The sequence below is a fragment of the Choloepus didactylus genome, chromosome 2 (assembly GCF_015220235.1).
Source record: "Choloepus didactylus isolate mChoDid1 chromosome 2, mChoDid1.pri, whole genome shotgun sequence".
NCBI classification, from domain to species: Eukaryota; Metazoa; Chordata; class Mammalia; order Pilosa; family Megalonychidae; genus Choloepus; species Choloepus didactylus.
This window is the reverse complement of record NC_051308.1, coordinates 132,621,814-132,765,992: the sequence shown is the minus strand read 5'-3', so window position 1 is coordinate 132,765,992 and position 144,179 is coordinate 132,621,814. Positions and strand designations below refer to the sequence as shown.

Here is a 144,179-nt window from a genome sequence, read left to right as displayed (position 1 = left end):
ACTAATAAAAGAATTCACAACTGTGGCCTAGTATAAACATAACATGCAAAAATTAATAGCTTTCTTATATACTAGTAATAGTGAGATAAAGACATATGAAAAGGAGGCACCAGTCACAATAGCAAAATAGATTTTATATACCCAGGAATAAACTTCTTTCAAAAAGGTGCATAATGTTTATGAGGGGAAAAAAATTACATAAACTCCACTAAAAACGTAAGGGAGAGCCAAATAAATGGAAATTCAGGCCACCTTCCTGGTTGGCAAGATCTGTGTCATAACAATGTTAATCATCCCAAAATTCACCTATAAATTAATGTAGTTCTATCAAAATCCCAATAGGATTGGGGTAGTGGATTGCAGAGACTGCTAGTTGCCTACATCAATACATATTCTTCAAACTTTCTTTCTTAGTAATAAAACTTCCAAATTTAGGCTGTACACTGGGCCACCCAGAACAACAAATATATGTCCAGGCTTTTTAAAGTTAGGAGTGGCCATGGACCAAGTTCTGCAAATGAGATGCAAGCACAAATGTTGTATAGCAGCCACCAGGAAACCTCCTCAGAAGACAGCTGGAATATTCCCTTTGTCTCTTCTTCCCAACTTACTTCTTTCTCCAAATGTTATGACTAGAGCTCAAGCAGTCATTTAAGACCATGACACAGAAGTCAAGAGTTAAGAATAGAAAATTCTAGTGTCCCATTACTAGGACCAACATGGTCTCCCTAGATAATTTACCTCTGGATTTTATTTACATGATAAAGAAATTAATTTTAACCTAGTTTAGGCCACCATTGCTTTGGGTTTTTGGCTGAAACCAGTAACAATTGATACTGACTAAAAGAGTGAATGCACAAGTACAACTAAGAACTTTTTGACAAAGATCAATAAAAGACTTATCGCAAATGTTAAAAAAAAAAAAAACCCTAAAGCTCTAGTAATTAAATAATGTGGCATCAGCACAGGAATAGACAAAAATTTAGAGCCTAGAAACAGACCTATTTTCTTTTTACAAAATAGAAGATTTAGTAAATGACAAAGTAAACATCTAAAAGCAGTAGGGGTGGGGGTGGAGGGAATTAAACACATTAAATCCCTACTTTACATCATACACAAGAATTTACTCCAGATGGATTTTAAAAAATAAAAAACATGTAGAAATAAATGACTACAATAATATACAGAAGAATATTTTAAATTGTGAGATGGGGAAAGGCTCTTTCAAAAAACATGAAACTCAGAAATCATAAAAAGGATAAATAGATTTCACTATATAATTTTTAAAATTTTATATGGCAAAAGGCACTATAACAAAGTTAAAAGACAAATGACAGACTGGAAGAAAAGATTTGCAACATGATTAGCAGACAAAGAGCTACTAGCCACAGTATATAAGATCTCACGTAAATTAATAAGAAAAAAATCCAATAGAAAAATATACACAGTATATAAACAGGAAATGTATAGATAAATGATGGCAAGTAAATATTTGAAAAGACAATAATTCTCACTAATGAAACATTACAATTGAATGACACCTTTTGCCTTTCATATTGGCAAATATTTTTAAAGATTGATAATATTCTGGAGAAATGAGTGCTCATAGAGTATTATAGGAGAGCAAATTGATAACCATTTCTGTAGAGCAATTTGATTCTTCCTTTAAAATTGTTCATATTTTACTCCTATGAATTTAAATCTCAGAAAGACTCCCACAACTGCCCAAAAATATACATTAAGAAATTGTCCTTACAGCACTATTTGATTGCAAAAATTAGAAGCTGTGCTAATATATTACATCAGTGTGGAAATGATTAAATACTCTCAGATATACCTATACCATAGGACACCAGGCAATCATTCGAACAAAGTAAAGCCATGCATTTTGAGGTAGAAAGACACCCAATAAATATTACTCAATTTTAAAAACAAGCTTCAGAACAATATGCATATATTATAATCCTGTTTTGATAAAATTATAATATGTATAGAGAATAACTGGAGGAATGAAGGCCAAAATGTTGACAATGGTTATTTCTGGGAGTGGATTTGGTGGGAATAAATGTCTATACTATATTTCATTGTTTGGAGATTATCTAACTATGTATTGTATTTGCAATCAGAGAAAAAACAAACGACAAGACTTAGGAAACCCTTCATGATCTGGAACCTCTCTACCTCTCCAATCACCTTCACTTCTGACTGTCAATTTATACTCTAGTCACACGAACTACCTGTGGTTCCTCATATACATCTGGTTTCTTACATCCTCACTTTTGATGATGCCTTAACCCCTTTTCCCCAAGCCACAAAAGCCTTGGGAACAAAACACACCCAACTCTTTTTCATCATTTCATACTCAGTTGAGTGGTCTCCATCTCCAGAAATCCTCCCCTTGATTTCCACCCCCCACTCTGGCTGCCTGAGGTTGTCTCAGCACATACTTCTTCTATGTTACACTTTAGTTGGTATTGTAATATCGTTAGTGTGCCAGTCTCCCCACCAGACTTGTAACTCCTCAAGGGCAGAGATCCTAGTTTATCTAATCCCTAGCAATTTACACAATGCTTAGAGCTTTTAGATTGTAAACTCCATAAAGGCATGGGCCACAGCACTCTTATTCTTATTCGGGTAGAATGTGACACATTGCTGAATGACTAATGAATCATAAACCATTCAACTGCCCACATGGCTGCCCCTTCACAGTCCATCTCTTTAGCTGGCTGAGTGAATGCTCAGCCTCTATTCAATCTTCAGATAACCACTTGAGAGGCCCTATAACATGGGAACTCAAGTTTCAGGAATTTATGTCAACCTATCTCAGCAGAGGCAAAGAAAAAAGGATGCACAAAGATATTCACAGCAACATTTTAAATAACAGGAGGAAAAAAGACAACCCGAATACCTAATTTTAGACATAGGATTCCATTCAGCAAACATTCTACTCTGTGTAAAGAGATAAATGAGATGTAGTCCTATCTTCAGAAACCCATAGTCTAATGGACACAAACACACAAACACAAACAAGTCTTTACAACATGGAGTGATAAATCTAAAAAATAAATTTACATAAAGATTCAAGGATAGTAGAGAACAGTGGTTAACTTCAGTGGGGAGACAGGTGAGAGACGATTCAGGGAATGACATAGACTTAAAGACGGCTACATGAAGGTCATTTAATAAAGTGGGGATGGGAAATGACAGCACATTCTTCCAGGCAAAGGACCACCTTATGCAAAGCCTGAAAGGTGTGGAATAGCACAGAGGGCTGAAGAACAACAAGTAATTCATTACTGTTGTAGAGCAAGTGCAAGTGGGATGGGAAAACATGAAGGAGCAAGGACCAGATCATGTGGCACCTTGTGAACCATGCCACGGAACCTACAATTTATTCATTCCATGGTGGGGAGCACTGAAGGTCACTCAATGGAGCAAAGTGAAGAAGGAATTGGGGCTGAATATTGGACATCACAAGAAAGACAAATGGATGGCTGACTCTCATTTTTTCTATCCCTCACCACACCCTCTCTTTCCACCCCTCACCCACCTCCAGTCCCAAGTGGTTTTAATGTGGAAAAGAGATTAGTCATTTTTCTCTATGGTTCCACATTCTAACTAAGACTAATTGGTTTAAGTGTGAGGAAACATACACAAACAAAAATTTTGCTCATTATGAGAAACTCTATAATTATTGCAATATTTTCCCAAGTGTCTCCTCATTATACCTCCATGAAGAGAAAAATAATGTTCCAGGGCCAAATGTTTGGAAAATTTTGGATTAAACAAAATAGACAATTTTCTCCCTACCTGTTTTTTGTAGAGCTGTTATTTTGCTATGGATCTTCAAGAGGGGGCAATTTTATAAAATGTTTCCCAAAGGTATTTGACCCCAGAATCCTTTTCTGCAAATTATCAAGGGCCAGTGGTCTGTGGAGCATATTTTGGAAAATATTAAGTTAGAATTTTCTTGACTGAGGTAATGATTCCCCTTTTGTTGGCATGCTTAGTGAGAGATCAACCCTCTTAGGGATGATGTAAAAGGAGATTTCTCCATTGAGAGGGATGTTAGATTAAACTACCTCGGAGGTTGCTTTCAACTCAACATGCCATTATTCTGTGGCTATTGATGATTTCCTTATGCCTGAAAACTGATTTGTTCTACCTTCAATAGAACAAATCGCGTTTTTATTATTGATTTTTTTTAAAGGGTAGGAAGTTTCAGCCATTAATTAAATGGTAAACTTGACAATGATGACTGGGTTTTATTTTCAACCTACATAAAGCTGTTCACTCCCATGATCAGACTACAAGGGCTTTCTTAGTCAAGGGACCCAATTCTTGCTACTGCAGAGAGCCACGCAGCTTCAATGCCACACCTGATTGTGTGGTTTACTTTCAGACATGCACCTACAGGACTCATAATAACTTATGCTAATCTTGATTTTTTTCCAGGAAAAATGTAAATCAAATATATTACTGTCTCAATGGAATGCTATTGTTGATAACATGTGGAAGAAAAAACGAAAACAGTTGCTGAATAAGAGCATGCTGGGGGGACATACCTGCTGTCACCACAGCAACTACAGAGGATATGAGGAATCTTTCAGAACTGAGGAGGAAGAGGATGAAGGGCAGGGGATCAAGGGAGCAAAAAAAAAAACCTCTACACATATATGTACATGTATAATATTTTGATTTTATAAAACATTTTTTAAATTTCTAATTTAATTATCAAAATGACCCCATGCTGTAGATAGTCTTGATCCCATTTTACAAATGAAGAGTTAAATAGCTTCCAAAAATCCTGCAAGTGTGTGAGTTGTGATTTAGACTGAAGTCTTTTGACTCCAAATCCAGTTTCTTTCCACCCCACCCTATAAATATCCCAATGAAGATCCTTTTTACTGGTTTAAAGTTCAGCTGTACATGACCAGACACAGACATTCATTTCTGAGTATTAGGGTATCTTAGTAATCATATGGATGTGCTTAGGACCTGAGTTTCCAGAAATAACTCTCAATCCCTGAACCATGCAACACTTTCAAGAAGGCTGCCCCCTGAATTTGAAGGAACCCACCAGATCAGGAAGTTGCTAACTGAAGAGTTATCACAATCTCCTTATCCCTGTGGATGTTTCATGCCCTGACCCTCTACCCACTTATCGCAGTTCTGAATCCAAGCCTATGCAAGTGCACCTGATTGACAAAATCTAAATCCCACCCATAACCCTTAGCCCCAAAGGAGTCTTGGAAATGTGAGTTTTTGCTTTCTAGCCTCTGCTGTACAGGAAGGCACACTAGAAGGACATTAGAATGGACATGGAGAAGGTCAAACCACAGTATCTGCCACACCACACATAAATATAATATTCAGAGGAAGCAAGTATTTCAGGAAAAAAAATAAAAGAAAGAGCCAAAGGAGGTTCAATGACAAGTTATAATCTACTTCAGGAAGCTCCGGGTCATCCACTTATCCCACCACTCATTAATACCCAGTCATATCTATTTTGAGTTTGAAGAAGTATGGAAGATACATAGCACATATCCTTCCACTTCCCCCTCCCAATCTGTGGCAGATATTAGTAATCACATCTCTCTTGTGTTAACCTAGAATCAATTTCAGAATCCTTCTCAGAACAATGCATCAGGCAGCTAGTTATAGCGATCAGAATTAACAAGCAAGTTAGGAATTGTCATCCTTCATTCAGTTCTAGAGCCTTTATAATATTTTATTTTTAAAAATGTAGGAACCTGCTGGTCTCAATCAGCTATTGTCACAAAAATGATATTCAGAAAATTACCCCAATATTCAGTGGTTTAAAGCAAAACTCATTTGTTAAAGCTAATGTGCCTGAAGAAGGGCTGATGTGGCCTGGGTGTGGGTGGGGCAGCTCTGCTCCACATGTCCCGCATCCTCCTTGGACCATTGAGCTAATCCAGGCATGTTCTTCTCATGGTGGTAGCAGCAGCAATGACAGGGCCTGCAGAAATGCACAGTGCCTCTTAGCACCTGGGTTCAGAACCAGCACTCCATCACTTCTGCACATGGGCCATGACCCAGAGTAAATCACAAAGCAGAGCCCAAAGTCAAGGCATAGGGAACTGAAGTTCAGCCACAATGAGACCATAGCAAAAGTGTGGAATTGAGTCCCATGATGCAATCTACAACACAGCCCACATCAAGAGTCATTGGCAGCTCATAAAAGTAGGGTACACTCTACTTTTCACTGTCTACAACTTTGAAAAATTCTGCCCTATTTTGTAAGACATTTGCCCATGTCAGTTAAGAATGTAGCTCCACATAGACATGCACAATTGACCCTGGGAGCACTGAGATAAGCACAGAATCAGCAAGTGGTGGAAGCAGGACCCCTGGAACTCTAACCAGCATGCAGAACTGCAGCAACAGTGGGTGGTCCTATAAAGGGGGGAGGTAAGGACCATATCTATTTGGATAAACTCTATATGCTCACAACTACGCAAGTATCATAACAGCAGAGACACAAGGGAATGGTCACATTCATCTAAAGAAGCCAATCTGTCTCTGTTACTCAGTGCTGTTTATGAGGGAGGTTGTTATGTTTAAATCTGTGAGTTTGACAGTCTTAAAAAAACAAATATAACTTAATGGCAAAAATAAGTGCTGGAGTAATTTATGGTGCTATAAATTTTTGATTTATCAATGCTGCAACCAGAAGAATTGCTAACAGGGAGAACCTAAGATGGCGGCTAGAAGAGATAGGGCAAAAAAACACCTTCATGAAAAATACTAGATAAAAGCCAGAAAGTGACTCAGAACACCAGTTCCAGTGAAGCACCAGCTAGACAAGGTCTGCTAAATCCACCCGGACTGTGCACTTGGTGAAACCAGGAGTCTGCATTCTGAAATGTGAGTAAGCTTGCTGAATATCCGTCAGCCATGCTGCAGTGTGGGGAAACTTTGGGCTGGTGTTTGGAGGCAGACCAGTTCTTTTTTAAAAAACCCAAAAGCGGCTGCAGATATGGCAATGAGAACCACACAGTGAAGCACGGCAGGAACAGGCTGTGGGTACACCTCAATATCTGGCATCAAAGATAGCCTTTCACACACCCAATGCTAATTGACTCAGAGTGAGGGAGGTAGAGGTGAGCCAAATGGGAAATAACCATGCCCCGTGCAGCCATCTTCCCAGCGGGCTGGGAACGCTCCTGCCCAGCGCCGGAGCCCCAGCCCAGAGCTGCGCCAAAAAAAAAACCCAGTGTGAAAGGAAGTGTTTCCAGCAACACACGCACATGCCACAATATCGGGCATGCACAGTAGCCTTTAGCGCACCCACAGCTAACTGTCCCGGAGCTGGGAAGACGGAGCTGTGTGAAAAGGGGGAAATTAACACACCCCATACTGCCATCCTTACAGCAGGCTGGGAACGCACCTACAAGGCCCGGTGGCCCAGAACTTCCCTTGAGGGACGGCGCGCACTTGTGATGTAGCACAACGTTCCCTCAGCAGAGGCCCTAAAAGGGCACGGCTTGGAAGAGGGACCCACTCGGAAATCCCAGCGACTATACGCCAATACCAAGGACTTGTGGGTAAGCAGCAGAGACAATCTGTGGCAAGACTGAAATGAAGGTTTAGACTCTTGCAACAGCCTTAAATCTCCAGGAACACCTGGGAGGTCTGATTATTAAATCTGCCTTCCCTCCCTAACCGCTCAGACACATGCCACAAAGACAAAGTTAGGGAGAACTGACTTGAGGGGAATAGGTGACTTGCAGACACCATCTGCTGGTTAGTTAAAGTGTACGCCACCAAGCTGTAGATCTGACAAATTAGAGATTGGTCTTTGAATAATTCTACATATCCTAAAAGAACCCTATCAAGTAAAGCAAATGCCAAGAGGCAAAAAACAACAGAAAATTTTAAAGCATATGAAAAAAACAGACGATATGGATAACCCAAACCCAAACACCCAAATCAAAAGATCAGAGGAGACACAGTACTTAGAGCACTTAATCAAAGAACTAAAGACAAACAACAAGGGCATGGCACAGGATATAAAGGACATGAAGAAGAGCATGGCACAGGATATAAAGGACATGAAGAAGACCCTAGAAGAGCATAAAGAAGAAATTGCAAGAGTAAATAAAAAACTAGATGATCTTATGGAAATAAAAGAAATTTAAAAAGATTCTGGATACTCATACTACAAGACTAGAGGAAGATGAACAACGACTCAATGACCCTGAGGGCCACACAACGGAAAATGAAAGAACAAAAGAAAGAATGGGGAAAAAAATCGAAAAAATCAAAATGGATCTCAGGGGTATGATAGATAAAACATCCAAATATAAGACTCATTGGTGTCCCAGAAGGGGAAGAGAAGAGGAAAGGTCTAGAAAGAGTATTCAAAGAAATTGTTGGGGAAAACTTCCCAAACCTTCTAAACAATATAAATAGACAAAGCATAAATGCCCAGCAAACTCCAAATAGAATAAATCCAAATAAACCCACTCCAAGACATAGTCTGATCAGATTGTCAAATACTGAAGAGAAGAAGAAAGTTCTGAAAGCAGCAAGAGAAAAGCAATTCACCACATACAAAGGAAACAACATAAGACTAAGTAGTGACTACTCAGCGGCCACCATGGAGGAAAGAAGGCAGTGGCATGACATATTTAACATTCTAAGAGAGAAAAATTTCCAACCAAGAATACTTTGTCCAGCAAAGCTCTCCTTCAAATTTGAGGGAGAGCTTAAATTTTTCACAGACAAACAAATGCTGAGAGAGTTTGCTAACAAAAGACGTGCCCTACTTCAGATACTAAAGAGAGCCCTACCGACAGAGAAACAAAGAAAGGAGAGATATGGAGAAAAGTTCAGTACTAAAAAGATTCAATATTGGTTCATTAAAGGACAATAAGAGAGAGAGGGAAAAAATATATCTGACAAACATAAACCAAAGGATAGGATGGCTGATTCAAGAAATGCCTTCACAGTAATAACATTGAATGTAAATGGATTGAACTCCCCAATTAAAAGATATAGATTGGCAGAATGGATCAAAAAATATGAACCATCAATATGTTGCATACAAGAGACTCATCTTAGACACAAGGACACAAAGAAATTGAAAGTGAAAGGACGGAAAAAATACATTATGCAAGCTATAGCCAAAAGAAAGCAGGAGTAGCAATACTAATCTCAGATAAAACAGACTTTAAATGCAAGGATGTTATGAGAGACAAATAAGACCACTACATACTAATAAAAGGAGAAATTCAACAAGAAGAAATAACAATCAAAAATGTTTATGCACCTAATCATGGTGCCAAAAAATACATGAGACAAACACTGGCAAAACTAAAGGAAGCAATGGATGTTTCCACAATAATCGTGGGAGACTTCAACACATCACTCTCTCCTGTAGATAGATCAATCAGACAGAAGACCAATAAGGAAAATGAAAACCTAGACAAAAGGATAAATGAATTTGATTCAACAGACATATATAGAACATTACATCCCAAATCACCAGGATACACATTCTTCTCTAGTGATCACAGAACTTTCTCCAGAATAGACCATATGCTGGGATATAAAACAAGCCTCAATAAATTTAAGAAAATTAAAATTATTCAAAGCACATTTTCTGACCACAGTGGAATACAATTAGAAGTCAATAACCATCAGAGACTTAGAACATTCACAAACACCTGGAGATTAAACAACACACTCCTAAAATAAATGGTTTATAATGTAGAATGTAGGGGAACTAGTGATAGAGAGCAATTAATGAAGGGAGAACGATAACCCAATAAGAACAGATAAGCTATCATGGGTAAATTTCATGTTCTGGGAATGCCCAGGTATGACTATGGTTTGTTAATTTCTGACAGCTATGGTAGGAACAAGTTCAAAGAAATGTTGCTATATTAGGTCATTTTCTTGAGGTAGAGTAGGAATATGTTGGACTCCCTTGTTATGGTTTGTTTGAAATGTTTTTTTATTGTATGTTTTTTTTTATTTTTTTTATATAGTTGATTTTTAAAAAAGGAGTTAATTTAAAAAAAAAATGAAAAAAAATATGCAGAGCCCCCTTGAGGAGCTGGTGGAGAATGCAGGGGAGTTGGGCTCCCCCACCTCAATGGTTGCTAATGTGCTCACAGACACAGGGTACCCGTGGTTTGATGCGCTGAGCCCTCTACCACAGGACTTGCCCTTGGGAAGACTGTTGCTGCAAAGGAAAGACTAGGCCTCCCTATCATTGTGCCTAAGAGCCTCCTCCCAAATGCCTCTTTGTTGCTCAGATGTGGCTCGCTCTCTCTAGCTAAGCCAACTTGGCAGGTGAAATCATTGCCCTCCCCACTACGTGGGATCTGACACCCAGAGGAGTCAATCCCTCTGGCAACACGGAATATGACTCCTGGGGAGGAATCTAGACCCAGCATCGTGGGATGAAGAACATCTTCTTGACCAAAATGGGGATGTGAAAGGAAATGAAATAAGCTTCAGTGGCAGAGAGATTCCAAAAGGAGCTGAGAGGTCACTCTGGTGGGTACTCTTAGGCACAATATAGACAACCTTTTTAAGTTCTAATGAATTGGAATAGCTAGCAGTAAATACCTGAAACTATCAAACTCACAACCCAGAACCCATGAATCTTGAAGACAACTGTATAAAAATGTAGCTTATGAGGGGTGACAATGTGATTGGGAAAGCTATATGGACCACACTCCCCTTTGTCTCGTTTATGGATAGATGAGTAGAAAAATGGGGAAAGAAAAAAAAAAAAAAGGCACCCAGTGTTCTTTTTTACTTTTTTCTTTTTCACTTTAATTTTTATTCTTATTATTTTTGTGTGTGTGGTAATGAAAATGTTCAAAAATTAATTTTGGTGATGAATGCACAACTATATAATGGTACAGTAAACAACTGAATGTATGCTTTGTTTTGCATGACTGCACTGTATGTGAATATATCTCCAAATATGAATTTAAAAAAAGAATTGCTAACAATGACTGTTCTCGCCATATAATATTGTGAAAATATGTCATTTTAACTACAAATCTTCACCATGTAAAAAGTAACTGTATAATTTCATTGTAAATATTGTATTTGTAATCACCAGCTAGAAGAAAACTATGAATACGTTTCCTGGATCCACCAATGCTATAAATTCTTTCAATAACTTTTCGAACAAGGGGGCAAAATTTCAAAACACTTGGTGTTCTTGATTCCTTTCAACACGTTTTAGTTTCAGTACTTCCATTAATGATTTTTCTTTCCTCTCTCCTTTGTGCTCACACCTATAAGCGCTAAAGATGAAGACTTGGGTTTAACATTCAGATAGCAAAATCCTTCTTAGGGAGAATGATGTTTTGTTTAGAACATCTTGATAGGCCTTTGGTTATGGAAATATATCCTTTAAGACAGGTCCCGGGTGGGCCAGGAGTGAGGTAAAGGGTTAAACTGCTGTATGTAATAATCAAGAAGTTTTTCTGTAAGAGGTAGCAGCTGACAGGGAAAATAAAAGAAGATGTGGAGAAAAAAGGCCAGTAGATGGGAGACTGAGACCAGAAAACAGATGGCTACAAAGCAATGCAAAGTCATAAGCATGGTTGTTGACCTTGAAAAACAGTTTATTTTAAATTGCTTGCTGAGCTTTATATAATATGGCACAAATCCACCATCCACTTCCAAATCATCAGTAAAAGTCAACAACCTATTCCATAGAACTGTTGCCTTCATACTGATCAAGAACAAAGAGAAGGAAATATCCATGAAAGATGGGGCAGAGGGAGGAAGAACCTGGTGGAAGTAGAAAATGTGAGCAAGAAGTGACTAGGAGAAATTCAAGTAAGGTTGCCAAATTTTAAAATAAGGACACAGTTAAATTTTAATTTCAGATAAACAATTTCTTTTTACTGTAAATACATCCCAAGTATTGCCTGGGATATACTTATACTAAAAAAAATAGTATTTTTAGTCGATAAATCTGACAAGCCTAAACCCTCCTTCATCCTAAAATCCCCAGACCTATTCTAGGGAGTATGTCTTTCCCTTTTTAACTGGAGATGGGGTTTCAAACCATGTTTATTTAAATTCATAAAACAGACCTTCCTACCTTCCAGCAGGTAAGAGTACCTGGGGAAATCCAGGTGACCATCAAAAGGTTAAAAGTATTAATTTACTTTATTACTAGCTTGTAATCAATACTAAACCAGTCATCCAAACTAAGCACATTTTCTATTTCCCATGACCTTTTGTTGTGGCAGCAGCACTTTAAAATGGGATCTGTTGTCCCAGTGAATTTTGCTTCAGAAAGTAATTTAAAGACTAAAAGTGGGCTTCTTTGTCTGGCAGTATCAACAGACTAGATACCCTGAACAATCCTCTCAATTGGAACAACTTAAATGCATGACAAAATTTTTTAAAAAATATTTTAAGAGCATCACTGAGCTTGCACAAGAGCCCAAAATGAAGTGAAGGCAGGAACCCGGAATGATAAGCAAGTACCAAAGCTGACTTCTGCATCAATGATTTTTGCTGAACCCTGGAGACCTAGAAGATATATTTGGCAACTGCATAGTGCACAGTGGGATTACAAATCCCAGGACATACCTAATGTCATAATCAAATGGGAGCCCCATGCATAAAGCTGAAATCCCAAAAGGGTAAACTATCAGAATAAGAGTAATGAAAAATAAATCCCTCTATGCACAAAGGGACCATCTGCCTCCAATTTAATGCCGGTGGATGGGGGGGTGGATCTCCTTGAGAATCATAACCACAGAGAGCTCTCTTGGGGCTTGTAGTTCAAATTCACACCAACTCTGTGGTCCAAAAACTCAACCAGAATATTTGAAGCGGCCCCAGGGACTGCCTGAAAAAAAGAATGATGGCAGCAGCGTAAAGTTATTGAATCGCCCCAAAACTCATCTTGAAAACCAAACAGCAACAAACTAAAAAATACCACCAAAAGAAGAGGCCCTCACCCAAGTAGAAACTGGAGAAGGAAGCCTGAGAACAATTAGTGAAACTGAGAGAAGGCCTCATGGTCTTCAAGTCACAGGTGCACCAAAAACACGTGAGTATGTGGGAGGATCAAATAGTATTGCAGTGGTCCAAGACTTTCAGATTCAGAAATATCCAGTAACCTCCTGCCAGGGCCTCCTGTGAGCAAACCCACAAGAAGCAAGCTGACATGAGGACCTGTGAAACATGGGCATTAGATATCAGCTTCTTTCATTACAGAGCAAAGCAGGAAAGGGACAAAGAATAGGTCCAAGAGTAAACAGGCAAATGAGCTGCACAGCCTCCCTTTTCCTTCCTGCTGTGATCATAGAAGCACTTGTCAAAAAAGACTGGCCATGATGAGCGGAGCCTCTGCTGACCTACACTGAGCTTGTAATGTTGTGTTAAGCCACTGAGATTTTGGAGTACAGAATTTGATATCAGGCAGGGGATTCTGCTATAATGAAAAACCCTCAGCATGCAACACTGGCATAGAGGTCAGTTGGTAAGCAGCAGAGAAACTATAATTAGAGGCTGAAAAATGGTGGTCCTTTTTATACCGTGGGAAGCATTTGCTAAAACAGTAACCTGGAAGACAAATCCTGTTTCGAGTGAATTTATAGCCTCAGGGGACAAGAAAACAAATGTTATTACATGTTGTGTTTACAATTTGCTGCATTCAACAAGATGCCACAGGGGATATATGAGCTCAGAAAGATTTGGCTGTTTTGTCAAAGGAGTGAAAGAGAACAGAGAATGTCCACAAATTCAGGACTTACATAGAACAGGAGGCCCACAGATTCTCAATCCCCAATCGGTAAAACACAACATTGAGAAACTTTAGGCACAACAAAGGCTAAATAAAACTCAGCTTTCGGGCTAGAATCTGGCTAAGGGTGTAGACATGCATCTTTATTTTCCAGGCTGCTATGACAAATACCACATAATGGGTAGGCTTAAATGACAGGAATGTATTGGCTCACAGTTTCAGAGGTGGAAGCTTACTTTTTCCTGGCTCAGTATATTCTGTATGGGCAGCAATCCTTAAGTAGTTCTTGGCCTTTCTGTCACATGATAGCGTCCTCTCCTTTCTCTTCCTAGTTCTCCGTGAGGGGCGCTGACTTCCCGCTTCTCGCTTTCAGGCTTCTGGCTCCTCCCCCTGGCTTGCTGTCCATCAGGCCTTCTGTAACAGGGTTAGGACCGAGAGTGGTTCCGCTGACCACACTGTAGCTAAAATTAGCATCTTCAAAAGGTCCTGTTTACAAAGGTTCACACCCTCAGGAAAGGGATTAAGAGTAAGAACATGATTTTTCCTGGGATATGTCACTCAGTTTGCCACAACACGCAAATTCAGAGATCAACACCTCTGAATTGGTTAAGAAGGCTAGAAATAGAGGTTGAATTAGCAATGTGATAACCAATTAATCCTTTCTTTGGAAAACTGGCTCAGGGGAAAGAGACTGTGTTTATCTGGGATTTGGGCTATTTTAAAAAATAAATAAATAAGTAAATAATATGTGTGTGTGTGTGTGTGTGTGTGTGTGTGTGTGTGTGTTTCTTTTTGCTCATGTTTGCAAAAAGTAAGGGTAAACCAAAAAAATAATTTTAAGTGATTAATTATTGGAAGTGAAGGGGTCAGGGTTGGAAACAAGATTTATCTTATTATAGCTTATTATAGATTTTAATTTTTTAATTATATAATTGTTTTAAAATTCAAAAACATGTAATCTAAATTTAAAAAGCAAGCCCTAAAAATTGAACATAAACTCAAACAAGTGAACCTAATTGTATATCTACCAGGTTGGTAACATATCAGAGAAAGTATTCTTTCAAATGACTTTAGAATACAAAATATTCAGTAGAATACATTTTAAGGACAAAGAAGGATGCAAATAAATCTTAAAGCTCATTCAGTATATTTAGAAGTAATACCGATATTTTGAAACTAATTAATCTACTCTGTAGGATAAAGCAAATAAGGACTTATGTTAATATCATTGGGAACCAAAATTTTCACTGTAAGAGAAAAAAATGCAATTAAAAGGATCAAAGAATAAAAACCTTGGGTGTTAAATAAGAATTTAAATATAAAAGTTTGAATTCATATTTTTCATTGTTTTCAAAGTCACATTTTTTTAGCTGTGTCTCTGAAATTACCTACATGCAATAATATTTTAGTAGCAATAGCACCCCTTGCACCCTCATTATATCTTCTAACCACTATAACTCACCAATGGAAATGAGGCTTTTTGGAGATATAGCTGATTTCAGGTCTGAGTTGAAAAGTATGAAGATACTAGGAGGATATTGTGAACAAATTTTTGTAAATCTGAAAAATAGATGAGACGTATCAATCCCTGGGGTGAGTAGAGTCCTTATCAAAAATAACTGAAGAGGTAATAGAAAAACTGACTATTCCTGTAATCATTAAAGAAAATGAATCTGCATTTAAAAACCTTCCCACAAAGAAAACTTGGCCCAGAAAGCTTGTTACATACAAATTTTACCAAACATTCAAGTAAGAAATAATTCTAATCTTATATAAACTCTTCCTTAGAACATAAAATGGAAAACATTCCCCAAATCACATTTTTTTAAATTCAATTTTATTGAGATATATTCACATACCATACAATCATCCCCAGTGTACAATGAATCCCCAACTCACATTCTGAGGTTACCATAATTCCATATCCAAACAAGAAAGAAGAAAGGACATGTATCATGCAAATATGATTCAACTCATGAACACAAATGTAAATAACCTAAGGAAAATATTAGCACCCTGAATCCCAAAACCTACAATATGATAATACAACATAATCCAGTCAGTTTTCATTCTTTGGAATGAAAGTTTGATTTAAAATTAATCCAAATGACTATTTCAATGGGTACAAGAAGAGAATTCAATAAAATTCACTATTTATTCATGATTTTAAAAATAACCTCTTAGCAAGCTGAAAATAGAAAGCTTTTAATTTATTAAAGGAAACATAAAAATAACCATAGCTAACTTCATACTTAAATGAATGCTTTCAGCTTTCACTGTTAAAATCAGGCACAACACAGGGATGCCCACTGACCACTATTTAACATTGTATTGGAGATCTTAGCCTGTACAGTAAGACAAGAAAAATATGCAAAATAAGGATTTGAAAGGAAGAAATATGTCAATGTTTACAAATTATAGGAAAGTCTACATATAAATCCAAAAAAGCTACAGACAAGTTACAAGGGTTAAAACAGAGTTTAGGAGTTGCTATTTACAAAATCCATATGAAAATGTTAATTGCACTGTTCTACCTCCTCCACTATCAGTTGGAAATCATAATTTTTTAAAATACATTTTAAAACAGCTTTGTAAAAAAGATACATTTGCCTAGGGGGAAAAACTAACAAAAGATGTAAAGCCTTTTACAGAAAAAGTTATAAAACTTTGTTGCAAGACTTTAAGAAAGACCTAAGTAAATGGAAAGAGATGCCCTTTTCTTGGACAGAGATTTAAAATCATAATGAAATCAGGTTTCATCAAAATAATCTTTAGATTCACTTATATACTTTTCAAACTTCCAAAATACAGTACAGAGATACATACAAAGGAAAACAACTGTAGCAGGATAATACTTAACACAAATTTCAGGTATTACCTTTGGGAGAGGGTTGGGAAGTGAATTAAATTGGGAAAGGGTTTGTAAGAGGCTTCTGAAGTTTTAGAATTTTTCTGTTTATTAACCTGGGATATGTGTATGTAGGTACTTATTTTCTTAATGTTTTAAATTGTGCTTTTGTTTTATACAGTTTTCACTTTACATTTCAAAATAGAGGTTTTTAAAAAGAGACTATTAGTAAATACATTGCCTAAATTGTTCATTAGCCTATGGTTCTCTAGTAAAGTCCTGATAATGTTAAGCCCTTAGACTTGTACGTGTCAGGACGGTGGGCACTAGCTCTTATTCTTCATCCAATTTCCCGTTGTCTATCACAGTACCTGGGAATTAAAATAGCTCCATAAATGTTTTTTAATGAGTGAATAAACAAAGCCTCATTAATTCTCTATAATTGCATGCCTCCAAGCCAAAACCAATTATTCTCATCCTCAGAACTATGCTTTTCATGCTCATTTATCTCTAAACCCTGCTGGTGTACCTGTTATTTCCTGCCCACTGTCTCCTAGATTTCCTTTCTGCTAAAATGCTTGACTCACTTCCTCATATATGTTTAATGACATTGTCAGCAAAGCCCTTTCTCATCAGACAACCCGGCTTATGTTTCACTTAAGGTCTTATTAGCATGCCTAATTTGACTTCCAGAAAACATGGGTAATTAAACTACCAAATCTAAGAGTGTGGTCCCTGTGTTACTCTTGCCATTTAGTTTGCATTTATGCCCCCAGGGAAATTGGGGTACCCAATCCTTTTCCTGGGAACTGAATAGCATGGCAAGAACACTTGGGGTCTTTTCCAGAGTCTGTGTAGAAGAGACCGAAGTGGTAGAGCACCAGAGGAGGCTGCGTCAGACCTGGCAGCAGCCGGGATGGGAACCCCCTCACAGCAGCCCCTGAAACAAACACCTAAGAGGCAGGGCTCTGGGCTCAGTCCTCAAGGAAAGATGCCACAGCACAGATTATTTCTCTGGAAGAGGTAATTGCCTTATCAGGAGTATTATGGTACCATCCAAACCCCCCAGGGGCTCATGCTTATGAGGGTGTTTGAGTTGAGCTGTCTTATGATGACCTTCAAAAAGTAACACTGTACAATTTGGGGATTTCCACACTGTTCTGGGAGGAACCGGGAAAGATGAGGCGCAGTTGACACACAGCCAAGATGGTGCATCCTCAGGCAACCCCAAAGACCAAGGACTCCATAGAAGGCCCCCCTCCTGCACTTCTCTTCACCCTGTCCTCCAGATTCCAGGACTACCCGTACACACTGAATTCCTGCAATAAGTCCAAACTCCCCAGGGAAGATACACAAATTGCACTCTAAAAGTGATTCTGGGTTTATTAGATATATTAATGTAGGGAATCAGAGTAGGGAAACAAATGCAATAGAATTCTAGTTCCTGGGTCTCAGCTTTTTCCCAAGGCCATTTATGCCAGAATCCTGAAGTTGAGGCCACTTGCTGCCTGCAACAGCGTACCCTCCCCTAAACAGCACCAGGGCTTTGATGACAAGGAAGTCAGGTTTTGTCATTTTACCTCGCAATCCAGGCCACCCTCAGGACTCTGAAGACGTGTGACTTTCAGCAAGAATAAAGTGAGGCTCGCGTTGCTCCCAGGGTTCTTTACAGGGTTGATAATATGACATATATAAGATGGATTGCACAGAGGAGATACCAACAAACTGTAATAATATCATCATTATTATTCCATTACTCTCTCAGGCTGCCTTCCAGCCTTTCAGAGAACCCCAGCCCTGCATTTCCCATGGGATTAAAGCACTGAGCTTGGAGTCCGTGTGTCCTGGCATCCAACCTGACTCTGCCAATTAATAGTGGTACAACCTTAAGTCACTTTCCTTCTCTAAACTCATGTTTCTTCAATCTGCTGAATTGTCATAGCAACAGTACCCGCTTTAAAAGATCCTCATTGGATAATTCATAGAAAGTGTTCAGTTGAGTTCTTAATAAATAATAGTGGTTATTATTATTTCCTCAGTTCCTCAACCCAAATTCCTAATATCCCCATGCAAATTATCTCCTCTAAGGGTTGGAAAGTGATTACCTTTCCAAGGCCTCTAATCTACACTAAGAAATAAATTATTAATAGATTTAATCCTGATGATAGAGAATTTGCTAACCAAGATGAATTTCTAATTAGGGGGAATGTTGGAAAGATACTTCTGAACAACAGCATTCCCCTGGTCATTTGGTCCCTCTCTCAATATTCACACGCCTTACAGCAGAGTTGGAAAATTGCTACCGACTTCTGAGAGGTGCCCAACTCTTGTTGTTAATAGTGTTCCTGTTCCTATTCTTGAAAGAGTACAACCATGTGAGGTTATTAAGCAATTATTTCCTTGCAATTCCCTCTTTGAACTTTTTTTTTTTTTGGTAGTTGTTCTCTCTTTTCTTAATTTTCTTAATTTGGCAATTTAACATCTCTAATTAAAGATATTTCTGTAACCCAGAATCACTGTAAGAGTTTAATCTGCATAGCTGCCTTGGGGACATACGAGAATATTGCCAGGGCTCAGTTTGCATGGGGCAAGGGTACCCCTGTACCTTGCAGCACATGTAAAGGTCTCCTTGAACTCTCTGAGGGTAGGCTCATCTAGCTGAGTAGTAACAGTGACTCTTACAGCACATTTCCTCCATAGTAAAATACTAAGATTTGTAATAAATTAATAGGGTCATTATCTGTTCACTGACCCTCTTCCTCAACCCTTCTCCCTGACACTGGAGTATAACCTCCACGATGCTAGATTTGGTTACCACAGCATCCTCAACATCTAGCACCACATCTTCCATCTGGTACTTATTTAATAAATATCTGTTGAATAAATGGGAAAATTTAGTTTTCTATGGGAGATATGTCCCTCTTTCTTTGGGAATAAATTCCATTGTAGGCTTGGGATTTTAGGGGTCAATAGTTCAGAATCATTGAGAAAAAAATAAAACAAGAGTCAGACACTTGGAGAAAAGAAACATTTGTTTTATTACTGACATAAGCTGGATTGAAGCGTGTGGCTTAGAAGTGCAGCTGCAGTGGACTTTCTAATACTTCCACCCAGAGTGGGACTCTGTCCTCACCTGGGTCAGGACACACTGCATGTGGCAGAAAGCAGATCAAGGCAAACATGCCCTGTGGACGGGAAGCTCCAGAAGAGAGAGTAAGGAGGGGAGGGGCCTGCTGAGACCCATGCTCAGTTCCTTCTCCCAAAGTCAATCAAGTTAGTTGTCTCCCGCCAGCCCCCACCCATTAGGTGTATGTGATCCTGGATAAAGAAGTTTTACTTGAATTAAAGTCTTTCCACATGGAAACATGGGGCTGTGGAATGGAGGTTTTCTTTAACAAAATTTACTGGTACATCCTTCTTTCAGAAACTGTATGACATCCCTGGGTTGTGACCAGCCTCTGACATTAGCCTAAAGGATGAAGAAGTATCGTTTGGTACTGGAAAGACCCAGGGTCCTAGTTCACTAGGGCTGTCATAACTAACTACTGCAACCTGGGTGGCTTAGAACAACAGAAATTTATTGTCTCACAGTTCTGGATGCCAGAAGTCCAAATCCAGGTGTCAGCAGGGAAGCCTGTCAGGTTCTGGAGGTGGCTTGCCAGCCATCCGTGGCATCCTTGGCCTGTGGCATAACTCAGTCTCTGCCTCTGTCACATGGCTGTCTCTGTCTCTCTGTGTCCAAATTTCCTCTCCTTACAAGGACACTAGTCACATTAGCCCACCCTAATCCAGTTTGGCTTCATCGTAACTAATAATCTTTTCAAAGATCCTATTTCCAATAGGATCACATTTATAAGACCTGGATTAGGTCTTGAACACATCTTTGGGGTGGACACAATTCAATGCACAGCACCCAGCCTCATTTAGATCAACAATCAGTCAGCAAGGGTCTGGGGAGCCCCTGAGTGGAGTCATATAGTGAGCCTACAAAGAGCCAGCCCCACTCAGTGTGACACATGTCCAAGAGAGGGCCCTCCAGACCTGGCACAGGCTGCCCCATTAGGGGACAGGAAGGATGAGGTTTTCATGTTGTGAACAAGGCTGATGCCTCCATGGTGTCATAGGAAAATAAGAGTTCCATTCTGGTGCCAGAGTTGCTATAGAGTCCACCATGCACACACATACACTCACACATGCACACACCACTCACACAGCTCCTGAGGACCTGCACAGCCAACTTGGGAGACGTCCCTCAGGATCAATGTGAATGACAACAGGGCCACTCCATGGAGCAGGTGAGAGACTAGACATCTCCTGAAGGTCAAATGACAGTTTAGACTTACCTGGAAATAGGACTCTTTATCAAAAGGTAGGAAGGAGCAGAGTAGGTCCTACATACTCTTCTTCAGCAGACATTATGCTGCTTCTCTTTCTTGCACCTCCCTCACATTTCCCTCCCTTCCTTCTGGCACCTTCTATCCCCACTCAAAGTTCTCAGTACTCTTGCATCTCATTCCATCTTGGTTCCCAGAGCCCAGCCAGACCTGTTGTCTCCATTTCCTTGGGCTACCATAACAGCGTATGACAACTGGGCAGCTTAAAACAACAGAAATATATTCCTTCACGGTTCTGGAGGCTAGAAGTCAAAATCAAGGTGTTGGCAGGGCCATGCTCCCTCCAAAGCTCTAGGGAAGGATCCTGTCTTGTCTTTTCCAGTTTCCAGTAGCCTCAGGCACTTCTTGGCTTGCAGTGGCATAACTCCAATCTCTGCCTCCATCTTCAGGTGGCTGCCTTCTCTGTCTGTCTGTGTCTCTGTGCCCAGTTTTCCCACTATTTAGAAGAGGTCACCAGTCACTGAATTTAGAGCCCATCTTAATCCACTGTGGCTCATCTTAACTTTAGTTACATCTGCAGAGATCTTATTTCCAAATAAGGTCACATTCTGAGGTTCTAGATGGACAAGCATTTTGGGAAGACACCCAACCCGGTACACCTGTCCTCCCTAAAGTGTCCTAAAAAGCACAAAATTTTGCCTCCATTTTCCCCATCATTACTCCCCTCCCCAAAACTCAATCTCTCCCAGGTAAGCAAAACTGGATATTAGGAAGAAAATATCTTACTGAATTAATGCACACAAAAGTTCCCCTTTTTTGTCCAAAATATCTCTTAGTAGAATTTCACCAGGGGAGTGGGGACAGGAAGACCTTCAGCATACCCTCTTAAAGCATAACATTGGCTTCTCCCTTGAAATGGGTAGGGAAAAGAGCAGTCTTTGTGGTCCTCAGGTAACTTTGCTGCAAGAGAAAGAGACAGACACAGCTTCCTGGGTATCCTTCTCAGTCTTTATCCCTTAACTGCCATTGCACTGCCCTAAACCAAGCAAGGCCACTGTGGACCCCAGGACATGACATTATCACAGGTCCCAACTTGAAGGCAAGTATACCTGTCAATCTGAAATACCTGGGCACTGGTAGAATTCTGCCTGAGAATAGGGACCCCAAAAAGCAACAGGGCATCTCCTTCTTGCACTCAGTTTATTCCTTTGCCTTCCTCAGAATGACACAGACATGTGACTCGCAACTGATCTCCCTCAGCCCCCTCTGCTTCCTTCCAAGTCCAGGGCCCACTCTCTTCCCTGCTGTCCTCAAGTTGAGCCATGACTTATAGGCAAACGTGGCCAAGGTTCCCAACCAACCTGATGCTCAGGCACAACCTGGAAAACTACCTTTAGTCCCAGACTGATCCTCAGAGGAATGCATACACCAAAGGAGTGGTAAAGCAGCTGACTGGAATTCGTAAACATATTCTGACATTGTAGTATAGTAGAAAGGTTGTCAAATTTGAAATCCTGCAAACCTGGGCTTCAATAGCTGTAAGATATATGATACAATGTTTAATCATTTAGAGCCTGTTTCCTTGCCTTTAAAATGAGGTAATACTCACGTCCTAGGGTTTCTAGGGTGATAAAAAATGAAAATACGTGAAATGACCTTGCACAGAGCAGGAGTTAAAGACATCTTATTTCATCATAGCACCTAATATTTTCAAAATGCTTCTATGTGTTATATCACATAAGCTTCTCAGTAATGTCATGAGACAAAGCAGAGATTATTAGCCCATTTTATAAATAAGAAAATAGTGACCTAATCCATAGTCCTCCCTTTACATCCCCAAAATCTAACCACGACTTTCACCACTAGATAATAAATGTATTGAATGAATGAATGAATGAATGAGTGAATGAATGAATTTGAAGACCCATGTAGAAGATTCCATGTGGCCCTCTGTTCTGGTTTGCTAATGCTGCCAGAATGCGAAATACCAGAAGTGGATTGGCTTTTATAAAGGGGGTTTATTTGGTTACAAAGTTACAGTCTTATGGCCACGCAAATGCCCAAACAAAGGCATGAACAGCTGGCTACCTTCACTGAAGAACACCAATGTCATCTGGAAAACCTGTTAGCTGGGAAGGCACATGGCTGGTGTCTGCTTGCTCCTAGGTTGCGTTTCAAAATGGCACTCTCCAAAATGTCTCTCTAAGTTGCAGCAACACTGAGCTCCTTCTGTCTGAGCTCTTACAGGGCTCCAGTAAACTAATCAAGACCCACGCTGAATGGGCAAGGCACACCTCCATGGAAATAATCTAATCAAAAGGTATTGCCCACAGTTGGGTGTGTCACACATCCATGGAAACAATCTAATCCAAAGATTCCAACCTAATCAACACTAATATGTCGGCTCCCACAAGACTGTATTAAAGAACATGGCATTTGGGGGACATAATACATCCAAACCAGCACACCCTCCTTCCTTGGGAATCAATTGTATCATAGAACAAAGTTCTTTCAGATAATGTGACAATCCTAAGCACTGATCTCAGCAATAGCCAAAGGTTCTCAATAAGTGTGTTTTGCTCTTTTGGGGCTCTTTGGATAGCTTCATCATCATTACTTAATTTAGATTATTTTATCTCCCTAAACCTAAGTTTCTTCATTAGAAAACTGGGGAAATAACAATACCTAACCACGTTTTGTAAAGAATAATTGAAACAAAGGAGCTCAAGCTGAAAAAATTACATGGGACAAAGAGGGATATTTTATATTGTCAAAAAAATCACCAAGATCATGTAACAGTTAAGAAGAATTTTGTAACAATATAGCCTTAAAACATTTAAAGCAAACATATTGCGCTCAAGGAAGAATGTCTAAAATAATAATTAGATGTATGTTCTCAGAATTGACATCAAAGAGATGAGGGGAAAGTATATAGAAAACTATCTAATGCAATAACACAAATGACATTATATATATGTGTGTGTATGTGTGTGTGTGTGTGTATATATCTGCACTTAAGCAGAGAACATACATGCACACATAAACCTTCTACTAGGTCACAGTAAATTCTAAAATATATTCAGTTCACTCAATAAAATATAATAAAATTAGAAAAAACTAATAGATCCCCATTGTTCTAGTTTGCTAATGCTGCTGGAATGCAAAACACCAGAGATGGATTGGCTTCTATAAAAGGGGTTTATTTGGTTACACAGTTACGGTCTTAAGGCCATAAAGTGTCCAAGGTAACACATCAGTAATAGGTACCTTCACTGGAGGATGGCCAATGGTATCTGAAAAACCTCCTGTTAGCTGGGAAGGCACGTGGCTGGCATCTGCTCCAAAGCTCTGGTTTCAAAATGGCTTTCTCCCAGGACGTTCCTATCTAGGCTGCAGTTCCTCAAAAATGTCACTCTTAGTTGCTCTTGGGGCATTTGTCCTCTCTTAGCTTCTCCACAGCAAGAGTATGCTTCCAACAGCTGTCTTCAAAATGTCTCTCATCTGCAGCTCCTGTGCTTTCTTCAAAGTGTCCCTCTTGGCTGTAACTCCTCTTCAAAATGTCACTCTCAGCTGCACTTGGGATATTTGTCCTCTCAGCTTCTCCAGAGCAAAAGTCGGCTTTCAACGGTCATCTTCAAACTGTCTCTCATCTGCAGATCCTGTGCTTTCTTCAAAGTATCCCTCTTGGCTGTAGCTCCTCTTCACAATGTTACTCACAGCTGCACTGAGTTCCCTCTGCCCATCAGCTCATTTATATGGCTCCACTGATCAAGGCCCTCCCAGAATGGGTGGGGCCACACCTCCATGGAAATTATCCAATCAGAATCATCACCCACAACTGGGTGGGGCGCATCTCCACAGAAACACTCAAAGAATTACAATCTAATCAACACTGATAACGTCAGCCCACACAAGATTACATCAAAGATAATGGCATTTGGGGGACACAATACATTCAAACTACCACACCCATTTATTAGAAAACAAGAATGATATAAATGTAATAAATGTAATTGTATGATACAATTCATTCCCAAGGAAGGAGAGCTTTCAGTTTAGAAGCTAGAAAAATTACAATGAAAGAAACCCAAAGAAAATCAAAACAAAAAAACAATAAAAACAAAAGTAAAAATTAATGAAACACCAGAAGAAGCAGAGGTGTTTTACTAAATCAAAAGTTGTGTCTCTGAAATGACTAATATAATAATGACTAATATTAAAAAATGACTAATATAATTTCAGCTTTTGCAAAGGATAAGACAGAGGGAGAATGAGTGAGAGATGAGGAACAAAGGGGGAAATATAGCAACAGATACGGAGGGTTTTATTTCTTAATTGTAAAAAGTTCTAAAAATTTTTCACTTATATGCTTGAAAGACTAATGGAGTGGACATTTTCTAAGAAGATACAATTTACCAAAACTGGCCCAAGAAGAAATAGAAAATCTGAATCAATTCCAAACCTGAATATATTATTTATAAAATAAAATGCAGTAATAATCAAAACTACTGCCAATAAAGACACCAAACTTTGGTTTCAGAGCAAGCTACACCAAAAGTCAAATACAAAATATTCCAAAAATAGAAAAATGTGGGAATTTAGTCAAAAGACTTCGCAAAGCTAACATAATGCTAATTAGAAAATTAGACAAGGGCAATTTAAGATAAGGAAACTTCAGGTCCATCTCACTTATGAATTAGATGAAAACAACCCTACAAAAATATATTAGTAAATCAAATTGCAGCCATGCTTTTAAAAAATATTGCACTAAACCCAGATAGGATTTGTCCCAAGAATACAAAGATAATTCAGCATTAAGAAATCTAGCAAAGAAATTCACTACATTAACAGGTATTTAAAAAAATAGTGTGGCCTTAGTACAGGAATAAATATAAATCAATGCCATGGAAAAATCACAAACAGGCACATATATGGTAAGAATTTGATAAATGATGAATGTGCATCTCAAGTCAGTAAGGAAAGAATAGAGTCATTCCACATCCACTTGCCACTTCCTCCTTGTTACTAGAACCCCTGTTTAATCAAGAAAGTGAACCCTAGTTTAGAACCAGTTTTATGAGCATGCAACCTGCTCAAGGAGGGTCCCAGGCTTGGTTCAATGCTCTGTATGTATCTGTCTTGAAATCCTTAATTTTTGGATCAGGAGATTTGCATTTTCATTTTGCACTGGGCTCCACAAATTATGTAACTGGCCCTACCCTATGTCCACTCAGGATAAAGACTGGTAAGTGAATCATGGGCACCTCGTACCCCTTCCCAGAAAATGATTTAGGGGTGGGTCTGTGATCATTTTCTAATGAGCCATGAGGGGAGATCTGCTAGGGGGCCTCTGGGAAAGATCTTCATTCTGGAAAGGAGACACCAGAAGGTACATTCCCATTTTTGCCTCTGGACGTGATCACCTCTGGATGTAGTTCCTGCAACTTCTGTTGCAAGCTGGAATCACACAGGAAACTAGGCTTGGGCTGAGACTGATACTGGGAATGGCACAGCAGAAAATGAAAGGAACCTGGGGCCTCAACGATGTAATTGATCTGATGATTGTAACATGAATGCGATCTGCCCTTTTCTTCCTACAAATTTCTTGTTATGTAATATAATAATTTCTTATCATTTAAGCTATTTTGCAGGGCCAGGATTAAGGTAAGGCAAGCAAGTCAGGGTTGAGCAAGTGCAGGATTGAAGTTTTGTTCTGATTTAATATTTTGATAATTTGTTTATCAAGGAATTTTTGCATTGATGTTTTTATTTTTTTATTTTTTAGAGCAGTGGTAGGTTTAAGAAAAATCATGCAGAAAGTACAGAGTTCTCATATACGCCCCCACACACAACTTTCCCTATTATTAACATTTTGCAAATTATTATTTGCATTTTGCATTAGTGTAGTACATTTGTTACAACTGATGAACCAATATATTATAATTATGTTATTAACTGCAGTCCATACTTTACATTAGGGCTTATTCTGTATTGTATAGTTCTATGGGGTTAAATTTTTTTTTATTTTTGTAATATATATACTACAGAATTTCCCATTTTAACCACTCTCAACTATACAGTTCACACATCCCTTCTTGGATAGAGTGACTCAACATCATAAAGATGTGAACCATCAAAAGACAATTAACAGATTTAATACAATCCCAATAAAAATAGCAAGAAGCTTTGTCATGGAGCTAGTCTACCGGAGATTAAAGTTTATATGGAAAAACAAACATGCAAGAATAGCAAGGAAAATACAGAAAGAAAAGCTATAAGAGTGGATCAGCTCCACAAGACAATTTATTTTCATTAAAAATAAAACTCAAAAGCTTTTCTAATTAATACAGTGTGGTACTGGATCATAAAGAGTCAAACAGACCAGGGAATAGAAACAGACAGGCACACAGATATTTAGTATATAATAAAAGTACCATCTCAGCTCATGAAGCAAACATCGGCTTTTAAATAAATGATGCTTAAAATGGTCAGCCATTTTAAGACATTAAAAAAAAACTGTTTCATACCTCACACCATACACAACCTATAAATCCCAGATGGATCAAGAATTTAAATGTAAAAGAAATGAAACCACTAATGTGCAAAAAATAAACAGGGATGAATTCCTCTACCATGTGGATGTAGGCGAAAGTTTTCTAAGTATGACTCAAAATATGCAGGCATTAAATACTTTATAAATTTGACCACGTAGTTTTTTCATATCCCCCCAAATAAAAAAGTAAAATGACAAGTAGTAACTGGTAGGAAATATTCGCAGCACACACTAGAAAGGGCTGATACCCTAAAAAAAAAAAAAGTCATGAACAGACAATTCATTAAAAAGGTATAAAAATTTTCCTCAGGTGTACAAGAGGTTCAATCTCATTCACAGTTAGAGAAATGTAAAATAAACAGTGCCAAGATACTTTCTCACCTTTCAGATTGGCAGAAATTACAAAGTATATGGAATCTATTTTGTTAGCCAAGTTGTTTTCAGAAGTCTCTGTAATGGACCCACCAAAAGAGGCAGGGAATATGCCCTTGGGATATTATTCTAGCTGGAGGCATCTGGTTGGTTTCTTAGTACCCCAAGGGAGTAGAGACCAGGGATAAGCTTACACAGACAATGTATGTCTGACTCTAGAGGATGACTGTTCTCATTGGGGTTTTACGTAGGGACAGTGTAGAACAGGGCTCTGCAGTTAGAGACCTGGGTTGGAATTCCATCTTCACAACTTACAAGTTTTCAAGCCCTGGAAAAAGTCATCTTGCTCTTTTATGCCCCAGCATACCTCATATGTAAAATGGGACCATGAAATACGTCTAGGTCATCTAATACTTGCTCAGTAAAGGAGGGTTATTATAATGAATATTTTTTCATGGGATTGGGGTGAGAGGGTGGAAGCACCCGTGAGAAATATCATGGCAACATAGGGTAGCCTTGGCATACCCCAGTGAATCAGACCTACACTATTGTATATTGTAAATGCACTTTTGATGCCAGCACTTCCTGGGTAGGGTGATCTGGATAGCTGGTCAAACTAAACAGGGCTTCCAGCTCTTCCTTCCGATTGACAGTGAATGTGCTGCATTCTCAGGTTCTCCTCTTCAGTTTGACTGAGGAGAGGGGGAAAACTTGGTGGGCTCATGCCACCTGCATCTGGAAGGCTGGACTCTCCCATCTCTCTTTTCCAGCCATGCCCAAGTCCAGAGGTCTAGGTCCCAGGCACGGTCTCTGTGAGGAAGGACAGAGAGTTTCTAAAGGGTTGGAGGAAGGAGAGAAATTATTCAACTTATGTTTAGAAAGATCACCCTGGCAGCAGTGTGGAATATGGTTATGAGGGGAGCACAGCTTGGAAGCAGGAGAAGTAGGAGGAGGTTGTTGCTAAAGTTAGAGCAATGAATAGAGCAAGAGCAATGGGGACCCAGAGGAAAGGAGAGGAATGTTGGACATTTAGGTGGCAAAATCCAAAGGAGTAGATGACTCATTGGACATGGTGGGGAGAGAGAAAAGGAAGAGGTGAGGATAGCCGTCAGGTTTCTAGATGGTGTGACTGGTTATGCCTCTGAAATAGGGGTCAGGAGGTGGAGCCACCTCCCAGAGGCTGGAGGAGAGAGCTACACAGCAGATTTATTGATAGGACCAACAAGCCAGCCAATTCCCATACTGCCAGGCCTAGGGGTGTGAGTGCTTGAGTGGCATTGCCAGAGCCAGTAGGGTGACATTTATGGGCAGGATTAGGAAGGTTAGAGGTGGGAAAAGACAACTGCTAACCTCTGCTCTTCATGGAAGCCTGGAAAGTGACATCCATGTCCTAGACCAGTGATCAAGTACTTCATTATGCCCTAGAATGGCCCAACCCAAGTCTAAGTTCAGCCGTATCTTTTATGAGTGTTTCAGTGTTCATTTAAACCTTATAGGCTACAAGTACTAAAGAAACAAAAAATGGAAATACGTTATCCTGTATTAGAGTCCCTGGTATCTGTGTGCTTAATGTTTAATATTTTCAATTAAATCATGAGGAAACAATTATGCAAACCATAATTTCGCAATCCACAGGGAAATTACTAGTTTATTATCCTTGAGAGATTTGTAGTAGGGCATCTAAAAGATTTCGATAAGGGGCTAATTTAATTTTTGTTTCTCCTCTGATCAGATTTCAAACTCTGGGGTGGTATATACAAAATTGGGTAAACATAGGAGTTCTCTTGGTCAAGAATATTAGCATTATTAATAATAAATAGAAATTCAGCTTTCATACTGTTTTACCTCTTAAGTCTCTAAAGTTCTTTCTCACATACTATCTCATTTATTCTTAAAGATTAATGTAAATAAAGGAAAAATTCCCCAAACAAAATATCTGTTATATTTGAGTCAAATTGTACTTTGGGGAAAGACTTAATTTAATATATATATATTACAAAATTTACAACACTTTGAATCATAAAATCTTATTGCTGAAAGAAAGCATTACAAGAAACTTCACTTGTATTGAGGTGAAATGATGAGGCTCAGAGCAGATCAATAACTTGGTCAAGTTCATGCAGTTGTTAGCTAGTAGCAGAGCAAAGACTAGAACTCTGGTTTCCCACCCCTTGGTCCAATATTCTCTCCTTCATCTGGTTCTGCTTCCCTTACTATCATCTATTAATTCTTTTAAAAATCAGGTTTTAAATTTTAAACTGAAAAATAGATCTAAATTTCAATTATCCATATTCAAACCCATCCTTAATCTATCTGTCTCCTGGCTTTAATCTTTCCCTTCCACTGCCTCTTTTCTGGTTCATAAACCTAACATCTTTTTTTTTTTTTAAAAAAAAAAAAAAAAAGCATCCCTTTGATTGTACCTCCCCCTCAAGCCACCTCCCCCTCTTCCCTGCATAGCCAAACTTTTTGAAAGATTGTCCACACCGTCTTCTCTTCCTTCCTTCTCATTCATTCCTCAACCCACTGCCATCTGCTGATCCTGCTACCGTCCTCCAGCGAACTCTTCACACAGAAGTCACCCAAGACCGCAGACCTGGCAAAGCCAAACAACTTTGTTCTTTCTGGGCCTCTCTGCTGCATGTGATGGCATTGTTCATGCCTTCCTTTTTGAAACTCTCTCTTCCCTCAGCTTCGGTGATGCCAGCTCTTTTTGGCTTTTATTTCCTTCTCAGTCTCCCTAATGGGCACTTTGCTTTTATGATTCAGCAGGGAAGTGAAGCATGGGTGGATTGGTCTGGCGAGGGAAGGAAGAGAGGCACAATGATCCCCAACATCCTGCATCTACCACCTGGGCTCGGTAATCTTCTTCCTCCATTTATTCATTCAACAAATATACATTGAGCACCACCTATGTGCTTGATGCAGAAATACAGGCGTAAACAATAAGAGCTTAGCCTCCCTGCCTTCAGCCTGTATCCCCTCCAACCCACCCATCTTTTGGAAAGCTGCAGGAGCAGATCATGCCCCTTTCCTTTGATTAAACTCCTCCAGTAGTTCTTTTCTTTTGAAACTCAACTCCTTATCATGGCATATAATCATTTTAATCTACCTTTCTAGCCAAAGTTTTTACTATTTTCCCCAGTGAACACTCTAGTTCACACAGAACAATTTTGCTATTTCCCCAAACATCCCCTTTGAAGCCTCCTTGACTTTAGTGCTGTTCCCTCTCTCTAGAACATCCTTTTCTTATCTTTTTTGTGTGGCAAAATCCCCTCATCCTTCAAAGACCAAACTAAAATTTCATCTGATGGCTTGTCAGTTACACAGCCCACTTGTTCCCATAATGCTCATGTTATAGCACTTATCACTTAAAGTTGAAATTGTTTTTTCATGTCAGCCTTTCCCAGTAGGCTGTGACCTCTGAGAACAAATCTATGTGTTATATATCTTTGGGTATGTTTTCATTCCTAGCAAAAGCTCTAGCATATAGTTAGCAGGTATGCAATAAAACTTGTTTAATTAACTACTGTATTTTCTGTGGTACCATAAATACTTGGTGCTTGTACCTCCCTATCAAAACTTAATATTTTCTGTTGATTCATGTTTTACGATTGTCTACATCTCACTACCTCTTTTCTTTCTTTTCATTTACTCCAAGTGGAAATGACAAAACCTGAACTCTTTTCTTATCCCTCAGTCTCCTTGTCTTTATTAAGTTCAAACCAAAAATATGAAACCACAAAATAACTTTTGGTTCAAGCTCCTCCTCCTGTAGGTAGCAATGAGGCCAGATTTCCTTTCACTGGATTTGATTTATTCCTTCATAATGGAATAAAAATTAACTTCACGGAAACATTGCATACAGCCAATAGCTAATGAATGAGAAATTGCAAAACAAAACAGCTTAATTGGCTATTCTTGATTTAAAAGGCACAGCCTCTATATCTTACACTGTTTAATTTGCTTTCATTCTTTCCAGTCTTGTCATTGTGCAGTAATGACTCCATTTCCCTCTTTGAAAACCATGCCTTCCGCTCATCCTTTTCCTGCCCTTTTAAATGAGCCAAGCTCACCTACAGAAGAATTCATTGGGATTGAATTAAAAAGTCACCACACAAAAATGCAGGTCATTGCTCTGCCTCCAGGATCCTCTCCCCTGCTTCTTGCCAATCCTCTTATTTCTCACAGTCAGTTTTCCAGGTTCCCCACACTCTCGTGTTTGGGGTCTGCACTGTTTGTACCATGGCCCCATACATTCTTAGTAACACGGATTGATGATTCAGTTTGAACTCAATGACCAGCTGACCTTGGCATCTTTCCAGGATAGAACTTCCCAGGCCTCCCTCTTGCTTCCTACCTTGTTGCAGCTGGCAAGCAGCACCCTGCCTCAAGCGAACCACTATGGGTGTTCCATCCCCAAGCAGCACCAGCCTGACAGGAAAGAAGGACCAACATGTCAACTCCACCTCACATTCCTATTCTTACTGGTCATCATCATCCGTTGTCAACTCACCCTGTCATCAGCTTCCCTCACTCCTTAGCCTCAGAGAGTTCTGCACTCCCCTGGTCTCTCCCTTACCTGCCTTATCCTTCTCTTTCCACCAAACCCTTTATAGCACCCTCTGGAATTCAGGTCCCCTAGTACACGAACACCCTGAGTATAAAGCCTGTATCTCCTGAGAGGACACCCTTTGCCCTCAGTAGGGTGGGACATGGACTGTGTATGCTCTTCACACTCCATTCCACTTCCAGACCCTGACATATTGCAAAATCCCTGCTCCACAGAAGGTCCTGCCATCCGACCACTATGCCTCTTGTCGTCAACAACTTTCCCCCACTTCCCGGCCACACACACTCATTCGTTACAGACTGTAGGTAGCTGGGTCACTTGAAGTTGTCTCCATCCCAAGCTGTTTCTCTGCTAGATTTATAACTCAAAAATCTCTGCCTGGTCCACTTTTCTCCTCCTAATTTATTTGCCAATTTCTTCCACCACCCTTGTTCTTCAAAAACTCTTTGGGACTTCCAGTCCATCAACCCACACACTTTTCTCTACACATCATCTCCTCTTTCCCCTTCATCTACTTTGATACACTGGTCCTAATTTCAAAAGTTCCATCTCCAGTACACTCCCAATTTCCTTTCCCCTCTGTGCTTTCAGAGCACTTCTGCTTTACTTGAGCGTACACCTTGGACGTTAAATACTGCAGGAGAAATCAAGTGGAGTAGGGCAAGATTTTCTTCCTCTCCTTCCCCTGGCGACCTACATGAGGTGAACCCCAATGGTTCTCGGTCCTCATCTTACCTGATGTGGCTTCCAACACACCACAGTCTTCAGATTTTCCTCCTACCTCACTGGCTGCTCCTTCTCCATCACCTTCATTGCTCCCTTCTCATGTCTCTGACCTTTTATTATAGGTTGCATCTGGTTTCTGGCTTTGTCCCTCTCCTCCTACTCCTTATCTAGACTCGCTCCTTAGATAGCATCTGAGCTCATGGCTTTAAATACTATCTCAATGCTCATGACTCTCAAATGTTCATGTCCAGCCTTGAACTTTCCCTGGAATTCCATAACTGCCTACTAGAAATTTTTACTTGGGTATCTCATAGGCATCTCAAATTCCAAATGAATCAAATTTCATATGTCCAAAGTCCAATTCTTGGTTTTCCCCTTTCCACTACCCTTCTTTGTTCCTCACCCCATCTTCCCATCTTGATTAAAGGCAACTCCATCTTTCTAGTTTCTTGGGTTAAAACATTTAGTCATCCTTGACTCAACAATTTCTTTTACATGTCTGTCTAATCTGTCAACAAATCCTATCTGCTCTCCTTCCTGGTATCCTCTCCCTAGGTAGGGGCTGGAAAACATTGCCCTTTATTTATAGTCTTTTAATACCAACCATTAACAGTATTATTTATACTTAGTGGTATGAATGAAACCAGTGTGTAGTGTTTGTCAATCTTGGCTGCACATAGGAATTCCCTGGGGAGCTTTAAAAAGACCCTGTGCCCCTTCCCCAAGATTCTGACTTAATTGGTCTGGACTATGGTCTGAGATTTTTTTTTTTTTTATCTTCATTTTATTGAGATATATTCACATACCACACAGTCATACAAAACAAATCGTATTTTCGATTGTTTACAGTACCATTACATAGTTGTACATTCATCACCTAAATCAATCCCTGACACCTTCATTAGCACACACACAAAAATAACAAGAATAATAATTAGAGTGAAAAAGAGCAATTGAAGTAAAAAAGAACACTGGGTACCTTTGTCTGTTTGTTTCCTTCCCCTATTTTTCTACTCATCCATCCATAAACTAGACAAAGTGGAGTGTGGTCCTTATGGCTTTCCCAATCCCATGAGATTTTTTTTAAAGCACCCACACCCACACCAGGTGGTTCTAATGTGCAGCCAAATTTTCAAACCACTGTGTTTGGGGTTTAAAAAAATCAGTGTGTGAATGTTGAGTAGATTTCAGTGTCACAACTAAAAACAACATGCAAAAAGTTAAACAATAATAATAGTTAAAGCTGGGAAGCTGTATACATACAGTGTTCTCTTTGAATGAACCTTATAATTTCAACTTTTATAATCTTTTATTTCTCATATTTGTTAACAAAAATATTTTTCCCTTATTATGTTTAATTATTGATCATTTGGTGAGAAAATCCTACCATTGACTAAAAATTAGCCAGAATATCACTAAATCTCAGCTCTAGATTCTCTCCATGTTTTTGTTTCAATTTTTCTGTGAATTTGGTGGGAAATGAGCTGAAAAGTTCATCTCCAGTTTTGGCAGAGTTGAAGGAGTTTAATAATTTAATAAGGCCAGTTTTATTACCATGATTTTCTTTTAAATTTTTCTAGCATTTTTTCTTCTAAAGGCATTCAGGCTGTTCATGGGATGACCATTTTACAACTTTTAAATAAGTTAAAAAATAAAGGGAAAGAATCAAGAAGGAAAGAGTGATGACTAAAAACTCAAAGGATGGTGGTGGGGGGAGGAAGGAGGCAGAGGAGGTGAAGATCTGTGCACCCACTTCAGTTCCTGCTTTGGGAGGGAATTGTAAAGATGGGCAAGCAGCCCGCTTGGCTAATAGCGTGAGGGTCATGTCCTCATCACCAAGACTTCTCTTCCCCACTCTAATTTCTGTAACCCTCTGATTGAAATTTCTAAGTATTTCTACCTGTTTACTGGAATTAAAGAATATTCCACATTCATTCAAAAATGCAGATGGGGTTGCTTGATTTGTCTATTAAATCCTTCCTCTGATGTTTATTGTTCCAGGAATATATCAGAGCATGCTTGTCTTAATCTGAGACCCAAATTTTATTTCTTTGAAAACAGTATTAACTGGAGTGTCACCAACATCAATAAAAAAATAAAAAATAAAAAACTCTTAAATATCCCTAAAAGAGAACGAAATAAACTAAACTTTGTGGTGCATTTTACTTATTTGTTTTATTTTATTTTAGCCCTTATTTTACTGCCCTTGTACTTCCAAGCTTGAATTATGACTACATTTCTGAAAACATTTTAAGCAAATGAAAAAATATTCATCTCACTATGAAAATAAATATCCCAAAATACCTTCTGTGGTCACAACTCTGTATATAACCAGTAATGCTTGGTTTTTATAATTTATAATTTGACTTATAAAACTTGGAATTTTTCTATTTTTAAAAATGTTTTGAAAAGTGAGAACACGCCTTCCTCTTCAGTGCTACACATAAAGGACCTTCTTTGTCACCTTCTTTCCTGTAATGGTAACAGGCTGACCCTAACTCACTCTTCTAAACAATGGAACGATGGTTTGTGCAGAAAATCTAAGTCTGGCCCACAGCAGCCCAGTGATTTTCCAGGTCAGGGCAAAGGGAGAAAGCAAAGCTAAGAAGTTTTGTATTCCTCTCCCAAGTACCAAGAAGGGCACAGAGCTGGGAGAAGTCTGCCACCTAGTGGAAAATTGAAGCCACTTATGGTTACTTATAATGGAAGTTTGGTGCCAGGGTCTCATGGGGCATCAAGAAAGCCTTCTACAAACAGCACTCTGGTCATGGACCGTAGCTTCCATCTGAAACATGGTGAACTATCAGGGGAATAAGCAACAAAAACAACAACAAAAATTCAAACCTAAGACAGGAAACACTTCTTTCCTATAAATGAAAACTACACACTAGACCCTTATATGAAGTGCTTTTTCTTTAAATAAAGTAGTGCTGTGTAAAGTGCTAAGTGTTTTACTTAACAAATCCCTTCTCATTTCTATAGTGCTTCTCAGTGTATTCTCTGTGTCTTTTCCTATATGATATCGGAAACACAAGATGGGAAGTCTACATATACCCCACCACAAGTATTAAAGTTACATTTGTAAAATTGCTGTACAGAGAATATTTTATAGCTGTTCATATCCATGCAATGATCTATCTTAGTTTATGGCTGTCTTTCAAAAATTATAGGCATGTTCAAGCGAAGTTAAGGAAGGTTACGGTCAGCTAGAAGTAAGTATGTTCTCTTCCTTCAATTTCATTAGTTGCATTATTCCAATTTGCTGTGTTTTAAATAATTGTTTTTAATTTATATTAAAGTTGCACATGTGCAGGTCTATATTTGAAGGTGTCAGTCTCCTGCTCCACCCCTTCCCATCTCTATTCCCTAGAGGTAACTACTTGTACTTCCTTCAGTCACTTTTTTGGTATTTTCCTCCATAATCTCTAAATACGATGTATTTGCTGCTACTTCCAGATCAGTCAGAGATGGTGTCTTAGTTTCCTAGGGCTGCTGTAACAAAGTAGCATAAACTGAGTGGCTTAAAACAATACAAATTTATTGTCTCACAGCTCTGGGGGCTGGAAGTCTGTGATCAAGATGTCAGCGGGGCCAGCCTGCCTCTGAAGTCTGTAGGGGAGAATCTATTCCATGCCTCTCTCCTGATTTATGGTGGTGTCTTCCCAGCAATCCATGGTGTTCCCTGCCTCAATTGACACATGGTATTCTCCCCTCTGCCTGTGTCCAAATTTCCTCTTCTTACAAGGACGCCAGTCTTATTGGATTAAGGGCCCACACTACTCCAGTATGATGCCTTTTTAACTTGCCTAATTCCAGGTGTAATGACCCTATTTCCAAGGGCAGTCACCTTCTGAGTTACTGGGGATTAGAACTTCAACATCTCTTTTGGGGGCAACATAATTCAATCCATAACAGGTAGACTGCTTTAGTTTGGGTTCCCTCAGAAGGAGACCTGAGATAAGGACTCAAGGGTAGGCTGGGGAAGAGACAAGGAGAGGAAAGCGGTCAATTAAGGGGGCAACATCAAACCCGCCAGCTGTGGGCAGCCAGAGGCCCACCCCAGTGGGGAAATGGAAACCAATGTAAAACAGAGCTCAGGATCCCTGGGATGGTGCATGCTCCTGGGAAGAATAAATTCTCTAGCACCGCTGGCCTGTCACATGCGTAACAAAGGGAACTCCAGCTGCAAGAGAGATGCAGAGACACAGACATGCAGGTGCAATTGGATGCAGAGCCATTGTGTGCAGCCTTGGGCCTGGCTGAAGGCACCTATCGCAGCCATCTCATCTGTGGAGTTACTTGCACACACTCCCTCCTCTTCCTATTCTCCCAATACCACTATTTTTAGTCCTTCTGTTAAGAAAACTTTGCAACTATAAAGAAATATGAACCTCTTTATTTTTGTTCCATCCATGATAGGCAGTATCTTATCCTCTCTGATGAAGATTTTAGCATCCCTCACTTTCTTTTTGGTCCCTTCCCATCCCCCCTTCCACTTAACTTCTGATTACATCTGCTTTTCATTTACATTTTTCTATAGCTGTATTTAAGTCCTCAGTGTTCTGCCTACAATTTGATTCTAAAAGTGCATTGATGATGCCACTGCAAAGTACTTTTCCCTGCAGAGCTAATTTTCACTCTAATGACATTTCTTTTGTATTGGAGCTTTTTCATTTTTACCTGAAGTTTCTAATGGCCTTATCATTTTCTTGCACTTTTTGCCTGTATTTCATATTGTCATTTTTTCCTAATCTCTTCACTCATCAGGGATCAGGAGATCTACTAAGCCCCCCGTTCCCGGTAGACTGTCTCACAGCTCCCACCTGCATAATCCCCCAAGTTGGAGTCCTTTCTCTCTGCATCGTCCTCTGGCATCCTGGGACCTCTTGACACTGCTTTCCCAGGTTGGATCTGCTATTGCCTGGATCCTGTTCCACTCTGCCTCTTGGTTTGTTTGCCCCCATGTTTTGCTTGAATATACCCTAAGAAACAACATGTAGAGAGCATAAGTTTCCTGAGTCCTTTCATGTTTGGAAATTAATCTTCCTTATCTTTAGCTTAGTACACAGTGTGCTTGCTGTTAATTCTAGACTGAAAATTGTGTTCCCACAGAACTTTCAAGGCATTGCTTCATTGTTTTCTACTTTCTAGTGATACTGTTGCAAAATCTGACATTTTGATCCTACTCCTTCATAGTCCGTCTGGGTTTCCCCCTCTACCTGAGAAGTTTTTGAAGTCTTCTCTCTTTATCCTTAGTGTTTTGAAATTCCCCATGGTGGACCCAGCTGTGTGTGCCTTTCTGTATTTAAGGTGCTGGGCAGCAGTTGCCAAAAGTTCTCCCAAAGCAGAGAAGGAGCAGGAGAAACACCCTGGCTTCTTTCTTCTTTCATCCCTCCAGGCTCTTGCCAATGCCTCCCACTGGCCAGACCCAGCAGAAAGCCAGCAGATCCCGGGGCCTGGGAAACACAGCTGAGCAGTCGCCACTGCCCACTCCCCCACCCCCAACACAGAGCAGAGCTAGGAAGGGCGAGGGATGGGTCTGAGGGCAACGAGGCCTAGGATCAGTGCAATTAAGAGTAGGATGTCACATGTGATATACTCTCATTTTTTAATTGTTTAGAGGTTATAAAAGTAAAACATACTTGTTGTAGAAATTCAAAGAATACGTAGTTCTATATTAAAAAGTGAAAGTCCTCATCCTCACCCACCCATAACTACTCTCTGCCCTCATGTGTATCTTTAGAGAGTCCTGTCTATGTATTTGCAATCTTTATAGTATAAACGTATGTTGAATGACCGTACACAATGTGTTCATGTTCATTCCCTTGGCCCAGTTCTATTGGGCTGCTTAAGTTGCAAAGTTTCCTTTGTTTTCCTTGAGTTGGTTAGGAAGCACACATTATTTCCAGTCTTCTGGTTTCAACTCAAAATTTCAATGAAATATTCTATACAAAAATATGTATATATAAATATATAAATACATACATATAAATATTGTCTCCACTATCCAGCCTAAGATATTGGGCATCCCGTTACTGTTGAAGTCCCCAAAGTGCCCCCTAAATCATAACCTCCTCCCACCCAACAGTAACCACTATATGAATTTTGCTTTATAAAAATTATATTTTAAGTTATATATGATTGTAAACACTATATTGGTAACTATTGTGTGTGTTTTTAACTTTATATGAGAAGTAGCATACATATGTCTTCTGCAACTTATACTTTTCATTAAATATTTTGGGTTTTTTAGATTCATACACATCAGGTTTTCATGAAACTATAAAACATTACTTAGAGAAATTAAATAAATTACTAAATGAAGAGATGAGCCATCTTCATGGGCATAGTATATCATTTCTCCCCAAATTACTATATAGATTCAATATAATCTCAGTCGAAATTCCAGCAGGCCTTCTTATGGACACTGAGAAGCTGATTCTAAAGTTCATATGGAAATGCAAAAGACTTACAATATCCAAAACAACTTTGAAAAAGAAGAACAAAGTTGGATATTTTGCAGTATTTGAATTCAAGATGTATAAAGCTATAGTAATCAAGATAGTATATTACTGATGTAAAAATAGACAAACAGAAAAGTCCAGAAATAGACCTATACATACATGGATAACTGTCTTTCCACAAAGATGTAAAAGCAATTCAGTAAAGAGTCTTTCCAACAAATGGCACAGCAATTGAATACCCATATGCAAAAGTTTGTTTTTCAGCTCATACCTTGTACCATATATAAAAATTAACTCAAAATAGACCATAGACCGAAACATAAAATATAAAACTACAAAACTTCTAGAAGAAAATATAAGGGGAAATCTCTGTGGATTAAGTTTAAGCAGATTTCTTAGATACAATACCATGACCCAAAAAAAGAACAATTGGATACATTAGGGTACATCAAAATTAAAAACTTCTACCCTTCAAAAGACACTGTTAAGAGAATGAAAAGACAGCCATAGACTGGGAGAAGATACTTTCAAAGGATATAACTGATAAAGGACTTGTATCCAGAATATAAAAAGCACTCTCATTACTCAATTTAAAAATGAGCAAAAGATCTGAAAAGACACTTCACTGAAGACGATATATTAATGGCAAAGAAGCACATGAAAAGATGTTCAACATCATTAATCATTAGGGAAATGTAAATTAAAACCACAAGATCCTAATACACCTATTAGAATGGCTAAAATTAAAAAGAATGATGATACCAAGTGTTGACAAGGACATGGACCAACTGGAACTCTCATACACCACTGATGGGACTGTAAAATGGTACCACCGCTTTGGAAAACAGTTTGGTAATTTATTAAAAACTTCTTAAATATACACATATCAAATGATGCAGCCATTCCACTCCTAGGTATTTATCCAATTGAAATAAAAGTACATGCCCACACAAAGCTTGTACATGAAAGTTCATAACAACCTTATTTATAATAGCCAAAAACTAGAAATAGGCCAGTGGTCCATCAACAGGTGAACAGATAAACACACATTGGAATACTACTCAGCAATAAAAAGGAATGAACTACTGATTCATGCAACAACATAGGTGAATCTCAAAGCAATTATGTTGACTGAAAGAAATCAGATATTTTTATAAAATTCTAGGAAACGCTAACTAATCTATAGTGCCACAAAGCAGATCAGTGGTTGCTTATAAAAGAGGAAGTGGGGAGAGACAAGAGGAAGGGATTATAAAGGAAAGTTTTAGGAGTAATGGTATGTTTGTTATCTTGATTGTGTTTATTGGTATATACAATACATCAAAACATATCTAATTATATACTTTAAATATGCATGTTACACATACATCAATATAGCTGTTCTAAAATATTATTTACAGAGACTCAACTCTAAGGAGTACAGTCTGCTTGGGAACTTACAATGTCTAAATGTGATCCTTATAAATATTAATTTACTATTGTTCTTCCAAAGAATTTTATTAAATCTTTACGTTCCCCTTTAATATGCATCACTTTGTAAATATGATATGTCCAGTTGGCATGATCTATGTGATTTGCTGGCTCACTTCAGAAGTCCTAGAGAGTCTATGAAACTACATGGCTTTGCAAAAAATGGAAATATGCACAGCAGTGGATGAACCATCTGACAGCGAGAAAAGCCAATACAGTTCCAACATTAGCCTGACAATTATTTATGCCCATTTAATTCACCCAAAGAAAGCTGTCCATATCCCTGTGAGGCCACAATCAACAAGGGTACAGAGACCCACAATTAGAGATGCCGTTCTATTGCCTGAAGAAAAACGACACCCCTAAGAAGCAGCATATGGTATTTGGATTAAAATTTATGTGGGTCAAGAGTATAAACTTTGAACTCAACAAACTGAGGTGAACTTGGTCCTACCTCAGTTTCTAGATTGTCTTAACCTGGATCAACTGAAATATCATCTGAGACTATCTTAACTTGCACTGTATGAAAAGCTAATACAAGATAGGCCACGGTATTGAAAATTAAATTAAAAACTGGGCAACTATTACACAAACTAGCAACCGCTTTATACTTTTGAATGGTGGCCACTGGCCTGCTGTAGGGAAAGCACCCATGAACAGCAGCCTTAAAGCCTTGCTGTTGCAGGGCTGGGTGTCGTTATTTTACGGGCCCCATGCTGTTGCCACGCCAGGTGGAAACCAGCACTACTCTTTCATTTTGATTTGGACAATGGGCCAAATATAAGGATAGACTTAAAGAGTTTGAAAGTCCTCTGCTCCCAGTCAGTAAGACAAAAGGAAGAGCATGGCAAAAGCCCTGGGAAGATCCAGTACTCTCAGGCTGAGGCTCTTGGCCATTTGTGATGTGATGAACCATCCAAGTGCGAAGGGCTGAGCTTGATTGTTAATAGTGTCTGAAGGCCTGTTTTTTTTTTTTTTTCCAAAGAGATTATTTATACAAGCTCAACAGGAAGGCACGAAATAATCTGCAAGATTCATGAATCTCCATTGCTCTCTCTAAGAAATTATGCATGCTTGTGAATTTGTATGTCTGTATTAGTGAATAGATGACCATATTTATAGTCCTCAGTGCTCCAACTGAGAAAAGGTAAAATTGGATGACATCATGAGCAACTCTCTTAGTGACAAATGAGGGTGTCAGTTCACCCTTCACTTTAAAGGCATGCCCACAGAGCTGAACCCACCTCTCCTGGTCCTTCTTCCTGTCCCTCCTGAGCAAAGGAACTGCCCTGTTAGAATTCTGTTAAGGGGGGAAAGTAACTCACCAGCTTAGGGTTGAAAAATCACTCTGGATAACCATCTGGTCCTTTATTTAAAGTACCATGAATAAAAATAGAAAGGACATTGCTGAATAACCCTCTTGAAAAATGTTTGTCTCTTGATGTTCTGAACCTTTTTCCTCATTGTCTTATAAAAATAGTAAGAAGGAGGGGCAAGATGGCAGCATAGAGAGGAGTGGAATTTAGTAAGTCCCCTGGAGCAACTAATAAACAACCAGGAACAACTAGTAAATAATCTGGAACAACTGCTGGGGAACAATCGTGACTGTCCACACATCGTACATCAACCTGGATTGGGTGAAATGGCTCAGATTGCAGCATAGAATCTGTAAGTAAAAGCTGTGGAACAGCACCAGGAGCCCCCTCCCCCCACAGCAGGCTGAGCTACAAGTCCTCACTGTAGGAGAAAGCAGCAGTCCCAGAGCAAGCGAATATAGCTCAGCCCACCTCCAACTGGGGTTTTAATTAACAAATGTGAATGGCTGATTACAAACTACAAGCAGAGACAAACCCCTAACAAGCAGACAGAGGCTTTTAGAGATGACTGACCTTAAAGAGCTGGAAAGACAGGTGCTCTCTTTGACTGATGGGTGAAACTGGGGGGCCATGGACTGACTCTGAAAGGGAGCTTTCTTTCCCTTTTTCTCTCTCTCTCAACCTAAGTGGCTCAGTGGAGAGATCCTCAGCCATTTTCAGTTTGCAGTTCTCTGACCCAGACAGGGGTGGAGGTAACAGAGTCAGAGAGACAAAGGAGTAATTCAAATGCAGACGATAACTCCCTAGAGGGTGTATCTTCCCTAAGAGGAAGGAGGTGAGGCTCAGCTCTAGTGCTGGCCTTCCCTTCAGAATTCAGACCCCAGAGCCAGGGGGGAAACAGCCAAAACAGAAACTAAAGGGGCCACACCTGCTTGGCAGATTAGGAAAGGCACAGTGTGGCTAGAGGCCTCACAGGAAAGTCTTTCATTCTTCTAAGATACACCCTCAGGGAAACTTGAAACTGAATATAACCCCGTTCTGAGATGTGAACCTGTTCTGGTCCGGGAAAATCTGACTGGGGTAACCAGATGGCTAGACAACAGAAAATTACAAATTACAATAGAAAAAACAAAGATACAGCCCATTCAAAGGAACAAACTTACAACTCAATTAAGATACAGTTGAGATATTGTTTCACTTTAATGGAACAATCAATTAAAGATTTTCAAAGAAATATGCTAAATCAACTCAAAAACCAAATCAATGAATTCAGGGAAGATATGGCAAAAGAGAAGAAGGATATAAAGGAAACACTGGGTGAACATAAGGTAGAAATTGAAAGTTTGAAAAAACAACTGGCAGAATCTATGGAAATGAAAAGCATAACACAAGAGATGAAAATCACAATGGAGACATACAACAGCAGATCTCAAGAGGCAGAAGAAAACACTCAGGAACTGGAGAACAAGACACCTGAAGTCCTACACACAAAAGAACAGATAGGGAAAAGAATGGAAAAATATGAGCAATCCATTCAGGGAATTGAATGACAACATGAAACGCATGAATGTACATGTCATCGTTGTCCCAGAAGGAGAAGAGAAAGGAAAAAGAGCAGAAGCAATGATAGAGGAAATAATCAATGAAAATTTCCATCTCTTATGAAAGACATAAAATTACAGATCCAAGAAGCGCAGCATACCCCAAACAGAATAGATCTGAATAGACCTATGCAAAGACACTTAGTAATCAGATTATTGAACATCAAAGACAGAGAGAATCCTGAATACAGCAAGAGAAAAGCAATCCATCACATATAAAGGAAGCTTGATAAGGCAATGTGTGGATTTCTCAGTAGAAACCATGGAGGCAAGAAGGAAGTGGTGTGATATATTTAAAATATTGAAAGAGAAAAAACCACCAACCAAGAATCCTATATCCGGCACAACTGTCCTTCAAATATGAGGAAGAGTTTAAAATATTATCTGACAAACAGACAATGAGGGAGTTTGTGAACAAGATACCTGCGCTACAGGGAATACTAAAGGGAGCACTACAGACAGTTTGGAAAAGACAGGAGTGAGAGGTTTGGAACACTATTTTGGGTGATGGTAGCACAACAATGTAAGTACACTGAACAAAGATGACTGTGTGCATGGTTGAAAGAGGAAGGTCAGGAGCATGTGGGACACCAGAAGGAAAGAGGAAAGATAAAGACTGAGACTGCATACAATGAGACCTAGAGTGCTCAACAATTGTGATAAAATGTACAAATATGTTTTTACATGAGGGAGAACAAATGAATGTCAACCTTGCAAGGTGTTAAAAAATGGGGTGGTATTGGGGAAAAAATAAAATCACTGCAAACCAGACGCTATAGTAAACAGAAACATTGTATTATGCTTCCTTTAGTGTAACAAAGGCAATATACCAAAGCTAAATGCCTCTAAGAGGGGGACATAAGGGAGTGGTATGGGACTCTTGGCATTGGTGATATTGTCTGACTCTTCTACTGTACTTTAATTCTATCTTTCCTTTTGTTGCTCTTTAGCTGTCTTTTTTCTTTCTTTCTTTTTCTTTTTCTTTTGTCTCTCTGCCTTCTTTGACTCTTCCTCCTTTGTGGAAGAAGTGGAGATGTCCTTATATCGATAGTAGTGATGGTGGTGAATGCATAAATACATGATTATACAGGGAACCATCAATTGTTTACTTAGGACTGAATGTATGGTGAGTGAACAAAAGCGTCTTAAAAAAAATGAGTTGATGAAGAAATCTTGAGGGCACTACATTGAGTGAAATAAGTCAGACACATAAGGACATAATATTGTATGGTCTCACTGATATCAGAACTAATTAGAAAATGTAAACTCATAGACATGAAATATAAGTTACCATGATATAGAACGAGGCTAAAGAATGGGGAGTGGTTGCTTATTATGAGCAGAATGTTTAACTAGGTTGAACTTAAGTGTTTGGAAATTGGACAGAGGTGACGGTAGCATGCTATTGTGAGAATAACTAACAGTGCTGAATGGTGTGTGAATGTGGTGGAAAAGGGAAGCTTAGAGTCATGTATGTCACCAGAAGGAAAGTTGGAGGTTAAAAGATGGGAATGTATAAAACAGTGAATCTTGTGGTGGACAATGTCCATGATTAACTGTACAAATATTAGAAATCTCTTTCATGAACTAGAACAAATGTATGACACTATAACTAGAAGTTAATAGAGAGGTATACAGGGAAAAAATATACCTATCACAAACTATGTACTACAGTTAGTAGTATTTTAACATTCTTTCATCAACAGTAACACATGTACTATACCAATACTATGAGTCAATAATGGAGGGGGTGGTGGTTAGGAGTATGGGAAGATTTGAGTTTTCTTTTTTGTCTTTATTTCTTTTCTGAAGTAATGAAAATGTTCTAAAAATTGAAAAAAAATTAATTGTGGTGATGGATGCATAGCTGTATGATGGTACTGTGGGCAACTGATTGTGCACTTTGGACCTTTGGATGATTGTATGGTGGTGAACAATCTCAATAAGATTTTTTTTTAAATGGAGACAGTCCAAAAGTTAAAAATTAATAATAATAATAATAAGAGAATTATTAGGGCTTGGCAAAGAGAAGAGAGTTTTCCACTCACTGGTCAGAGTTCACTAAAACAGTAGTCACAAGTTTTTACTAGTCAAAGAAAACAAAAATGTAAAATAGTAAAATTTTCAAACTACAGAAAAATCCTTTATCTACTTCTTTTTCCTCCTCTCAATATAATTTTATCACCTTATGGAAGATTTCTCCATATCTCTCAAGAGAGGAAATCTTTACAAAGAGTAAAGTGGGATAGGAACAAAACCAAAGGAAGGGCAAAGATCAAATGAATGGAGTTTAAAATTTCTTCCTCTCCTTACCTTTACTTTTCTTTCAAATTCTTCTCCTGCAAGAATGTCAAGCACCTAGTCGGTTAATTTTACCTATATATCAACACCTGTACCTTAAGTGTTCAAAAACAAAACAAAGAGAGAAGAGTGTTAGACTCAAATTATCTTATTTTGTCCACATTACAACTAATTTTGTCCTCTCCCCTCTAGCTTACCTCCTCTCCAAGCTCTTGAAAATGTGTCAGCTTTCAATTTGTTGTTAACTCTTCAATTGGATAAATGTGCTTATTGAACTGCCTGGTCACCATAGTACATTCACAGGAGTTAGAGCTGTCACCCAAATTAAAACAAACAGAACCCACTGGTCTACAGCACAATAAAGCTTACTCCTAAGACAGAGAACCAAGAGCCAGAAAGCAGTTTGATAGCCTATAGCAAAATAACTTAGAAAAATACTAATTTGTATTTATTCTCCCAGTATTTTCCCTTTCATCTCATTTCAGACCAGGAGCCAGGCCTTTAGCATTTCCTTCCCTCATCAACTTTAAAAGTGAAAAAGAGTCATTTTCTATCAAGGGCTCTTCTGTCTTTTGCAAACATAAGCCACCTGCAGAAAGTTGCCAGGGGATTGAAATGGAAGAGGAGAGGGGTGCCTCCAAGAGCAAAGAGAAAAGGGGCAGAGGTTAAGATGTAGATAAAGGTTAGAGGGTCCTAAGGTTAATAGAGACTCACATTCAACTCCTTGGCAGAACCTCTGCAGAATGGAAAGGGCAGCTCCCAGGCACAGATGCTCCTGACTTTCTGATTATTTCCATGCCGAAGCAAAACATAGGTCCTGAAACCAAGGGACCAAGCAGGCTGGAACCAAGGGCCTCCAGAAGGTAACTGGTACGGACCATAACAGGTGTCCAGTCCTGAGGAGCCCAGACCCCAAAGTCATTGACAGAATGACTGTGTGGTATAGGGGTTTCCAATTGGATTTAAGTTGATTTTGCACATGCCAGTTGATGCACTAAGATTCATATGGGGACCTCCTGTGGAGACCTCCTGCAGAATGGCTGAGACTGGCTGAGCCATGTGTATCTGCAGTGGACACAGATACAGGTGCTGGAATTTAGGCTAATTCATCCCAAGTTCATGGCTATGACTCTGTTACAGAACATGTGTAAAGCAGTGAGTGCAACCCCTCCAAAGGCATGGCTAGTCAGTTTGCATTTGAAAGAGTAACTTTAGAAAGTTTTAAAATCCCTGGTCAGATAGGAGGTAGTCAGAGAAGAAAGTGAGGATAAACACAGCCTTGTTAGTTTGCTAAGTTTAGATTTCTCTGAAATTCTAAGGAAAATATCTAGAAAGAAAAAGAAATGGGTGATTCTAAGGAAAATATCTAGAAAGAAAAAGAAATGGGTGATTTTTAAGGTCTCTTAGTTAATTTCTTCCTTTAAAATGAAAATTTTCCCTGGAGCAGTAGGCACAAGATAGCCAGTGACATACTCCCAGGGGAACGGGCCCACAAGTTAGGACAGCAGCAGGAAAACTTCTGCCTGTAACAAAAATGATCACCAGAAACTGTGGGTGTTTTCCAGAGACATGTGCAATAATGACACTCCTACCCTGTGCCAGTTTGGATATATTATGCCCCCCCAAAAGCCATATTCTTTAATGCAATCTTGTGGGGGCAGATTTATTAAACTTTTTGATTGGGGTGTGACCTTTTGATTGAATGTTTCCATGGAGATTTGACTCTGCCCATACAGGGTAGGTCTTGATTAGTTTACTGGAGTGCTTTAAAGGGAACTTGCACAGAAAGCAGGGAAATGAAAAACACCCCAGGATATGCTAAGGCAAGACCCAGATGCTTGATGACGCTTTGAGATGCTAGCCCAGAGTTTGCTCTGGAAAAGCTAAGAAGACAAAATTTCCCAAGAGCAGCTGAGAAAGTCTTTTGGAGAGAAGCTAAGAGCTGACACTGATGCTGACACTTGGAGACGTTTGGCGATGCTAGCCCAGAGACATTTTGGAGAAAGCCGCTTTGAAACCAGAACCCTGGAGCAAAGGATCAGCAGACGCCAACCATGTGCCTTCCCAGCCAACAGACATTTTTCCAGACAGTGAAGGTATCCTGTTGTTGATGCCTTAGTTGGGATGCTTCTATGGCTGTAGAACTGTAAGTCTGTAGCCAAATAAATCCCTTTTATTAAAGCCAATCCATTTCTGGTATTTTGCATAAGGGCAGTATTAGCAAACCGGAACACACCCCCAAAGGAGAGACATTTGAACCTTGGTTAGGGAACAGTACCACGATACCACCACTCCTGTCTCCCTCTGCTCCCTCGGAGCTCCTCTGGCCTCGTGGCTACTGTCTTCCCCCTGGCTGGCTCGGCTCCAGCCACACCAGCCTCCCTGGTATTCCTCCAGCCCACGGCCTTGGCACTGCCTTCGCTCTGCCTGGAATTCTTGTTCCCAGACATTGTGTGGCCAGTTCCTTCACCTCCTTCAGGTCCTTGTTCAAATAGCAAATTTCCAGCCAGGCCTTCTCTGGCTACTCTTATTTACAATTGCAACCCCCGCCCCTACACTGCTCACCATCTGACATCTTACGTATTTCACTTATTTTTTTGTCTCTCTCCCCCCAAGATCATCTCCATGAGGAAAGATATTGTATCTTTTGTTCAATGCTGTATCCTTAGCCCTTAATAAGCCTAATAAATACTCATTCAGAAATGTCTTGCAACACTTTTTAGGTTCTAATGAATTGGAATAGCTAGCAGTAAATACCTGAAACTATCAAACTACAACCCAGAACCCATGAATCTTGAAGACGATTGTATAAAAATGTAGCTTATGAGGGGTGACAATGTGACTGGGAAAGCCATATGGATCACACTCCCCTTTGTCCAGTGTATGGATGATGGATGAGCAGAAAAATGGGGGCCAAAAAAAAAAAAAAGTCACCAGTGTTCTTTTTTACTTTGTTCTTTTTCACTTTAATTTTTATTCTTATTATTTTTGTGTGTGTGGTAATGAAAAGGTTCAAAAATTAATTTTGGTGATGAACACACAACTATGTAATAGTACTGTGAACAATTGAATGTACACTTTGTATGACTGCACAGTGAATATATCTCAATAAAAATGAATTTAAAAAAAAAAGTGTCTCAGAGGCGCTTAGTAAGTTACTCGCTGAAAGAACGAATGAGTGAGTGAATGCTGATGGAATGAATGCCCAACTGGCCAGGTTTGGAGACGTTTGCCTGCTCAACAATGCTGCAATGTTTGAAGCCAAGAAGCTGAGTACAAGGCTTTGGGGTCCACTGAAGACCAGAGAATCCATATATCTGATAAACCTCTGAAATACTCACCAGAAGGCTTGGACAGGTGTCTTCATTTCCATTGCAGTCAGAGAGGAGCACCAGGCCCAGGCAGTTTTGACTTCAGCACAGCTCTATCTGTCCTGCGAGGCGGAAGGTGGGCAGATGGAATATAGTGGGACGTGCTGTCGCCGAGATCAGCCTGAGTTTGCTCCCCTCCACACTTCTCCCAAAGAGGGAAGACGGCAAAAAAGAGAGAGGCCGGGTTTCTGTTTGTTGCCCTCCACAAATATTGTCACTCCTTTGGCACTCTTCTCAAAATAAGAAATTCCAGGAGAACAGAAATGTTGCAAAAAAAACATGACACGCCTCTATCTAAATGGCCTGATGAAAAGCTCAAGAACAAAACAGTGTAAAACATGATCCCTGCTTGCATGAAGCTTATTACCTGGGGAAACAAGACTAAAAAGGCATGAAACAAATCTGGCAGCATTTTCTAACAAAAGGCCCCTGTGAGCACAGGAGGGCTGGTGTGTTATTCCTGGAGTCAGGGTGGTGTTTGAGCTGGAATGCAGAACTTCTTTGCAGTCCCATTTATTTTATTTAAATAAGATCAAATTTTATACTTACTCTGTAAATCAGCATGTATCATAAATTTTTAAAACTTACCCACTAAAATTACTTAGTTTTTGTTTCCCACATCTTAAACTGATATTCCATCAAGAATAATCCTGTGTCTCTGTATTCTCCTTGATGCTGTGAGCCACCAGAGTTGTAATTAGTAATTAGTAAATGTGGAATCTGGATATCACAAAAACATCATCTTATGCCAAAATGTGTGATACAGACAATAACTACTGTGGCTACTTAGTAAGGGCCAACATATTTGTAAAGATTCAATAAAGCCAGATGTGAAAAGCATTGTTCAAACCGTTGCCAGTGGTGTAAGTTGTATGGTACCAACATTTTGTGCTTTAGTTATAGTTAAAAAAACAAAAACAAACAAAAACAGGAAATAAGTTGTTTTAAAAAGAAAGTATTTTTTAATGCAAATGAAGAGTACATATGTGATAATGCCAGAGGGAAAATATCTTCAACGTTAAGCTTTCTGAAAGTAAACAGCATTTTTTTCAAAAGATACAAGGCACAGATAAATTACAGTCACACCTTATAACTTTTAATTAGTGAGCAATTTAAATTCATAATGAACAATGGATATTTTATTTTTTAGCAGCTTGAAATTCCAAAACATTTGCAAAATTATCTATTCACTCCTATTTTTGTAAAAAAAGAAACATAATCATGTACCTTATACTGGCATTTTATGTATTACTCAAAAGTACAAGCAACCCAGAAGATAAAGTTGAGTCCCATGCTTATCATGTGTTATAAAAAATATTGAGACATGTATCAGGAATAATGAGTACAGATTAAAGCTATACTTTAGAATATGTTTCCCAATCACAAGTCCAACTTTTCTCTTTGGTTCAGAAAACAGAAGAGGTAGGTTCAAAAAACAAGTAAATTTTGCTAGATTTTCATAAACATGCTGGTAATTTATAACAAATTATTAGAAATCAAACTAGCTTGAATTTTAGGAATTAAATTTTAAGTGATAAAGATACCTTCAACTAATAAATAGTTTCCTAAGTCCTAATCACACAAATTTCAGAAAAGGTAGTTGACTAAAAGGGCTTTAGTAAAATTAAAAATGCTATCAATATTATGAATCAAGTTTTCTACATCACATGTTCCAAAAACTTGGAATGACAAGAATATGAAAATATGTGTTTATAAGTTATGTCTCTCATTTAAATATAGGTATCTAATATACAAGATTAAGACATACTACCATAAATAGGCATGTTCTCTTAGGCCTTTGCTGTCCAAATTAAGAAAGATACACTCAAAGAAATTTAAAAGTAAGGAAAAATGAGAATGTCATTCACCCATGATCAATCCACTTCATGTAATTAAGAGAAATTTCAGATCACTCATATTATCCCAACAAACCTTCCTGATTAAAATGGACTCTGATTCAAGAAGTAGGAGACAAAGGACAAAAAGAAGATGCTCTTCAGAAGCTGATGTAAGCAAAAGGGTTTTGGTTCCTGTTGCTTTTCAAAGCAATCACAGAAATAAACAGTTTTTCAAATACATTTTCTTTGTGTTGACAATTTATCCTTAATATACTGGCATTTAATCAGTGTGCAAACCCAGGGACTGAATACTAGTGCAAGTAAAATGGAAATGTGCCCAATGAAATCAATATTATTTCATCTCTTCTCCTTACACAAAAATGACATGGAAGGACTAACGTATTTTCATGTCTTGAAATACTGCCCCTGATGATCATTTCTGTTCTGCTTAAGGAAAGATAAGGATATAAACTCTATACTTAATTAGGCTACTGTAAAGTACATTTTAATGCAATGATTTTCTATTAATGGTTCTATACGTGGAAATCTGTAAAATGTATAAAGAGATTTAAAATACATGAAAGAAATTCTAGTCTCAAGGTTTTTCGATTGTTTTATTTTTTAAGGAAAAGACATATAAGTACAAAGGAATTGGCATTACACTTAGACCAACCAAGATAAAGATTAATGATCTCCAATTCTACCACAAAAACAAATTTAGTTCAAGCAAGCACATTTTTAAGATTAGGATTCAGGGCAGAGATTTGTGGATAGGGCTAGTAAGAAAGGTAAATACAATTTGTGGCTTTAAAAAATTTCACGAACTTATAAAAAAACTATGATTTTAGACATTTCTGTATGTATAAAATTGAGCTGAAATGTATGAAGTGATCACTTATATGCTCTTCCCTTTTGTGGAAAAAGGAAATACAGCTTCCTCTGCCATGGGCTGGTTGCAATTCTAGGAGTAAGAGTCACTCAGAGATGGTTGAGAAAGTCAGTAATCATGCTAAAGCAAAAAATTCAACACGTCACTTCTGGGCTACTCCCAACGTTTGTTTCATATTTTCATAGACCACGTAACTGATGCCTACAGCAGGGAGCACCTTCATGAAGTTTGGGGTGATGCCCCTGTAAAGTCCTGTTAGTCCTTCTTTGGCAAGTATTCGTCGAAAGAGGCCAACCATGTTCAGCTGTGGAGCTCCTTCTACCATGGCTAGAAAATAAAACAAGAGGAACCAGAAGGATGGAACATTTAAGCATGTTTCATTTTTTACTCTTACTACAAACAGCTATGATCCAGAATGATATTCTAGAATACAACTAAATGATAAAATTTATTCCAAAGGGGACCAAGAGACTGCTCCTTTATATAATTCTCCTTATATAGCATCTAATAATGAGTGCCCTGACTAAAATAATAATTAGTTATTTTTGAGTGGTTACCATGTGCTAGGTGCTGTTAATTACTTTACATACCAAGAAGGTCTGTTGCAAGGTAAATACAATTATACCCATTTTTAAAATGAGGCATTGGAGGCTTAAACAGATGGAGAAACTTGTCCCAAACCACTTATCTAATAAGTGGCAGAGCAGGTTTAGGATGGTCTTTATGACTCCAAAGTGCAGGCACTTTCTACCACACAGCAATGTGTCCTCCTCCTCACTAACCAAGTGCTGATGAGAAAAGAGTTAATTCTTGGCGAGTGGGGAGATTATGGGGAAAGTGTTGATGAACTTTTGAAAAGTATTAGGGATGTGGGCCTGGAACATTATCTCAGGAGGCATGAAAGAGAAAGAAAGGAAAGCCAGCATTGCCATCACAACAAAGACAAGGGCAGAAACATGCATGTGCTAAGGGGACATGGGCAATGGTGGGATGTGGTTATTACACAGATGGCACAGAGAGGCTGCAGATGGACAAGGTAGGGGTGGGGAAATGGAAATGCAGCTGCAAGTAGAGTGAGGCCAGATGGTTAAAGGCTTTATATGCCCACTAAGAAGTCTGGAGTTTACTCTAAAGACTATGAAGAGTCATAAAGACTTCTGAACAGATGTACAATGATCAGACTTTTGGTTCAGAAAGGACAAGTCTCTCAGCAATGCAAGGGTCTGAGCTGGCGCTGGCAGACAGGTAGGGGAAGACCTGTTAGGCAAGTCTTGAATCAGACAGCCTGGGTTTGAACTCTGGCCATACCATTTACTAAATATATAACCTTGTGGAAGTTACTTAACCCCTCTCTGCCCCCGGTAACTCATCTGTAAAATGGGTATACTATTAGTCTCACTTTCAAAAGATGGTTATGATGGTTACGTGAGAGAACAAACAGCAAATATTTTGTCTATTACGTCCCACATTTTTCTCCAGCCACACAATGGTCTTTCAGCTCCTCAAACTTTCTGCTCTGTGCCTTCACATATGCCTTCCATCACACTGGAATGCTCCTTCTTCTGATACCTCAACTGCCTTTGCCCAGCTAACTCTCATTTGGTCTCAGTTTAAATGACAGCCTTCTGCAGCCCCCACATTAGGTTACAGCCCATTGCTCTGTGCTCCCCTAACAAAGGGAAAGGTGTTTAAGGCGGCTGCTTACTCATTGACGTCTGTCTGCTCCACTTCATGGAAGCAGCAACCACAGTTGATGAGTTGACTGCTCTAACCCAAGCATCTGGCAGTGTCAAGCACCCAACAGCACCTCAGGAGTATTTGTTAATCTATGACTGATTGCTTGATTGAGGGAAGAGCTGGCACGTGGAAGAGAGATTGGGGACAGACTGTAGATTGGGGTAAGCAGTACCCAGGGTGTACCATCTGAAGAAATGGCAGCAGGTGAGATTGGCCAGGGAAAGAGCAAAAAGAAAAGAAAGACACAGAATGCATGCCTTTAATAGAGTGGGTGGAGCAATAATAAGAAAAGAGAGTAATCACAGAGATGGCAGAATAACCAGGGGGATACAGTGTAACCAAAGCCAAGGGAACAGACTGTCATAGCAGGGAGGGATCACATTCAAAAGTTGTAGGGTTCAAACAGTTAAAAAAATAATAATACACAATTCCAACCACCCTTTACCAAGAATCTAACAAATACCAGGTGCTTTCCATACATAATTGGTAATTCTTACAACACTGCATGATTTCACTCCCATTTACAGATGAGAAAAGTGAAAACCCAAAGAGGTTTAGGGTGAGTATCTGAACCTAAATCCTTCTAGATACCAAAGCTTATACTCATTGCATTCTCAACACAGGTGGGAAAATGGTCTAATGTATAAAGTCCAGATATACATACAGTACATATGCAGTGTATCTATGGTATTTAAATTTAATGAAGACTGGGCAATTAGGAAAAAAATGTCTAAAAGGCTCTTTGGGGAGGTGATGGTCTTAAAACTACACTCTGCTGTTTCAGCAGAACTTAAAACTGAAACTAAGAAGTTCCAAAAGCACACTGCTAATGCAGTACTTTTCTTACAGAGTCATTCTTGAATCAAAAACTCACCTTGAGCCTGCATGCGAGTTCTCACCAAGGCCAAGGGGTAGCTGGCCAGCTGACCACAGGTGCTGGATAAGGCACCACATCCCAGCAAGACCACGACTCCAGGGTTCACAGTGTCTTTTGCAAAATTTTCTAGCCAATGGGACTTCAAGAGCTGCCAGGGAAACAGAAAAGAAGAAAAATAATGAGAATCTTTACAACTGCTTTCCCACGACTAGAACACTTTCACAGCTATCCTCAGCCTCATAAAAGACAGACCACATGTCTGCAAGACTGGGGCATTTCCAGAAGTGGCAGCACTATATGAGGCAGCAGTTCTGCGGAGAGGTGGCCAAGCCATTGGGGATTCAGAACATGAGGTATGCACTGCTTGCTCATTTTCTTCTAAACAAATGTGAAAATCAATAGCACCCCAAATGATGTAGAAGCTAAAGAACATTTCTTACAGTGATTATTAATAAATAATATGAAACTACAAAGAGTATCTCATTTTGTGCTTTACACATAAATTAGTTCATTTAGTCCTTACAAAAACTGATACCAATCTATTTATCCTGATTTTAGAAAAGATGAAATTTAGTCTCAGTGGAAGTTCTTTTCTTATTAGAGCAGTTGTAGGTTTACAGAAAAATCATGTAGAAAGTACATATAGTACATACAGAAAACTCCCATATACCTCCTTCTCACACAGAGTTTTCCTTATTACTAACATTTTACATTAGTTTGGAACTTTTGTTACCATTGATGAAACAATATCATTATAATTATGCTATTAACTTTAGCCCACTATTTATATTAGGGTTCACTCTTTGTGTTGTACAGTTCAATGGTTTAGCATGTATATGGTAACTAGTATACAACTTAAAATTTCCATTTTTATCCCTTTCAAATATACAATTTGGTGGTGTTAATTACATTCACAAAGTTGTAATCCATCATCCATTGCCAAAACTCTCCTATCAACCCAACAGAATCTCCATACCAATTAAACATGAATTCTCCATTCCCCTCTCCTACCCAGTTACTGGTAACCTGTATTCTAGTTTCTGACTTTAAGAGTTTGCATATTCTGCTTATGTGTATCATCCATGTTTAGCATGCATCAGAACTTCATACCTCTTTAAAGTCAAATAATATTCCACTGTATGTATATACCACATTTTGTTTTATCTTTGATGGACATGGGTTGCTTCCACCTTCTGGCAATTGTGCATAATGCTGCTATGAACATCCATGTGCAAATATCTGTTCAAGTCCCTGCTTTCAATTCTTTGGGGTCTATACTAAGAAATAGGATTGGGTCATATGGTAATTCTATTGTCAATTTTCTGAGGAATTGCCAAACTGTTTTCCATAGTGGCTGCACCATTTTATATTCCAAACAACAATGTAAGAGTGTTCCCATTTTTCCACATCCTCTCTAGCATTTTGTTTTCTGTTTTTTTAAAAAGCAGTTTTACTGAGATATATTCACATACCATACAATCCATCCAAAGCATACAATCGATGGCTTTTAGTAAAATCATAGAGTTAAACATTCATCACCACAATCAATTTTAGAACATTTTCATTACTCCAAAAAGAAAAACCATGTACCTCTTAGCAGTCACCTCTCAATCCCTCTATCCTTCCCCAGCCCTACATAACTGCTAATCTAATTCTGTCCCCACAAATTTATTTGTATTTTATATAAATGGAATCATACAATTAATTGCCAAATACATGTAGTACTTTGGGTCTGGTTTCTTTCACTTAGCGCAATGATTTTTTGTAATTTTTTTTTTTAAATTAGAGAAGTTGCAAGTTTACCAAAAAGTCATGCAAGAAACATCACATTCCCTGTTCTGGTCTGCTAATGCTACCAGAATGCAAAACACCAGAGACGGATTGGCTTTTATAAAAGGGGGTTTATTTGTTACACAGTTACAGTCTTAAGGCCATAAAGTGTCCAAGGTAACGCATCAACAATCGGGTACCTTCACTGGAGGCTGGCCAGTGGTGTCCGGAAAACCTCTGTTAGCTGGGAAGGCACGTGGCTGGCCTCTGCTCCAAAGTTCTGGTTTCAAAATGGCTTTCTCCCAGGACGTTCCTCTCTAGGCTGCAGTTCCTCAAAAATGTCACTCTTAGTTGCTCTTGGGGTGTTTGACCTCTCTTAGCTTCTCCAGAGCAAGAGTCTGCTTTCAAAGGCCGTCTCCAAAATGTCTATGTAAGCTGAAGCTCCTCTCTCAGTTCCAGTGCTTTCTTCAAAGTGTCCCTCTTGGCTGTGGCTCCTCTTCAAAATGTCCCTCTCAGCTGCACTGAGTTCCTTCTGCTTGTCAGCTCATTTATATGGCTCCAGTGATTTAATTTAGACCCACCCTGAATGGGTGGGATAACATCTCCATGGAAATTATCCAATTAGTGTCATCACCCACAGTTGGGTGGGGCATATTTCCATGCAAACAACCTAATCCAAACATTCCAACTTAATCCCCACTAATATGTCTGCCCCCACAAGATTGCATCAAAGAACATGGCTTTTTCTGGGGGACACAATATATACAAACTGGTACATTCCCTTATACCCCCTTATGGCTGACACTTTGCATTAGTACGGTGCCTTATTAAAACTGATGGAAGAATATAAAAACAGTACTGTTTAACAGTGCTATTAACTATCATTCACAGTTTACACCAGCTTTATTTTTATCCCATAAACCACCCTAATATTAACATCTGGAATTAGTGTCATACATTTTTTATGATTCAAGAAAGAACATTCTTACACTTGTACTATAAACCCCAGTCCATAATCCACAACAGGATTCACTGTGTTATGCAGTCCCATGTTTTATCTCCTAACTTTCTTTCTAGTAATATACACAACCCAAAACTTTCCGTTTCAACCACATGCACATACATAATTCAGCACTGTTAATTATACTCACAATAATGTGCTCCCAACACCACCATCCATTTCCAAACCTTTACAATCAACCTAATTAGAAATTCTGTATAAATTAAGTATGAACTCCCCATTCACTATCTTCATTCTATCCCCTGGTAACCCATAAGCTAGATTCTAACTCCATGAGCTTGCTTATTATAATTATTCATATCAGTGATATGATACAATATTTGTACCTTTGTGTCTGGCTTATTTCACTCAATATAATGTATTTCGTCTTATACATCCACCTACCTCTGGGCATCTCTACTTAGATGTTCTACAAATACCTCAAGTTCAATATGTAAAACAACAAATTCATACTCCCTACCCCAACCTAATCTGTTCCTCTTCCAGATTACTGGAAGTCCTAAATCAATACATACTTAGGACTACAGTACTGCCATCAATAACATCTCCCCAAAATCTGAGTCTAATGATGTCCCTCACTTGGTTTGCCCTTTACTAACTCTGTTACCTTTAAGATAGAAGCCAATCTCCTCATCCCAGCCCACAGAGCTTTTTAGGATCTGAGCCTATCCTACTTCTCAAGCCTCATCAACTAACACTGCTCAAGCCTATCACAAAAATCACAGCTACATGCAATTTCTCAAATTTCCAGGCTTTCTCCAACTTTTGTGTCTTTGTGTATACAACTCACTTTGCCAATACTCTAACCAAAGTCCAATCCCATTTTTTATATCTATTCTTATTTATCCTTCAAAATTCAGCTCAAGAAGTAAAGTCTGCTAAGAAAGTTTTCATCACACATTCCTCCTGTCCTCTCACTTAGGTTGGGGCCCCTCAAAACATGCATCCTGGCTTGCTTCTAACCACCCTGTGTTTTCACTGTTGGCTTGTCTATCTCCCCCACAAGACCATTAGTTTTTTAAAGGCAGACACCAAGTCCTTCTTTCAATCCCTAGACCCATAGTGTCTAATCTAGGGCTTGCACATAGTATGTACTTCATAAATGCTTTGTCAGATTCATAAACTATTAAATGATTTAGATGGCAGTGTTGATCCAAGATTAGCATTCTGAGTTTTCTCCAGGACAAGGACAAATTTGTGCTACTCTTGGTCACAGTGTCAGATTTTAACAAATGAAAGAAAATGTGTGTGATGGGTAATTTCATGTGTCAACTTGGCTAGGTTATTGTATCCAGTTGTTTGGTCAAGCACTGACCTGCTTGTTAATGTGAAAATACTTCAAGATGGGATTTGAATCTATAATCAATTGATTGCATCTACAATCAACAAAGGAGTTTGCCCTCAGCAATGTGGGGAGTCTCCTCAGTCAATCAGGTGGAGGTCTTAAAAGCCAGAAGGAGCATTTTAGAGGTCAGAAGAGGAACTGGGACTCAACTTCAGCACTGGCTCTTGCTGGAATTTCCAACCAGTCAGGTTCCCCTGTGGAATTTGGACTAAAGACTACAGCATCATCTTTATCAAAATTTCCTGCTTGCAGCCTGCCCTAAGGAGTTTGGACTTGCCAGCCCCTACGGACATCTATGAGCCAATTCCTTAAAATACACCCCTTAATATATAACCCTTGTTGATTCTGTTTCTCTGGAGACCTCTGACAATGTGCCATGAATTTATTTTCTCCCCACCCCCTACAAGAAAATCCCTAGTATGATCTTCTTAACTGACAGCTATACCTGAATTTGAGTCCACTTTCTTCATTAACAAATATAGTTCACAAGAAAACCTACTACAAAAGCATATGAGGCATATGAGGTCTCATATTCAAGGTACTTGAAAAGAAAGATCAAATAACACACCACTGAATCTACTTTTGGTCACAAACTATTTTCTGGCATATATCTATCTCTTTATATAAAGTCAAATTCTAACAATAATTTCAGTTCCTAAAGATTGTAATATACTCACCTCATAAACAGCAAGATCTATGCCTGCATAGGGTATGATGCCTAGTAAATTGGGAATGTAGCCTTTGTAAAAAGCTCCCAAGCCTTCACGTTTCAGAATCTTCTTGGCACAATCAAATATTCCAGAGTATTGTCCAGTTTTGCCTACAGCCAGCCTCGTTTTTATAACCTGTACATGAAAGAACATAAAATATTACTGTTCATATTAATTCTATCATCATGAGATTCAAAAGAAGAAATTTTACAGTTAGGTGTCTGTTTACCTAGCACAGATTGTCACTCATACAATTGTCCGATTTGTTGATGTCTCTGCTCTCAAGCATTGGCTCTACTGAGGGACTGGGAGCAGACCCAGGGAGACTCATTTATTGTAAAGAAAAGGAGCTGAATAAAGGCAGTGGCGAAGGAATGGAGGAAAGATAATATTTTAATGTCCTAGAAGATTGAACTGGTGACCAGTAAGACATGATAGATGAGGTAAGTGGTAGCAAAAAGGATGCTTCTAGCTTGGCACATAAGATGGGGAGGTAGAGAGATAGGAAGGTAATGCTATTAACTGAGATGGAGGCTGTGAAAGGAAAAATTAGGTATTGAGTTGGGATTTTTTTGAGGGTTATGTGAAGTAATATGAAGGTAATGCAATCATATCAAGTTTAAGATGCTTTCAAAGAAAGCTATCTTATGCATACCACAAAGCAGTGAAACTTGAGGATGTGTCTTGTTTAGGTCCTATCAGTTACTGAAAAACTCTTCATTATATCCATAAAAATATCCACATCTACAAAATTATTTTTGCTCTAAAGCTGGAGCTGTAAAAACTCAGAGTAAATATGTTAGGCTTTGTAGGCCTAAAATATCAGGTCTCTGTTGAGTATTCTTTGTTGTGTTTTATAGCCTTTTAAAAATATAAATATATATTTTTTAAAAATATAAAATTCATTTTTACTTCAAGATCTGTACAAAACAGGCCATGGGTCTGTAGTTTGCTGACCTGTGCTCTAATGAAAAGATGTCTAATTAGGATTACAATTACCTAATCAAATCCTGAGGTTCCACTATTAAATTTAAAGTACAGAAATTCTTTGTAGAGGAATGAGAAACGTCATTCTCACCAACACTGTGACAGCCGACCTCCAAGATGCCCCCCAACAATGATCCCAGCCTGCAAGATGCCCCCCAACAATCCCTGCCTCCTGGTGTAATCCCCTCTTTCAGGGTTGTTCTGGGTGACCAATAGAATATAGCAGACATGGCAAAAGACTGGCTTTCATGCTCTCTCTCTCTCACTCCATCTCTCTCTATCTCTATCCCTCTCGTCATTGACTCTGGAAGAAGCCAGCTGCCATGTTTCAAGGATACTCAGGCACTTACGGAGAGGCCCAAGCGGGAAGGAGCTGATGTCTCTAGCCAATACTCAGTGAGGGCCTGAGGCCTGCCAACACCTGTGCGAAGGATTTGGAAGCAGATCCACCCTCAGTTGAGCCTTGAAGCTACTGCAGCTCCTGCCAACACCATGACAGCAGGCTGTGGGAAACCCCACGCTAGAGGCACCCAGTTAAACTGCTCCCAGATTCTTGACCCACAAAAACTAAGAGAAAATGTCTGTTGTTTTAAGCTGTGAATTTTGGCATAATTTGTTATACGGCAATAGATAGAATAGATACCTAATACAAACACAGTCAGTCTTCACAATGACACTTACTTCCATGGGATATATAAAAGTCTGTGCAGTTGCTCCAGCCATAGAACCAGAAATAAATCTCTCAAAGGTTCCTACTTTTTGTCCCTCCTCAGTAAGCAACTTCTTGTACTGTAAAAATAAGTTTTTAAATGCACATTAATACCAAAATAAACTCAGCTCCTAGAAATCAATTAACTGATAATGCGTTTCCAAAGTGCATATACTACATCAACAATACTAAACAGAAAAGCAAGGCTTAAATGCTAATACATTCAGTTTACTGGGCAGGGTTTTCAAGTTAGGTTCTCACAGAACAAAGAAGTTCTACAGATCGTTCCTTTGATAGAATAGAAAAATAGCATTCTTTCTCAGATCACAGAAAATCAGGGGTTAATAAATAGTTTGCATAGTCTTAGGATATTTTACTCATAGTTTTTTTAAGATGAGTTTTTCACCAGCAAAAATAAAACTAATGAATAAGTGGGAAATATTAACAAAACAACTTAGAAAAATAACTTCTATAGGTAATCCCAGGGCCCACCTGGTTGACCACCGCTAAAGCAACCCGACCAGGCTGAGTGGACCAAGGGTGAGAATTTGGCTCAATGTCAGTATCATGGGCTCCTGAGGCAGGCAGACCTGGACTGGCATCCCAGAGCCAAGCAAGTTCACCAACATGTCCAAGTTGCAGCTTCCTCATCTGTGACCATCTCACCAGGTTTTATGAAAATTAAATAAGGTAATGCAGCACAGTGCTGGGCAAGTAGCAATTGTTCAATAAATATTACTATTAATAATAATATATTATCTTTATACAACTTGAGAAAAGCTCTGCCCAAACAGAGACTGAGGTAACTGGCCAGGCAAACCAGAAAAGTGAGACGAGTCTACAGAAGTAATCGACCACTGACACCAGAGGGAGAGGTGGATAAATCAACAGACAGAAGCAGACACACGGAGGAGGGCCGGGTCAGTGCAGTTCTGCTTCTTGGACTTTTCCCAGGATCCAATCTCTTACTGCCACATGTATCCTTAGTCCAGCCTCACTCTTCTCCAATACATTCTCCACTCTTTTGCCAGGTTTATATATCTTCAATGTAAATTTACTCAGTTCTTTTTCTTATAAAAGATGTTTTAATAGTCCCCTACCATATTCAGGACAAAATTAAACTCCCTTCTTTTATCATTATCCTCCCAGACACACACTCCTCTACACTTGAGCCATAAAACCACCTGTTGTTTCCTTAGTGAGTGATACTCTCTCATCCCTATACTCTGTCCACATGCTGCTCCTTCTGCTTGCAATACCCGTCCTTCCCTCCATCGTAACAGGCTTGAGACACAGGCAGGCTTGGGCTCAAATTCCAGTTCTGGCAGTTCTGCTTTTCACTCATTCAATGAGGATTTACTGGCACTGAGTTATGATTTGAATCCTTAAACACTTACAGAAAGAAAACATCCTTCCCAAAGATAGGTTCAAATCAGAGCCCTGGAGACTAGTTTTTCTTCCAGTTTTTTCCCTCTATTTCCTCAGCCAATAAAGGACACCCACCAGACTGTAATCTTCTCAAGAGTATTCTGCTACTCAAGAACATAACACTCCTCAAAATAATTTAACATCTACTTCAAATAATGAAGAATATATGGTACAGAAGGCCCTTATAGTCTATGATAAACAACAATGGAAGAAATAATGAAAAGAAAATAATTTCTGTGAGTGCTCAACTAGACAGTCATACTAATGACCATTAAGAGAAACCAAACTCCAAAACTCACTACTGAATTTCCTCTTAACACCAAGTTAGGCTGAAGCAATTTCCTAAACAATGTAAGCCAACAGAGAAGTTGATTCAGAGGAGAATGCATACATTCACTCAACAAATACTCTCTCAGCACTGATGTGCCAGGTTCTATCTAAGAGCTGGAGTACATGGAGAAGATAGCAAGACCTTGCCTTCTTGGAGCTTTCACTCTAAATTCAGCCCTATTATATAGAAATATTGAAGTACACAAAGAACTTCAAATTTAAAAGTTTACTTTCAGATGTTGGGCTGGGATGCTTACATTAGCGTGCACCTTCTACTCCGAATTCAAAATAAATAACCTAAATTTTTACCTTTCCTTTAAAATCTACTTAGAAAAGAACACGAATCTTTCTTTGTAAATAATATGGAATTTAGAACCCCAGAATTTAGTCATTAGGAATCTCTGAGTTTATCTAGTCTAATCTCCTGTAAAAGAATTTCCTCATAGAGTACAAGTGAAAAATGATCGTGCAGTACAATAATACCCAAAGCACGTTTATTGACTTTGGGACTAACTCCTCTTGGTTAATAAATTCCACAGTGATAACAATTACCTGTTCATATGCCCAAAACTTAACAGCTGTCTCTGGAGCAATTTTAATGACATTTATACCATTTCCTCTCCAAAGGGAACGGATACCCCCTTCTTTCACCATCTGCCGAAAGCCACCAACAATGTTCATATTTGATTTCGAACCATGAACCTAAAAATAAAGCAAAATGATATAAAATAATGGTACATGTTATTGTTACTATTGCTAAAGTAACCATACAAACCATTTTCTCTTCTTCCATACATCAATTCAAAGAAGATGTATTTAAAAATACAAAAGGTTGGGGAAAACATATAATGATAGAAGCAATTATTACCACCATTTTAGAGGCCTGTCTCTGAATCTAAAATGCAAGAAGAATTAGTATTTTTCAATCTGGGAAAGCTAACAGAGAGGAAATGATCAAAATTAAAATTAGTATAAACAACATTCCTAAGATAACAAGAATGAAATTATGTAATACTAAGAGAGGGAACACCTTTTGGAACTTGCTCAAGGCAAGTTTAAGATAAATAAAAAAGTATATAACAGGTGATATATTATCCTCCACCCTTAAGAAGTCGTGCAAACATGAAATATAAATGGGTCTTAAAATGATTTAGACACATTGGTCAACATTAGAGCTATAGATGCTGGAACATATACTGCCTGATGTCAAAATTAAAATTGTAACTTCTATGGTACATCGTGAGGCCTTTCTAGGCAAACAAACAAAAAAAAAATCATGGCAACGTGGGCCACTGCTTAAACCAGTGAATATTGATGAACTACTTGGCTTATATTACAGGGGTACTAACCATTTAAATAGACTAGACTTCATGATTAAATCTAATAAACCAAAAATAATCCAAGAAACCAGCCATTCTTCAGATTGTTTGGCACAAAATAAGCAGCTATCACTTAAAAAAAAAAAAAAGTGCTAAATCTCTTACTAGGCTTCTTAAAATAAAAAATACTTTAGAAACTATATTTCTATTGCTAATAAAAGAGCAGTCCATTTGTTTATATAATTAACAGACTGATGTGATGAAAAAAAGACTGGTAGACATAGAGTCTTACTTATATTTCTCTAACACATATCCTTGCCCTGAGGAAACACACATAGTACTTGAGGGACATCAGCAATCTTGGGTCAACATATTATATTACCTTTCATTACCTTCCATTTCAGACAATAGAGAGCATTTGCTATAGCAGTATATTTGTTACTTGTACAAATATGGCTATAATAGTCACTGAAAACACACTTCTCTAAATTCAAAGTAAACTTCTTTTGTTCTTAGAATATTCAGCTTGGTTTCCCTTCACTGCATTTAACACTACATGTTACACATGTAGTAAGTACTCAATAGTTTTATTTATTAAATAAATATTTTTAAGTACTAGAAAAAATAATATTGGAATAAGATTTAAATTTTGTTTATAATAATGGAACATTAATCTAGAATAGCAGGTTCTATGTTCTTACTTTATAAGTAAAAAAAACAAAAGTCCAGAGAAATTCATTTTAAATAAATAAACTTCACATTAAAATATGACAAAGCAAAAAAAGAATGTTTATTCAAGACCTCTCAAAGTCAAGTTATTATTGTTCCTGAAGGAACAAAAAGAAAAAAACCACACTCACAAAGACTCCCTCCTCTTTTTCTAAAGCACTGTCTTTGCCCCCCTAATACATTTTGAAATCTGGGCACATTCTGAATGGATTCTAGCTTAAAATATTACCAGATATCTTTTCATATAGAAATCTAAGTACAAATATAAAAAGTGTTGACTGTAAGTATAATAAACACAACTTTTTAAAAATATTTTTTAAACAACTATTATGTTCTAGTAATGTATGTTCCAACAAATCGGGTATTTTCACACACATTGTATCATTTAATTCTTGCAACCACCCTTGTTAGATATTCTTATTCCTATTCCAGAAGGAAGGAAAATAAGACCTCAGGATTTTCATGCCATGGGAGAACCACAGGCTTGGAAGCCAAAAATACACCATTCTGTCTATCATTTATTATAGAGGAAAAGTTACTTAATTCTCTGAGCCTCAAGTTCCACACAATGAAAAATGAGAATAAAATGAATATAAAATACCTACCTCACTGGACTACAATGGGGGTTTTGTAGCATAATGAGCACCAATAAATGTTAACTCCTTTCCTTTCCCTCTTTCTTTCCTCTCTGACCAACTCAAGGCTGCACTGATAGTAAAGAGCAAAGTCAGTCTACAAATCCAGGTCTCTTTCTGCTAACCTTAGTTTAAAAGTGATATTTAAAATTATATTTTTGTTCCAAGATTCTAGAACTCAGAAATACCCACTACTGATAGCGTACATAAAATAGAAGGAAAATATAAATAATTTAAGACAAACACTACAAACTGGCTAGAGTTTTCTTTTTAATTAAACATTTGAATAGTCATAGAATGTCAAAGGTTGAAAGTTCATTACACATATATATGTACCAACAATTTAAGGTTTAGTGGAACACTGAAATGTCTACATGGACTGAATGTAGGGATAATAGCAATAAACTAGAGCTTTGTAAAAGGTATAAAAGACTACTGCTGAGAAATTCTAAACTCCTTTTTAAAAGCATCATTTTACATGTTGTTTTAGAATATTTAGAACAAATGCAGACACACGATGATAAAGCTCACCTGCATCATGACTTTCAGACGATCCAAAGGGGCAGTACTGGTTCGAGAGACAGCACCAGCGATACCCCCTGCTGAAAGCTGCCTCCACCACTGTCCAGATTTTTTTTCATCTTCTGTGAATTCATCTGGAATAGCTATACTATCCCCTATGTCAATTCCCTGTTAAAATAGAAAAATATCCGCATGCTCCTTTAATTAAAACTAGGTTATCCCATAACTATATTTAATGTGTTACATAAGTGAATAACCTTTACTTAGTAACATACATGGAAATATTAAGTGTTAAAGGAACATGATGTAGGCAAGCTACTCGCAAATTTCAGAAAATAGAAACAGACAGATATAACAAAGTGGCAAAATGTTAAAAGGTAGTAATTCTGAGTATCTGGATAGGGAATATTGGAGTTCTCTATATTGTTTTTGTACTATTATTGTAACTTTCCTGTAAGTTTGAAATTATGCATATAGACTGTTGTAAATCCTGTTTACAATCAACAAAGTATAAACTCAGTTTGCAAAAAATGAAAATTAACAATAACTGCAAAATTACAAAACAAAAGAAACAGCTATAACTTTCTTAATAGATTCAGAACAGTTTTTCTCTTCTTGGTCTAAGAATGAAAGGGCAACATTTTATCAGGTATAGTGAATCTTTTCTAGTGACAGCTATATTTCCTAATGCTAGAAAAACATTCTAATGGGCAATGGCATCATTTAAGAAATTATTCAGTCAATTCTTCAAAGATACTCTGTTTATCTCAAAATTAAATCCACAGTATACTTAGGATACGTGTATTAAACACATAAATCAGATTAAATTATATGAATTCCCCTTAAATTCATTTCTTTTTATAGATTACTTATAAATATATTTTAAATCTGACATCATTTTAAAACTACAATAGCTTTCTAAAATTTTGCTAACAGAGATATTATTTTGAATGATCCCTCTCTAAACATTACTACAGATTACAAATTATAGCTTGACAGAAACAAAGTTCTACAATAATAATATTTTTACAATTTTATTATTGGAATGATTTTAGTGTAAGATTTTATAGGTAAGGTTATACGGTTAAGAAGCTATGCTATGATAGTAATTCTCTCTTCCTTCATTTTACCATCATTAAAATGGGTACATGATTTAATCTCAACTATTACTGTTTCTAAAGATACAGTAAGAAGCCAATCATGTAATTATAACTTCACATAATTAAAAAATTTATCTAGGCAACTGAACTACTACTACAGTATTATTTTATACTCATAGTTGAGACAACATTAACCACCAATAATTTTACAAGGCACTGTGTAAGCTCTGTGTTACCAGTAGTGAACTAAACTCTAAGCTTCACTTAGTGCTAATGAAATACTCTTTAATATCTTCATACATACCAAGTTTACTGAAATCCATGAAAAAGTATAGGCGACAAACCCATCAGAAAAAAAATTTCCTCCAGAGAGTTCCCATTGGTCTCAGGAGCAGATTGCACAATAAATAAAATTTCATGTTCACTTGCATATTTTAGTAGAATAATAATAGAATATAAGTAATCTGAACATTTTGTGGACTACAGGCAGGTGTGAAATGCTCAAATAGCCCCAAAGATTTTTTAACCCTCAAAGATTATTATTATAAGTGCCTTATGCTAGAGATAAATCTATGCTGTTTGATCAGACAAGGAAAAATTTTAGAAGAGAACTTTGACCACATCATCATAGCTAAGGATATAGATCCTCGGCAGTCATGGGATACTGAGATTATTTAGGCAGGTTTGTATCTATAAAAAAGTAAAAACCTATTACTTTTATACTTCCCTAAGAGAGAATACTTAAAAATTCATCAAGTGGGTACCTCTTCCAAGGTTTGAGAGTCTGGCAAAAATAGGTATTATATCCTCAGTATTTATGCAGTCTTGGGTTTAAATTTTTTAAAGCTGTTCTAAAATATACCTAATAGAATAAGCAGAACTCCACAAGTTAAGAGGCTATAGGACTTGGGCCTCCTGGCCCATTAGGATGACAGGTGTTTGTTCTTGGATAATAGTTAGCCCTATGGCTTACCGCTCCAGTAAGTATAATTGAATATGTAAAGCACACGTACAGTAGAATGTTTCCAGAAACGGATAATTTCCTCAATATCTGTAACAGGATTAAATAAGAAGTAGTCCCTCCATTCATTCCAGTCCACTGTCATTGTCCCATCAGCATCAATGCTGAAAATGAAAAGAATCTGATTAAAGAACAAAACAAAACTGATAAATATTACTGACATTTATTGGCCATCTTTCAGACGACAGTTTCTTTTCCAATGCAATATTCTTGCCAATATAAAAAAATCCCACTCACAATTATAGGTTACTGGAAATGGCAATAAGCATTTAATGTTCCTCTCAGATAGTTTTAATTACCTAGGTAAAAATGGACCAAAAACTGCAGAGAAATCAATGAGCTATCAAACTCAAAAAAGAAGTCAACAAGCTATCAAACTCAAAAGCTGGAAAGCTGGAACGTAAAATGTTGGGGGTTAATAATGAATGGACTCATAATTTGATTTTTGCTTGAATTGACTCAGGAAGATCTTTCGTAACTTTCTGTTGCAGCATTTGGATGTAATTCTGAAATATACTCAAATATGCAATCAGTTTCCTTCTCCAACAAAATTGAGAAAATTAGCAAGTGAGTGTAACAAATTGAACTCTTGGTGATAGGGCCTTTTGAGTCTTAAGAAACTCTGGTACCTCAACCTCAACAGTTAAAATGAAAATATTTTAGCCTTAAATAACTGTCATTAACCTTTTGTTTATACAAAACTACTTGGCAATAATGCCATATGTACCTATTTTATCCTAAGAGCAACTCTGAATTGTGCCAGGAATTTGACTTGCATTCACTACCATGTACCCAGCACTTAAAGAGGCTGGCACAAAGAAGGTGCGCATTTGTTTGCTGAATTAATGAATGTCTCTGGAAAACAGTTTTGATGTTTTCTTCAGATTTCATAACTATTCTGCAATACATGTAAAAACAATGCATAAAGATGACAGTCCAATAAAATTCAATTTTCAGATAGTTATTGTGCTTTCTAGTACGACTTTTTATTTTGACCTGCATATGTGAAATCACCCTTACAGTTTCACTTGTCCCAACACACAGGTATTAACATTATATTTGCATGAGCATCCCAGTCACTGTTTAGGTTTATAACACTATTTTGAGTTGCAATATCTACAGCTCTATTTTTATCACTACTTTGTATTTTAATGCAATTTTGAATCATCTGTGTTAACTGGGGATATAACATGACACAATTGTAACAAATCACGTAAATTTTTAAATTTAAATTATTTATAATTAACATGAAAACGCTGTAGCCAAGATGAACATGAGCCAAGTTGTTAACTGAAAGCTAGCATGATGAACTGAACAGTGCACAATAACCTCTGTCCTCATCTTCTACTTCTGCTCCCTCCTACACCCAGCCATTCTGGCCGTTCTGGCCTCCTTGGAGTTCCTCAGAGGGGTCAAGCATTTCTCCTGCACAGGGTCCCCCACTGGCTGTTCCCCCAGTTATCTGTAAAGTTCACTCCCTCATCTTCAAGTCTTGGTTCAAATGCCATCTGGCCAAAAAGGCTTACCCTCACTACCTATTTGGTACTGCAATCTCCTATCGCCACCCACAGCCCTCTACTACTCCGCATTCCCAATCCCCTTTACTTGCTCCCTTTTTTTCTTGTAGCATTTCTCTTCTAACAGATTTAATAATTTACTTTCTGATTATGATTGTTTATTGTCTGGACCACCACCCTACCTGTCTCACATACTGTGAGGGACTGAATTATATCCAAAAAAATATGATCAAGTCCTAACTCCTGGTACCACGAATGTGATCCTATTTGGGAATAGAATCTTTGAAGATGCTATTCAAGTGGGTTGCCAACCAATATGACTGGTGTCATTATCAGAATAGGAAATTGGACACAGACAAGAAGACAGTCAAGTGACAGAAGCTGAGACTGAGTTATGCCCCAAACAAAGAAGGCCACGGACTGCCAGCAACCACTGCCAGAACCCAACAGGCTACAGAGGAAGCACAGTCCTGCCAACACCTTGATCCAGACCTCTAGCCTCCAGAACAATGCGACAAATTTCTGCTGTTTTAAGCCACCCAGTTTGTGGTACTTTGTTATGGCAGCTCTAGAAAAGCAAGACACACATACATGAACCTCCTCCACAAAGGCAAGGACTTCTGTTGATTTTGTTCACTTAAATAGCCAAATTGTCTAGAACGGTGAAAGACACAAAACAGGCACTTGATAAATATTTACTGGATGAATAAATGAATGCCAAATTCTGTAGCTTGGAGCCACAGAACACTTAGTATTGACAAACTTCTTAAATGATAATAGTGTCTTGCTATAGGTTTAACTTGCATTTCTCTCAAATCACTAATGTGGTTGAGCATCTCTTACAGTGTTTATTGACAATTCATGTTTCCCCATGTGAAATGCCTATTCATGTCTCTAAACCATTTTTCTAATGGTTTGTGTGTCTTCTTCTGATTTATTTACAGTTCTTTATACAACTGATTCTGTATCGTTGATTATAAAATTGATTACATAGTTGGCAAATAACTTGTTTTTTTTTCCACTTTGTTTATGGTGTTAATGAATAGATGCTCTTAATTTTAATGTAGGTGATTTTATCAACTTTTTTATTAATAGCTATTGTCTTTGTGTTCTTTTTCTTTCTAATAAATTCTTCCTTACCCTGCAATAGACATTTCCTATTTACCCCCTAAAAGCATTATAGCTTTACCTGAAAGTATTTAGGTTGATTTTTGTGTGGGAGGTAGGTAATGCATTTCGTTTTTCTCTGTATAGATAACAAGGTTCCACAGCACCAATTATTGAATAGTCTCTCCTTTTCCAAGTGATTTGAAAAGCTACACTGTCATGTGGCATTTTCCAAATATGGATGACTCTGTTTCTGGGCTCCCTCTATTACATTCCACTGGTCAACTTGTCTATTTCTATAGCATTTCCACTGACAATTATAGTTTAATAGCAACTCTTGATATATTACAGGGCAAGCCACTCCTCTTGCTGTTCAAGAATGTCTTGGTTATTCTTGGGCCTTTGCACTTCCATGTCAATTAAAGACTTAGCTTGAAAAGTTCCTCAAAAAACAAACAAACAAACAAACATGGATTTTTAATTCAAATGGCATTGAATCTCTACTGTCAATTTGGAAAGAAGGTACATCTTTTCCATGTTGAGTCTTTAATGCTTTCTAATGAAATTTTATCAGTTGCAACATAAAGGTATTTTTTGTTATAAGCAATTTTGTAAATTTTATCTCTAAATGCCTTATATTTTTTACTGCTATTTAACAACATTTCATTTTCTGTTAGTTACTAGAATACAGAAATGCAACTGGTTTTTATATATTGAGTTAATATCCAAACAACTTTCTAGAGTTCTAACAATTTGTTTATCGATCCTTTTGGGTTTTTTATGTAAGCATTATATCCTCTGCAAATAATAATAGTTTCATTTCTTCCATTCCAATATTTATACCTTTTATTTATTTGGATTGTCTTATAACATTAGCAAGGACTTCTAGTACAATGCTGAATAAAAGCAAAATAGTAGATTCTCTCACTCCTGATTTTAAAGTAAATGTTTCTTAAGTTTTACTGTTAGGATTTTTATATCTACATCCATGAATGATATTGATTTGTAATTTCCCCTTTATTCCTTATCTGCCTTTGGCATTAGGGTTATGGCGACCTCACAGAACGGGTTGGGTGGAGTACTATTTCCACACCCTGGAAATGTTTTTTATCTTAAAATCTATTTTGTCTGATATTAATATAGCTACTCTAGATTTTTTATTTTGTTTTACTTTGGTTTTTATTTCATCTGACAATCTCTGCCATCTAACTGGCGAAATTTATATTAATTTTATTCTATACACATTAAAACCCCAACATAATATAAATGGGGTCTAAAAAATTTAATTGTGTAATATGGATTCATGTCACTATGAGGTCAATGAGAAACAGTATTTTTTAATCAGTATGTTCTGTCATAAAAAGTATAAATATGAAAATACTGAAATCTATATACACCCACCTGACCATACACTAAATTGAGAAAGCCCTGACTGATCAGAAAGCAGTTGCCTCCTATCCTTACTGTTCTCCTGACCCCTGTCCCAACAGCAAATAAGAACACTATTTAGCCTGCCCCATTTGAAAATGGAGGTGAAAGAATAACAGCACCCAACATTATTTCAGGATACTTGCTGGTAGGCTTTTTTTGTATTTGAACTTATTTCTCCCATCTTACCTTTTGTTTCCATTTGTCTCATTCTGTGAATCTTTTCCCTACACTCTCCACTTCATTGTTTCATCTGAATTTTCTGCTTATTTATTTATACATTTTCTTATTCCACCTTTCCCTCCCTAGATTGGAAGTTATATGCTCAATTCCTTTAGTGGTTTACCTTGACATTTTATCATGTATTTATATCAAAGTCTATATATATTTACTATTATTTGTATCAAAGTTAATATTTAGACCACCCCTCCCCCTGAATAAGACAAGAATCTTAGAATAGTTTAAAACTAAGTACCTCCTCTTACTTATATGTAATTTGTCTAGTACCATACTTGTCCCCACAGATTGGTCCTGTTTGGAATGAAGAAAAAATTTTGATAATGGATAGTGGTAATGGGAGCCCAATATTGTTAACATAATTAATTTCACTGAATTGTACACGTGAAAGGGGTTGAAATGGGAAACTCTGTGTTGTATAAATGTTACCACAATAATTTTTTTCTTAATTGTCAATAAGATGAAAAGTTTACCTTTGAAGAATCAACTCTGCTTGTTTTTCAGAAATAGTTAGGCCCAGTATCTGGAGAGACTGGACAATTTCTGAAGCATCAATCTTTCCTTTAAAGAAAATGAAAAGAGCAAAAACTCAGGCTTAGAACTGATAAAGACTTTAGAAACCATGAATTTCAAATCCCTTATTTTACAAGGGAAAGACTGAACTGATTAAGGCAAAATTATGCATTTTGATGAGCTATAGATTTGCTTAAATACATATTACATCATTAACACTCAAAATTTAACAAATACGTTAGAAAAGCATACACTCATTATTTCATTCAGGAGTTAAAACAACCTTGTAGGTAAATAATATTCCCTCTAAAGAAGCAGGACCCAGAGTTAGTGGCCTTACCAAGGAACATAATTAAGTAGCAGAGTTGAGATTCATATCAAGATATTCTGACTCCAAGGTAAATTCAAACTAAACTAGGAGCTATTAATTAAGAAGGATGCATTTCTACATTTTAGTAAATGGTAAGATATTCATTAAATATAAAGTCATATTATACTGGATTAAAGAGAACTTAGAAAATGAAGAAATGGAGACAAAGAAAGTGAACTACTCTTTTGAAAATTCCAACAACGAAAACAATGAGAAGTGGGACAGTAGGACCACAGAAGAGGGAAAAGTTTTAGTGTCAAGAAAATTAGAGCATGTTTGTAGACAGAAAGAGAAGCATCAGAAGAGAGGAATAAAGAGAAAGTATAGGCAATAAATGTAAGCAACACTGCTTTTCCCTCAAACAGCTCCCAGACCCCTAAGACTAAAATGGATCAGGATGAAACAAGATGAAACAAAACGAAGCAAGAGAGCGTATATTGCCAAACCAGCATTAATGGCAAAACCAGAAAAAGAGCAAGCAAAAATCACTGTTAGTGGTGAAAAAAAGACTTCATTAAGAGAAGAACCTTGAAGAAATGAAAGGATTTGGTGAGAATCCTCCCGGGGAGAGGAAAGGAGCAGCGTGAGGATTTGGATGATGCAAAGACAGTTGGAGACATTCATCTGTTAGCAATGAAATTCTTTAAATACCACTCTGAATATTCCCCTTCATAACTGCACTCTTAAAGAGACATACATATGCTTTAAGGAAGGCTAACAAAAACATGAAAAACATAATGGAAAATTCTTTTTAAATATACAAACAAGATAAATTATTTATTTGCATTTACAGCAAATTTATCATGAAAATCTCATCTTTAATTATTTCCTTTGGTTCATTTAGAATTTTCTGAAATGGACAGCTGATGTATACACAACTTACATACTGGGAGAGTTGACCTCTAATTATCTGGCAGCTGATCCAGAGGTAGTCCCATCTCTCAGATATCGTCTGCCCTAACAGTACACAGACAGTCCTATCTTTGCAACTGAACTGTAGAAGATCTTGGGCAAGACACAAGTTTTGGGGGAAGAAGGAAAGCTGATGGCAAGAAGTAGATTTTGCTAGAAGATTGAAGCTAAGGCTAGAGTTGGGGGCATATAACATAAGGCTTATGGAAAGCAATCACAAACTCAGCTCTTTCTGGCTGTGATTCACAGACTAGAAAAACCATCAAAACCATGAAGAGTTTTGTTGTTTGAAAGATCTTGTTTTGATTCCAACTGGAGTTAATGCTCAGTATAAACCAGGGGTTTGCAAACTAAAACCCCCAGGGTCAAATGAGACCTATTGCCAGTTTTGTAAATAAAGTTTTATTGGAACACAGCAATGCCCATTCATTTACATATCGTCTATGGAGGCTTTTGTGCTACAAGGGCAGAGGTGAGTGGTTGCAACAGAGACCGCATGGACCACAAAGCTAAAATATTCACTATCTGGCCTTTTACATTAAAAGTTTGCTGACCCCTGGTATAAATCATATTTTCTCTCAATCTACTTATTTAACTTGTTTCATGAATAAGAAGTCTGAGAATGGAATGGCCCTGATTAAACATAAGTAGGCTGGGGTTTGAGGCTATAATTTCTATATAAATAAATACTCTTCATACAGAAAGTTGCCTCTGGTGGTGAGGGTTTCGCTACTACTCCCTTTTTCCTACTGTGGTCCTTGCTTTTTGCTCTATAAACTGGGACTCTGTCTCCAAGCTACTAATCTAAATTCAGAAACCATTATCCTAAACAGCAGGTATATATTTAAATGTCTATATGATATTTTTTTTCCAATTTTCAGGATCAGAGGATATCTTCTTAAAATTAGTTCCTTCACAAAGACTATAAAAAGATAATCCAAAAGGGTCTTTAAGTTTTAAAATACATAATATTCATGCCTACATGTGGAAAAAAAAAATCTCTTTTACCCAGAGAGCAAAGAACATAATTATTATTTTTAAGCCAAAACTTTAAGTCAAGTCAGTATAATGTTCTATAGTTAACATTTTACAAAATACTTGTACCCACAGCTTTTAATACAGTAAACAAAACTGTAAGTTTTCTTTGCTAAAAACACAAATTTATATAAAAATAACTTCATTAACAAAAGCAAGTTTTAACACAAATAACAAGTATTATCTTTTTAAAAGGACTAAATATACATCATTTTAGACTCTTGGAAGCATGAGAAGTATTTCTTCCTGGCTGGTAATGAATAGAAAAGAAAGACACACCATCATTATTTTTGTCCAAACTCTTAAATGCCAATTTCATTTTTTTCTCATGGTCTTTAAGGTACTTCATAAATTCTTCAAAATCCAACTTCCCATCTTTGTTGATATCTCCAGTAGTAAAAATTTTCTACCAAAAAAAAAAAACAGAAAACAAATTAGAGAGAAGTTTTTATTGTCACTGTAGGCTAAAATACTAAATTGCTTGTACACATACTTCAAGTGGATTGGTTGTTTTCCTATATGACTGAAGTACCAACTTTAGGCCAAATATATTATTATCTAGTATGATAAAGATCTGTAATGAAAGTCACCACACTACTGCAAATGATTCTGGATCTTGTTAGAAAACTGATGCTTTAATTTCTATAAACCATGTCATTTTAATGCTAATGCAATCACACCCTATAATTTTTGACCTGTATTTTATTAACCCCAAGATATAAGACAAACACTTGATCTGGCATGGGATTTAAATGTCTTAAATAGTTAATTTTCCCTTTGATTTGCAGAATCAAAGAATCTCTTCCCAAAGATGATCCTTACAAAAAGCTGCATATCCAACAGTCCATTTTTCCTCAGAGATGCCAGTCTACCTTTAGATAGCCTAAAATTATTTTTAAATGAACTATTCTTCTAATATTCAGCTTACTCTTCTATAAATAGATATCTTGTTTTTGAGGAAGAAATCAAGCCTTCTCCCACCACCATCCAAAAATATAAACTTTCTCTGCCCATTAAGATGCTTGCAATCACCTACCCAAAGCTTACAAATTCTTTGGTCTGTCAGTCATACTCTTCTGGGACAATAATGCCACATTGTGGCAGGATGGCATAGTAGCAGACCTCCAAGCTCTGGACTCAGAAAGAGAAAGGTCTAAAACACGTGAGAAGGAACTAAAACCATGCTTAGCAAGAAACATATGGTTTCAAATGCATATATTAGAAAAAAAGAAAGGCTGGAAATCAATGAGTGATGATTGAGGCTTACCTCAACCTCAAGAAATTAGGGAAAAAATTACACTAAAAAAAAAAAAAAAGCAAAGGAAATAAATGTAAGAGCAAAAAGTAACAACAAAAAAAACCATACCATTGAGAGGATCAACAAGTCAAAAGATGCTTCTTCTTGTTACTGCAAAGGAGAGGCTAAACCTACTTATAATTGTGCCTAAGAGTCTCCCCTAGAGAACCTCTTTGTTGCTAAGATGTGGCCTCTCTCTTTCTACACCAACTCAGCAGGTGAACTCGCTGCCCTCCCCGCTATGTGGGACATGACTCCAAGGAATGTAACTCTCCCCTGGCAATGCGGTACATGACTCCAGAGGACAAGCCTGGGTCTGGCATTGTGGGATTGAGAAAATCTTCTTGACCAAAAGGGGGAAGCAAAATGAAACAAAATAAAGTTTCAGTGGCTGAGAGATTTCAAATGGAGTCGAGAGGTCACTCTGGAGGGCATTCTTATGCACTATAAAGAGATACCTGTTTAGTTTTTAGTGTATTGGAATGGCTTGAAGGAAATACCTGAAACTGTGGAAACGCAACCCAGTGGCCTTGATTCTTAAAGACGACTGCATGACTATGTAGTTTACATGGGTGACTGTGAGACTGTGAAAACTTTGTGGCTCATACTCCCTTTCTCCAGTGTATGGACAGATGAGTAGAAAAAATTAGAACAAAAACTAAATGAAAAATAGGGTTGAAATGGGGGAGATGGAATGCTTTAGGTGTTTTTTCTTACTTTTATTATTATTTTTTTTTTAATTCTTTTTGGAGTAAGGAAAATGTTCAAGAATTAATTGGGATGATGAATGTACAGCTATATGATGGTACTGTGAACAGCTGATAATACACTGTAAATGACTGCATGGTATATAAAAAAAATCTCAAGAAAACTGAATTTAAAAAAATTATAATTAGAAGTAGCATTAGGAAGTGCTAATTTAATGTTAAATTTATTCTCATCTTTAAAAAAATATATCATAGAGAAACTTTAGCAATTCAACTCTCCTGTGCCCAATAAAATTCTGGCAAACCTTAACTTGTCCATTTTCTCTATTGGCTTGTCTTTTCCAGAATTTGAATGATAAAATACAGCATGTAGCCTGTTCAATTTGGCTTCTTTTAATTAGAAATATCCATATATTTCCTTGGCTTGAGAGGGCATTCATTTCTATTGCTAAATAGTATTCCACTGTATAGATATACCTCGGTTTCATTCTTTCTTTAACTATTGTAGGACATTTTGGTTCATTTCCATATTGGATGATTATGAATAAAGTTGCTATAAAACTTAAAAATAAATAAAGGGGAAAAGCAGATTTTATGAAAAAAAAAAAGATGCTTCTTTTAAAAGACCAATAAAATTGATCAATTCCTAAACTGGCAAATAATGTCAGAAATTAAAAGAAAAATATCACTAGACAATATAGACATTAAAGATTTATGAAGAACTTTACAACAAAAAATATGAAAATCAAGATAAAATTTAAAAATACCTAGAAAAGGAGAACTTATCAAAAATTGAAACAGACGAAATAGAAAATCTGAGTAGTCCTACAATATTAAAAAATTTAATCTGTAATTTTAAAATGCTCCCATGAAGAAAAATCCAGGCCCTGATGGCTTTAACAGCAATGTCCACTATACATTTAATAAAGAAATAACACTAATTTTCCAAAATAATAGAAAAGGTAGGAATACGTCCCAGTGCACTTTATGAGGTGAGATACCCTTGATACCCAAACCTAAGAGGGACATCACAAAAAAGAAAAATTACAAATAATGTCACTTGTGACTATAGATGCAAAAACACTAAATAAAATGGTAGAAAATCAATTTAACAATATATAAAATTGATAACACATTATAAACAAGATGAATATATTCTGGTAATACCATGTTGAGTTAACAAAAAGAAAAACTTGTAATTTACTACATTAACAGAATAAGAGAAAAGTCATATGACTTCTAAAGTCCATACAAACATCTGATGAAATTCAGCCTCATACATAATTTAAAACTCTGGAAAAGAGAGATGCTTCCTTATGCTGATAAAGGATTTCTATAAATAATTCTAGCCTTTTTTGTTTAGAAGTTTGAGTGGGATTCTCTTATCTGCAACCCAAAAAGCCCTGATTAAAATACCATCAATTATTACTTACAGTTTCAAAAGCAAATATATTTCTATTATGTCACTGAGAAATAATTATTGTTATTTAATTCATTTTACAAATTAGATTGAGTATGATCTTCATCAGGAAATTATTTCCTGATCATTCAAAACATATACTGAGATTTGTATAATCCTAGAGTAAATGCCACATCATTCTGGGGCCTCAATTATTAAAGTTACACCTAACAAGTTTATATTTTGGTCAAGTTTAATACATAATCATAATTGAGGCCCCAGAATGATGGAAATATCAGTGAACTACCATTTTGGGAAATTACCTCTTAAAGGACATCCCTGATTCTATCTTTGTGCTGCTTGATTTTCTTACCCATATTTCTGCAACCTTTCTTATGGTAAATGAAGATGCCCGGAGTTACAATTGCCTCTTGACTCTGACTTACAATAATATGAAACATCAGGGTTCCCTTTTGAGTCTTCTTGTGTAATCCTTTCATAGTAAAATATATATATATATATGTATAATATATATATATAATCCAAAAGCCTTTAAAATAGCTATCACAATAAAAAGTTGTATCTTTTCTATCTTAACACTACATAATGTAAGTACCATTTCTCTTTTTTAAGAACCATCTGAATTCTTAGTCAATATAAATAAGTTTTCTGTTAGGGAAACTGGAAACATGTAAGAAAAGAGCTCACAACAGAACTTATTAAAGATGTCTACAACTGTGCTCTGAAATTCAGTGAGTGATCTGTGTGGTTGATGCAGAGCCCCTGGGGTTCCCGATTCCTGCATTTTGATGTGTAAGCCTTCATCAGTCTTCACCAGGTCTACACAACATTCACATGGCTCACATCACCTCTTACCAAAACCAAAAGAAAGATATGCAAGAAATTGGTTTTGGTTTGAAAGAAATGTGTTTTAATGGCTTGAAGTTCGTTACGGCAAAATCCAGAATTTTTTATGAAGGGCTAGCTTGAAATTACATAAACAATACAAGTCATACTTGTAAATCTAAGAATAGCTTTAAAAAAACATGATGGGTATTTTGACTTTAAAAGGAAAAACACTTCAGCTTTTCTGAAGAATTAAACAACCCACGTGAACTTTATAGTGATTAACATTTTGAAACTAGACTAGCACATAGACAACATCTAGTCTAGCCCTCTGATATTACAGATGAGGAAACCACGGCTCAGTGCTTGGCATATGGAATGTGCTCCAAATACAATTGATTGAGTGATGCTTTTAAAAAAAGACTCCCAAAATTCACACAGCTTGTTAATAGTATAGTACTACCTGATGTTCTTAAATCTTAACCAACAGTTCATGAGCACAGACTATGTACCAATTAAGCTAACTGAATTCAACAGTTCTTACTCTCATGACTCTCCCAGTTTAAAGGGTCAAACACCCAAACAGAAACTATAATTAGGCGATAATAATTAAATATAATAATAATTTCCAAATGGAAAATAACTGGAAATACTGTAATAGGAATATACCTGGGGCATTTCATACTGACAAGGAGCCTATAATTTAGAGCCTGCTGGGGAAGAGAAGGGTTTGCAAAGGAAATGCCAAGCAATAGTCTTTAAAAGTCTGCAATTAAGGAATACTATGAGGACACCTCAGCACCGGTGAAATCCCAACAGTACAAGCCACTCAGATTGCCCCCACTTCCTGGTACAGAAACCAAACCATAGTAGTAGTAAAGAATTTCCCCTACCACCTGACACCCAAACACACATAGAGTGATTATGCCAGTTCCCCAATCTGGGGAGGGAGCATCTTTGGCCTAGATGCCCATCTAGGCCACTGCGACCTGAAAGAACAAGGCAGCAGCCAACAACTTGAGAGCAATCAGAAATAAGAAGTTTTATTATAACCAGGGAAAAAACTCAGAAAAATGCTTGAGGAAAGTATTAGCTGTCTTGGGTTATTCCCAGTAAACAGTACAGATGGTAAAGCATATGAAAAGGGGTGTGGGCTAAACTTGGGAAGGTGTAAATTTGGCTTTGCCCCAACTCTGCCCAAGGCTTCTCCAGGGCACCCAATCACAGCCCTACCCAGGCCCACCCACCTTCCCTTTGTCCTGGGCCTGAGGGACCCTTAGATGTTGCAGGCCTTTCTGAAGCTCAGGGATGTCCAGAGTCCCACTTTCATTCTAGTCCAGGAACCAAAAGAGGTCTTGATACAGGGCGTCCATTAGGGATGTCACGCGGCCCGCGCTGTCACCCCCGTAAATCCCCCTGGGGTGAAAGTGAGAAGAACGAAGGGGAGTTCTTCCAACTGCGCCTCCAGATGGAAGAGATCCTAAGCAGGCGGCCTCCTCGGAGGCACCAAAGACACTGCACCTCCAGAACTTACGGCGCAGGAAGAAAAGGGCACATTGCTGTCTTGGCAACGGCTTCACAACAGAGCGCGCGTAGCGAAGCGAGAGGCCGAGGAAGCCCGGGCGCAGGTTTCAGACGCAGTGTAGACGCACTCCCAGGTCAGCGGATCAGAAGCCCAGGCTCCACCCCGACTCCAGGAAGGAGGCAAGAGGGGGATAGTCGCGCCCTTCCTCAGAGACTTTCCAAAAGGGCACAGCACAGGACGGTTTCTAAAAGTAGGGCTTCTTTTTCAAGAAAAGTGGGTAGAAGAGTGTTGGGCTGTGGCCTTGGGGTGGTAAACGACTGGTCATGGAAGTTCCCTAACATTTTTTTGAAGTTGTCTAGTCAAACGTAAAAATACTTCATCTAAGGTTGAGGCACTGGAGAACTGCTGTCAGGACCCAAAGAAAATCTGCCCATGTGGACCTTTCGTTCTGTTATTACCCATCCCGAACCTCCCCCTCCCCTTCAAGTTCCTTATCTTCACGTAATACCTGCAGTGGTTCAGGGGCAAAGCCCCTGGGTCCCAGCTCCATCCTTACAGCTGTCAGCAGCATACTTGGGGATAAGGAAAATCTCAGAATGGGCTTAAGTCAGCCAGGGTCCCAGAAAAAAGTCAGGAGATACTCATAAATAGTCTTTTTGGCTTCCTCTAGTCCCCACCCTCCAGAATCACAAAGGTCCTTGGTTTCCCTATACATACACCCATGGTCTCTCATCCTCCGCCACTGGAAATGTGGAGGTGCAAGTTTCACAGTGAAAACAACACTCTGTATGTAATTTATTATTTATTATTATTACGGAGTACTTTTTAGAAAGTTGACTATTAAAATTCATAAAGAAAATGTAATTCAACCTTTATCTAGTTAGCTCTTGCTGTAATACCAGGTGTGCTGATTTGGATATATTATGTCCCCCAAAAAAGCCGTATTTTTTAATGCAATCTTATGGAGGGCAAAATGATTAGTTGGTTGATTATGATGGAGCCTCTGACTGAATTATTTCCATGGAGGTGTGGACTCCACCCATTCAGGGTGAGTCTTAATTAGATCACTGGAATCTTGTAAAGAGAGCTCACACAGAGAGCAGAGGAGACAAAACACCCCAAAAGAAGCTGAGAGAGACATTCTGGAGATGGCCATTGAAAGCTGATGCTTGGAGATGTAGACAGAAGGACATCTGGAGATGCTAGCCCAGAGTATGCCCCAGAGAAGCTAAGAGAGGACCACCACCCCACCCCAACCCACCCCCAGACACTTAGAGAGAAACGTCCTGGGAGAAAGAAGCAAGGACACACAGGAGCTGACAGGAGCTAAGAGAGACCCAGAGACATTCTGGAGAAAGCCATTTTGAAATGCAACCCAGGAACAAAGGAACAGTAGACGTCAGCCACATGACTTCCCTGCTAAAAGAGTTGTTCTGACCATTGGCCTTTCTTCAGTGAAGGTATTCCCTTGTTAATGCCTTAGTTTGGATACTTTTATGGCCTTAGAACTGTAAATTTGTAACCAAATAAACCCCCTTTATAAAAGCCAATCCATTTCTGGTATTTTGCATAATGGCAGCATTAGCAAACCAGAACATCAGGCATCATCTCAAGTCCTAAGAGAATAAAGAGGACTATCACATGTCCTTGAAATACACATGGCATTTCTCTTTAGCAGGAGATTGCATCATGGTTAGCCGTGAGTACTACCGCAGGCTACTCAATAAAAACTCCACCCCCACCCTCACCCCCCACCCCAGAGCTGTTGAGCAGTGGCAAAGCCTAAAGCTATTTCACAAGTTGTGCTACGGCCCAATCAAGAATAAATTTTTCCATAAAAGGAAGAGTCCTTCCCTGTGTACTGAGGAGGAGGCAAATAGTGACAAAGAACTAGAGATAGATATCCAGGGACAGCACATGCCTCAGATTAGAAAGAGTTTATAGGATCAAGCAGAAAAGATAAATAATGGCTAGGGAAAGAAGGAAAACTGATGACAGCATTTTACAGACTAGTGGGAGGACAGGCCATGAAGTTGGTAGTCTTGTCTGCTGAAAGGCAATGATTTTATGAATAGCTCTTCCCAATTTTGGAAATTATTCTTCATTATTTGCTTATTATATATTATCCCCTATACACCCATCCTACAAACACAGACCTTACTATAGGGTCAGCTTTGAGAACACCATTGAGGGACTCTGTCTGTCTTGTTCACCACCAAATCCCCAGTACACTGAACAGTAGTGAATGAATTTATTATTTATGTTGGTAAACATGCTAAGCTATTGGGTAGTTCTTACTACTCCTAGTTCACATTTGAAGTTTGCCCAAGGTCACAAGTGAGTAGTAAAAACAACATCTGAACCCTGATCTAACTGGTTCCACAGCCCTTAATAATAACTGCTACACACACTACACCAGATTATGTGTAGTGATGTGTAGATGATTCACATTTCTGAGTGAGGCTTCAAACTCTGTCAACAAACCCTTTTGTTGTTTTCATAAATCCTGTCCAATACAAGTATTTCAGTCGATCTATCTGACTCTTGGATACAAGTTTTGAACTGAGAGTGGTCAAGAGGAGTTAAGCAGCACCCCTACGTAATGTTATCTCAATGGAAATTTATTTATTTCTAAATGCATTTATTGGATAAAGGAAATAATTCTGACTGGGCTATGGTAAAATTACAAATGTGAGCTGAAGCCTTAAACAGTGGGTAATAATTTGCCGGGCAGAAAAGGGAGAAAGAGAAATTCCAGGCAGAGAGAAGAAAATAAAGGGATAAATATACATGGTTACAGCCCAGTCAGGGAATACAGAATGTTGGGGGTCTGGGGTGAAGTTGACTGAAAAGGTAGAATGCTACCAAAATGGAAAGGGAATTTTATGCTCTTACTAAGAAATTCTGCCATTTTTTTCAAAGAAGGGATAATATCAGATTTTAGAATAGAAGTCAGGGGAATACAGAAAGGATACAGATTTTACATATTTTAGAACATTTCACGTGAATGTAGTTAGAATTCCATTGTTTACCTTGTACCACATTCTCCCTGCTGTAATGTCCTAAAAATGCATCTCCATGACACTATATCCTGTTTCTTCTGATGACAAACTTTCTAACAACTGAATGTTAATGGAATGAATCCTTCTTGTTAACAGAGGAATTATCATATGGAGTAAAACCCTGAAAAGAAATTCCATTCAAAGCAATGCATATTTGCTAAACTTCTGGGGTTCTGTCTTAGTTTGCCAGAGCTGCTATCACAATTACCACAAACTGGTTTGGCTTAAACAGTGAGCGTGTATTGGCTCACAGTTTCAGAGGCCAGAAGTTCAAATCAAGGCATCGGGAAGACCATATTTTCTCTCCAGGGTTGGTAGCATCCTAGTGCTGGCTGCTGGCATTCCTCAGGATTCTTTGGTTTGTATTTCTGCCTCCTATCCCATGGTGATACTCTTCTCCTTCTGGCTTCAAAATTCATATCCAAGAGTCAGATTCTCTTTATAAGGCCTCCAGATTCTCTTTATAAGGCCTCCAGGAATCCAGATTAAGGCCCACCCTGGTTCAGCTCACCATACCTTGACTAAAAATAACATCTTCAAAAGGTCCTATTTACAATGGGTTCACACCATGGTGGACTGAGAATAAGAACATATGCTTGTTGTGGTACAAAATTCAACCTACCACAGACTCTCTTCCCTCTAAGTTGTAAATGTAAAATTTAAAGACAGAGCATTAAGAAAGGAGCCTTTAAATCAGGTTACCCAGTCTAACTAGTTCCTTGTGGCAGCCTGATCATTCAACATACACCTGATACCCACAGGGACACAGGGTCCTCAAGGAGTTCACCATCTAGTACATGTGATATCAGGTTTTAAAGTTTTTTACATAAACTTTCATACCCAGTCATATTTGATCTTATTAAGAGCTCTGTCCAGGGTGGCAGGGAAAATACTTGCATTTTTGGAATAGGAAATCTCAAGTTCAAGGGGTGAAATGACTTAATGGAGGGTACATGGTCACTTAACACCAAATACAGAATCCTTCGAGCCTGCTGCCTCCCTTCTTGCTGTAGGTAATCCTTTTAGCTTCAAGGGTCCTATATCCCTTCCAAGTCTCTCCTAAGAAAGTTACAGTAAGAATGTGTTCCTATGAAAATATGGCAAACAACTTAGTTTTAGAAATTGTAATTTCCCAGGCTAACCGAACACATTTATTAAATCAGCTAGCACTGAACTTCTGTACAGGAGTACCTTCATACTCTACAAAACCAAGCCCTTTACCCCTCCACACATTAATAAGAGTTGCCAATATAATGAGACCAAGACTAAAGAAGCAAGAGAAAATATCTGTAAAAACCTATTGCCTTAATTCCAATCATTTTATTGCCTTATCTAAACCCAAACAGATGGGGCTTTTTTTGCCTATATAGGTGCTCCAAAGCATTCCAAGCCTTAATAGAGACAAAATAAACATACTACCAGCTAAAACTACTTACTTTTTACTATCATTCTATTTTTCTCATGATTTCCATTTTAGGAAATTAAAATTATTTCTTCCACTCTTTAATGTCCTGAAATATGATTACTTTTTTCATCAGAGTATTCAAATGACACCCAAACATTGGGGCTGTCTTTAAAATGTTCTAATATGGGCTTTGATGAAAAACAAACAAAAAGAAGGAGAATAAGAAAGAGAAAAACAGAATACTCTACTGGATTACTAGATAGTGTGGGAAAATTAGTTATGACTAACTACTGTATCTCCTTGTACCTCCTACTACATTCTACTCTCATTCCCTTTTCTTACATTCTCTAGGTCCTAGGAGAACTTAATCTGAATTTTTTCTCTTCTGAAACACTATTATCATAGAAAGATTTAGAAATACATGGAAAAGACAGGTTATATCAAATGAAACTTTGTAACAGTTTCACTTAGAGCTGGTTCTTAATTTTAACTCAGGACTTGCCTTCAAGTCTTTCCCCTTCTCTAATTCTGGACCATTTAGCAATGGTTAGCTGTTGGATTCCTTAGGCCTATTTTCTACCTTCTACTTGTGGATCGAATTGAATACCCCAGTTAGGTTATGTTCTTGGTCTGTATTCTGTTGGGTGTGGACCCACTGTAAATAAGATCTCTTCAAGATTTACTTCAGTTAAGCTGTAGCACCCTTGGCTTTAATCCAGATAACTGAAGTCCTTTATAGGCAGAGTGAAAGTCAGATGGAGAGAGAATCCAGAGAGAGGCCACCATGTGCATTGCCCTGTGACAGAGAAGCCAAGAACCAAGGGCCACTAACAGCCAGCTCCAGAATGCCACCATCGTTGGAAAGAAAGCCGATATCTTGATTTTGGACTTCTCCTAGCCTCAAAACTGCAAGCCAGTTGTTTAAGCCAACACACGATATGGGTCTAAGGTCTAAAAGAACTTAAACAGAATTTGCTGTCTTCTAAATGCTGAGTTAACTACAAAAGTTTGGAAGCATGGAAAGGAGATCAAATCACACAGACACAGAAATTTCAGTTCAAGTTAAGTATTTCTATTAGATGTAAAACTACTATCTTGAAACCTTCCCTTGAAGATTCACCCAATAGTTCACATTTCTAGATACTTTAGACAATCTTCCTAATCCTTGACATGACACAAACCCTTATCCTATGCCTCTGAAATTTTCCCCCATGAAGAATGGCCATGTAATCCTAATTTCAAGTGTTTGATTGGCTACTGTTTCCCAGGCACTCTCTCTTCATCCAATCTATTTCCACAGAGCCATCAGAGAATTCTTCCTACATCATAAGGCTGCCTGTGTTCTCTTGATTAAAATCCTTCAAGGGCTTCCATCACGCACATAATAAAAATCCAAACCAACAGCAGGTCCTAACGCCTTTCAGGATCCAGCCCTTACCTGCCTTTCCAAGTTTACCTCCAGCCAATTTTCCCCTCTCATATCAAACCCTACTAAAAGCATGCAAGGCTGATTCCACTGCTTGGAAGGCACTTCCCCTTCTAGAGCCTTCAAGACTTATCTTAAATACTGCCTTCTCCCCATAAATGTACTATAAGAAAGTGTAAATAAATTGCTTCATAATCCTGGGGGGAGAGAGGGCCTTTCATAAGCATTAAAATAAGGGCCAAAACTATAAAATAAGGAAGGGCCAAAACCAGATAAAAAATAAATACATAAAAATTGCAATATTACTTTTGAGTGACAAAAACCACCATAAATTATAATGAAAATCAAACTGGGAAATATTTACAACACATCTGAAAAGAGTAAATATCCTTAATATTAAAAAGAAAAAGAAAGAAAAAAGAAAAACTCCTACAAAGCAAAAGTTTTAAAGACTCCAGATTTAAAAATAAGTAAAAGACATAAATAGGCAATTAACAACAAAAAAGAAAAAATGTATAAGCCAGAAAAAAAGTTTATGATACTTAACCTAACTATAACTATAAAAATGCAAATTAAACAACAGTACAAAATCATATTTCACTTTCAAAATGGAAAAGTTTATAGAGACTGATGATATCCAGTATGGATAAGGATGTGGAGAATCAGACACTGTCAGTCAACTATCAGTCAAATAAGTGCAAGGCTTTAATTTAAAATATGTGTATTCTCAAACTTTACACTTCTCAGAATTTATCCTATGAAGATAATGGGACCAAAATGGGAAAAAAAGTGAATAAAAAGGACTTCCACTGCAATGCCATTTAAAATAAATTTTAAACTATCAATAACCTAAATGCTGACCGATAAAGAATTTATGAAGTAAACTGTGAAACAAACATACAATGGAATATCATGCATCAATTAAAAATTGATGTAAAGCAATCGTTCTCAAACTTTTTGGTCTCAGGATTCCTTTACACTCTTAAAAATTATTGTCCCCAAAAAGCTACTGTTTATTGTGGGGAACATGGAGTTGTACCACTCAGATCTTCAAGAGATCCTGCTGTGGAAGGCACAGTAGGCTGACACCTTCTAGCCAGGGCACCTTCAGATACACCACGGTGAACACCAAGGCCAAGCTTCCAGTGGCTGCTTCCAGCAAATGACTGGTCATGATGGGGAACTAGAGCTGGGTCATTTCTACCCAATTACAGGACAACTCTAATGGTTAACAATCCAGGCCATCAGTCTCTCCTAAACTTTTGGAGAACTGCACTGTGGTTTGAGACTCTTCTATACAAACCTTCCTTCCCTCCTTTGGAATGAATGAGGAGGAAAAAGTTGGAACCTGGTTTACTGATGGGTTGGCTCAGTATGTGGCTGCAATCCAAAAATAGAAATTGGCTGTATTACAACATCTAGGAGTGGCTCTGAAAGATAGTGGAGAAGGAAAATCTTCCCAGGGGTCAGAGTCAGCCACTTTGCACGAAGGAGAAATAGCCCAAGGTGAGAACGTATACGGCTTACCAAACAGTGGGAAATAGCCTGGCCAGTTGGTCAGGGGTGTAGATGAAAAGGATGGAAGATCACAGACAAGGAAGGAGGTCCAGCATCGAGGCATATGAATAGATATATGGGAGTGGATACAAAGAGTGAAGGCTTTTGTATCACACATTAACATCTACCACCACAGAAGAGGCACTGAATAGCCAAGCAGATAAAATGATTCAGTCTTCTGACATTGGCTGGCATGCATCACAAGCCAACATGAACTACAAAGAGGCCGCTACAGACCCAACAGCATGGTCTCAATTATCAAGGACAATCAGGTTCTGTCACCTCTGAATGCCCAACCTGCCAGCTAAAGAGACCAAATTTGAGACCCTGATATGGCACTATTCCTCAAAGAGAACAACCAGTCACCTGGTGGCAAGTCAATAATATTGGGCTCCTATGTCCTGGAGAGGCCAATGGCTCCTACTCACAGAAACAGATATCTCTTTCAGGTGTGGATTTGCCTTCCTGTCTAAAGAACCAGCCAGCAACACTGTCTGAGGACTTATGGAATGCCTGATCCACAAGCATGGAATCCTACATGACCTAGCATCCAACCAGGGAACCCATTTCACAGTAAAAGAAGTGTGGTAGTGGGTCCATGACAAGGGACCCACTGGCCATATCACATGCCACATCATCCAGAAGCAGGTGGCTTCACACAATGCTGGAACGAACACCTACTGAAAGCACAAAGCACCACCTAGGTAGGAGACAGTAGTGGGCAAAGATCAGTAACCCTCCTTTAGGATCCAGTACATGCACTAAATTAAACCTCTATACAGCTCTGTGCCTCCAATGGGAAGAATACATGGGGAGAACCAAGAAGTGGAAGCAAAAGCAGACACACTTATATCATTTCCAATGACCCATTGGGGGACTTTTCACTTCCCACCCCCACAATCAGGACTTCAGGGTTAGAGGTCCTGGTCCTCAAAGAGATGTACTCTTGCCAGGGGATACAGTAAGGGTTTTGAATTCCTATGTCCAGGGACCAAGAAGCAAGAAGAGGAGTCAGCATCTTGGCAGGGAGAATTGACCCTGAACAGCAAGAAGTAGAGCTACTTTTACACAACAGGGACAGGAAGGAATATGAACGGAACCCTGCGTTTCCACAGGGCTACCTCCTGACACTGCCTTGCCCAATTATCACTGTGAATGAGTACATGTCACAACACCAACCTGAGAAGCTCAGTCCCCTCAGAATGAAGGTTTAAGTCACACCATCAGATAAGCTACAAAGACATACAAAGCTAGAGGCTGAGCGTGAGTGAATAGAATAGACACCAGAGAAAGGAAATGATGAATAACAGTTGTGACCAACTAAAGCAACAGAGACAATTGTTCATACCACTGACCTCCCTCTTCTAAGTCTCCCCTCAGGAAAAGAGGCTTACAAGAACCATGAAGGAGCTGTTCCCCAAACCTACATGAAGAGGATCTGTGTGGTGCAATGAGTGGTCTTGTGGTGACCAGGAAGTTGTGCAGCACAGACTGCCCTTCAAGAAAACCTGCTGGGGAGAATTAATGTTGTCTCTTAATCCTGGAGACGGTTGCTGTTACTATCCCAGTTTATACATATGGAAGAGCAGAGAAATTATGCTGCTGCTCTGGGATCATATCCCTAATGAAAGCCCTTTGAGGGCAGAAGCCATGTCTGTCTTATTCTGTGACAGAGAGGAAGGTCAACACAATATTTGCTGAGAGACTAAATGAAAAAGTTTCACAGCCCTGATCCATGGGTCAGCCATGAAGAGCCATTACATGATTCTTGACAAATTCTCCAGAGTGGTAATTCTCAAACTGCAGTGTACATTTTAAGAATTACTTGGGTTGCTTATTTTAAAACCATCAGAGACTTCTGGAAAGATGGCAGATTAGGAGAGGAGAGCAAACTTCTCCTCCATAAAAGACTAGATAAAGGGCAGAAACTGCTCCAGAAGAGCAGTTCTAGGGTGCCACCGGCCAAACAGGGACCTCTACACCACACAGTGGTGACTTAGATGGAGAGGCAAAGAGACTGCGCTTAAAAGGACGGAGTGAGTTTGTTTGGCTGGGACCACCCCCAGGGACTGGCAGGGTGAGCCGCTGAGCTCGGGAGGGAGCAGCTTTTCATGCCCCTTGCACCCATTTCAGCAGTTGGCTAGGAAGATAACCTTTCACAGAAAATAAACCATAGTCAAGACATCCTGTGAGGGAACTCAGGATTTGGCAGTCTTGTGGTGACTGCACTCGCTCTTTCTCCAAGGAGGCCCGTGGTATGCACAATTGAGAGGCAAGGGTGCCACACTGAAGCACCAGGAGCCCCTCCCAAATCCCAGAGGCTTGTGGGCACAACGTAGACAGGGACTGCAGTGCATTTGAGCTGAAGGGTGAGAAGTGCAGCCACACAGCCCCAGAGTGGTCCACTTACAGCCCTGGGAACTGCCAGACCCACCGTGTCCTGGGGTGGACTCCCTGCCAAACTGTGCGGGGCCCACCCTCCACCCACAGAGCTGGCAGTACCCTATGTATACAGAGAACTTGTGAACTGATTGGATTTCCACCTGGTTTGGACACCGGCTAGTGCACAAAGTTTGGGGGGAGGTAGCTTGAGAGTAAGAGGTGGCTCAAGAGCACCATCTGCTGGTAGGCCAGGGAAAGTGTACTCCACCAAGCTGTAGCTCTGCCAAATTATAGGTAAATGTTCAAATAATGCTACATATCCCAAAATAAACTTATTAAAACAAGCAAATGCCCTGAGGCCAATAACAGAAAATCATAAACAACATGAAGAAACTAGAAGATATGGACAAGCCAAACAAGCAACTTAAAAAGCTGGAGGAATCATAGAACTTGGAGCAATTAATCATACAGGTACACACAAATCTCCAAAACAACTTCAATGAGTTGGCTAAAGACATAAAGTACATAGAGAAGACTCTAGAAGAGCATAAGGAAGAATTTGAAAGAGTAAATAGAAAAATAGTAGATCTTATGGAAATAAAAGATACTGTATATCAAATTAAGAATATACTAGAGACACAGAACAGCAGATTTGAAGAGGCAGAAGAAAGAATAAGTGAGCTAGAGTACAAAGACAGTTTAATGCAAATGCACAAAAGAACAAATAGTGAACAAAACTGAAAAATTTGAAATGACCTCAGAGAAATGATGGACAACATGAAGCACATAAATATAAGGATCACTGGTGTCCCAGAAGGAGAAGAGTAAAGGGGAAAACTTCCCAACCCTTATAAAAGACATAATATGCAAATCAAAGAAGCCCAACAAACTCCAAATAGAATAAACCCATATACACCCACTCCAAGACACATACTAATCAGATTGACAAATGTTAAAGGAGAAAGTCCTGAAAGCAGCAAGAGAGGAATGATTTACAACATACAAGGAAAACCACATAAGACTAAGTACTGACTACTCAATGGGCACCATGGAGGTGAAAAGGCAGTGGTATAACATATTTTAAGAAACTGAAAGAGAAAAATTGCCAGCCAAGAATTCTTCACTTGATCTTAGCCAAAAGGCCAAGAAGCAATTAGCCAAGAATTCTTTATCCAGCAAAGCTGGAAAGTACAAATGCTGGAGAGGATGTGGAGAAATTAGAACTCTTACATTGCTGGTGGGACTGTATAATGGTACAGCCACTCTGGAAGACAGTTTAGCGTTTCCTCAGAAAACTAGATATCGAGTTACCCTACGATCCGGCAATTTCACTTCTTGGTATATACCCAGAAGATCTTAAAGCAGTGACACAAATCAACATTTGTACTCCAATGTTCACAGTAGCATTGTTCACAATTGCTAAGAGATGGAAACAATCCAAGTGTCCTTCAACAGACGAGCAGATAAACAAAGTGTGGTATATACATATGATGGAATACTATGCAGCAGTAAGAAGGAATGGGGTCCTGAAGCATGTGACAACCTGGATGAACCTTGAAGACATAATGCTGAGTGAAATAAGTCAGACACAAAAGGAGAGATATTGTGCATTACCACTAATGTGAACTCCCTGAACAATGTAAAATAAGTGTCTTATAATGTAGAATACAGGGGACCTAGAGATAGAATCTAGTGAAAGGGGAATGATAACTTAGTATGTACAGACATGATAATGAGGGCAAACTTAAAGGTATGGGAATGGACAGGGGTGATGATTACTCGTTAATGGGATTATAAGTATCAGTGCCACACTGAAGGCAAACATGATCAAAAGTGGTTGTTGAAAGGCATGTATCCCACAAACTAGCACTACAAGTAAGTGTTTGCATGATATACTTCTAAGGTATAACACTGGTACGAAGAGTTGACAACAGAGTGGTATATGGAAAACTACCCATTACATATTATAGACTATGTGTAATAGGAATACTTACCAGTACTACACTAATACTTGAGATGAATAATTAGGGGCTGATAAGAGCTTTGGGATGGTTTGTATTATGATAATTGTTTAAAATTGCAACTGATGATGACTGTACAACTAAGTGAAGATAATGTGAGATACTGATTGTTTACATTGGATAAAACATATGCTGTGTGAAATGAGGAACCCCCTACTTAATAAGTCAAGCCCTCAGTCTTGAGGCTTGCTCTTGTGAAACTTATGGCTGTAAAAGGGAAGCTAAGCCTTCCTATAATTATGCCTAAGAGGCACCTCCAGAGAACCTCTTTCATTGCTCAGATGTGGCCTTTCTCTCTCTAAGCCCAACTCAGCAAATAAATTCATTAACCTACCCCATATGAGGGCCATGACTCCCAGGGAGTGAATCTCCCTGGCGATGTGGGACACAATTCCCAGGAATGAGCCTAGCCCTGGCATTGAGGGACTAAAAATGCCTTCTTGACCAAAAGGGGGAAAAGAAAGGTAAAAAATAAGACTACAGTAGCTGAGAGATTTCAAATAGTGTCAAGAAGCTATCCTGGAGGTTACTCTTATGCAAGCTCCAGGTAGATATCCCAAATAGCCACAGTATGCCAACTCTAACCAAAAGTAGTCCCATAATATCTAGGTCCCTGTTTGAGACTCTATAAAAGTTTTACTCACTAAGTTTATTTTTCAGAAGCTTAAATCCACCAGAGTGTTCCTATGCCAGACAAATCCTAAAACCCAGAGGGCAACAGCCTTCTTAAGAACATCCACCTGATGCAGCCCTCTTCCCCATAACGTTAACACCCCTTTGTTATATGAACAAGTTAGGGTGGTCACTGCCTGAAGATGGAGAAAGTGATTAAACGAGAGGAAGGTGTAGCAACCGACAAGACAGGATTTAACAAAGGATTACAAATACTGAATCTGTATATATATGTATATATATACAAACACACACACACATATATTTAGATGCTAGGGTATTGGACTAGCTAGAAGGAAATAACAGAAATGGTGAAACTGTAACCCATAACATTCTTTTAAATTTGCTCTTTAGCTACTTGTTAAATTGTACTTTGAAAGGTATCACCTTTCTGTATATATCTTATATTTTACAATATAGAAATAACTGAAACTGTGGAACTATAACCCATATATTCTTTGAAATTACCTATATAACTACCTGTTAAACCATACTTGGAAAGTTATCACTGTTCTGTATAGATGTTAAATTTCACAATAAAAAAAATGTATTTAGAAAAAAAACAAACAAACTCTGCTGTGGGTAGCAGAGTTGCTGTGCTCCCTTGGGAACCAGGAATCAGGGACCTACACCGGGAACGTGGGCTGCCATCTTTTAGATACCAATGTGCTGGGGAGGAGAGTGGGGCAAAGGAAAATAAAAACACAGCAAAGCTCTCCTACCATTTTTAAGTTCCTTCTTTCTTGATTCAGCATCCTCTTGGTTGCTGTAAACCTGTGACTATTTTCCAGAGTTCGTTCTAAGTTGATTCCGAGAATTTTGCTGACTTTTTTCATGTTTCTGTGGCAAGATGGGCCCTTGGAGCTATCTCTGCATCCATTTTCAATCCACAGAAACAGAAACCAGATTGGTGGTTGCCAGGGACTAGGAAGACGGGAGAATGGGAAATGCCTGCTTAATGGATATGAGGTTTTCTTTGGGGATGATGCAAATGTTTCAGAATTTGATAGATATGGTGGCTGAAGTGAAAGTACTAAATTCCATTAAACTGTACACTTTAAGATGGTTGATTTTATGTTAACATCACCTCAGTTTTTCAAAAACTATGTAAAAAATAATCTCACCCTGTTCTGTGTTTATGTACATGCATGATTTTATACAAATTATTTTATAATTTGTGTTTCTATAAAGTTCAGAAAATTGAAGACATTTCTTTCTTCTTGATTTTATCTGAGTTCTTTTTCTTAACCAATATGTCTATTTTATTCATAGTCTCAAAAAGCAGATAGAAAAACATATTTAAATAAATCATGGGCCAGATGAAATCATACCTGAAATTAGAAAATAGTTGGAACTAAGTAATAGCAAAAAATAATTTGTGAGATGCTGGTAAATAGATGATTAAAGGTGTTATAATATAAAATTAATAAGCTAAGCATTCAACTAAAAAAATTATACAAAGAACAAATGAGTAAACCTAAAGAAATTAGGAGGAAATAAAGAAACAGAAAATAATGAAATAAACGAAACAATCAGCAAAAATAACAAAAGTTCCTTCCTCAATTTATAAATAAAGCAGACAAATCTTTGAAAAGATTGAAAGAAGGAAAATAAAGATAATTGTCAGGAATAAAAAGGTACCATAACTACAGATGCAGCCAGAACTTTTATAAGTTACTAAATCTGACTCAAGACGAAATGGTAAACTTAATAGGGCTATAACTATTAAAGACAGTGGAAGAGAAGTTTAAAAACAGTTGCTGGCACTCACAGTTACCTAATCACTTTCCCTCTTTAGCTAGGGAATGCCACAGTGTCCTTTTATGTGGCGGCAGAGTTGGCAAGGTTCCAAATATGTCCACCCTGCTTAGGGGTCCAAACTTCAGGAACACAATTAAAATGACTCAGAGGCTGCACAAGTTCAAATAATTCAGCACCACAGACCAACCCTTCAGATCAATCTGTGTACTTAGCACGTTAACTTGAGTATGTCATAAAACAAAGGAATGCTGCATCTCCTCCTCAACAGGAAGTTGGGGGAAACATACTGGTTTTCCAAAAGACTCACCTGTGAAACAGTAGCTAAAACTAGCTCCTGCAACAAAATGACTTCGAACACACAAAGTGTGTCCCTTTTTGCAGAAACTGGGGCCCACTGAGAGCTAAAAACTATCGACTAAATGCTTGCAAAGGCACACACACACACACACACACACACACACACACACACACACACACACACACACACACAGCAGGAAAAAGAAAAGGACCCGAATGGATTCAGACCAAAAAGCCTTTGTGGTACAGGGTTTAAAAATTTAACAGTGCCCGTGAGCAACAGTTTTCACAACACTAATATTTGGAAAACTACTGGCTGCCTTCTAGAGTCTGACCCACGCCGCGTTACAGGAGTAACTGGCTGCACGCCCCATTCCCGAGTTTCTGAACCAGGGCTGTCCCTCCGCGGGCGGGAAGCTACGGTTCCGCCTTCCTCCTGGCGGTCCGGGCAGCATCCCCAGAATCCCCGCACCCCTTCCTGCCCTCGGGCCCGCGCCCCAGCAGCGACCCACCTCCTCGGCGTCCTGGCCCAGGGGGATGCCTAGGCTCTCGAGGCCCTGCTGCAGCTCGATGATGTCCACCACCCCGTCCCCGTTGCGGTCCAGCTTCTGGAAGAGGGTCTCGTAGCGCGTCGGCGGCTCTGCGTCCTGGCAGGCCGCCGCGGGCAGCACGAAGCCCCGCACCCAACGCAGCATGGTCCCGGAGGCGGCGCCGGGAGGCCCAACAGAGCGAAGTCACCGGAGGCCCAGCGCGCCGCCGCCCTGGTAGTGAAGCGCCGAGAGCCGAGCCGGACACGACGAGGACTGCACCACGATAGCCGTCCTGGCTGGGAGGAGTCCGCCGCGAAGCAGCGTTTGAGGCGTTGTCGGGGGCGAGGCTTCTGCGCGGCGTTTAGGGCGCGGGACCGGGGAACCCCACCCGAAACCGGCTCGGCGCGCAGGGCGTGGCTCCTCCGGTGCCTGGCCAGCCCCGGGGGCGCCCTCTGGTGCTGCCGAAGGAGCTCGTCCGGCGCCCGCCTCCGCAGGCTGCAAGTGAACGGGTTGCGGGGTGGCCTCTCGGGTTCTCCGCCCCCTGGAGAGCTGCAGGAGCTCAGGGGACCTGAGCAGTGAGTTCTGCTGGGTCCCGACCGCGGCTGTCAGTGGTGCGAGTACAAGGAGGAAGCCCCAGAAGATCTTGGGTTTCTGCGTTGGTGTATTTTTGGCTTCAAGAAGGGAGGTGAGGATTGGATGTGCAGGTTACTTAAAGGCTCTTCGCCCATTTTGGAGGGCCCTTACAAGACGCCCCTTCCGGCTCAGAGGTGGCTCTCTCCGCTTCGAATCTGGGCCACTTCGGCTTTGTCCCTGACTTCTTCGTGTGACTCCACGAGACACTGCACTTCTCTGGACCATTTGCCTCAGTGAACTCTCAATATTCTGTACCTTTATTTTTATATGTAAAGCCCTCATCTCCCTCCTTCCCTTTCTTCTTTGCTTTCTTTCTTCCTCCTTTCCTCTCTTCTTTCCTGAATCATCAGTTAAAAGCCATTTTGCTGGTTTGAGTGAGGAAAACTGCCCAGCAGGGATCAAAACTTAAGGAAGGAAGGTGGCTAAGCAGCCTGAATGAGCTTGGGGGGTTGGTTACATACAAGGGGGATTGAGCAAAGAAGTAAATAGATTGCAGATAATGAGAGGTGGGCTTCTTGTTTGGAGAAGTGAGTTAAAATGTGAAGAGGCGAAAATTACAAAGAACCCTGCAATGTTGAATTGGAATTAACAGTTTTGGTGTGAATTCATGGTTTTCAATATTTTTAGATGTAGAGGAAATATAAAGGGGTGTGTGTGTGGTGTGTGGGTGTGTGTTCCTAGCTCTGTCCACTGAGAGGACCTAAAAGCGGTGACATGCTTGTAGCAATGAGCACGGCTACTACCCAGGTCTTTCTTTCAAAATACCATTCTCAAAACTAGGGGAGACAGAAATAAACAAAATGGTAAAATAGATCATAGATGTGATGTGGTAGTGCTATGGAGAAAGATTAACCCAGTAAGAGGCAGGGAATGTAGGGCTTCCATTCTAGGGATTCTGTTTTAGGGGTGGATGCTGGGTGGGAGTTGCAAAGCTAATGCTACCTATTTTCTACTATTATTGGGACTTAATCATGCCTCCAAGTATGACAGCTAGAAGAAATTTGAGTCAAATAAATAACAACAAAACTAAGAATCTACGAAACTATTTAAAAATTCTCTCTCGTATTCATTTTTTTAAAGTTACCCCGTGCAGAGAGAAATTTCAAATGCACTTTTCTCATTTTAAAGTATTTACCACACATTTTATAGCAAAACTTTCTGCTGTCTTTTCTTTCATGCCTTTTTGCTACATAGACTCAAAAACTCAATGTGCTGCTTTACACTGAGTTTACATTGACACGAGTTTGCTTGTATCTTTGTAGTATCTTTAAATTCATGAATGCTTGTTTCTTTGTAGCAATGTGCCTGCAATTATTATCTCTTTATAATAAGTTTCAAATAGTTTGATAGCAATTCAATATGCAGAGTTCTTTTTTTTAGTACATTTTCAAAGTGTTGTTTTTCTTCTGAGGAAACACCTTCTGAAAAAAAAAAAGGCCCAATGTAATGTTGCTAACAGATCACTAGAGGGTGTTGTAATTAAAAATGAAGAATGACTTTGGGCTAAATAGTAAATGCCAAGAGGGGAGTGCAGGCAGGAGGGAATGAGAGGAAAGAAGGAATTGAATCTTTATTTTTTTAGCCATTAAAATAGTTTTAGATCCTGAAAATAAACTCAATAAAAGGCAAAGAACAAAAATATTATGATTTAAAACCTGGGAGAAAATAAAATACTAGCAGTAACACAGCGTATTTTTTCTGTTTAAAAAATATTCTCTGTCTCTATTCATCTCTGTGCACTTCAATAAAATTAAAATAAATCATCAGAAGTGTAGTGTATTTATCTTTTCAAAGTGTTTCATTTATTGCAAAAGTAATCTATCATATCAGCTACCTTTCACCAATAGCCAATCAAAGGTTCACATTGCACCAGGAAACTTATTATCCCTGTGAGTGATTTCTCAGTGACTCAACCATCTAATTAAGCCCTAAGGTATATAATATGACTTTCTGATGCAAAAAGAGCTTGTGATAATTTCATAACCCTTGCTCTGCTGGCAAATGAACTACTTTTTAAAGTTGTCACAGTACTTCCTTATTGTTTATTTTAATTAACCCTCCTTTTTAATATTTACAGTTTCAAATGTCTTCTAGATTTTGACGCTGCATAAGGCATTGTATTACATGTGTGTATATGGTAAATTTATAGTCGTATTAAATCCTAGTTTTTATACTATATTATATTTTATATTTTCAAAAATAATATTTAAAGAAACCTTAGTAGGCTATAAAGAGAAAGTGTTTTGAAACTCCAGGTTCCAGAAACCAAAACTGAGTTAATTTATGCACAATGGGAAGGAGGCAGCTGGGACTCAGGTAAAACAAGAACCATGAACTGGAATTTGGTTCCCAGCATAGCCGTCAGGGATGCGAGTACACCCTTTACCTTGTGCTTCTACTCCTATCCATGCTTCTGCTTTGGTTTTTTCCATGCTGCAGATCAGTTTTCTTCACATGGTAGAAAACATGACTGCAACAGTTCTCATTGTCTGATCTTACAACCTCAGGCACCAGAGAGTTCTCCAAATCCTTACAAGGGTTTCTCTGATTTAGGATATGTGCTCACCACTGCAGCAATTAACAAAGCCTTGCATTCAAGGTTATGTCAAACATCGTAATCCCCAGTGTAACCTATCATAAAAGGAGAGGGAAAGGGGGAATTTTCTGGAAGGGAATGTATATGAACAGATAGGTTTCTCTTATTGAATTTAATTGACTGGGATTTCAGTGTGTCAGATTACATTTAATTCATTTAATCAAATATTAAAAAGGCAGTTCCATTTGAAAATAAAAAAGATAAAAGAATAACACATCTTTGAAATCATTGTATGAGTCAATAGAAAAATGGGATTCAATTAAAAACTAAATTTATAAGCAACTTCAGAAGAACACAAATGTTATATAAAGCAACGCAGGTTGTTAAATAAAAGTTTAGATTAAGAAACCAAGACAATAGCTATCCTTTTCCAAAATGAGATGCAAGACCTTAATGCAGAATTTTCAACGGGAGTGATTGAAAGTTAGTTTTGTGACCATTGAAGCTGTCACCCACATTGCAGGTTAAAAGGGGTTGGCTTAGAGCAGGATTTGAAGAGAGAGCTGCTACTATACTGAATTCACGTCTTCCACCACCCCTACCTCTCTCCAAGGGGAAAGGAGTATCTGCCCCTCACCTCCCACATGGTGCAAGCAAGGGGCTTCCATGAGACGACCCAAAAAGTCTGATATAAGTCTCATGGGTTTGGGGGACACAGTAGACTGATGCCCGATTCATGCTTCAGAAAAGTTAGCTAAACATTCTCACAACGAACTAAAAGAGAAGCTGCTGCCTTGGCAAGTTCCAGTCCCAGAGTTTGCTACAGCAAAGAATGTGTGAATGTTTCCCCTGCACCAGATGTTGGCTGCAAAGGAGAGAACCAGGGTAGGGTTGTCTTAGATCCTGTCTAAAAGGGCTGCCTGGAGGGATAAACAGACTTCAGCAGGAAAATAGCTGGAGACACACAGAAGTCTGGGGAATGAAGAATAAGATACAAGTGACCAGCCAGTGGGAGTGAGTGATCCCCATCAAAAAAGTACAGTCAAGAGTTTCCTAGTAATTGGGTGATATAGAAGGCTTCCAACGAATCCACAAAAGAGCCTCAGGAGAGAAAGAAAGAGCTTTAAAAGTGGTCAGGGTATAGAACTAAGTGCTGCTCACAACAGTATTAGTCAAGTATGCACCTGCCTGCTAGCCCTTTTCTCTCCTCTCTACACTGTTGTGACTCTGATGGGGTTAGCAAGCTAAAGAAAGAGGGGTTCTAGAAGGGATAAAAACAGAAGGGGCCAAACATACCCACTTCTCCCACTGCAGGCTTTCCCTCTGCAGCAGGCCTGAACAGGGGGAGAGGAAGTTGTAACTTAACACTGAGATTGAGGTTTTGATGACTAAACTGGACGAGTCACAGTCATTACTTTTTGCAAGAACCTTTTATTAACTGCAGGTGATAAGAAAAGCCGTAAGACTTGCCCTAAAATTCATCTAGAGCAAGGGAAGAACTAGCCCACAGAATAAATTCGAAGCAAGACTGGGAAACACCATTAAAAATGCCTGGTAATGTAATTGCATCTGTGATGGTATGAGGCTGTATGTAACCCAGAAAAACATGTTCTTAAATCTAATTCATTCCTGTGGGTGTGAACCCATTGTAAGTAGGACCTTTTGATGAGGTTCCTTCAGTTAAATTGTGGCCCCCTTCAATCAAGATCGATCTTAATCCCATTGCTGGAGTTCTTTATAAGTAGGAGATTCAGACAGAGAGCGAGCGAAAGCCAGAGGAAGCAGCCAGAAGCTGAACATCAACAGAACCGAAAGAGAAGGGAGAGACCAGGAGACACTGCCATGTGCCTTGACATGTGACAAGCTGAGGAACAAGGATTGCTGGCAGCCAGCCCAGAATGCCACAGTTTTCATGGAGAAAGCATCATTTTGATGATGCCTTGATTTGGACATTCTCTTAGCTTCAAACCATGAGCAAATAATTTCCCATTGTTTAACCCACACCATTTCATGGTATTTAGTGAACCAGCATAGGAAACTAAAATAGCATCCCAAGAGTCATGCTCGTTTCCATATTTGTTCAGCTATAACTGTCTCACTGAACATAGAGATATTTAAGATAAATGAGTGGAGACAGGTGTTAGAGAAATTCTAAATTCAAGATGCTTTTCATATATTATTCTCACTTAGGTCTCATAACAATCCTCCAAAGTAGGAATTAATACTTTTTTTTTTATATATGGGAACATGGATTATCAACAAGATTGACTGACTTTCCTAAATGACAATCATGATTCATATACATATTTGGTTCTACTGACCTTGTCCTTTCTAAACATTACATCAGTCCCCATTTCCTTCTCTTAGATATGTTTAACTTCCAGCAAATCTATCTAAAATCTCTGAGTTCCAGTCTCTTTGTATACAAGATTGGATTAGTAATGCCAGCTCTGTCTTTCTCCAAGGGAAATTGGAAGAAGCATGTCTTAGTTTGCCAGAGCTGCCATGACAAATACCACATGCTGGTTGGCTTGAACAACAGGAATTTATTTTCTCACAGGTTTTGGAGGCTAGAAGCCCAACATTGAGGTACTGGCAGGGCTTGCTTTCTCCCAGAGTCTGGCAATCCTCTGTCACACAGCAGCCTCTCTCTACTTATGTCCATTCCTCTGATTTCTGCTGACTTCCGGCTTCTGATTCCATGTCCAACGTCCTTTGCTTTTAAGGATGTCAGTCATATTGGATTAAGGCCCTCCCTTATTCAGTTTGGCCAAGCTTAACTAATAATAACATCTTCAAAGGTCCTATTTACAGACAAGTTCATACCTACAGCAATGCAGATAAAGACTTGAATGTGTGTTTTGTGGGGTACATGATTCAATCCCGAAAAAATCATATGAGATAATACTCTATAAAGGATGATATTAACCCAAAATTATTATTATTGGGGGAGAAGATCAATACCTGATTTTGCCTATTCTTCTGCCCTTGCTTAAAAAGAAGTTTATTGGTCTAAAAACATAACACTGTTACCAAAATAAACAAAAGTAGATAATGGAGAAAATTCTTTTTCATTTGTATCACTACACTGAAAGAAATTTATTTGGATTATACAAATCATTATCAGCCTAATTATTATTTTGCTTCAGTTGCCCCAATTATGATGAATGAATTAAAATAAAGGTAGCTACATGTACACCTGTTGAAATTTTCTTTAACCAAATTTATTTGCTAAACCTCAGAAGAACTTCCTGCTGCCCACCCAGCATCCTGCACAAACTTCCTGGTAGCCTTTTGCAACATGACAGGATGAGGAAATGAACAACATTATGAACAACATTTCAGCTGCATTGAGAATTTATTGTCCTCTCCCGAGGAGAACAAAGATTATTTAGAACAGAGAGGTGGTGACTAACAGAATCAAGTATTATACAATTACTAAGTTTTTTTTTAATGGATTAAAATAAGTCTATTTTATTCTTATGTTTTTTCTTTTCAAATGCTGCTTGAGGCATTTAATCTTAAAACCCGAGGGCACTTCACTAGCCACCTGTGTTAAATTAGAATGATTGCTTCAGCCATCTTAAAATTCTCTCCTTTATAACAATTTATTTTGTTACTTTTAAATGACCTTTGTAATTTCCTTCCTGATTACAAAACTATACAAATTTATTGTATGGAAAAGACAGAAAAGCACAGAGGAGATAATACTCATTATTCCACTATCCAGAGATTTAATTTTGCAATATAATCTTTCAGTCTTTTGTCTCTGTATATATGTTTGATTGTAATTCTCCTTCTCCTTTTATTTTTATATAGCTGCATTATTGCATATTTCTCTTTTGATTAAAATAAACTTAGATTATATATACTATTTTGAATCTGCTTTTCCTAGCTGATATAGCATGAACGTTTTCCCATGTCATTATTATTTTCCTATATCATCATTTAAAAGAGCTGCATAATATTATACTATCAGACTTCTATATTTTGTTAAGCATATTAGTTATTCCAATTATTTGCTATTATGAACAATGGAAAAGATAACAACTCCAATAGATAAATCTTTTTTAATACCCATGATGATTTCCTTAGAATAAATTCCTAGAAATGAAATTGCTCAATTATGGCTTTCTCTGCCATAATTGTCAAATTGCCCTCCAGTCAGCTTATACTAATTTACAACAGGCAGAGTAAGAGAGTTCGTTAAGTTTTTTTTTTTAATGCAAGTACTAATTAATAGAATATTATAAACTTTCCTGATTAAAGAGGTGAAAATATTGTCTTACTTTAATCTCCAGTGCTTTGAGTAGCATTGCTTTAGCTTTTACATTTAGGGATGATCCATCTCAGCTAATTTCTGTGCGTAGGGCAAGGGAGGGGGTGAGGTTCATATTAATCTGTATGGATATTCAGTTGTTCCAAAGCCATTTGTTGAAAAGGCTATACTTTCCCCATTCCCTAAGAACCTTTGTCAAAAAATCACTAGACCATATATGTGTGGATCTATTCTTGGGCTGATTTTTTCCATTGATCTAAATGTTTAACATTATGCCAATATCACAGTCTTATTACTATAGCTTTAAAGTAGTCTTATAATCAGGTAATGTAAGTCCTCAAACTTCTTTTTCAAAATTGTCTCATATATTCTTGTTTCTTTGCATTTCCATATACATTTTATAAACAGCTTGTCAAGTTCTAAAAACAAACAATAAAACTGCTGAAATTGTTTTCAGGATTACATTGAATCTACAGTTCTATTTTGGTTTGGGTTAGCATTATAATGTAATTATTGTATTTTTGAAATAAACTTTTTATGTAGTTTTGTATTTTCAGAGTACAAGTCTTGAACACATTTTGTTCAATCTATCCCTATCCATTTCAGGGTTTTTGATGCTATCTTTGCTTCAATTTCCCATTGTTTACTGCTAGTATATCTAAATAAAAATGATTTCTGTACATTGACTTTGTATCCTGTCACCTTGCTGAATTCTCCTATTAGTAGTTTTTTATATATGCCTCATGATTTCCTACCTAGATGGTGATGTCACCTGTGAATGCAATCTCCTGGAGTCTACACATACACAGCTTAGCATTCAGCCAAAGCCTCAAGAGCATCCCTACCCGGATATCTGGAGGTCTTTCTCTGAATTCCCATCCTCCATTTCTCTGACCTATATTTTCTAACCACCTCAACCTCCATGAACTCTGATCTTTGTTTCTTTAGCTCAGCAAGACTGTCATGCTGTTCTTGGGTCCTCCTCACTGCACTGGAGTCTAGTAAATTCTTCTATCCAAAACTGGGATGATTGTAGAACTCACCTCATTTATTTCATTTCTCTCAGGGATCACGCTCTGTACTGTTCAATATTTAAAAATAATTTTTTCAGTCACAAAGGCTAGTTTAGTACCAGTTACTCCATTATGGTCAGGAGCATAAGTTTGCTTTAATGTTATTGAATATATTAGATATATTTATTGGTCATTTGAATCTCTTTTTTCTGTGAATTACCTATTCATGGCCTTTGCACATATTTTTGTTGGGAGGGATATTTTTTCTTATTATTTTCAAGATCAAATAAAATCAAATTGATTTGAGGAATAATATCTAAAAAAATTTCATAGATTTTTAATCTATTAAAATTGTATGTATCATATCTTTTTCCCAGTTTATGGTTAGCATTAAAAGTTAATTATGGTGCTTTAAAAACATATTCATATAAGTTTTAAAATTTTTACTCAAAGGTATCACTATTTTAAACAGCTTTATTAAGATATAGTTCACATGCCATACAATTCACCCATTTAAAGTATATGGTTAAACAGCTTTTAACATATTCACAGAGTTGTGCAATCACCATCACAATCAATTTTAGAACATTTTCATTATCTAAAAAGAAACACTTCACTCCTTAGCCATCTCTCCCCAATCTCCCAACCCCCAAGACCTAGCTGGGTTCTTTGAGCCAGAGGAGGGAGGTATGGCTATATGGAGGCAGCTGTTTTAAGTCCCTGCCCTATGAAACCTATAAAGACAACCCATTTCTCCCCCAAATCTACTGGAACTTTCTAATTCTATTCCAGAAATTTCCATCTAATTCAACTATGATTAATAAAAATAAATATGCTCAGCACTTTAACTAAGGTGTTAAATGAAAAAAACGATAGTGCCAACTTTCATGCAACTCTTGAAACTCACTGTCTTTAGTTTGCCAGACTGCTATAACAAATACAACACAGTGGGATGGAATAAACAATCAATGTTATTAGCTCACATTTCTGAGGTTAGGAGAAGTCCAAAATCAAAATATCAGCAAGGCTTGCTTCCTCCCTGAAAACTGTAGCATCCTGTTCCTGGCTGTTGGCAATTCTTGGGGTTCTTTGGCTTTCCCATCACATAGTAATATACTCTCCTTTCTCTTCTGGGTTCCTGCTGACTTTCAGCTTCTGGGTCTTTCCTTTGGCTTTCTCTTTATAAGGCCTCTACTAATCCAGATGAAGCCCACTCTGGTTCAGTTTGCCACAGCTTAACTAAAAATAACATCTTCAAAAGGTCCTATTTACAATGGGCTCACACCACAGGAAAGTGGAGTAAGATTAAGAACTTGTCTAAATTAAGGTACATAATCCAGTCTGCCACTCACAAAAAAAAAAAAAAAGGTGAAAATTATGAATCAATATTCTTTCATGCATTTTTTTAAAAGAAAAAAAACATCATGAAGCAATTGCAACTATGAAGGAAGACCACAAAATAGACACACAAAAACTTGAGAAAGAGATGGCCAAACAACAGAAGGTTATAACCAGACAACATGAAGTGAAGAGGGAATTGACAAAAACACAAGAAAGTAACAGAAGAAAAACACCAGCTCAGGATTTTAATTTGAAAGCAGTAGGAAGCCAATGAAGCACATTCTGGCTGATCCAAGATTTTCATTTTATATTTGGTTTTCCATGGTTTTGTTATTATGTACACAGGTATAATATATATTTTTCTTGCTTAATGCTCATTAATATTCTTTAACCTGTCCATCTTTCACCAAATTGGTGGAATTTTTCCATTATTTTTTTCAAATATTGTTTACACCATATCTTCTCTTCCTCTTCTTCTGGGACTCCAATTATATGTCTGTAAGGCTTCTGAATATTGTGTTACAGATCACTAAAACTCATGTTTTTCCCCAATTTTTTCCACTTCTTATTCAACTTTAAGGTCACAGATGCTTTCTTCAGTTATCTCTAATTTGCAATTATCTGCATCAGGTGAAATTTTTTGAGATTTTTTCATTTATAGAATTTGTCTTAGTTTGTCAGGGCTTCTAGAACAAATATCACGGAATGGGTTGGCTTAAACAACAGATATTTATTGGCTCATGGTTTGGAGGCTAGAAGTCCAACATCAAGGTATTCTCAGACCATGCTTTCTCCTACAGTCTGTAGCATTCTAATTTAGGCTCAATCTCTGCCTCCATCTCATGGCAAGCTCTTTCTACCTCCTCCTCTGGCTTTCTATGCCAGAGTCAATTTCCTTTGTTTATAAGGACTTCAGCCATATTAGAAGGTCCACCCTCATTCAGTTAGGCCACACTTGACATATTCAAAGTCATATTTGCAAATGGGTGACACCCACATGACCAGAGGTTAGGATTTGAACATGTCTTTTGAGAGGTCAGGAGTCAACCTCCAACAGTATTTCCACTTGGTTCTTTTGTAGTTTTCATTTCTCTTGTGAAATTGGGGATCATTTGGCCCATTCTGTCCATGTCTTCCTGTAGACCTTTTAATCTATTTATAATAACTGTTTAAAGTTCTCTGCTAATTCCAAAATCTAGTTTATCTTTGAGTCTGCTTCTATTCACCATTTTTCTCTTGTGGGTGACATTTTCCTGCTTTTTCACCTGTAGTAATTTTTATTGTTTACTGGAAATTGTAGAAAATACAAAGTAGAGACTGTGTATTATGTTACATCCACTAAAGTTTATTGAGTTTTATTCTTATAAGCAGTTAAAATTATTGGTAGGTCACCATGATCCTATGGAAGCTAGGATTTAGTTTTGTTAGGATAGGGTTTTTTTGTTTTGTTTCGTTTTGTTTTGTTTTGTTTTGTTTAAGCCCTTCATCCTCAGGAGTATCCCTTAGTCTGAGACTTAGTTCTAAGACATGGCCCTTCTGGGATTTCAGTGGTCAGTCCAAGGAGTTTACCAAAGCCCCTCTAACTTGGCAAGACTTGAACTTGAAGCTCTGTCTTCCCAGCACTAGGCAGCCTCTGAAACTTCTGCTACACAAGGCTGGTTCCTGCTTTACTTGTTAGGGTGTTGCCCTTCTCATATGCAATTTAGTAGTTAACTGAGGACTTATGAGTATTTTTTACCCACTTTCTGGATTTTCCTAATTTCAAGGAGGCATGTCAGCCCCCAATGCCAACCCCTCTCTTCAGCCTTATCTCTGTTTGAGCACTACGCCCCATGTATGTTGCCATGAATGGGAAGAACCCTCAGGGGAAATTAAATGTGGTACTCACCTAATTTTCTTCCCCTCTTTTGATGATCAGTTCCTCTACAGATTCTGTCTCTCCAGGTTCTAATTGTTCTCCAGTGCCATCGAACAGTTTTTCATATTTTGCCAATAATTTGTAATTGCTATTCTGCCATTACCAGATGCAGAACTCTTCAGATTCTGGATAGATTTTAGAGAGAGAAATAACAGGATTTTCTGATAGACCTAATATGTAGTATGAGAAAAAGAGAGGACTCCAGTATTAATCCACAGGATTTTTTGTTTGTTGTCATGAATTATTGGAATAAATTAGTTGCATTTGACTGAAAATGAAAGACTGAAAGAGAGGTAATTTGAGTGTGGGGGAATATCAGGAACTATTTTTTGATAATGGTTTTAGGTTCCTATTAGTCATCCAAATGGAGATGTCAAATAGGCAGTCGGAATAACAAGTCATGCATTCAGAACAAGATCCCGATTGATGATAAAAGTTTGAAAGTTGTCAGCATATAGGTAACAATAAAACCTTTATGACTAAATTACCTAAGGAAAGAGTGAAAATAAAAAAGAAACCTGTAATACCCTGACATTTAGAGGTAAAGAGATGAGAAGCCAATACAGAAAAAGAAAGAGAAAAAAGCTTGAAAATTGAGGTATGAGGAAATTCATAAAAATGTGGTATCTCAGAAGCCAAGTAAGGAAAGTGTATCAAAGACAAAAGAGAAATCATTGGTGTTAAATGCAGCTGACAGATCAGACAGATGAGATCTGAGAATTGACCACTGGATTTATAGGGTCACTAGTGATACTGGTAGAAGTAGTTACAGTGGAATGGTGGAAGCAAAACCTGATTGCAGTGAGTTCCACAAGAGATAAATTGAAAAGAGAGATTATAGATAACTCTTCATGGAATTTTTCCATCAAGAGAAGCAAGGAAATAGGGTGGAAGCAGGGAGGGGAAGAGGAGTCACTTTTTAAGATGAGAGAAATAGCAGCATATTTGCATATTGATGGATAAGATCCAGTAGAGACAAAAAGTGATTATGAAGGCAAGAGAGAGTAGAATAACTAGAATGTTGCCTGTAAGTAAACTAGAAGAGATGGGATCTACTGCACAAGTGGATCCCATCTTGTAATGTTGGCTTTGGCCCACAGACATTCATCAATAGTGAGAGGAGAGAAAATAGAATACATGAGCCCAGATGCAAATAAGTAGGTAGATGTGGGTTGGAAGCTCATGAATTTTTTTTCACTTCAGCATTTTTCTTTTCCTTCCTTCCTTCATTCCTTCCTTCCTTTTGGTGAAATAGGAAACAAAATCTTCAACTGAAAGTGAAGATGGGGAGGATGTGTTGGAAATTTTAGGAAAGAGGAGAAAATATAAAATCCATTTAAGAGAGTGAGGAGAGTGAATGGAATAAAGAAATGAGGTATGACTGCTGGGCAGTATTATGGCCCACTTGAGATGTATGGTCATGAATTTAAAGTGAGACCAGTGGGCATGGTTGTGTGCTTTTCTCCAGCCACACTCAGAATAGGCAGAGGTACACAGAGTGGTGGGTTAGCCAAATGAACACAACAAAGTGAGAGAGGTACAAGGGAGTTGAACATGGATATAGGAGAATGATTATAGAATTTGAGCTGGGGAAGGAAGGGAACCCACATGAGTGGGTTGAGAGAAAAAAGGTAACAGGATCAATGGATTCAAGTTTCCATTGGGTAAAAGGATTGCTGGAGTTGGGATTCTAAAGTAGCAAGCTGGAAAGATGGATGGTGGTGGAATTTTGGAAAATGAAATTATGAAGAAGCTGTAGTACTAGGTAATGGGATATCAATAGAAGTGGATGGATAAGGTAGATAGTGAAGGAACTGAGAAACTAGAGTATTGGAGGCATGGTCTATGTGGATACTGAAGTCACAATATCCACATAATCTATGTGGTTTTGAAGGAGTATTGCTGAAGCGTGCTGAAGAGATTGACTACGAGCCCGGAGCTAAAATCCTCAAGGAATGGGAGAGAATGGCCCAGGGGTTAGTAAGTGATTGCAACAAAGATAGATTGTAGATGGTGTAGTTTGGTGACTTAAGGTTCAAACAGGAGTGCTTTTATGAAGAAGAGAATGATAATTGTTTGGAAATAGCAATAAGGACTAAGGAAGACACTTAACCTCCAGACCCAGTGGTATAGAAAGGATAGTTCTGGTTTTCTAATCCCATCTAGTCCCTCAACATATCCCCAAGCGGTTCTTTTGGTTCAGTCAAGATCACTCTTTCAGCATACTGCCTGCTGTCCTGGATTTTTACCTGTTCTGATTTCTCAACCATTTTCCCCTACTTGAGGAGTTCAGGGCATTTTGAAGACCTGTGTAGTTTTCTCTGTCAATACTACCTCCTCTTCCATGCTTACCCATCCTTGTAAAGTCAGTAGCCACCAAAAGGGCACCAGTTTCCAAACTTTCAGCCTGGTACAAAAAAAATTTGTCTTGGATGAAGTTGACCAAGTGATAAACTGCCTAACCTAATTCTGTTTCAAGGTAGTATTATTCTAATTTACCATCAGAGAAAGAGCATTAGTTTTTCATCAACAGAAGTGAATTTGAAAAACTAGGTGTGTGAACTTGAACAAATTACTTATCTCTCTGAGTCTGTTTTGTTTGTAAAATAAAACAGACCTATTCATTTCATGACCTATTTCATAGGATGATGAGAGAATTAAATGAGATAAATTACGTAAAAAACCCAGCGAGGCTGCAAAAAATTACTATTCCCTGTTAGTTTACAAAGAAACAAAGATTACAAAGGAGCAATCTCACTCTATTTAGAGTCAAAACTTAATTATTAGGGATAAGTAAGCTCAAGCTAACGATTTATTCCCCTCAGTCTCTGGGACACTAGACGGTCTGCCAAACTGACCGCTGTCCTCCTAACATCAGAATAAAACGGTGCCATTTTTGTTGTTGTTGTTAAAGCTAGATGTTAGAGGGACTCTAAGTCCCTGACCTAGACCTCAGGTGGAAACAATCTTGCAGAAGCTGAAAGACAGAAGTGCCAGGCTTGGGTAGTCGGTGTGCAGTATAGAGGTTATTATAGAACCGGAACCCTCAAACAGCTGCAACCCCAGTACAATTCTCCCCTGTGCAGCCCAGGCAGCACCTGGCTCCTTCCTTGCTAGGCAATGGCATACAGGAAGAAACCATCTTTGTGCAGTCCAGAAATGATCTGAATCTTAACCAACATTACAGTTGCCTATTTTGTGATGTATATGCATGTTTTACAAAGTCCACACATATTCTCCTCTCCAAAGTCAATGCAGAGACTGTATGTCTTAATAAACTAAGGTTTATATAATTCATATATTATGAAGCAGTTTCAGTTTCATATCCCTTATCTCATTTGATTCTGAAAACAACCTTATAAGTAAAGATTATAAAAGGCAATATATTGTCCCCACCTAAAAAATATGGAAACTGAGACTCAAAGATTAACTGAATCTCCAAATATCATAAGATAGTGAATGATAAAGACAGGACTGGAAGTTAGGTCTTCCTGAACTCACCACAACACACTATTTCCCCTAAATATAAGCATGTTCTTATATGTGGTTTACAGTCTTCAAAACACTTTCATGCTCATTATCTCCTTTGAACCTCACAATAGCAAAGAAGGTGTGGTTTAGAGAGTTGTCTGTGTGCTAGGCATAGTATTTAGCTATGGGGATAAAAGATGGCAAAGGGATGCACTGTTGGACTAGGCAGCACTAAAGCTTCCCTACTACAAACACCTAACAGTGACTGATAAAATATGATTTAAAAATAATCTTAAATTCTTGGTTAAGCTTGCCAAAAAGAAAGGGAAATCCCCCAGATGAGAGAGGGGGACAATGGAGCTGAGAACCAGAGTAAACCCAGTGGCAGCAAAGAGTTTGACGAAGGGTTTGGGATTTAATAAGCTCAGATGAAAAGGATATGAGACCTTGGACCTGAGTCAGGTCGAAGGTTAGAACAGACACCTGTGTATAAAGCTGTAAATCTCAAAGGGCTGTATTCCCAGACGTAGAGCCAGGTTCAACCTATAGATAGATAATCTGAGCCAAAGAAGTTTCAAAAGAGAAGGAAAGGTTATCAAATTCCCTGAAAACAGAGGAGTCCCCAGCAGTTGGCCGACGTACAGGACTGGTCACTTCCTAGGTGCCAAAGCAGTGGGGATCTAGATAAGCAGATTGTTCCCTCTTGTCCCACACTTAAGTAGTAGTATATGGCGGATGGTCATCCATTTGAAGAATGGTTGTGCTGGACACTAAGGCTTCTTTCCAATGCTCTTTAGACATCTGGCCTCATGCAGTGCCTGACACAAGTTTGTTGAACTTTAAAATCATATTTGACCCCTGATAGAAGACTTGTACTGGTGGGGGGAATGTTCCTGATGGTCTTACAGTCGGAGCTTTTTTTGTTCTGGAGCAGAGTAAGGCTGGATGATCATTGAGAACATCCAAGGTGGTATTAGGACAAGGCAGAGACGGAAGCTATGGAAAGCTTCAGGGAAAGCTCACTGCTCCAGTTTTATCCATCAGTTCACCAGGATCACTCCTAATGATACCTACTGCCTTTATGGAAAATAAAGCAGGGAACAGTGCATTGATTAGAGGATTGATTAGCTCCTTGTAAAATAAAATACTTTTCTTCGAGATTTTTTTCCCACATACTTACAATAGATTTACTAATTTCTGAAACTAGATCTTTGGGAAAATTAGAATCTGACCTAGCGGGAGATTAAAAAATGGTCTGTTTTCTGAAATGTTATACACCTGAGAATCCATGAATGCTTTTCAGTTTGTGCAAGAGTTTATAACTACCCTTTGGCATGTTGTGATCAACATGCTATGGCTTTCTCAACTAATCTCTCCAAAATGAATGTACTAATAAACTAATGTATTTACTATGCAGTCTAAACAGTGAGCATATCAAAAAAGTTCTGCAGTGCCTTCAGGCATACAGGCTTTGTATGAGCTAGAGAAGTTAAGTGCTTTTCTAGAGGACTCTGGAGATTGCGGGGCTTATTGTTTTGCTTCAGTGGACTGCAAAAAAATCCTAAAACACCCCAGTGATCATCCAGAGGTGCTTTATCTTTCTGAGTGATGTACAGTGATTTCTTTGATCAGAAATTTCAATAGGCACTTAATCCCAATCATTTCCCAGATAATCACTTCTGCTATGGCTCTTCTTTATCTTAATTCATCCTACTGCCTTTTCTGTAACCCACTCCTTACCAGATTCAATAATTTATTTATATCCTATAACATGTTACTAACCCTCCAAAGACAATAAGAAAGAGTTTCACCAATTTATATCACAGACCTACAGGGACACAGGGTAACCCATGAAGGGGCTGAGCACTGAGGTCTAAGGGCATCTGATAAACCATGGATAAAGGTGCCTTTTTCTTAAACTCAACTTTTGATACCAAAGACCTTATACTATTGTCCAGTTATTTCTCCTGTAGCACTTGGACAGGATCTCTGATGTTTCTTCAAGATTCACTCCAACTCCCAAGTTTCAGTGTTCAAGGTACATTGTGATAACCATTTTTACATAAAGGTTATCCCTCAGTCATCCTCAGTATCTGAGGACAGGAAGAGTAACCATCAGGTTTAGACTCAATCTGAGAGAATTGAGAGCTGCATTCTAAGGAAAATGAGCTAAATCATCACTTTGAGAGTCCACAGCCAAGGCTATGGCTGCCAGCAGGCAAGCCTTCTGGTAGAATAAAGGCCCCAAAGGTTAGGGATGAAAACAGCCCTTGATGAGAGGGGAAAGATTAGGAGATCTGTTCAAGGCACTTATCACTCAAAACTTAGTTTTCTCATCTGAAACTTGGGATAACAATCTCAATCTTCTAGAATGGTTGTTAAAATTACTCAAAAGAACCTTTTGAATTGCCTTGGAATAGTACCTGGCATACACAGCAGGCCCTTAATAAAATAAAAATTATTTAATTTTAAAAAAATGACAGCATTGGACTTTGACCTCTGGAATAATAATCAAAAAGCCTAGAGATCATCTTCCTACTCTAAAAAGAAGTCCTTACTCAGAAGACAACATTTTATGGCTAGATCTATTGTAATAACCTCCTAATATGTTTCTCTGATTCTTATATCTCCTCTTTCAATGGCTTTACTCTGTTCAGTTATCTTCTTGCACCATAGTATGTTATTATCACATGTAATTCAAAGTCCTCTATGACCTGTCACCATCCTACAGCAGTAGCCTCCTATCTCACTATATCTTCCTATATATCTTAGGCTCGAAAACAGTCATGTACTTTCCCATATCCACACTACTGTTCAAGCTATTTCATCAACTTGGAATGCTTTCTAAAAATATATCTGCACAACTACCACTATTACTCAAGCTTCTTATACATCTACTCCCAGACTTCACAAGAGATTTACATTCTTCCCTTCTTGTGATTTGTGGCTTAGTGTAGCTCAAGTTCCACCATTTCCCGCTTCTCTCCTTCATGTCTCCACTCCCTCCTTTGTATATGGAATTCCTCTCACCTTAACTGGGATAGGCCTGAGTAAAACATTGCTCAAAACTATTTTCCTCTTTCTTCTAATTCCACATCAATCTTACTTATTTGTTCTCCTAGGAGGAAACTGCGTGCCCTGGAGAAGGGATGAAAGCATTCTGGTTAGTGGGAAGTGTACACTCCCACAAATTAATAACTTTGCATTGTGATCTATATCTCAGACTTGAGAGTTAAAATTTTAGTTAATCTATCACCAAGAAAATGATCAATTTGTGAGAAATTAATAAAGCCAAGTTTTGGGACCGGTAAAGCTAAAGATCAAACCCTGATGCCTAGTCAATTAAGATAGGCAGCTCTTTGTTTGGGGCCTGTTAGTGGCCAATCAGCCCATTACCACTGTTTCATCACACTTTCATTTAATTCCAACAGAGAATATGATTCAATTTTTCATAAAAGTGAGGAAACAATATTTAGGATTTCAGAGGGGTGGATTCAACCAATTCCTAATAAGCTGAAATAAGAACTGCTTCAATAAGTATAAAATACAAGATTTAATTTAAAAATTCTTTCTCTCAAATAAAAAACTTGTCCAATGTTGATTTGCTCTCATTCCTAACTTCCTTTTAAAAGTTGAAAATATCAAGAATCAAAATGAGCTAATAGTGTTTTCTTTTTTTTTTTGATTTTTTTAAATTGAATTTTATTGAGATATGTTCACATACCATACAATCATCCAAAGCGTACAATTGTTCACAGCACCATCATATACTTGTGCATTCATCACCCTGATCTATTTTTATTAAGATTTATTCACACACCATACAATCATCTAAAATATACAATCAATTGATCACATTACCTTCATACAGTTGTTTATTGATCACCCCGCTCTATTTTTTTTTTATTGGAATGGGTTGAATGCATTTTTTTTTATTTTGAAATAAATTCAGTTATAGGAACAGTTGCAAAAACAATACTAACCCCATACACAGAATTCCATCATACCCTGACCCCCTCCCCCTCCCCCGATAGCCCAATCCACCAACTTTAACATGCTGTCACATCACTATTTCTTTCCCTCCCTCCCTCCCTCCCTGTCTATCATCCATCATCTATTGCTCTGTCTTCTGAACATATAAGATCCAGCTGCACACACCCTTGAACAAACACTATAATTCACATATACACTTCCCATGAATAAGAACATTCTTTTATGCAATCCCACTAAGCGCAGCTAAGAAGTACAAGAGATTCAACAATGATACAAAGCTTACATTCTATATTTCCTTTTCCTTATGTCTCAACTGTGTCCCTTTAAGCCTCCTGTCCTCCATCCTCCAATCCCGTCCAGGTTCATCCTTGGCATTCAATTGTCATCTATTTAGACTGTCTTTTTTTTTTTTTTCAATTGTCGAAACATATATACAGCCTAAATCTTTCCATTCTGCTCCCTCCCTAGCCTTCCATTAGTGGGATTAATCACATTCAGAATGTTGTAATGCTCTTTCCCACCATCCACTACTAGAAAATTCCTGTCATCTCAAACAACAACCCTACACTCATTTCTTAACTCCCCATTGCCCCTTCCCCCATTTCTCTTAACCCATACTCTACTTTTCATCTCTATGGTTATATTCTCTGATAATTTCTTTGTGTTTACTGTGGGGCTTAAAATTAACCTCTTAAATCCATATCAGTCTTGTTTTTCTTTGATACCACCTTCACTTCAATAGGACACATAAACTATGTTCCTATACGCCTCCATTTCCCCACCTTTATACGGTTATCTAAAATTACATATTTTACATTGAGTTCAAAACCACTGATTTGTCATTAGAGTTTGTGTATTTTATATCATGTAGGAAGTAAATGGAGTTACAGTTCAAAAATTATTGACTTCTATTTGTATTCCATTGTGGTTGGAGAATGTGCTTTGAGTATATTCAATTTTTTTTTTAATTTATTGAGGCTTGTTTTATGTTTTATGTCCCAGCTTATGGTCCCTTATGGAGAAAGATCTGTGATCACTAGAGAAAAATGAGTGTTCTGGTGATTTGGGATGTAAGGTACTATATATGTCTGTTAAAATTCTCTATATCTCTTTCTCCTTTCTTTGTTTCTCTGTTGGTAGGGGTCCCTTTAGAATCTGAAGTAGGGCAGGTCTTTTTTTGGCAAAGTCTCTCAGCATTTGTTTGTCTGTGAAAAATTTAAGCTCTCCCTCAAATTTGAAGGAGAGCTTTGCTGGATAAAGTATTCTTGGTTGGAAATTTTTCTCTCTCAGAATCTTAAATATGTCATGCCACTGCCTTCTCACCTCCATGATGGCCGCTGAGTAGTCACTACTTAGTCTTATGTTGTTTCCTTTGTATGTGGTGAACTGCTTTTCTCTTGCTGCTTTCAAAACTTGCTCCTTCTCTTCAGTATTTGAGAGTCTGATCAGAATATGTCTCAGAGTGGGTTTATTTGGATTTATTCTATTTGGAGTTCGCTGGGCATGTATGCTTTGTGTATTTATATTGTGTAGAAGGTTGGGGAAGTTTTCCCCAACAATTTCTTTGAATACTCTTTCTAGACCTTTACCCCTCTCTTCCCCTTCTGGGACACCAATGAGTCTTAAGTTTGGATGTTTTATTTTATCTATCGTATCCCTGAGATCCTTTTCGATTTTTTCAATTTTTTTCTCCATTCTTTCTTTTGTTCTTTCATTTTCTGTTCTGTGGACTTCTAGGACACAGAGACATTGTTCAGCTTCTTCTAATCTTGTATTGTGAATATCCAGAGTCTTTTTAATTTGGCCAACAGTTTCTTTTATTTCCATAAGATCTTCTATTTTTTTATTTACTCTTGCAATGTCTTCTTTATGCTCTTCTAGGGTCTTCTTTATGTCACTTATATCCTGGGCCATGGTCTTCTTGATGTCCTTTAAATCCTTTGCTATGTTTTTGTTCCTTGATTGTAGTTCGCTGATTAATTCTGCCAAGTACCGAGTCTCTTCTGATATCTTGATTTGTGTGTTTGCAGTTGGATTCTCCTTATCATCTGGTTTTATCATATGCATTAAGATTTTCTGTTGTTTTTGGCCTCTTGACATTTGCTTTGCTTGATAGGTTTCTTTCAAGTTGTAAAAAAAAGATACCAGTCTAATTTTTCAGAAACACAGTTTGGTGGCGTACCCTTTTTCTAACTAACCAGCAGATGGTGTCTGTGAGTCACCTATACCCCTCAAGTCAGTTCTCAAACTTGTCCCCGCAGTGTGTGGGGAAATGATTCTTGTGGGGTTCAGATGGTGAACTCAGTTTGGGTGTGTTGCTGGAGCCGTCCGCTCTGAATGTGGGGCGTGTGTACGGGTGGCCAGGGAGGAAGGGCAGCTTTAATATTCAAATCCCCCAGGTTCCCGGGGATTCAAGGCTGCCTCAAGAGTCTAAGCCTTCATTTCATTTCAGCCCCAGACCCTCTCTCTCGCTGTCCCACAAACCACCGGACTTGGCGTAGTGTCCCTGGGTTCTCCGAGCGGGTCCCCCCTCCCAGCCGCAATCCTCCAGGAGCTCTGCCGAGGGAATGTCATGCTACTTCACAAGTGTGCACCATCCCTCAAGGGATGCCCTGGGCCGCCAGGCTGTGCAGCGGTACTCTCAGCCTGATGCAAAGATGGCCGAACAGGGTGTCTCAACCCCTCCCTCCTTGCACAGTGCCTCCTTCCCAGCTCCAGGACAACTGGCAGGGCTCTGGGCTGTGGGCACGGCCCCAGCAGGAGTTTATCCAGCCCTCTGGGGAGCCAGCTGCTAGCCGCGGGGTTTCTTTCAGCTTCCGGCTCTCCCCTCTGTTCCCCCGGCCCTGAGGGTATCTGCAGTCGACTATCCTCCGGGCCAGACACCGAGAGTCCGGCCCAGCCCCTTCTTGCTGTGTTTTACTGCGTGGTTCCCACTCCCAGAACTGCAGCCGCTCCTGGGTTTTTCCCCTTTTTTTTTTTTAAAAAAAAGAGCCAATCAGTCTCCAAACGCCAAGCCCTGGTTTCCCCACAACGCTGTGTGGCTGAAGGTCTTCCAGCCAGCTTACTCACTCGTTTCAGAATGCAGACTCCCAGTTTCACCAAGTATACGGCCCCTGTGGAACTAGCAGACCTCATCCAGCTGGCGCATCACTGTAACCGGTATTCTGGGTCACTTTCTGGTTTTTATCTAGTGTTTTTCAAGGAGGTGTTTTTTTGCCCTGTCTCACCTAGCTGCCATTTTAGTTTCTCCAATAGTGTTTTCTTTTAGTTTTAGTGTCTAACACAGCGCCAAGCTCAGTTTTTCAAAAAAGTGTTTAAATACAAAATGGTTAACATGAACTGCTACAACTCACCAAATGTTTTATAATATATTTTTAAATTTATTATATTTAAATTGAGTCAAAAGACATGTTTCAGGTTAGGATTCAAGAGAAAGTAGTTGGAAATATGAATAGAATTCTGTGGATATTAAGGATTTTAAATTTTTAAAGAAAGTTATCAAAATGTTTACTTAATTTATAGATTTTGTAACATATAAAATAAAGAGAAACATTTTAACAACTATTTGTTACTTTCTTTGCTTTTGGAAAAGTATAAATATCTCTGTACAACCAAGGTATTATCTTATAATCTGATTATGACTATGACGACAATTCAATATTTCACATCTATAGCTAATCCCAAATATCGTTTCACTTTTTCGTAAGTCACACAGCTGACAGTTACTGCAGGAAGCACCTTTTCCATCTTTGTGAAACAGTTCTTGAATGAAATGAATCATAGAAGGTGTTAGTTCTCCTTCCACCAGCACTATAAAATGAAAAAAAAAAATCAGTGTAATTCAATATTCAATCTTCCTACATAAAGATGCTCCAGTGATAAATGAGAATTTCCTGAGACCCAAATTCCTTCAAAATATACCTTTCTGTTTACCTCTAAAATAGTCCTACATTGTTCTATATGGTAGCCACTAGACACACATGCTATTTAATGTATATGTTAAGTAATTTAAATTAAATAAAACTAAAAATTTTTAACTAAAAATTTAGTTCCTCAACTGCATCAGCAACTTTTCAAGTGTTTGATAACCACATGTAACTAGTGGCTACAATAATGAATAGAGCAGAGGGAAAGTATTTCCTTCATTTTAGAACATTCTATTGGACAACACTAGAAAGTCTTTCATAAAGAACCTTAAAGGAGCATTTGGAATTGAGTATGACATAGTGCAATAGAGGGATGAAGGGATAGAGATTCTTCACTTAGATTGCAATATAAATTAAATGCAAAATTCTAACTAAAAAGAGGGAGAAAGAGAAAAAAATGTAGACTATCATTTACCACAGGACCCTTTAAATAGTTTACTCAGTGGGATAATAATAGGATTACGTGGATGGTTTTCTCTTCTTCTTGAAAGGTGATAAATATATTTTCTTAAAATCTAAAGTCCTAACATTTCATTTCGAAAAGAATAAAACAGAGTCCCTACCATATTGCTAAGTATCTCCACCATAAGTGGATCAGAACACTAAATTAGTTCAATTCCACAAATTTATTAAGTTCCTGCTGTAGAACATGACAGCAACAGCAGAACTGGAGGAAAATTACATGTTCATGTTGAATAACCATTGATTCAATCTGAAGAAAAGAAAACCCTTTCTATTGTTCACATGGTATTTTCTGATTGCAACATTTTAAAGAGATCATCAGTAACTGAAGGAAATGTGGAACATTCCAAACAAAACTTTAGAAAAGAAAGAAAATCTAAAATCTCAAAAGGCTCTAGCCAACAAAGCATAAATTTAAGATCAAAGATTCACCTTTTGACTCATTTATCTGTTCAAAAGTTTTTATGTTTTTTGCAATAATTAACCTCTACTCATTGAAAACATACTTTATAACTTAGTATTTCTTCATTAGGAAAAAATAAAAACAAACTCACCTTGATCCTGCACGTGAGTTCTAATTAGGTTCAGCAAGAAGCTAATTGACCACAAGTATGAAAAAATGTACTACACTCCAGCAAAATAATTATTCCAGGGTCTCTGGAGTCTCCTGCTTAATGTTCTAGCCAATAGTTCTTCAAAAACTGGCAGAGAAGATGGTAGTAAATATCCTTAACTATGATGCAAGTCTAGAATAAAGCTGTTTGCTCACTCAGTTTCAACAAAGATTATTGAGAAACTACTTTATGCAAGAATATTTTCAGCATTTACATAGATGTTATCTCTCTTAACCCCTACAGAAACCTGATAGGTCAATAATGTTGTCTCCATTTTATAAATTTTATAAATGAGAAAACAAATTCAGAGAGAATAAGTTATCTGGACCGACTCACAAACCTGGCAAATGGAAGTCAAACTTGGTCACTTGATTCAATAACAGTGTTCTTACCACAATCTTTGCAAGAGATTGATTCCTACTCCCGGCTATAGAGAGGGGATTGTCCTTCTGTCATATCAAGTACAGGGTACATAATAAATGTACTCATATAATCTCAATTTGAGTCCTCCTACATTTGTGTCTCTCTGTGTGTTTTGTTTCTTTTTGTTTGTTTTGATTTGAAATGATATTCAAAGACTCAAACAAATTTTGGAAATTCCCAAAGGTATTAGAATATTTAAGAGAAGAAGTCTGCACAATGCATTCTAGGCTATCAAAACCACCTTTTGTCAACTTTACGTCTTTCCAACTTTGTTTTCCCTTGAATAAAGGTGGCTGGAAGAAATTATTCAGAAATGTGGGCTTAATATATTATCAAAGTTTATCATCACTTTTGTATCATTACTGAGTTCCCTTAGGACTTCTCATGTTCTTAAAGTATAGCAACTTTTCATTATATACTGAAGCAATTCTATAAAATGGCCAGTTTGATACTTTTGAAAAAATAAGTTTCAAAATGTCTTTACTCAGTGTTTACTTATTGCAATTATGCAACAATAAAGAGAGAAATATGTAAAGCAATTCTGCTATGAAAGCAAATGATAATGAATTGTGGAAATGAAAGAATATAAGGAGCCCAACATAAAAGCAGCAATGATTTTTTTTAAGATCACAGAAGCAAGAAAACAAAGAGGAAAAGAAATACATGCTACAGTATAATATTCAATACTTTAAACTTCTACCAAAAATATAAGCATATTTTAAAAAGTGCTAAATGGCTATCTTTCATATGGTGATGGTGGTAACACTTGACAAAAAAACCACTGAGCCTGTTCCTAGAGCGCTGCCTGTCCTGTATTGAGAATGAATTTAAGTACTCCAATCACACGCTATCTGAAATGGATATTGTGCCAGTTTGACTGTATTACGTCTCCCAAAATGCCATTATCTTTGATGCAATCCTGTGTGGGCAGAATTAGTGTTGGTTAGATTGTAATTCTTTGATTGTTTCCATGGAGATAGGACCCACCCAACTGTAGGTGATAGCTCTGATCAGATAATTTCCACGGAGGTGTGGCTCCACCCATTCAGTGTGGGCCTTGATTAGTTCACTGGAGCACTATATAAGCTCAGACAGAAGGAGCCAGCTTGCTACAGCCAAGACAGACACTTTGAAGAATGCACAGGAGCTAACAGAGGAGCTGCAGATGAGAGACAGTTTGAAGACAGTCGTTGAAAACAGACTCTTGCTTCGGAGAAGCTAAGAGAGAACAAACCTCAAGAGCAACTGAGAGTGATATTTTGAAGAGGAGCTGCAGCCTAGGGAGGAACGACCTGGGAGAAAGCCATTTTGAAACCAGAACTTTGGAGCAGACACCGACCATGTGCCTTCCCAGCTAACAGAGGTTTTCCAGACACCATTGGCCATCCTCCACTGAAGGTAACCAGTTGTTGACGTGTTACCTTGGACACTTTATGGCCTTAAGACTGTAACTGTGTAAGCAAATAAACCCCCTTTATAGAAGTCAATCTATTTCTGGAGTTTTGCAGTCTGGCAGCATTGGCAAACCAGAACAGATATACAGTCATAAAATGAAATGATTGGCTAAAGGGAGAGTAAACTGGAATCCTGCCTGATCAGAACATTATTAGTATTTTTGCCATATCTCCATGCTGTCTCTCCTCTCCCAATTACTCCACTCCTCAATTCTTCATTTTTACAACTCTGTAAGATATCTCAGTTTTCTCAATCTTAACCATACATGAGAGTTTCCTGGGAAGCTAAAAATCCCGAATCCCAGGATTTTCCACAGACTAAGCAAATCAGAATATCTGGGATGTGGCTCCAGAATCCTATTTTTTAAAGATCTGCAGACAGATGATTCTGATATGCAGTCAGGGTTGAGAGCCACTATTTTATTTTACCATAATTTAGATCCATAATTATTTCTAACAAAAGTTAATTCACTCGAAACCATCAAGGAAAAAGTTATTAGAAAACCAGATTTCTAACACATAAAATGAAAAGCCAACTAAAACCATTCAATTAACTTCTTAGTCAGAACTTCATGTCATGAAAAGTCATTTATAACCATATTTTTAGAATAAAAAACAGTATTGTGCCATCTCTTCAAATCTAATACATAATGTCATATTACAAGAATAAACACACCTCATAAACAGCAAGATCTGAGTCTGCATAAGGTATAAGCCTAGCCAGTTAGGAACATAACCTTTGCAAAAGGTTCTGATGCCTGCTTGTTTCAGAAGCTTCTTGTCACAATCAATGATTAGAATAAAAATTAATTTAAAAATCCATGGAACAGGACAACTCAGTGAACCATGGACTATAGTTAATAGTACAATTATAAAAATGTGCTTTCATCAATTGTAACAAATGTACCACACCAATCCAAGAGAATAATAATAGGTATATGGTAACCTTGTATTTTATGCATGACTTTTCTGTAAACACACACTTATCTAATAAGAAAACATGAAGTCTCCCCTCCTCAAAATTGTAAGCTTTTCTCTCAACATCATTTAATGAAAAATTCTTCTCCATTCTTACTTGTGGTGGCTCTATCATCAAATATTCTTATACTCTAAAGTTTTTGCAGATTTCATCACATTCTGCACAGAATCAAGCTCAAGTCCCCCCGAAATCTATGGACCTATGGTTTGGGACATACGATGTATGAAGATATAACTTGTAATTGTGACAAGTACCAAACAGTGGAGGGGGGTGGGTGTAAGAACAGTATATGTGTATGCTATTTAATTTAAATTGGTTTCAATCAAACATGATATAACAGATTAAGGATGTCAAATTTAAGCCCCATAGTAACCACATAAATATAAACGAAAAAACACAAGAGAAAAAAATGAGAAGCAACTCAAAATGGTACAATACAAAAACTCAAATAAATATGAAAGCAGGCATTAATATAAGAATTGAGGGACAAAAAGGTATAAGACCTACAAAGAGCAAATACCAAAATGGCAGAAGAAAGTCCTGCATTATCGATATTTACTTTAAGTGTAAATGGATTAAACTCCCCATTCATAAGGCATATATTGGCAGAATGGATGTAAAAAGCATCACCCAACTAAATGTTGTTTATAAGGGTCTTACCTTAGATTGAAAGACACAAGTAGGTTGAAAGTGAAAGGACAGACAAAATATATACTGTGAAAACAGTAACAAAAAGAGAGCTGGGGTAAATCTACTAACACTAGTAAAACAGACTTTAAGTCCAAACTGTTACAAGAGACAAAGAAGGTCCTCATAAAGGGGTCAATTCAACAAGAAGAGCCTCAAAATATAAGTAAATATTGACAGATGTAAAGGAAGAAATAGACAGTTCTACATTAATTGTAGGAGACTTCAATACACAACTTTCAATAATGGACAGACCATCTAGACAGAAGATCAATAAGGAATAGAAGACTTGAACAATACTCTAAACCAACTATACCTAACAAACATATATAGAACACTTCACCCAACAGGATCAGAATACACGTTCTTCTTTAGTGCACAAGGATCATTCAGCAGGATAAACCATAAAATACATGACAAAACAAGCCTCAATAAGATAAAAAATACTGAAATCATACGATGTATTTTCTCCAATCAGAATGAAACTAGAAATCAGTAACAGAGGTAGAAATGGAAAATTCATTAATATGTGGAAATTAAACAACACACTCTTAAAAAACCACTGGGTTAAAAAAGAAATCAAAAGAGAAATTAGGAAATATTGAGGCAAACGAAATTGAAAACACAACACACCAAAACTTTTGGAAGGCAGTGAATACAGTGCTGAGAGGAAAATTTATAGCTCTAAATGCTTACACTAAAAAAGAAGAAAGATCTCAAATAGAGATCTAACCTCACAACTGGAGGATCTAGATAAAGAACAACAACCTAAACCCAAAGAAAGCAGAAGAAAGGAAATAACAAAGATTAGAGCAGAGATAAATTAAATAGAAAAATTTAAAAAAACAGAATCAACAAAATCAAGTTGGTTCTTTGGAAAGAGCAATCAAATCAGCAACTCTTTACTAAACTGGCAAAGATAAATGAGAAAGGATGCAAATAGCTAAAATCACAAATGAAAAGGGAGACATTACTAGCAACCCCACCAAAATCAAAAGGATTATAAGACTTTACTATGAACAAGTGTACACTAACAAATTAGATAACCTAGATGAAAGGGACAAATTCCTAGAAACACGCAAACTACCTAAACTGACTCAAGAAGAAAAAGAAGATCTCAATAGATCATTAGCAAGAAAAGAGATTAAATTGGTAATCAAAAACCTCCCAACAAGGAAAAACCAAGGATCAGATGGCTTCACAAGGGAATGTTACCAACTATTCCAAGAACTATTAACGCCAATCCTGCTCAAACTCTTCCTAAAAATTGAAGGGAGGGGACACTCCCTAACTCATTCTATGATGTCAACATCACCCTAATACCAAAGCCAGATAAAGATACTATATGGAAAGAAAACTATAGACCAATATCCCTTATGAAAATAGATGCAAAAATCCTCAACAAAATACTAACAAACTGAATCCAACAGTACATTATGATACATCATACATCATGATCAAGAGGGATTTATCCCAGGTATGCAAGGGTTGTTCAACATAAGAAAATCAATTAATGTAATGCACCACTGTGGTAGTTTGAAGCTGTTATGTACCCCATGTTCTTTTAATCCATTCCTGTGGGTGCAGACTATTGTAGGTGGGACCTTTTGATTAGGTTATTTCAACTGAGATGTGACCCACCTCAAATGAGGCTAACAAATTAGATAACCTAGATGTATAGTGGGGGTGGGGGGGTCCTCCTACTAGAATTCTTTATAAGAAGATAAAGCACATACAGAAGCTAAGAGATGAACTTCAGAGAAGCACACAGAGAAAGACACAGAAGCCAGAAAGGAAGCCACCGACAGAGGAGCCAGAACTGAAGCAACGAAACCTGGGAGCAAAGGACCAGCAGTGTCAGCCATGTGCCTTCCCATCTGTCAGAGGTGTTCCATATGCCAGCAGCCTGTCTTCAGAGTCCAGGTATGGTCCTGTTGATGCCCTGAGGTGGACTTTTTCACCACCTAAGAACTGTAAATGTAAGTTAATAAATCTCCATTGTAAAAGCAACCCATGTCTGTTATATTGCATTCTAGCAGCTTTAGCAAACTGAAACAATCAAAAATCATTGGTGTTTCTATGCACTGGTAATGAACAATCCAAAGAGGATAATTTTTAAAATTTATTTACAATAGCAACTAAAAAAACAAATATCTAGAAATAAATTTAACCAAGGATGTAAAGGACTTATACATGGACAACTATAAAGCATTGCTAAAAGAAATCAAAGACCTAAATAAATTGAAGGACATTCCACGTTCATGATCTAGAAGAAAAAATATTGTTATGATATAATTTCTACCCAAAGTGATTTACAGATTCAGTGTTTCACATCTATCCATCTTATTTTCTCTTCCATTTTTCCCTTTTATGTCATTAGAATCGCCATATTCGTTTTTTGCCAAGTTGTTTCAGTATGCAAATATTTTTCCACATTTTAAACAGAGGGGTAAATTTGAGGTCAGGGTGCAGTCTGATTTGCACTGAGGAATTTGACATTTCGTAATGCCTTGTCGCAGCAGCTACAATTAAAAGGCTTCCTGGAGTATTGGTTCTTTTGTGTACAACAATGTAGGTTTGCACGCATAATCCACTGGTCACACTTCAAGCGCTTCTTGCTTTTTATGGGATTTCTGGTGCTGGTTGAAGGCATACCGCTCTTGTGAAACAGAATCACCGTAAAGGCACTTTTTGTCCTGCTCCATCTGGAAATGTTGTTTTCGCAAATGGGAGCCCAAATCGTATTTTTTTCGGGGTAAGACTGTGTCACAGTAAGGACAGTGAAATTTGAGAACGTTTTTGATGTGTTGCTGGGCACTGTACACCTTCGTGGAGCTGCTCTGAGTAAAGCGAGTATGGCAAACGTAACGCTTGGGGTTTTTCGCCCGTGTGGGTGACCGTGTGCCTTGTCAGCTTGCAGCTGTCCCTGCTGGCACAGCTGCACCTCGTGCAGCGGAACGGCTCCTAGCCCGTGTGCGTGCAGCACTGGGGCTTCAGCTATCCGGGCGCGGCCGTGGCACAGTCGCACTTCCAGTGCTTGAAAGACTTCTCGCGCTCATGTGCACGGCCGCGCTGCCCAGCCGACTGCTGCCGACAAAGGACATCTCTCAGTCGAAGCTTTTGAGACTTAACTTTTTGACACCTGCAAAGTAATTCCCGTGGAAAAGAAAGACCTTTCTCCCAAAGTGGGAGAAAGAATTCTTGACTTATTTCTCGCTCCCTTTGGCGAGACGACCCTACCATCCTCACATCACCTTCGGTTCCGCCATACCCTGCAGGGACGCCCGCCTCCGCGCGCACTCCTGCGGCTCCACTCGCCCCGAACCCGGTCGCGCCGCGAACGGTTCTGCAGCTCGGAGGTCGCCGATGCAGTTGGGCAGCGACGCAGTGCGTCTGCTCAGGGGCTTCGCCGCTACGCGGGGCTCAGAGCGCCCACCGCGCCCGCGGGGAGTTGGAGCGCTGGGATCGCGGGGATGGCTAGCTGCACCCAAGGCAGGGCCTTTCTCAGCTCCTCCCCAGGGGTTTCCCATTCTAGTGTTTCAGAATCTTCCACACTTGCAGCAAAATCAGTAGAAACGGAAATCTTTTTTGCACTATTTCCACTAATCTCACAGATACATTAGTGCAATGATAACATCTGACATTTACTAAGTGACGACTATATTTTCTCATTGTGTTAAAGCTTTAACTTGTTTAATCTTCACGACTATCCCAGCACGAAGGCTCAACCCTTATTTACATTTCATATGTGGGGAATCTTACACAAGTGGGACCGTGAGAGTGAGATGCTGAAATGGTGTGGAAGTGAAGGTCATTGGAGGGATAAGGTGAAGAAACTAGGAAGCCTGAATGTTTAGACAGAGCATACATGTGGATGGAGAAGTCACCCAGGCATCTAGTCAGCAAGTGGCAGAGACTAAAAGGGTTACGCCCAGCCAGCAGGTGGCATGGGCCTCACAGAAGCAGTTGGTCTCCTAGGGAAGGAGCACGGGAGGGTCTCTAATCTCACCTCCCGAACCTGAGGTTTTGTGAAGAGGTTTAAGTGCTTAGAGGATTGTTAATGGGACCAAAATTCTAGAAGTCATAATGGAATGGTATGGGTGGCAAGAAAGAAAGGAGGGCTTTCTCGTCACTCCTTCACTATTCTTCCTCAATGAGCATGAGCACTGATATAGATCAAAGACATTTAGGCCCAATGCTAAAACAGGAGAATTTCACTGGGAGGAGTAAAGGGATTATAAATAGAACTCCAACAACTGCACATTTCTTTTTGTTTGGTAAGCTCTTGGGCCGGTTTTCTAGGTCCTGCTCCCTCTTAGCAGGTCCTTAAGAAACAGGTTGGGGACCAGGGGGAAAGACAGAGGGCACTGGCAATTTAAATCTATAATAATTATATAATCTAGACCAGAGTTGCTTGAGATCCACAAACTCCTAGGGGTCTGAGTGTCCTCTATGAGAATTGTCTAATTTTGTGTTTTCCTTTTGAAGATAATCTAAAAAGAAACAAGGTAAGTGACTAGATAACCATCTTATAACTAAGGACAAATATAGATTTCATTGCCCCTGTGCATTTACATTTAAACTCTAACATCAAATAAGACCACATTAATTGATGAGGGCTAATGAGAAAAGAACAGCTCACCTCATATGTGATAATGCACTTTTTTGCCAAGAGAATTCCCAGTGACACCAGCTTGCACAGTAATCAAAGTTGGAAAAAATTTAGCAAACACAAGAGAATTTTAAGTTTTGTTTTTTTTTTTTTTTACTTTTATCCAAATATTTATCTTAGTAGAATGTTCTTACCCAGAATCATTCAAACATACTTTTAAATTATTTGAAATTGGACAGACATAATTATATACATATATATTCTCAAGGCCTTATTTTATTGTATTTATTAATTTTGTAAATAAGGGGCCAATGGAGAATAAACATTTAAATAACTGAAGCTGAGAAATTGCTATTTGGGGTATCATAAGCAAATTCTGTCATTCTGTGGTAAAAACTAGAATTTGTCTTCAGGGAAGGCCATTATCTATAGGTTTTAGTGCACAGGAGCATTGGTCATTATCATAGTTTGGCTTCAACAGGAAGACATGGGCCCTAGAAAACCTGACTCGGTTTCTGGCCTTCAGGATTTCCCGATTTTCTCTATCAGATACATTTTGATTATAAGAAATACTACTAATTCTAGTTATAACTAGAACAGTTCAGTCCAAGGTAAGGAACCCAGGAGACAACCCTTAGGATCAGGAATTTAGCTCTATAGGACTGCCTCAAACCCATCACCCTGCCTTTCTGCAGAATGTGACCCATCAAAATTGTCTCATAATCCCTAAGGAACAGATGAGGGTACATTTTCCCACCCACTGTAAATAATGCAAACAGATGTTCAACTAAAATTTTATCAAGAGTTATCATTCTCATTTTATAGAAGAAAGTAAGGTTCAAGTTTGCTAATTAGCTAAGGCCTCCACATTTCTTCTTAGAACCTGGTTAACATGGGTTCCTGATGCTGACTTTGCTCAGAGTCTACACTCAGATCAAAGAGTCTAAACACAGACCACAAGGGAAAAGCATTTGTTAGCATTTAATGAACCTCCCTCTACAAGGCTTCAAGCCATGAGGACACAGGCTCCCCCCACACCCTTGATCTTCTCTTCAACATTCCTGCTGAAGAATCTGGCCTTCATGAACACAGGCTGCTTTGGGAGCTTCCCCTTCCTCAGAACTTTGTAGCAGCCCGATCGCACCACATCAATGATGGGAGCAACTCCAGTCTTGTTTTTAGCAGCATTTACCCATGTCTGCTCACTAACTAAGGTCCACAATTTATCAATGTTGACAGTTGGACAGAAGTTCTGGTTCCTCTTCAAGTGATAATGTCTCATACCAACCTTCCCAAAGTAACCTGGGTGATATTTGGCGAAGTTGACCCTGTGGTGATGCATGCCACCAGCATTACCCTGGCCTCCCGGATGCTTCTGGTGTTTGCCTATACAGCCATGGCCATGGCTCACATGGCCCCGGAGTTTCCGAGTCTTTCTCAATCTGGAAGGAATGTAGGTGGCCGAGACGAAAGAGCACACATGACAATTTAAGCATGCCTAACTCAAATGAATGTACATTGCCATGAGACAGAAAAGCCAAAGACCCAAGGATTGCAGGCAGCCAGCCCTAGAACACCAGAGTCTTCAGGGAGAACTCACTTTGGGATGTCTACTAGCTTCAAAACCATGAGCTAATAAATTCCCATTGTTCAAACCAACCCATTTTATGGTATTTGTCTTAGCAGCTGGGAAACTAAGACATCTGGTCACTCACACCAGCCAGTTGAAGTCTGTGAGCCTCTGTTATCAGCTGATACTATGGACTTCAGTGCTGACCCAATGGACTCATGAATGAAGTAGCTAGTGTGGTGGAAATGGAGTCTATCCATGGACCCAGCAGCAGGGACTCCCACTCACCAAGCTAAGCTAGCCACTGCTGCTGCCAAACGGCCAGCCTACTAGCATCAGAGACTAATGCAGAAATCATTCACACAACACTATCCTTTGAGAAAACCTACCAACCATTGAGTGGCAAGTTCATTAGTCTGAAATTGTTCATCCCTGATAGGTGTGGTGTTTCATCTTGGCTGCTGTTGACACGTATTCTAGGTATGGATTTGCCCTACTTGCCTGGGGATCCTCAACAAGCAGGACAATCCAAGGATTACAAAGTGTTTAATTTCTAACCCAGGATTATTCATCACAGTCCGTTGGACCAAGAGGCCCATTACCCAGCAAAGGTAGTATGTCGGTGGGCAGGTGATCACAGGATCTACCAGTCCTAGCACAGACAGTACCACTCAGATGCTGCTATCCGACCGAGTGACAGAACAAATAAGTGTTTTATTTCCAAGCAACAGCTTGAAGATGATACCCTGAAAAAACTGGATGCCATCCTCTAAGACATAGTACACACCCAAACCACTATTCATGCTAATGTTCCTATATCCTTACCACTCCTCTCTGATCCTACCTCTCTGGGGTTTCTTCTCTGATGTCCCGTTTCAGGTAAGCAGAAGGCTGGATGTACTTGACAGGCTGGGGTGAAATGTCCTGGAAGTCGGGGTTAAGAGAAAGGAATGGTACTACAGACTGCGTGCTTGAAACCGAGAATGTTCTAAGACACAGGGTCTAGGGACAAAATTAAAACAAAAATATGTAGATGGTCCAATTAAGCCATCAATCTGAAGGGGATAAGCTGTGAACTTCCTGAGAGCAGAGATTGTCTTTTACTTCTGCATTCACAATAGCTAACACAGCCCCTGCCGTTCTGTGCAGGTCCAATAAATATTGAAAGAGCCACCAGAAACCGACTCAGCATCTCTCAAAAAAGCCTAGGAGAAGGCTCTTGTCATTGTGGAAGGTGACTTTTAAAAACCAAGTTAAAACGTTTCGCTGGGCTGCGTTATTCTGTGTGAAGATGCTCACAGAAGAGAATCCCACCCTTACCCCATAGGCCTTTGAAGGGAGCTCTGAAAGTGCAAGTTTGGCTTCACCCTCTGCCCAGCGTCTCTACAGACTCCCGGCACAGCATTCTCCTGGCCACCCACCCGCTTCGAGTACGTGTTAAAGGAGGCGCCCAAAGTTTTGAACCCCTCCTGGAGCTTGATGATGTCCACATTCCCGTCCCCGTCGTGGTCCAGCAATTCAGAGTCGTTTTGGCCTTCCGGGCTGGCCGCCAGATACAGCACAGATGACGCGCCGCACGCAGCGCAGCTTAGCCCTTCACGCGGGGGCCAAGCTGCTGCCCCACGCACCGCGCGAGCTGCTGTCTCCTCCACTAGGCCGAATCTGCGCCAGGCGGCGGGTCCGCGCCATAAGCGCGGCTGGGGCAAGAGCCCAGCGGAGCCGCCGCGGTTCCGAACCCACACCCAGGTGCTCCAGGCGCAGCGAGAGGACCCTCAGCAGAACCTCCGAAGCGCCACCACGTGGGAGTCCTGGCCCTGGTGCCAAGCCGAGAGTAGTGCTTGGCGGATAGGTATCCAGGACCGATGGAGTAGAGGGGGAAGTGGGGAAGGAGGGTGCATTTCCCAGGTGGCGCGGAAAGAGCGTTCGGGAGTCCAGCATTTCACGGCGCTAACTCTGCCTTGCGAGAGCAAATGACTATGGAAAGGAGGCCGCCGGAGTAAGTCGCTCCGACCCACAACCCTGAGGTGAGCGCCCAGCACCCTGGCACCACTCCATCCTTCGGGGAAGGTCAGCGCCTAGTGGTAGGAACCCAGATGTTCCATCTTGTCTCTCCTAGATACAAGAGGATGAAGAAACATCATCCTTCTGCCGCAGGGATACTGCCAAGTCCTCTGTAATTCCTCCTCTAATGACAGAAAACAAGTATTTTGAATAATAGTATTTTAAAACTCCACCTTGCGTTCTTGGTAGATTATGAAACTCTGTGAACATGTGAGTAATGAGTTGTCCAGACCAGAGTTTGCTTGCTTCTGATGAAAGACTTTTGAAACATATACACATATAGAATGATTTTCAAATGCCATAAATAACAAAGAGAGAAGTTAGAATAATTAGAATACATTTCTGAGTTCAAAAGTTAACAGTTCAAATTTACTTTCCTAAATGGAGTACTCTGGACAAATGAATATATTATCATTCTCTTCAACTCTAGTGTCTCAAATTATTTGGACTTTAGATAACATTATACCAAATAGTTAAATTAGATGGGTGGACAGAAAAATAGCAGCCTCAGTATATAATATTAACTCCCTATTCTTTCCAACTTCCTCCTTGTAGAAAGTAAATGCCAACATATGGATAGATAAGTGTATGTCTGAAACAGCAATTCTTTTTTGAGATATCCTTGTGAGAGAGGTAGGTGCCTTTGTAATCCCTAGCATCAGGCTAAAACGAATGGCCATGCAAAGTATATAGTTTGACTTTCTTGCCTTAAAACTGGGAGCTTCACAAGAAGCTCAAAATAGCATTTGCTGATTGTATTCCTTGAAGAAGGCAGCAAATTCTCTTGATTTTGAAATATGTATGTAATGAAAGCCCACGGGTTAAATCCTGGTGAAACTGCTAAACTCTAGAGACGAAGAAGATATACTACAAGCATCCAGAGGGAAAGAATATCGATTTTTTAAATTCAGATTTATTGAGATACATTCACATACCATACAGTCATCCATGGTGTACAATCAACTGTTCACATACCATCATAAAGTTATGCATTCATCACCCCACTCTATTTTTGAACATTTTCCTTACACCAGAAAGAATTAAAATAAGAATAAAAAATAAAAGTAAAAAAGAATACCCAAATCATCCCCCATCCCACACTATTTTTCATTTAGTTTTTGTCCCCATTTTTCTACTCATTCATTCATACACTGGATAAAGGGAGTGTGATCCACAAGGTTTTCACAATCACAGTCACCCCTTGTAAGCTACATTGTTACACAATCATCTTCAAGAGTCAAGGTTACTGGGTTGGAGTTTGATAGTTTCAGGTATTTACTTCTAGCTATTCCAATACATTAAAACCTAAAAAGGGTTATCTATAAAAATGTCCACCAGAGTGACCTCCCAACTCCATTTGAAATCTCTCAGCCACTGAAGCTTTATTTCATTTCATTTTGCTTCCCCCTTTTGGTCAAGAAGATTTTCTCAATCCCACGTTGCTGGGTCCAGATTCATCCCCAGGAGTCATATCCTGCATTGCCAGGGAGATTTACACACCTGGGAGTCAGGTCCGATGTAGGGGGGAGGGCAGTGAGTCCACCTGCAGAGGTGGCTTAGTTAGAGAGAGAGGGGGGGCCACATCTGAGCAACAAAGAGGTACTCAGGGGGAGACTCTTAGGCACAATTATAAGCAGGTTTAGCCTCTCCTTTGCAGCAACAAGCTTCATAAAGGCAAGCCCCAAGAGAGAGTGTTCAGCATACCAAGCCGTCAGAATATCATTAACAATCCAGGTGAGGAAGTCCAACACTTCTGAATTTCCCCCCAGCTCCTCAGGGGGACCCTGTATATATATTTTTATTCTCCACCCAGATTATTTTGGGATGTGTTGCTATTTCACTCTATCCTATACAAGCCTACCATAGCTCACTTCCTATTCAAAGTTCCATGTAATTGTGGTGTTTGAACAAATTGACTGTAGAAGTTATATTGTTTAGAAAATATAGATCCTACACCAAATAAACTTCTCTTTTCTTGGTCTCACATGGAAGTTGAAGTTTTAACACACAGTTTCAACCTTTATCCTTTGGCCCGATATGCCCTAGTCTTAACCAGATCTGCTTCATTCATATCTTTAATTGAAGTCTGGGCTCTTTTTTCAGCTTTTTATTTTTTTTTAACAGTTGCTGTATGCGTTATTACTGACATTCATATCTGCCGAGCTCTAGCTCTGAGTTTCACATGTCACACAGATACCCCATGTTCCAGAGGCTAATCAGGTTATACACAAAGGGATCAGCATTTCAGAGCTTGGAGACAGCCATTACAATTCAGGAATAGATTTGACTGCTGTAAGAGCTTACAATCTAGGGACCATTACAACAGTTGTTTCCCTGTTAAGCTGTGCTCTAAGATTCAATACTGAGTTTACACATTGTAGTTAGTTCATATTGGTGAGGCATTATAGTGTTTGCCTTTGTTTCTGGAGTACTTCACTCAAAGTGCTGTTTACAGGATCCATTCACCTCGTTGCATGTCTCTTGGCTTCACTCCTTCTCATAGTTGCTCAATATTCCAATGTATATAGCAGCATTATTTTTAATAGCCAAAACCAAAAGCAACCCAAATATTCTTCAGTAGGTAAAAGGATAAACAAATTGTGGCATATCAATAAAATTCAATACTCTTCAGCAATAAAAAAAGGAATGAACCACCAATACACACACACAGCATGGATAAATCTCAAAAACATTATGGGGAACAATAAAAGTCAGAAGGTGATAGTGGTAATGCAGGTGTGTACTTTTGTCAAAACTCATCATGCTGTACATTTAAATGAGTGCACTTATCATATATAAATTATACCTCAACAAAGTTGAATCTAAATTTAAGCAACCAGCTATTACTAACTAAATATTGCTGAATATTTTCCCATACATACAGTACTCTGTATATTTCAGGTTATTGCATATATAAAGAGCAGCTATAACAGGAATGTAATCAAACTGCTCACCTGAAAAAAAATTACATTTAAAAGTGTGGTGTTCCAGTTTGCTAATGCTGCTATTATGCAAAATACCAGAAATTGATTGGGTTTTATAAAGTGGGTTCACTTGTCACAAAGTTACAGTCTTAAGGCCACATCCAACCTAAGGCATCAACAATAGGGTACCTTCACTGAAGGATGGCCGATAGCATCCGGAAAACCTGTTAGCTGGAAAGGTACTTGGCTGGCATTTGCTGATCCGGGGTTGTGTTCCAGCTCCTCTCTCATCTTCTTTGCATTCTTGGTTCTTTCTCCCAGGAGTTTCTCTCTATGTGCCTGGGGGTCCTGTCTTAGCATATCCTGGGGAAAACTCTTGGGCTTTATCTCTTAGCTAAACTTCCTTCTGTTTGCATCTCCAAGCACTTCTAAGCATCAGCATCAGCCAATGTCAGGGGTCCACAACTCCAAGCATTTAAGAGCTAAGCCAGTAAGCATCTAGGCCTGTGTGGCTCTTTTTAAAGTACTCCAGAAAACTAATCAAGACCCATGCTGAATGGGCAGGGCCACCCCTCCATGGAAATAATCTACTTGAAAGTGTAACCTCCAGTTGGGTGGGTCACATCTCCAAGGAAACAACCTAATCCAAAGGTTCCAACCTAATCAAGACTAAATACATCTGTCCCCACAAGATTGCATTGAAGAACATGGCATTTTCTGGGGAACATAATATATCCAAACTGGCACATGTGGAATTATTAAATTTATAAAAGTTAGACACTGCAGAGGACTTGTGATCCCACTGACCTCTAAACCTGACTCTTTCTAGGATTTGGGGTGTATTTGGTGGGTGGGGGAAGGACATAAAGTCTCCCCATAGTTTTTTTCCATCTCTTTATCCTGTTCTTAACCTCATCAAAGTATAGGATTACACAGGATTAAATGCATAGAGGGTATTGGCTCAGATACACTTGAGCTTGAATCCCAGCTCTGCCTCTTACCATTTATTCAACCTTGGCAAGCTACTTAAACTGTTTTATGACTCATTTTCTCATTTATAAAATGAGAAATAATTATACCTTCATTATAAGATTGTTATAAAAGTAAATGATAATGTAAAGTGCTTACAGCTGGCCCCTGGTAAGCATTTAAAAGTATGCTATTATTTTTACTCTCTTTATTAGAAGTCATATCCTTATAACAAGTGGTGTGGAAATTTTCTTAGTGGGCTATTTTTGTGTGATAGTATCTATTGTTTAAAAGAATTACTTGGGGGCTATAGAAAATAATTTGGATTGACAATTCCAACCTTCATTCTGTACTTCTATTTGGAGACCATGGAATGCTCAATTCCTTTGAAAACTGAGTTCTGTAAGAAAATTAGTTTCCTCCAACTAGATATCTTTCATAAAATTTGGAAACAAGACATCTTCTTCCTGCTGTTTCACTAGGCATACAAGATCAAGAATACATCATGCTCCTTGAACACCTAATACTGCCATGCATATAAGGACATAGAGATATTCACTTATGTAACCATCTTAAGTACAGTTATCCAGTTTAAGAAATTTAACACTGAAATAAAGCTTACAGTCTATATTTCAATCTTTTTGTATGTCCCAATAATATCCTTTTGGGTCTTTTCTCTTCTTTTGTTAGATCCCGTCCAGGATCATCATGTACTGCATTTAATGGTCATTGTCTCTTTAGGTTACTCTTTCTTTTTCTTATTTTTAATTGTAGGAATATATATATATATATATATATATCATAAACTTTACTATCTCCACCACTCCCAAGCATGCCACTCGGTGAGATTAATCACATTCACAGTGTTGCAGTGTCCTTACCATCTTCCAACACTAAAAATTTTCCATTTCTACAAACAGAAATCCTACATTCATTTAACATAAACTTCCCATTCTCCATGCCCCCCACCACTGGTACCCTGTATTCTAATTTCTGTCAATATGCATATATTCCTTGATATTTTATTTGTAGTTACCATGGGACTTAAATTTAAAACCCTAAATCTATAATAAACTCATTTATTTTGATACCAACTTAACTTCAATAGTATACACAAACTATGTTCCTTATACCCCACCTTTCCCCCACTTTTATGTAGTTCTTGTCACAACTTACATGTTATTCATTATGAGTCCAAAAACACTACTTTATCATTGCATTTTATGCATTTGCCTTTGAGATCATGTAAGAAGTAAAAGGTGGAGTTACAAACCAAAAGTACAATAGTACTGGCACTTGTATTTACTAATGTTTTTACCCTCACAGGAGATCTTTATTTCTTCATGTGGCTTCAATCTACTGTCTTTTGCCCTTTCCTTTCAACCTGCAGAACTCTCTTTAGCATCTCTCATAGGGTAGATACAGTGGCGATGAACTCCCTCAGCTTTTATTCATCTTGGAATGTCTTAATCTCTCCCTCATTTTTGAAAGACAACTTTGCCAGATATACTGGTTGGCAATTTTTTGCTTTCAGCACTTTAAAGCCCACTGCCATCTTGCCTCCATGATTTCTGATAATAAATCAGTGCTTAATCTCATTGAGGCTCTCTTGTTTGTCACACATTGCTTCTCTCTTTTGGCTTTCAGAATGCTTCCTTCATCTTTGGCATCTGACATTTTGATTATAATATGCTGGTGGTGTGGGGCTATTTGGTATCCTGACTGAAATTCACTGAGCATCTTGGATGTGTATATTCATCTCTTTCACTAAATTTGGGAAGTTTTCAGCTTTTATCTCTGAATATTCTCTCTGCCCCTTTGTTCTCCTTCTAGGATTCCCATAATGTGTATACTGGTATGTGTGTTCACTTTTCTTCATTCTTTCTTCTCTATACTCTTCAGGATGGATGATTTCAATTGTCTTATCTTCAAGTTCACTGATTCATTATTCTGCCAGCTCCAATCTGCTATTGAACCCCTCTGGGGAATTTTTAATTTCAGCCCTATTTGGTTCCTTTAAATAATTTCTGTCTATTAACAGTTTCCTTATGTTCACCTATCATTTTCCTGATTTCCTTTAGTTCTTTGTCCATGTTTTTCCTTTAGCTCTTTGGGAATATTTAGGACCATATCCTTTAAAGTGTTTGTCTGGTATTTCCCAGGTCTAGTCTTCCACATTGATGGATTCTAATGCTTTAATCTTCTCCTTTGCCTGGGCCATTGCTTCCTGTTTCTTTATAAGTTTTGTAATCTTTTGCTGAAACCTGAATATTTTTATATTTTATAATTTCACCAGAATTTAGACTTTGTGGTTTCTGTTCCTTAAGCATGTATCTAGCTAGTGTTATGACAGAGCTTTTCCTGAATGCCAGTAGCTAACAACAAAAGAAGAAAAAAGAGGAGGAAGAGGAGGAGAAGGAGGAAGAGGAAGAAAAGGAAGAGGAGGAAAAAAGAAAACACCCTTCCCAGATTTTACTGATTAACCTGTGTAAATGTTCTCCTTCAGGGCTTATCCATACAATGAGTTTAGAGAATAGCTCCAGACCAAAACATAGGGGCCTCCCTGATCCTTTCTGCACATGCATCTTGTCTTGGGCATGCACATGTGGCCTAGGATTTCCCACATTATCACAGATACAAATGTCCCCTTTCCTAGGAAATTGTTTTCTCATGGTCCTGCAAACTGTACTGGGTTGTACTACAGCTAGCAACTACTTGCTCCAGACAGGCACAACTTGACTGACCTCCAATAGCATTCTGTAGGAGAGCTCTGTGAACTGCCTTCTATATACAGGGCAAATTCTGGGATGTCAAGTCTGTTATGAGTATCCTGGTTCAGTCCCTCAGGCTGACGCCAGTCAGATTAAGCAATATACAATGTGCATGAGGGTTACTCTGCTCAGTTTGGAACAAGGACCCGGGACCTGCATTGGGAGTGCAGGCCGTTCCATGTTGAGCAGGTGAGAGGGGTGAGAGAGTGGCCACTTTTAAGTAGCCTTTTTCTTGATTCAGTGCTCACCATATTTCTGCAAGATTTTAAATGTTTTCTGGAGCTTTGAAAAAGACACTTCTGCCAGTTCTTGCTGGTTGTTCAAAGCTTTCATGTCAAGAACTGAGTTTTAAAACACATTATAAATATAGGAAAAAAGTGAATTCATTTCAGGAAACTCTTCTTGCCTTTTTTTAAAACACAGATTTAAGTACAAGAGCTCCCCAATTTTTAAAATTACTTTGCTCACATTTGTGACTTTCTTTTAATATTTGCTTATTTTAAGAACTAAGAATAAGCTAAAACTTGTCTGTATCAATAAATGAAAGTGTTCATTAAGGGAGCAGTAGGTCACTACTCCTCCATTCTCAACACTGGTAGGATTAACTGCATTTTCTTTTAACATTTTCAAACAAATTTAAAATATATATGCAAAGCTCTGAAATGTTAGCTTTTTAAAACATAAAGTAGAAAATGCTGAAAAACTTCAAAGTATTCAAATTTTGCCATATAGCATAAAATTATATTAAGTTGATATTATAATTAGGTTATATTAGGTAATATGGATTGTATTTTAATCTCTTTAAATGCAAATTTCAGGTGAGCATTCATAAAAATTTAGAGAAGCTTAAGTACATTTCATGAATATTAATTATTTTAACTCATAAATGACCTAATAAACTATGATTCTGGCTTATGTAAAATTAAAATTCAAGTTTAGGTCTAATTGTTATATGTTTTAGTTTGCTAAAGTAGCTGAGATGCAATATACCAGAAATGGACTGGCTTTTACACTGGGGATTTATTAATTTATAAGCTACAGTTCTTAGGCTATGAAAATGTCCAAATCAAAGCATCAACAGGATGATACCTTCTTCCTGAAGAAAGTTTGCTGGCAATCTGGGGTTCGTCTGTCACATGGGAAGGCACATGGCAATGTATGCTTGTCCTTCTCTCCTGGGTTTCATTGCTTTCAGCTTCTGGCTGCTTCTTTCTCGGCTTCTCTGACTTTTACCTCTCAGTCCCTCTGGTGTTATCTCTGAGATTCTTTTATAAATGACTCCAGTAAGAGGATTAAGACCCACCCTGAATGAAAGCGGGTCACATCTTAACTCAAGATCCTATTTCAACAAAAGGTCCACACCCACAGGAATTGATTTAAATTTAAGACCATGATCTTTTCTAGAGTCCATATAAAACCTCCAAACCATCAATGTATGTTTACTCTTTTTGGAGAATGGATATAGCATCTTTCATACAGACTTCTTGCAATTTAAGGAGAAAGCTAAGACATTTTCACACTTACGTACAAGTGTACAGATATTGACCAATTCAAGATTTCATTTCTACAATACTCCCAAATATGTTTTTATTGATTCATAAACTACACAGCTTACACATACTGAAGGAAGAAACTTAAGAAATTTGGAGTCAGGCCTCTTGAAAAATCCTGTCACTCCACTGCTTTGATAAATTTCAGAAAAGAGGCCCATCATACTTAGTTGTGGAACTCCTGTAATGGCTAGAAAATGAAAGGAAGGGAAAAGTCAAATTAATTTGATAGTTTAGCTTTCTTTCAAACACCAAGGTAATACATATGTTAAAACAGATAATAAGGTATAAGAATTAATTCCTTCACATGCAACCTCAAGGGAACATCTCTAGTTCATCATAGCACAGAGTTAGGGATTCTAATGGAACTATTTGGTGCTCTTCATTATTTCATTTGTTTTCCTTTTAGGAACAAATTATGCCCACTGGTGGTGAAATTAACTTATAATTGTTTCAGACCTATAACTGAAAAATAAATTATCTAGATATATAGAGATCTCTTCTTTCATATCTCAAACTCAGAATATCCACAATCAAATATGTGCTGTATTCAATATTTATTTTCTCAGGGAATGCTCCACCATTCATCCACCTGTTAAAATTGTAAACTTAGGTATCCATGACATTTCCCTCTCCCTCATCCCACATATTCAAACCATCAACCATTAATTTTGCTCTCTAAGTATCTCTCAAATCCAACCACATGTCACCATGTCCACAGCACAACTCCAGTCTCCAAATCTCTATCATCTTTTGCCATTATCAATCTTTTACCTATAAAATCCATTATCATCTCTTTCAATTTGTTCTCCATATCTTAACCAGAGTACACTTTTAATAATGCAAATATTTCTATGTTACTTTCCTGCTTCATTAACTTCCTATTATACTCAAAGATAGTATCTGGCCTCTGCCTTCTGCACTTGGGCCATACAGGCTATTTTCAGTTTCTCAAATGCCCATGCTTCTTCCCTGTTCAGGCTAGTTGGACATGCTTTTCCTTCTGTTTGAAAGTCACCCCCTGCCCCAACCTTTGCCTACGAAATCCACCTCAGCCTTCAGTTCTCAGTTCAAGAAACATTTCTCTGAAAAAGTTTTCCAGGATTTCTTCCAAGAAACCCAGTAGAAAAAGGCAGCTGGAAGGCAAAAGACCTATGGAGATATTTTAGCAGGAGCACAGTGCTAAGTACACAAAGGTTGGAATTTAAACCCAACAAGATACAGGGACCATGGTAATCACCATGGTACTAGATAATACCTCAGAAGGGTCACCCTCTATGAATAAGGGCAATACTGTAGTGTAAGTAAGTACCACAACATAAAAGTAAGGCCTGTACCCTTAGGGAAAGCGCAAAGCTCAAATCCATCTTTCCTAACAAAGTCTAAAACTAATTCTTAACAGGTTTAATATGAACTGCCTATGCTATAGCTACCTATAAGAAAAAAGTTTAACCCTATTTAGAGAAAAGTAACATCATCTAGAGCCCTACAATCTTCACACAAAATGCCCATCAATCAATCCCAAAATGAGGTATGCTAACAAACAAAATAAAATGACTGAAAACCTAGAGAGAGAAAAAACAAAATAAAAATAAGCAGAAACAATTCTTATATAAGAGTTTAAAATTACTATGATTAATATGTTAAGCAATTAGCAAAAAAGGTGGAGACTTTTGCAAGAGACCTGGACCTATATTTAAAAAAAAAAAAAAAAAAAAGATCCAAATGGGAAGTCCAAAACTGAAACTACTAAAAGTAACACTTCAATATATGGGCTTAATTGCAGATTAGATACAATAAAACATAGAATGAATGAATGAATGATAGGCTCAGTAAGAGAAAAATATCCGGATTGAAGCATAAAGAGAAAAAAAGAATAAAAAATACCAGAAAAGGACTTAGTAGATAAATGAGACATGGGAAAAGATCTAACATACATGTAACTGGAATATCAAAATGAGAAGAAAGAGATAACGGAATGGAACAATATTTGAAGAAATTCTGACTGGGTATTTTCCAAAAACTGACAAAAACTAATCAAAGATTTTTAAATCACAAGTGGGATACACAGAAAGCAAACCACATTTTAGGCATATCATTGTCAAACTTCTGAACACCAGACACAAAAGAGAAATCTTAAAAGCAGCCAGAGTAAAAAGAAAAATGAAAAAGGTTAGTACCTTAAAAGAGCAACAGTAAAACTGATGGCTAGCTTTTCAACAGAAATTATGGAATTCAGAAGACATTGGAATAGTATCTTAAATGTGCTACAGAAAGAGACAAACAAAAACTGAGAGAATCTGTGGCTAATAGACCACCACTAAAAGAACTAGTAAAGAGAGTTCTTTAAGCAGAAGTATAATGATCCCGGGGGAAGCAAGGAAATTCAGGAAGGAAAAAAGACAAACTAAAAGAGTTTTATTTGTATACATAAATATTGATTTTTAAAACAATAATGTCTTGTGAGGTTTAAAATTCATGCTGAAGTAAAATATATGACAACAGTATCACAAAAGGGGGCAATATAAATGAAGGTAAATTGTAAATCAGTAAAAATACTAATTTAAGGTAGCTACAATCAACATGGAACGAATATCTAATCTCCAGGGTAACTACTAAAATAATTTAAATAAAGGAATATATAATTAACAAGTTAATAGAGGAAAAATAATAAACATACCTGGCTAATTCAGAAGGGTGTGAAGAGGGAAGAAATAAAGGAAAAAGAACAAATGGGACCATAGATTGCAATAGAAAATAAATAGCAAGATGGTATGTGTTCTCCACTTAAACCCAATTATAGCAATAACTTAAAATATAAATGTACTAAGCCTTAATTAAAAGACAAAAAATATCAGATTGATAGGATAAAGGATTTAACTATATGCATTTCAGCAGACACACTCTACATGTAAGGATTCAGGAAGGTTGAAAGTAAAAGGATGTACAAAGCTATACCAAGCAAACACTAACAAAAAGAAAGGTAACTATATCAATATCAGACAAAGTAGACTTTAAGACAAAAAAAAAATATATATATATATATATATATATACACACATACACATATATACACACATATATATATATAGAGAGAGAGAGAGAGAAACATATCATAACAATAAAATGGTCAATCCTCAATTAGAATAACCTAATAAAATAGCTCCTAACTATAAAAAGCAAAAGTTGACAAAATTAAAGAAGGATTAAAGAAATCCATAGACATGGTTAGAGATTTAAACACACCTCTTTCGGTAATCAATAGAAAAAACAGGAAAATAATTTAAATAATATATTCAAGTATTAACATATTATTTATACATTTA

The 144,179-nt window shown here is 38.3% G+C and overlaps 2 protein-coding genes across 4 annotated transcripts; both read right to left on the bottom strand.

Annotated features, from left to right (window-relative positions):
* Nucleotides 1-52,127: 52,127 nt before the first annotated feature.
* LOC119526937 (calcium-binding mitochondrial carrier protein SCaMC-1) lies at nucleotides 52,128-97,111 on the bottom strand. 3 transcript variants are annotated; one of them, XM_037826491.1, is made up of 10 exons: nucleotides 96,650-97,111; nucleotides 76,060-76,186; nucleotides 73,424-73,511; nucleotides 68,654-68,765; nucleotides 66,550-66,708; nucleotides 63,888-64,037; nucleotides 61,550-61,657; nucleotides 59,849-60,016; nucleotides 55,033-55,183; nucleotides 52,128-52,748 (listed from the first exon to the last, which is right to left on the bottom strand). In XM_037826491.1, exons 1-10 carry the CDS (start codon nucleotides 96,830-96,832, stop codon nucleotides 52,564-52,566), a joined length of 1,431 nt encoding a protein of 476 aa, XP_037682419.1. In that variant the 5' UTR covers nucleotides 96,833-97,111; the 3' UTR covers nucleotides 52,128-52,563. The 3 variants fall into 3 exon arrangements, with proteins under 3 accessions (XP_037682419.1, XP_037682420.1, XP_037682421.1); XM_037826492.1 differs by lacking the exon at nucleotides 96,650-97,111 and adding an exon at nucleotides 94,802-94,946; XM_037826493.1 differs by lacking the exons at nucleotides 73,424-73,511; nucleotides 76,060-76,186; nucleotides 96,650-97,111 and adding an exon at nucleotides 71,368-71,586.
* A 32,903-nt stretch (nucleotides 97,112-130,014) lies between these two features.
* Nucleotides 130,015-131,177, bottom strand: LOC119513354 (60S ribosomal protein L27a-like). Its single transcript, XM_037808509.1, has 2 exons — nucleotides 131,076-131,177; nucleotides 130,015-130,506 (listed from the first exon to the last, which is right to left on the bottom strand). Exons 1-2 carry the CDS (start codon nucleotides 131,175-131,177, stop codon nucleotides 130,015-130,017), a joined length of 594 nt encoding a protein of 197 aa, XP_037664437.1.
* Nucleotides 131,178-144,179: the final 13,002 nt, after the last annotated feature.

Bases quoted from the DNA above. Each gene is read 5' to 3' on its own strand.
- LOC119526937 (XM_037826491.1), bottom strand. From the start codon at position 96,832: ATGCTGCGTTGGGTGCGGGGCTTCGTGCTGCCCGCGGCGGCCTGCCAG. The intron at 66,709-68,653 runs GTACGTGTGCTT...CTATTTTAACAG, and splicing joins GTTTCTGGAAACATTCTACT to GGAATTGACATAGGGGATAG. The intron at 61,658-63,887 runs GTAATTGTTATC...TTATTTTTACAG, and splicing joins AGTTTTGGGCATATGAACAG to TACAAGAAGTTGCTTACTGA.
- LOC119513354 (XM_037808509.1), bottom strand. From the start codon at position 131,177: ATGGGCCTCTTGGTCCAACGGACTGTGATGAATAATCCTGGGTTAGAA. The intron at 130,507-131,075 runs GTAGGGCAAATC...CATTTGAGTTAG, and splicing joins TGTTGAGGATCCCCAGGCAA to GCATGCTTAAATTGTCATGT.